Genomic DNA, 139,640 nt, shown 5'->3' with positions numbered 1-139,640 from the left:
ATATTACATAACAGTTTTCAACTGTTCACATATCGTAGGCTGAGAACTGAAGGCGTTTATCACTTTTTTTGGGGGGAGGGGGAGGGGTGCAGTGAGTTATTGATATTATGTTGTAGAGCTGAATATCTTATACAATATGGTGTCATTTTTAAATTATTTTCATTTTCAGGGCAATGTTAAAAATTAGATCCACAAGGATGCTATTTTACACTTTGTTTGGAACAATGCTTACAATGTATATCTACCCACTCTTGATGAGATAAAGTTGATTTCATGAAAATTCATTGTTTTGTTTTTTATTTACTCTCAAATCTTAGAACGCGATAGCGGCCTTCTGGTTCTCAGCTGACAATATACGTTTTCATACAAACGTATGCTATGCTTGAAGCTCAAACTGACAATATTTGCCGCATTCTGCAAAGATAATCATCAAATGGGTTCATCTCTCACAGAGTCAGTACCAGCAGGGACTGTCAAGATAGACCCTCTTTTAAAAGAGATTAATCCAGGTTTCTTCCCTGCCATTAACCCCGTTGAGGACGAGTCCCGAGTATACTCGGACAAGTGTCTATGGGAAATGCGTTGTGTGTAGTAAAATCAGTCTGTCCTTGACGGGTTAAGGGGTTTTGCAGTGCTAGTAATTGTAAGTTTGTTTAATGTGCAGTTGTCATGGAAATGACCCAAATGCTGGCATGTGATTGGTAGATGCATGGCTGTTGCCATAGTAACTACGATGATTGCAGCTGACAAGTGTTGAAAAGAGGTGTATGGAATGGTGCCCCCTGATTCTTGCATTTTTCCAGACCTGGCCTCTTTAAAACCCTTTCTGTGCAAGTGGGTCAAATGTGCACAAATTTTACACACAAAGCAATGGACAAGAAATAAATGTGACACACAAAGACTTGAAGAGTTTGTTTGCAAAAACCGATGAGTCCATATTTGCCAACTGGAGATATTTGCGATTAAAGGTCAAGAAAAATAAAGAGAATAATGAGAAAATTTTTGCTTCTTTTGACCATAACTTCAAAAATGTGCCTTTATATGTAGTGACCAATACATCATTTAAAAGGCATTATTTTGTACTTTATGACAGAGACCTTACTTTAAAATCTTCAAAAATGGACTTATCGGTTTTTGCGAACAAACTCTTCACTTAAACTTTCCTAGTATATTTCAAAAATCTGTAACATTGATGTTGCACTCTACATGGGAAAACTACATTGTAGTGCTTTGAGATCTTATCACAAATTGAATATCATAACGTGACTTTTTTGTTTGGGCACAAGAAGAGTGCTTAATAGAACAGAAGAGTTTTGCAGAGCTAATGCACTTGTTGCTATAAACCAGTGATGTTACCAAGGCATATGTAACTGTTGCCACTTGACTTGCATTGTCCTTGGAGAAATTAGTAAAATAAATGTGCATTTCCCAAACAAAACCCTTCAGCAATGAATGGAAGTATGAAAGCCGCATTTGAAGGTTCATCGCTCTCAATGACCATTGTGGCAGGAAATGAGTGGAGGATATGATAATATCAAAAAATAACAAGACCTTGGGGAGAAGTATCGCTTTGCAGGCTCTTTTACGTATTTTGGGAAGAACTTCCTAGTAAGATATTCGACCCTCCATTATTTTTACTCCGCTGATCATGGTGAGGTGGTTGCACTTTACTTCAACAAGTCATCTTTTGAATACTCCTGAAATTGGATAGCTCTCTTTTACTTTCATTCTGATTCCATTTGTTTAATTCTTTTTCCACTTCCTCAATTAAGAACATTAAATATCATGTGAAATGAGCACTAAAATAGGTATGATGATGATCACATGAAAGATGCAAATGATGTGTAATATACATAAATAGAGTCGCAAAATGGAAAATGGATACCTCAAATGGGCAGCAGAGTATTTATGTGGGGAGATCTTGCACACATAAACACTAGCAAGTTACATTTTAGCATTGATTGATCAAATACATCTGTGAGTATGACGTAAAAGGATGGTGTTATGAAGGCAACTCAAACCCAAACACACACACAAACACACTTACACATTAACCCCCCCCCCCAAAAAAAAAAAATAATAATATAAAGCATACTCTATTTGAAGCATTCAATACAGATGTATGTTGAAACAAGACTGGTGAATGATTTTGTTGTTCTTAAAGTCAGACTCCACATTAATAGTCTAGATTCCATTAAAAATGATGAGAAAATGATGAGAGAATATTAGTATTTATCATTTGTTATTGGAATAGCATGTCTTCTTGACGTCTTCCAGTTGGCTTTGGGAAGAAAAGAATTTAATTTACCAAGTAGCATTTTCTTCTTTGTTGCCTCAACTCAAAAGGATGTGATACACTGCATATCATAAATAAAATTGTACTTTTTATAATAGTCATAATTTTTGCTGATTTGTTGACGTGATTTTGCTTTCTGCTGAAAGCGAGAATTTGCCAGATCATATCTGCATGAACTTGTACTACAAATAAAAGAGTTAAGATACATTAATTACATTATGAAAACAAGAATATATTAGGGATTGGAATATGTGAAGAACTCCCATTAAACTCAAATAACAATGTTTCCTAACCTCCAGATAATGTCTCCTTTTCGATCCTTTGTTTGACTTGCTTAACATATTTTATTTCTATGAAATTTGTTCCCCTTCCCTTACACTTTTAGCTAATGTCAAGAGTCATTTTGATGACTATCGGACTGTCCCGGGGGTCAAAGGTCGTGACCTGTGCATATTTAGTGTCCTGTCGCGGTAAGAGTGCGAGTACCCTTTTGTGTGCCGAATATGAATACATTGTCATTTCTGCTCTAATTGGTTCGCAATCATCAGTAAATATTTTTGGTTTGTTATACACACATTAACCTGTTGCGTACGGGAACTTGGTGGCCTGTGTATTAAGTCTATGGGAATTTCAGAATTCAGTATGGAATGGGTTAAGTGATAAAAACTTTATTAAAAAAAAATGCTGCATGCTTGACAAGTTGTGTCATGTAAGTAGAGCAAAGCTTGTCCAATTATTGCTATGATACCTTTTTAAAAAGAGAAATGAAACAAGCAGGATCTGCTAAATTGTCAAGATAATGTACATTGTATGACTACCTGTACTTGGATATCTTACCCATTATGTTAGAAGTGCAAGTATTTATGACAGGGACATTTGTAACCGACACAATATTTGTCATACAACATGTATTTTGATGTGATACATACAAGAAAAAGGAAGATTCATCTTCATATACTTCTCCAATTTCTCCAATTTGTCTTTAAGTTCGGATGGTTTTTTCTGTTTCTGTTCTTTCAATGTATATCAAAGAAGGCTATTTTCCTGGAATAAGACATAGATAAAGGATATGGCAGCAATACTAACATTCAAACAATTTTGTGGTGCCAAACTTACTAAAAGTAATTTTTTTCTTGCTAATTTTCTGTGAGGTCCACGAGATTGCTCTCCCATCTGTGATATTTGTTTTACACATCTTCCCCATTGAGCACGGTAGAAAAAGATGTATGAGGTGTGCACTGCAAAACTTCTCACTGTGGGCTAGAATTGGCCGACAGGTATTCTGTTTCAGATCGACCAGGGCACCGTTTCGTGAAAGTTGTCAGCCCTGACAAGTTCAGTATTAAAAATCCTTGGTTCTGATTGGCTGAGAAGCTCTGGTCACCGACTGTTACTATGGTGATTGTCAGAGACTGACCTGGGCACCTTTTCATGAAAGCTGTCAGCCCTGACAAGTTCAGTATCAAAAAAATCCATAGTTTTGATTGGCTGAGAAGCTCTGGTCACTGACTGTTACTGCTATGGTGATTGTCAGAGACTGACAACTTTTCAGGGCTGACAACTTTCATGAAACTGTGCCCAGATTGCTTCATAGTCAATCACTGATACCTGTAAGAGAATAAAAAATTCTCAGTGTTGATGTAAAAAATCAATTCTTTTGCATCATAATTTTGTGGACTCTGGTGTCACACTAGCATAAATCCCCAAAGAAATATTATTAGCCAGTGCATTGTAGGATCCAATTCATGGCGTAAACCGCTGGAGTATCACCAGCCTCTCTGCACAGGTGCATTCCAAATAATTTACAGCTGGCAGCAACTTAAACTCCTGCACATGCAGATTTTGGGGCTAGTCAGCAAAGAAATATCAAAATTGCTGGGGTATGTAGCCGAGAAGTGGTCAAACTGCAAAGCACAATAAAAGTCACACATTTAACACATGATAGAATAATACCGTTTTGCTTTGACCATAAAATTGTATTGTTACTGATGAGTGCTACCTTTCTTAGATAAAGAATAAGAATAAAGATGAAGAAAAACTGCATCACTTTTTCAAGCGTTGGTGTTGTTTGTGCTACAATTAGTAGTGTTCTTTGTTCAAGATACAATGTACACAAGTTTCTTCACTGGGTTGAGGCACAAACAATATAATTCAGGCAATTGGGGACAATTGTAACTGTCTAATGTGTTTTGTTGTGGTTTAACTCTTGTGCACTAATTGATTTAATCCATTTTCTGAAGAATCCAAGTAGTCACATATGGATGATCTGTGCTGGAAATGATAAGAAATACACTTTACTTTTTTTCTTTTCTTTTTTAAAACAAGTACATCAGTGGCAGTATTGTACTTCTTCTTTTTTGTGTTGCTACTACCTGTTGCAGTTTGGTTGACTTCTGATACTTATTTTCAACACAAATTGAGATTGTGCTCGCATTTAACTGAAAACATGTAGTCCACTAAATTTGAGTCCTTGCTTTTATGTGTTTGTATTTGCTAATATTTCTGATAGGGTGCACACACACACCCACACACACACACACACCCACACACCCACACACACACACCCACTCATGCAGACACAGTGGTAGAGACAAACACCCTGCCTTAAGGCCAAAGTGGTGGCAATTATTCCTAAAATGCCCCCTTTTTGTAAAAGTGAGAATAAATTGACTTTTGTGACCCTGTCTACATTTCTCTATTGCATGGTAAACCAATTTATGGAAACCTTTTCCCATCTGAATGTTATTATGGACTATTCTTGGTTAAATGCCAGTCAATATATGCAAATGCATTTTTTTATGACCAAACTATTTTTGGCCTTCATCAAGATAATAATAACTCTTCTCTAGTCATTTGTTATGAGGCACTAGAGCTGTGTGTTCAAGCCAGACTTTAGCAATTGGCAGCCATACAAAGATAGCACAGAGTTAAAATGTGAGTGGATGTGATACTGTAAAACGAGGAATGTTTGCATGCATTTTAATTTCGCGAATTTCGCGAGAGCCAAGATTCGCGAAATTTAAATGCATGCGAAAGTTCTTGTCTACACTATATGCATTGCATATTAGAGGCAAGTCACAAAAATTTCATGCCGCATAAAAGGCTGTTGGCTCCAATTCGCGAATATATCATGCCACAAAAATATTCTGTTTTACAGTGTATGTTTGTTTTTGCTGTTGCTGTTTTTTCAAACTTAATATTAACAGTTGCCCTCCTTTCATTGAGACTCACATACAATTGACCTCTAAACATGGTGATACCAGGGTAACATTTCCAAGGCCTGTTACCTCTTTAGGTGTGAAGAAATTCTGGCTAAACATGATTCATTTTTGATATTCCGTGAAGATAGAAACTTTGCTTGAGATTTATATGGAAGAAAATTCTGTATATTTGTAGTAAATTGCAGCAATTACACATGTAGTTTGACTGACTTTCTTAAACAATAATACCTTTGTAGGGTCCCAGGGTTACTTGCACGTTATCAAATTTCTCATAATACACCTGATGATTGATATACATGCCAAAAATGACGGGAGACAAGATTGATTTTGTTTTCTCTACCACGTCAGTGTAGTTTCCTGGTTGCTATTATATTGTGTACTTTAAAAATACTCCACTGAAATGTAACTGGCCCATCCCACGTAAAACCCAATGGGCAACCTCCCCCTTGGCTTGTAGTGGTGTCCGCTAGAATAATAATGGCAGCAAATACTTGCAGTTTCTTGTCAGACATGAGAGAAATCTTCCATTTCTATTCTTGGTTTCTCACCTTGTGCCTATGATAATAAAAACATGATGAATTGAGGAGAAAGAAGAAGAATATAATGTGTGTAATTGTAATAATAATGCACAACCATTGTATTTTCCCCTGCTAAAAATTGCAGCTCATGTTGGCTGTTTTAAGATACTGGACGAGACATTGACAGTTGTAGTGGACTTTGAATATGAAGATTTTGCACTGTAGCTTCATATGTAGGATAAATGCTTGACCAGTCTGTTGTTATACTCTTTGGTCATTATTTGGTCATTGGCTTGTGTACTGGCCCAAGTACCAGAGCAGGAAACTGCTATGTTCATATTTAATGGGAATCTGCTGTCACATCATGATAGAGGCGTCGTGACTGCCCGTCAACTAAGTTTGGAAATCTTTTGTTCTCATATTTTAGCCCTTCCTTTGACTGCCTGCTTCTCTGGAGTTTCATGTAAGATTCCGTATAGGGGCATTCCAGATGATTTTCATAATTTCACATCATGTAGTACAGCTCCATGTAAAGATTTGTAGAATTTATTGCTGTCCTTGAGCAGAGAAGCCAATACTCTGAAAAATCTTAAACAAATAGCACTGGACAGTGTTGATGACATAGAGCCTCACATATTTCAGAAATGTAGCAGTGTAGTTCCATTACAATACTGCTTGCTTAACAAGTTCAACTGTGTAGAATCTATGCATTCCTTCTTCATTTGTTCTGCTTCCTTGAGCCCAACTCATGCATTCTAATGGTGAGGCTGCCATGTCATCATCCTTGTTCATTGTGATTTGTTATCAATTTTGAAAACATTCTTATTCCTCATCCCAGTCACTATAAATTCTGAAACTCTGTACTAAGCATGACGAATTTATGGTTGTTTAAATGTAAAAGTCTGAAAATCATCCGAAAGTCTCCTTTAATTCCCAGAGAACCCGCAGGAAATGCGTGCAAAATGGACAATACAATTGCACAGTTTAAAACACACCTGAAGTAGAGTTGTGAATGTGAATGTGAAGCAGTAAAATTCATTGTTTAGAAAAGCGTGAGAATGGTACGTGTACATGGCAATACGAAAAAAGAGAAAAGAAACTGAAATGTGAGAAAGGAGGATAGAGGAAGTTGTTTTCAAGCTTGTGCCCATTACCGAGTACCACTTGTATATTTTTAATTTTTTTATTATTAGTGCATTTATAACAGGATGTGGTGTGGAGAATATTGCCTATATATCCGCCTCCCCATTCATATTTAGTTTTCAACTACCCAATTTTGTACATTCTATTGAGGCTTCCCCCCTCCCCCCCCCATACAACAGAATTAAAGGTAAGGTAACTGGTTAAAGTGCTTTTGTCAGCAAAGAACTGCAACTCTACTCGATGTGTAGTGTGTCACAGTGATATATTTGTGGTATTTAAATCAACCATGTACTGTATGTAACAAGTGAATTCACAAGAATGATTTTGGCAACAGTGCTGCCTTTGAGCATTGTACAATGTACACGGCTGAAGTGAGAGCAGCTACATTGCATGCAGTGGTTGTTGGTATATTATAAAATAGAATAAGCAAACCCAAAATAAACACACTCTATGAATATTTATTGCCTGACATGGAGTGGTTGGTGGTATAGAAATTTGAATAAACAAACCCAAAATAAACACACTCTACAAAATGTGCACTGCATGACATGAGCAGAGATGCGGAAGTGAGTCTTATCTGTGTGTTTCGGTTTTTGTTTACCCACAGCAATGTTGAAAGATTCCCTTTAAATCTTTTTGAGGAAGAGTTTGATTTCACATGAATGTAAGGCAAGGGACTCCGAGTTGGATTCAGGTCAATTACACGGAGAGTTTGAAATGCAAAAAAAGGAGTGATTTCTATGAGGTTATGATGTCATTCTTGTTGTCACTAGTTACTTGTAATGAGATTTATCTTTTCCTAGTCTGTTGTGAATTTAAAGGGATGGTACAGTATTGGTGGAGATGAGAATTGGGCTTTTAACTTTATGTGAGATACCAAAAAAACACTTATGATATAGTACAGAGCATACCATTTTAAAAGTGAATTCAAAGTTTATTTGATGAAAATTGGGTTTGGAATGTCTGAAACATCCAAAAACAAAGTAAAACAAAGTGATCCTAATAAAGTATGGGTCCCACACTTTATTAGAATCACTCTTTTTGGATATCTCAGCCATTTCAAAAGGAGTTTTCATCAAATAAATGTTGAAATCCTCATAGAATTACATGCTCTTTCATATTTCATAAGAGGTTTCTCATTATCTCACCAAAAATGTTATGAACCTGAATCCTCACCACAACCAGTACTGTACAGTCCCTTTAATATGTATGGAGACAAAGCTACAGACCTTTTGCTTTGAAAAGGGAAGGAAGGGCCAAAATATGCAGGAAGAAGAAGGAAATGAAATAGAACAGAACAGCAGAGCATGAGCTGATACAAAGAGGATGCTGGTTTTTTTTTTTTTAATGGTATTGTGAAGGTATGGTGAAGTTTTGAGCAAGTTGGACAATCCAATTCAAAGAGTTAAGATTTGTTAAAGTTCCTATGAATTACTTGTGCTATAATACAGATGTATACTAGCTTCAGATAGGAACTCTACAACATTTCATGATGTCGCGCCAAGACAACAACATGGAGAAAATGTTAGTTTTATAGAGTTCCTCATAAACTGTGCACACCTTTGACTTGTTGCTGAGGTATGTGAAGCATTTTAATGCTTGGTGCCTTCTGAAAGGGCTACATCAATTTGCATGATGTCCAAGAACAATTTTCACAAAATTTAATATGTGATGACAATTGTTATGTTTTGTTAATATTGTTGCATGGATGTGATGTTCCAACTTGTTTGAAGAGCGACTTTGTAGAATTGCCACAAAAATGGAGTCAACCAAAACTTAAGACAATTCATAACTTTGTAGTAAGTACCTTGTATGGTTTCCCTCAAACTTTCACTGATTTTCTGAATTCACTTTTAGTCTATGTACATGAAAACTTTAACTTTAAGAGCTGCTATAGTGCCCACTTTACCCCAGTGAATCCAAGAAATGAAACTTCTGTATTTTGTGTTATATCTCTGATCATGGTATTTGCTATCCAGTGCTAGTATTTCATTAATTAATAAATCCATAGCTGATTCTCCAATTGGCAGTGCATTTTGCATTTTAGTAGAAAGGTTTCTGTCTCTCAAATGGGCAATTAAAAAAAAAAAAAAATCTTGATATTAATGTTGACGTGTAATAAATTTGACCAGTTCCATGTGTAAAGTCAATACAATTAAAGAGATGATACAGTTTTGGTTGGGATGGGAATTCAAGTTTCCAACTTGTCTATTTTTCTATTTTTTTTTTTTTTTTTTTTTTGTTGTTGTTGAGATATTGAGAAACCTCTAGTGAGATATGAAAGAGCATACAATTTTTTAGGGAATTCAATGTTTATTTGATGAAAATATAGGTATTGAAATAGCAGATTTTTATTCAAAGCAAAGTGATCCTAATAAAAGTGGGACTTACCTTTAATTAGGATCACATTGTTCTACTCTGTTTTTGGATATCTCAGCCATTCTACAACTGATTTTCATCAAATAAACTTGGAATCCCTCTTAGAATTATTTGCTCATCTAATATTTCATAAGTGGTTTCTGATTATCTCACAGGTAATTAAAAACAGAATTCACATCTCAACCAAAACAATACCACCCCTTTAAATTCAGAGTTGCCGAAGTCACGAAGAGAGCATTTCTCTTACAAAATCCCAGTTGGACCTGACGAGTTAATTGTGAATTGCTTATCCACAAACGTTTAGCGGACTGGAAGGGAGTCTGATAAATTTCCACAAAGCTTAATTGGAATAGATGGGTCAGTATAAAATGTAATTGATAGTATGTGAGTGTCTATGTGTCATTTCCTTCGGGTATTCAGAATTGCATCTTTTGAGAAAAGGGACAATTTGCTTGTCTTCAGCCAGGCCCAAAGTTTGTATGCAATGTACATGTATATTAAAACAATTTCATGTGAATGTTACTGAATGAAGGCCAAATATTTCTTGTTATCTCTAGATAGTTGCATTTGTAACCAATAAGGTCAAGATTTGATGATTTTTTCCCCCTCTTGTAATAATTGTTTGTTCGTGTGTGTACGTTGTTGTTCTTCTTTTGTTCATTTTGTGCAAACATGTGTCTTAAAAATAAAAATGCTGTTTATGCGACCACTTTGAGGAAGTTGCACCCCTAGGATTTTGTTGTGGCAATGTTGATATTTTCTTGGAAATTTGGAGCATTTTATCCGGTCTGTGCTCCTGATAATAGTCTGAAAAAGCTCCCCATATTGTACACGGTAACAAGAGCTTGAAATGGAACGTAATCTGTCTGTGTGCCTTCTGGTCTGATGAGCAGTAATTTCTTGCGGCAGACTGTTTATAACCCTACTTGATAAAGAGCGATGCTCTGTTTGTAAGTCAAAAATAATGATAAACAACATTACGAGTTCGTCACCGAGTGTGTAGAGGATCAGTGTCTCGTGTTCTGAGAATCAATGTTTGGCTGATCAGTTTTCTTAGTGTTATCATGACTGATCGAAAAAGAAGTTTACACATAGCGCTATAAAAGAGGCAAGATTATGATGAGGTTGTGCATGTTGCAAAATCAGAGATTTTGGTACCGTTTTGTTCATAGTTTTGTTGGATTGCCTTGCGAGTTTCTTCTCGGTAGACCATGACCCCGTAGGAAGGGTAGGATTTACAATGTATTGTTATTACCTATTTTGTTTAAGAGATGTGGCTCATTTCCCACTTGTACATGAAAGTCATGGAGTGTGGAAAATAAATGAAAAGATGAAAAGATGTGAAAATGGTGTGAAGTATATTTATTTTGTCATGTTCATGTGCCTCTATGCGTGTGTTCCTTGCTGAATAGGAAAATGCGTCTGTTTTGCCTGAAAAGAGGCTGAAAGGAGGCGGGGGGTAATGTGGATGGGGTGGTAGATGTTTGAAACAGTTTTTGCTGTACGTGTTCAGTTTGACATGTTATGGCATGTGAGAGGTCGTGAATGATAGGGAAGTGAATGGACTAACAGAGAGAAAAAAATTATGTAGAGGTATTATTGAATATTTGAATATCTGTTTATAGATCTTGGTTTTGTTTTTATTGGTTGGCAAAGAGGAAAGTTCTGTGGTTTATTACCCAAATTGAAATGTTTGTATATGATTATGTGTATACATACAGAAACTTGACTCCTCTGCCCAAGTACACCAAGTGTGACAGTTGGCTTTTGTTTTGTCTTCTCCATGTGTTAATGCGATGTGTATTTATAATCGGGTGCACGTCACGAGACCGACACCCACGAGTCATACAGCTCACGAGTCATGCAGCCCATCAGTTCGACACTAAGCTTACAAGGCCCACGAGACCGACACATTATGCCCGTGTTGTATCTGTCGAACTCGTGGGCTGTTTTTACTTAGTGTCGAACGCATGGGCTTTATTTGCCTAGTGTCGAACTCATGGGCTGTATGACTCGTGAGCTGTGTGACTCATGGACCTGTTTTCAATGTCGAACTCGTGGGCTGTATGATTCGTGGGTGTCGGTCTCGTGGGATGACCCCGTAAAATCAAGATATGACCTCGTTAGCCATCTGGGGAAAAATATAATATTTTGGGTAGAGAGAGCCCCCACCCCTACGAATAGCAGCTTTGTGAATCACGATTTTACACTCGTCAATGTGTCAATGCGTGGTCTTTAAAGTGATAATATAGTATTGGTCGAGATGAGAATTCAGCCTTAAACTTTTTTTGTGTGTGTGTGACATATTTAGAAACCACTTTCTGAAATGTTAAGAGGTCAACAATTCTAAAAGGAATTCAAAATTTATTTGATGGAAATTGGTTGTGAAATGGCTGAAATATCCAAAAACAAAGTGAAACAATGTCATCCTGATAAAAAGGTGAGTCCCACCTTTTATTAGGATCGCTTTGTTTTGGATATCTCGGACATTTCGAAACAAATTTTCATTATATAAACTTTGAATTCCTTTTAAAATCATGATGATTATTATGCTCTTTCATATTTCGAAAGCAGTTTCTCATCATCTCAAATAATCATTACCAAAAAATGTTGGAAACCTCAAACCCCATTTCAGCCGAAACTGTACCATCCCTTTAAAATCTACTAGGTAGCGTTGCTAAGAAACAAAGGTTGCTTAGGACGAGGAAGGTGGGGAACCTTGCTTTAGAAAGGGATGGTATAGTTTATGAGATGATGAGAAAATTTTTATGAATTATGAAAGAGAATGCAATTCTAGGTGGAATTCAAGGTTTATTAGATGAGATTTGGGTTTGACGTAATTGAGATATTAAAACACAAAGAGGTCCTATGAAAACGTGGACCCATCATTTATTAGGACCACTTTGACTTTATTTTTAGATATCAGCCATTTCAAAACTGATTTTCATCAAAATAAGCCTTGAAATGTACACTCTTTTATATTTCATACGTCAGAGTGGTTTCTAATCATCTTGCAAAAAAGTCAACTTTTCAATCGCCTATCTCATCCAAAACTACACCATCCCTAAACGGAAATTCCATCAGAATATCATGTTTTAATACCAGAGAAGCAGATAAGTGAAAATTTCGGGGGGAAAAGAGGGCACACACAAAAAAGTCATGAATATTTGTCTATCATTTATTTATATATTGATTAATTAATTAATAAGCAGATAAGTGAAAATTTCGGGGGAAAAAGAGGGCACACACACAAAAAAAGTCATGAATATTTGTCTATTATTTATTCATATATTACTTAATTAATTAATTTATTTATTTATTTATTTACGTCTCTATCTAATTATTATGTTTTATTCATTTATTTATTGATTGATTCATTCATTTTGCCCTCTAAATCCCATCCCTTCATAATGTGCATCCCACATGATTTCTACCTCTCCCTCCCCCTTTCCGAAAATTTCTCCTTCACCCCCAAAAAAGCTGTAATGTTCCTGCGATCTTCGTCGATCTGTGTATTGTAGATGGATATTGCCTCAGCTATTGTACATGTATAGCAAAAGAATGAAGATCAGTACACAAATAAGCGCATTCGACTTGGCTAATGTTTAGCAGGTTGTGTTATAATTAGCAAAGAGCTATAGACCAGCCCGCCTGTATCTTAGACCAGGGAGGCATTTCATGAAGGAACTTGTCGGATAAAATGTCCGACAAGTCAATTATATCCGACAAGTTCAGAGAAATCAGCCAATCAGACTAAAGAATTTCTCAAAACTTGTCGGATATAATCGACTTGTCAGATATTTTATCCGACAAGTTCCTTCATGAAATGCCCCCCAGATGTCAATGCTTTAGCATGCCCTTCACTCACCTATGCGGGAACAAATCATCATGACATCTTAAAATATATCAAGCGGGAACGATTTTTTACATTGCCATGTGTATTTCGGGAGTTAACGATTTTTCCCCTCTTCTTGTTGTTATTGCCACACTCTCAAGAATGACGGTTTCCTCATCGATTTCCACAATCTATCTTTATGTCGGGTGTGTGTGAGCACGTGTAATGTGTCTGGGTCCAACAGGAAAGCTACAGTAATGCAATAGGGATTATGAGGATTAAGTAATCTTTATTTTGTGGACAATTGGTTTCCAGACATCTTAGCCACTCAGCGAGCAAAGCTGAGTACAGATTATGTGAACTGTGTACAGCCCCATCTGCATGACGGAATGGCAATCCAGGGCCCTGTTTCATAAAAGCTGTTTGTAAAGTTACGCACAACTTTACGAAAGACTTAAAGGGGAAATCCAGTCCAAATGTTAGTAACTTATTTGATTAGAAAGAGTAAAATATTACGAGTTCAGCGGTAAAATTTTGATTGAAATCGGGTGAAAAATAAGGAAGTTATGACATTTCGAAGTTTCGCTAAGTTTTCATGAAACAGTTCTTGAACAGTCATTATGAATATGCAAATGGCAAAGTGAGCATGTCATACCCTCATAACTTGCCATGTATTATAGTTCGTACATAAAGTTTTGAAATTTCAGTTTTTCATTCAAACGCAAGTATGCCCGAGGTTCAAATCCTGATAAACTACTATTCTGACGTTATTCAACCAGGAATAACATCATGTTTTAGACTTCAATGACAGGAACATTGAATTTTCGTCATTTTTTGTACACGATCAATGGAAAATTGTGAGGTTATGACATGGTCGGCTCAGTCATTTGCATATTCATATCCACTGTACAAGAACTGTTTTGCAGAAATGAGCAAAATTTCACAATTTCATAACTTCCTTATTTTTCATCCGATTTCAGTCAAATTGTTACCATTGAATTCGTAAGATTTTACTCTTTTTTTTATCAGACTAACTTGTTTTTGGACTGGATTTCCCCTTTAGATATGGCAATCCAATTAGGTTTCCTAATCATTGTTTCAATAGCAAAAGTTGAAATTTGGAGGTGGTAATGATTATTCTTACGTGTTAACACACTTTTTCAGTTGAAAGTGTATTTTTGCCCCAATGTAGATGAAATATTGACTTACAGTTCTTGTATATGTTAACGTATGGGGAAAAATGGGCAGACATATTGGCTATTCCTATTCCAGTCGTTCGTAAAGTCTTGCGTAACTTTACGAACAGCTTTATGAAACAGGGACCGGGACTCATATCACGAGCTATGGTGGTATTGAGGCATGGTCGAGTGTTCAATCTAGCAGATTTATAGGGAATGGCTAGTAACTGATCAGTGGGTATCAGTGGGAATGCTTGGGGATGATTGCTCCAATCTTTGTGGGATTCATTATTTATCTATTGTTGTGTGAAAATTATTTGCCTAAGAATGGTCTCATATTCAAGTAATGTGCAGTTTGATGTTTCCAGGTTAGCATGCCTGTACAGTGACGGTTGATCGATAACTTACGTTTCTTTTTTTCTTTTTTTTTTTTCTTTTCATTTTTAAGCATTAACGATCATGTTCATGCTTTCTCATGAAGATTCATAATTGTTTTTCCTCTTGTTTTTTTTCTTTCTTTACTATCCAAACACCGTATGCGTACGATATACAAGTATTATAGCTCATTCTTGTTCAATGAATATAGGCTATATAGGCACAGTTTTTTCCTCAATTTATTGCATTTCATATTTTCATATTGTTGTATTTGAAATTTTGATGTTATTGACCCCATGGAAGGCGATGTCTCGCTGGCATCCAGCCGAGTTGTCTTTTATACGGAAAATAAAACCAACCAATCAATCAATTATCAATCAATCAATCAATCAATCAGTCCGTATGAGGTCTTGATGAGCTGTCATTTTCTGACCTTTGAGTGAGCCATTTCGGCGTGGGGAATCGTCATAGTTGTTATTGAAATAAATATTAATAGGAAAGAAGAAAAAAAAAACGAAACAAACACATACGAAATAGGAAACTAGAACCATGAAATATTAAAACCTTGGCTTTTGATATTGGTTTGTATGGTTTTTTGATAGTAAATGGGAGATAAATAAAGAAACCACATCATTCCTCGCATAAGGTCAATGCTCTTTGGATTTGCCAAGTCATGAACGAGGGCGTGTTTATAGTGTTATACAGAATGAAATAATCTCATAAAGCTTTGTGAGACTTTTCGAAACAGACACGTGAATGCATACACGGATTTACAGTGAAATGATAGTCGAATTAATTCCCAAGATGAAACGAAAGAATATGCACCTGTTTCTACTGAAAAAGAAACGAAAAGTGTGGATGAATTAATTTGTATACGGCTGGGTGATTAATTGGGTTCTCTGTTGATGAGACAAATTAAAGAAGAACATTTTCCTAAAAATTAATAGTGATTGAGCGCATGAAGATTATATGCCTATGTTGTCACTTACTGTAGTGTGAGAAAATGTGGAAAATAAAACAAGGAACAAGGAATGTGATGAATGATGATTGCTGTGATAGGTTGAAACAAAAAGATGCATTGTGCACATTGATTTCATCCTTTATTGCGTAGTTCTTCTACAACAGGCTAGTAAATTATTAATGTGCATTTTGTTTAAATAATTCATTTAGGGACCTAGTAACACAGCATGCATCGACGACATTCCGTTTGTTTGGCTGGAAAAGATATAAACAGTATAAACCTCATGAATATGTTAAAGGTATGATATTGATAGGTGGTAGGATGCTTAAAGGCATTATGTACCATTTGCAGATAAAACAAAAACCAAGTTTTAGTGCTTCAAAGTAGTTCTAGTTAGTAGTTAGGGATAGAAACAACCAATGTAAAAATGTTGATCTGTATAATCAATGTTAAGTATTGTTGAATATACAAAATGTGAACAATAGTGATAATAAAATTGTTTGTAGGCTAAACCGTACAGTTATGGTTAAAGTAATGACATCTCTTTATGTTTTTGGCAATATTGCAAAATCTTTTCATGGTAGAATGTTTCGTGATACAACTGACCTACACAATATGCACAATGAATGTGATAACTTGAACGTTTTGCAAAAAATCACTGCTCCCAGGATTAACAGTACCTTTAAATACTTCCGTATCGTGTGTGAGCAGCAGAACTCGGTACACATAAGTGACTTACATTGACGCAATCGTTATCAACTTATAATCCCAAAACAAAAACAAAAAAAAACAAAAAAAAACCCCATAAAGTACATCGAATTCCGTGTACTACCTCTTGTTCTTTTTCCCCCAGTTGTTAATTATGGTTTCTGACAAATATAAACCTCATTATACAAAAAAAAAAAAAATGGTTACTATAAAGATTGCCTTCAAAACGTGTATGGGCTCTTTCCTCCCTCTAAGAAGGTATTATAATATATCCCCTTGCTCCCACCATGAAAACTGTATTTGTGTTTTTAAACGCTCTGAAGTGCGTGTGTTTCAGCCAGTCCGATTGGAACATGATGCGGCAGCTGCAATCTGGTTGACTTGAAACAGGGAGGTGGGAAGAGACTTCCCACCTCCCTGCTTGAAACGATCCTCCAAACTCACGTGCAGCTCCCGTGCTCATCGGCCGTGCACGGCAGGTGACTTGATCATTACAGTAGAATCCCGCCTAATTACGCGATTACGTCACTAATTATCCGATGAAATTTCAAGTGAATTGAGGCATCAACAGGTCACTTGCCAGCTCTGGTGACCAACACGTGATGTGGGTCCGTGCCTATATCTTGACAAAATAAAATGCCTCGCGTGGCTGGTTTTTATACAAATCATTCATCTCTGACGCTGCGGCCGGGCTGAAAAGAGACTAACCATGCACGGTATGAGTGTGTCAGCGAGTTAACTCAAGCATTCATCCGCACCTCGCTGAACCTCTTTCTCGCAGGTCAGTCTTGAGATCCATCGGGTATTGCTGTGGGATGGATCGCCTCATTCCGGACAGTCTTGTCGGAAGGCTATCCGTAGGACCGTTCTTATGTCACAACTATGTATCATACTTTTGAACTTATAACAAGACTCTTTTTTTTTTTCAACCTGCCCCCTTTTTGTCGGGATGAGTCGATCGAGAGTTCGCAGGTTCTTTGTCCGATGTCGATATCCTCATCGACGTCAATGTCTGCTCCAGTAGCCCTATATGTAAAATTACCTGATGCTTTCGACCATTGTGGCGGTTGAAAAATGCCCATTACTAAGCAATTTGCTTCATTCAAATTTTAAAGAAGTTGGTCCTTATTGAGCCTCAATATCACTCTTTGATAGCCATATTGGATGGTTTGATGTGTAGTTATTAACTCACATACACTCCTCTACGAGGAATGGGCGGTGTTTCGCCCGTAAAGTAGATCATGTATCACTTTGTGCTTTTCCTGTCGGTTGGTGGCGTGAAAAGCAATACTTTCCAGATGGCTTTTCATCTTGCACAACCTAGAAGTAGTTTAGGCGATGGTTGTTAGTGGTAGCTGCTGAATACCAGCTCTCCGACTTCAATGTTCATTCTACTTCTAGTGACAGGTAATCGAACTGTCGTAGAGTGTGGAGCTTGCGATAAAATGTTGTGCGAAACCTTCGTTCAGTTTGCTCCACTCGCCGTTTTCTTCATTGCTTCTATGAATGCGCGAACAGCTCGTTCAGCCAGGCGTTTTTTTTTTTTTTTTTTTATCAAACTTAGATGGAACGGGGCCGTTGCTGAATGTCGAATCCCTTTCTTTGTTAACAAGTCAGCACATTTTCATGAGCTTGTAAAATCAAATGAGGTTCATTTATCGTAAAGTGAAAATAATTTGTAAGGTGTGCATTAAAGCGATGTACCTCCGGGGTTGCGAACCCCATATATATATTTCGTTTTCGGATGAACGAACTTTGAATTGAATTGAATTGAATTTATTTATTCAGCATAAAAACAACAGAGAAAGACATTGATGAACAATCATGACAGACACAGAGAAAAAAACATAACTTTGGAATACATAAAGCTGAAGGGAAGCAGCCAACGGGGAATTAAGTTTCCTTAAAATCTCGCCGACCCAGAAAATCAATTTTAAAAAATGCATTGGTGGTAAATTTTTCATATTTATAAAAAAAAAAAATGAGATGAACTGATATACCGTTGCAAGACAAAACATAAACCAATACAGCATGATACATAATACACTACATTTACATTACAAAGACAATACGAACAAAGAGAGTTACAATCATTAGATAGAATACATGTATTTTTCCAGCCAAGCATGTCAAAAACTTAGGAATTATAATTTTCTATCAAATTCTCCTTAAGTTTACGTTTGAATACATTAAAAGAGGTAACTTTACGAATATCATCTGGTATGAATTCCATATTTCGAAAAAACGAGCCTTTTTCAGAATAATGTACTGTGTTTCCGAAAATAAGGCTTGTGTTTCTTTTCTTTTTTTCTACTTGTTGATCTGTGGATGCAATCTTGTGGACCTTTCCTTCTCCTTCGAAGTCACGGACATTCCACACTGCCATTTCTATATGCTCGGTGACAATCCACCGTTATTTTGCTTTTCCGCCAGCAGTCCTTTTTTTTTTCTTTGAATGCTGTCTCTCTCGTCCTATGGGAGACGAGACGACACTCCGCCAACGATCTCAACAATGCCATGATTTAAGTCAGAAATCGACTTATTTTCCAAACGGAAATCGACTGTTGAACTTGCACCTCTTCACACTATCCTCCTGGATGTAGAGTGGTGATGCGATTTAGTCACTTTTCGCTGGAGCTTAGGCTACTGATGTGTTCTGTTGATATACAAACGTATTTAAAAGAAATGATAGTCCGGCACATAAAGGTTTTAGGAGTTATGTTGTTACTATCAAGACGTCTAATATAGCTGATTAAAAGTGTGCTGAATAATTAATATCTACATTGTAGTCTGTGCATGGATAATGCCGAGTATAAATCGAGGTCAAACAGATTTCCACTATTCAAAGCATCTGTAGTGTTTTTATTCATACATATACTTCTTTATCATTACACAGGATCAGAACCTCGCTGTTAGATGTAAGATCATCCAGAATATAACAAAAAATCAAACTGTAAGGGTATTTGAAACGGAGTCTTTAACCATGAAAGTATGAGAGTTCAGTGTATTAGAAGAACATGCATGCTCAATTACCTACACGAAGAATTAAGAGATATGCAATCGAACATGAACCAGACCATGTAATACATTCAAATCTCCCTCTTTCTTTTCCAACCTGGGGTCTCTGGTCATGATAAGCCATCCATCAGCTAACGGGAGTGGTGTTTCCAACAACAGCCTTGGAAAACGCCAGGTTGATCGATACTCAACAAAGATGATGTTCGATAGCGTACAGGCTTAATATGCTGGTGAATGAAACGAAGTAGCAGCTAAGCCGCTAGGATTACATAGGATCGATTCACCGAGCGTGGTTAATACCGCCTTTAGAGATGATAGTTATGTTGGGGTTTTTCGTTTTTCAAACCCTCGCCGTTCATCTATTGTGTCATGTGCCAAGTAAACCGTGGTACCTGTCTACGATTCTGCATCTGTCTACATCCATTTGAGTTCTGATGAAATGCACCTTTGGGAAAACAGGTTGACTGGCTGGCTAGTCAAACCTATCGTGCAACAGAACTTTTTACGCATAGGCCTACCCTGCATTTGATAAAACAAAAACAAACGAAAGTAGACAAAAGCAAAAACAAAAACAAAAACAAAACACCAAAGCACAAAACAAAAGCTTAACGGCTACATGAGCTTGATAATTCCGATTCAAGCAAGCTTGTGTGCAGTATACCTATTATGCCTATACGTTCTCAAAACATTTTTTTTTTTTTTTTTTTGTGACAAGCAGAAGGTTGCTTGAGGCTTGCCCGGCGAAGCACGTACTAACGCATGTAAAGTGTATTCCAATTCTTGGGCTATAATGGGTATGTAGCCTGTATTATCGTGGATGTCATAGCTTGGGAATAAGCCCTGGCTTTGTGGAAGAATATCATGAATTTGAAGACACTATAGAAGACTTGTGTGTTATTGCAATGTAAGAAAAAAAATAATTCGATCTTTAGGCCTGCATTGATTGAACCTGCGGGAATTCAACGTTTATTTCATGAAAAGCTGTTTTGAAGTGGCAGAGATAAAAAAAAAAACACACAAATTAAAACAAACATAATAAAAGGTGGGACCCACCTTTTGTAAGGTTCCCTTTATTTGGGATATCTCAGCCATTTCCAAACCAATTTTTATCAGATAAACTTTGAATCCCTCCTAAAGTTGCAAGTCATGCTCCTTCAAATTTTGATAGAGGTTTCTCGTTATCTCAAAAAAAGTTGGAAAATTTAAGCCCCTATCTCAGCCCAAACTATACCATCCCTTTAACTTTTTGTTTGATTACATCCTTGTTTGTCCTGTTACTTCACATGGACCAACAAATATGGACCAACAAAATCATGAGTGATGAATGTCATCGCTCAGCCAATTTTAGACCGAAGTGACCATTGCTGGAGTAATTGTAAGTCTCCATGGTCAAACAATGCTTAAAAGAGAGAGAGAGAGAGAGAGAGAGAGAGAACCTTCTTTCCAGCTATTTGGAACTCTACCGATTTTCGGACACAACTGGTCACCCTCTTGTTTGTGCGTTTTTGTTTTTTTGTTTTTTTGTTTTTGGTTTGTTTCGTTCTGGTGGGTTTATTTTCTTTTCTTTTTTTCTTTTTATCCGACAGACGCAGCTGGGTCCAGGGACATATCTGCATGATTTATGACGAGTCGTTTTGTGGAGGGGTATTTCATATTATATCGGAGCGGGCGTGCTTAATTTGTTCTTCTCCATCGCCAGATGACCGAGGAACTTTGATAATTTTCTTTGTCTCTCTAGAAAAGAAAAGCACACGAAACAACATCTAAGTGGCCCTCATAGACATGCATAGTGAATGGAAACTGCATGACCTTGTATAATCATAATGGTGATCATTCATTACACACACAAATATAAACATACACACGCACACATCATATTCATCTCTGTCTATCTGTATTTAAATATATGTGTGTGTATGTATACATTCATATAAATATATAAGACATACATATATAATCATTTGTTTATTCATTTATTTATTCGTTTGTTTGTTTTTTTCTTACAACCATAATACACTTACAAAAATAAGGAGCAAGGAACTCTACTAATGATGTGGAGTCATAACGAAAAGAGAAAGAGAAAGAAAGCACAGCGAAAGTTCCCATACAATATTTCGTTCAAGAGTTGATACACGTCGGATCATTAAGACGGTTCGGAGGCAGCAGCACAACGACAGGTCGACGCGAGTCGCGTAATAATCCGTGGTGATCTCGCGCGGATACGGTGAATAACTTCACCAAGGAGGTTTGGCACTCTATTTTTAACAGAATGCGGATGACATCACTGGGGGGAGGAGAGAAGGAAGTGTGCACAGATAGCAGGCGATGATTGTCGGTGATAGCTGCTACATGCCAGCTTTCTGTCTTCCAAGGTTCATTCTCCTGTCATTCCGGGCAATATTCGCTCGAATACCAAGATCTGTCACGACGAAGGAGGGGAGTTTCATCTTGTGAGCTGCATACTATAAACCAAGGAGCTTCAGTTGTGTTTTGAAGTTCCATGATTGAACGCGATGTTGGACTTATCCGCCGTATAGTTTTGTGGTTTTTTTTTTTTCTGGATCATATTTCCACCTGCACAAAATGGTTTTGACAACTAGTCTACAAGTTGATTTTGAAAACCATGACGGCAATATGCCTGACGTAAGTACCATCTATTCCGTTTTGCCCTACGATTCAACTTTTGACAGGTCGTTACCTGTAAGTAATATATTTCTGTTGACCAAAGCATATTGGTCACCCGACCCACCAACGACACCACAGAGCGAAACGATCACGGAACGATACATTCCCGACGAGTACGACCTGGAGAACAGAGAGTATGTCATTCCGCTGCTCGCATTCATTCTCTTCATCGGCATCGTTGCCAATATTCTGGCGATCGTCATCACCCGTCGAGCGATCAAGTTGTACCGTTCGTGTCGAATACGAAAACACAGCGTCGCGACCTTCTTCATCCTCTGTTTGATGGTTGTCGACCTCCTGGCCGTTCTCTTCTTCTTCGTCCGCGGGATGGCCTACGGCGCTTACGACTCATCATCGTTCAAGTGCGACCTGGACTTGGTCTCGAATCTTTTCTTCTCGTGGGCGGCCGGTTTCATCAACGCAGCGATGTGTTTGGAACGCTGCGTCGCGCTCACGGCGCCGTTTTACTATCACGGCAAAGCCACGATTAGTAAAGCGAAAGTCGTGGTCGTCGGTGTGCTCGTAATATCCCTCCTCATCTCGCTCTTGCCGATCATGGGCTTCGGATCCTATAAGGCGCTTATTAACGGCAAATACTACTGCGTCGGCCCCGGGGACCTCAAAGCTAACGCATCGGACTACGATTTAGAATTTGCCGTCCTTTACCTCATCATAGGCATCAGCATCATCGCATTCATTCACGTGTGCAACGCCGTGGTCATATCAAAAATTATGGAAATCTACAGGCGCGCGGTGCCGAAGTCGGTGGCGACGTCGAGGAAGAAATCAGAAGTGCAGGACACAAAATTGGGGGGTTCAACAACGGGATTGTCGACTACAAGGGATACATTAGTGTACACGAGCCAAAGCTCTTCGGATACAAATGGAACCGCGGACAGGAATGGAAATGCTACCCCAGGGCGTCGTACTTGCAGCCCTCGGGTACGGAAACCGGGGAGAACGGAGGCAGCGGTTGCCAAGCAGGTCATCATCATCTCCGTGGTATTTACGATATCCTGGCTACCATTTTACGTGAGTAAAAATTTAGGTAAATTACAAGCACAGTCCGGTTGGTGAAAATGAGTGGTACGGGGGTAGCGAAGGGGTCAAGGGAGTTTATGAATGCTGATAGGCTAAAAATATTCGAGTCGAAGAAGAAGAAGAAGAAGAAGAAGAAGAAGCAATTCACGGTTAGAAGAAGAAAATAAAGAAAAGAAGGAGGAGAAGACGAAGCAGAGTAAAGTAAGAGAGAGAGAGAGAGAGAGAGGGGGGGGGGGGGGAGGGAGAGAAGGAGAGACTATTATACTAATTCCATAATGACGACACGACCTTAAACCCACAGCCCGCCGAGGCCAGAGCATTATTCAACAGCGCGAGATACAGTAACAGTCCTTCTCTCTGTTCCCTTTCACTTCATGACCGATTTCCGAGCCAATCACACGATCGTCTAGGTCAAGACGGATGCAGCTATATAGGGCCCTGTTTCATAAAGTTGTTCATCAAATTACGCATATCTTTACGAACGACTGGAATATGAAGTGCCGATAAGTGTGCCCATTTTTTCCCTTAAGTTTTAACAAAGTACGACTGTACGTCAATATTTCATCTATGTTGGGGCAAATATACATTTTCAACTAAATAAATGTAAGAATAATCATTATCATCTGCAATTTCAAACAATGATAAGGAAACCCACTTGGCTTGCCATACTTAAGCCGTTCATAAAGTCGTCCCTAACTTTGCGAACAACTTTATGAAACATCCCCTGATCCGTAATTGATGGTGTAAACATGTACATACTTTATTTTAGGCAGGACTTGAATAAAAAAAAAAAATAAAAAAAAAAAAAACTTATGAGAGAACATCTCCATGTATACGGCCTTTCACTTTACCAGAGCACTCCCCTTGATTTCAACCCTGTAGGCGGTTTTACTTGGATCCTCTTGTTTCATGAGTTTTTTTAGTCTTCATTTCTCCTCTTCTTCTTCTTCCCCTCCTCCTTCTGTTCTTCCTTATTTACCTATTTTCTTCTTTTTTTTTTCTGGGCACCTATACATTATTGTTACCATCCTTAGCTGTTTCCAGGTTAAGAATTACTTTCAATTTCAGAGTCTTTGACTACTTTCAATTTCAAAGTCTTTGACGAAATTGACGTGTTTTTACAAAGCTTCAGCTTGCTGCCTTTCGTTTGTTTCTGTTCGGTCACTTATCATTAATATTTTGTTGTTATTGCTCCACATTTTTCCACAGCGATTACTCATTGCAAATACATGATCTTGAAGAGAAATTCAGATTATCCCCCTGCAGAGTTAATACATTCTCGACTAAGTTATGTTTATGGCATTGAATTACTGATAAGAAAATGAATTGTCGACAACAACATTGTTTCCGCGAATACTTGCTCAAGTATTTTTTTTTATAGCTCAACTATGCGGTATGATACTTTAATCGCAATGACACTAATGACACTAATGTGGTGAACCACATTCTTCGGATTTGCCTTATTGTGAGAGTCCATCCCCTAGAAAGTACCTTTGAATATTACAATGAAACACCTCGAAGGGATTATGATTTACTTCATTGTTAAGGGTGATTTTTTCATCTGTTTTGGGCGCGAAATCTGTCTTAGGAAAAGTATAAAGAAATTAATGATACATTGAATCTACAAGATTCTGAAAGAACTTTGATATCATGTGAACAACTGCTATTCAACAAGTAGAAACCATGCTTGGGAATGTTTCTCTGTTAATTGCTATGGCACTTAATAGATTCATCAGGCAGCTCTTCAGTGGTCGAAAGTCACTGTGGCTTAGCTACTCCAACCTCATTCCCCTCAAAAGACAAAATTGTATTGTACAGTGGAGCACAACTTACTCTACAGTGATTTTGATTCTCTTTAATAATATTTTATTCATTTATTTATTTATTCATTTATTCATTTATTCTTTTTAATTTCAATATTCTTTTTAGCAGGGTAGCCCTTTCAGTTGGTTAACTGTTCTACCAAGGGGCGCTGCTCACATTATGTACAGATTAAAATGTCATGAACATCAAAACAAAGTACACACAAACAATTAAATAACTTATACTACAAATCAACCACTACTCCAAAACAAAAATACAAACTCAAACATTATTACGATAACAGCTTAATAACAGCTTGATAGGGCAATCAGAAAAGTATTGCCACGTCACCTACCCCCCCCCCCCCCCTTACAACTGTTATTATGCAATATCTTCAGATTTCGGACTTCACTGTCATTATAGTGAAGTCATGATATGATTTATGTTAAGATGACATATGAAGCATTATACGTGCATAAAGCAGTTGTAAAGTGAGGATTTGTGTACGGCGGGGGGGGGGGGGGGGGGAGAAATATACATGCACTGGATATATAGGTATACATTATAAAGTGAGGATTTGTGTACAGGGGCAGTATTCATGATGGGTTGCTTTTGAGGACAGGACATCATCACCTCATTAAAATGTGGATTGTGATCATCATTCCTATAATTATAATTTCGTGAAGATAATAATCTTGTAAAACTGGGAGATATACAACAATGTAGGCCTACAGCTTTTTGTCCGGGTGCTCGTTATTGATTTTCTGTTCACAAAAAAGAAGAAGTGATGTTTGTATTATGTTCTTGTCGAAAAATGAAATAAAACATTGAATTGAATTGAATTGAATTGAATTGAATCCATGCGGAGCAAAGCGGAAAAACCATGGTTTGGGGTTTCCACAGGAAAAGAAAAAATGCCAAGCAATCCGTGTCGGATGTGATGCAGAAATATTTCAGTGACGTCACTTCCCGTGATAACTCTGCATTACTTTTTGTATGCTTCTTTTTCTTTTCTTTTTTTTGCAGCCCTTGCGAAGTTGCCCCGCATTAAAGGGACAACTTTCTGCACTTGAACTTTAATACAGGAAATCCACCCTGAAAAAAAAAAGTTTGTGTTGATAGGAACAGCAAAACATAATTATAGGAACCAGACAGTAAAGGTTAATTCTTATGAAAACCGGAAAGTTTTGATTTCTTTAAGTTGAAACAAATTAAACACATTCTGTAATATCACAGGCGAACTCACCTCCATTAAACAAATCGTGCCATCCATCGCACACTGACTGCAGTGTACTTCTCACTTGACTCACTTCATGTATTCTCGTAATAAATAATTAGGCGCATGCGCAGTGCTTACCATGGGTATGGAGGTGTACTTCCGGACCAGAAATAGAACGGTATTTCGTGAATGAGAGCGGTATACCAACTGAAATGCCGCGGTAATTAGAACCATGGCCTTTCGTCTTGACAGCAAATCATCGTGGTACACAAAGTATTTAATATCATGGAAATTCTCACAAATTCATGTGGAGCCGGGAAATGTGCAAACGCCGGGAAATGTGCAAAAGTTCAATTTTGCCGGGAAATGTGCAAACGTCGCCGGGAAATGTGCAAACCATTTTAATTTAGCAATACTGTGTATAAAGATGATAGATAAACTCCATGTCCAAACTGCGCATGAACCTCCACCATTAATATTTTCTTATAAGATCCTTGACAGATTTTCAACAAATTTGCAGGTAGCGTCATTATGGAAATGGGATCTCAATTTGTTTAGATTAGTCATACTCCCCTCCCCCCCCCCCCCCCCCGGCACCTTTTCAGGGGGGCTCAAAGTCCCAGAACTACGGTTTTATCAAAATTCTTCTTATATTCTGTAACCAAATAAGATAGAGCTTGGTTGGTGCCATAAAGACATTGATGACAGTAGTTCAAGTTAAATGGCAAATCCAGGGATGCAGGGCACGGGACCATGTTGGGGGGGGGGGGGGAGGGGCTTCAACTCCCCTCCCTGGCCCCCTTTCGGAGGGGGGGGGGGGGAGTTGAAGCTTAATTATTTCTGAAATTTTTAATCTTCTTCTGTCGAACGGAAAAAGACATAGAACTACGTTAATGCTATGCAGACACTATAGTTACTGAAATTTCAGGTTTGATGATGACGGATCCAGGGGTGCCCTGAGGGGGAGGAGGGAGGAGGAGGGGGAGGAGGGAGATTTTCCACATTTTCTGTATGTTCTTGAAAAATCTTAACGGATTTTCACCTAACTTGATTTTGATTTGTTAAAATGATCCCTCCCCTCCCCCGCCGAAGAGGAGGGGGGGGGGGGGGGGTTGAAGCCTCAGAGTCACTAAACTCTGGATTCTATTTTATATCCTGTAGAACCGAAAAAGATAGAACTAAGTTAGTGCTATGAAGACATTAATGACTGAAATCTCATGTTTGATTATGGTGGGTGCAGGGGTGCCCTGATTAGGGGTGGATCGGGTGAGGGGGAGGAGGGAGATTTTCCAAATTTTCTCCATCTTCTTGAAAAAAAAAAATCTACGACGAATTTTCACCGTCCCAAAGGTGGGAGGAGGTGGAGCCCCACCCCCCCCCCGAAAGGGAACAAATTGGACTTGTTGCCCCTTCGAACAAAGTGGGATTCTATTACCATAGAGATGCTACCTCCAAGTTTGGTGAAAATCCGTCAAATTTTTCTCAAACAGATGCAGAAAATGTGGAAAATTCCCCTCATTACCCTCACTCTACCCCCACCCCCTCCATAAGGACACCCCTCGATCCGCCACAGTGAAACATGAAATGTTAGTCATTAATGCATGTCTTCATAGCACTAACTTAGCCCTATCTTTCTTTCTTTTTTTTTGTTCGACAGAAGAAGATAAATTCCACAGTTTACGGACTCTGAGACTTACCCCTTCCCCCCCCCCCTTCAGAGGTGTATGTGTGTGTGTGTGGGGGGGGGGGTCATTTTCTCAAATGAAGATCATATCACCGTAAAATGCAATCTGCCAAGTTTCATGAAAATCCGTAGTAGATTTTCAAGAAGATGCTGAAAATGTGGAAAATCCCCCTCCTCCCCCCCCCCCAATCTTGGCACCCCTGGATTCGCCATAATCAAATGTGAAATTTCAGTCATTAATGTCTTTATTAGCACTAACTTAACTCTATCTTTTCCGGTTTGACAGGAGAAGAAACAAATCCAGAGTTTAGGGACTCTGAGACTTCAACCCCCCCCCCCTCCTCCTTTGTCGGGGGGGGGGGGGGGGGAGCTCATTTTATCAATTAAGATCATACTACCATGAACATGCTATATATGCCAACTTTGGTTAAAATCCGTTTTAGGTTTTTAAAGAAGATGCTGAAAATGTGGAAAATCCCCCTCCTCCCGCACCCCCGATCTGGGCACCCCTGGATCCGCCATAATCAAACATGAAATTTCAGTTTTTAATGTCTCCGTATTACTAACTTACCTCAATCTTTTCTGGTTTGACAGAAGATGATTAAAAAATTCCAGAGATTAGGGATCTGACGCTTGGTGGGGGGGGGGGGGATAGGACTCATTTTAACAAATAAAGATCATATCACCGTAAAGATGCTATCTGTCAAGTTAATTTGTCGTGAGATTTGTCGAGAAGATGCTGAAAATGTGGACAATCCCCCTCCTCTGCGTCACCCCCCCCCCCCCCATCAGGGCACCGCTGGATCCGCTATAATCAAAAATGAAATTTCAGTCATTAATGTCTTCAAAGCACTAACTTAGCTCTATCTTTTTTTCGGTTCGACAGAAGAGAGAAAAAAATCCATAGTTCAGGGACTTTGAGGCTTCAACCCCTAGCTCCCCCCCCCCCTTCGGTGGTGGTGGTGGGAGGGGGTGGACTCATTTTAACAAATTACGACCATATCACTATTTAGAGGCTATCTGCCAAATCTGGTGAAAATCCGTTGCTATCTGCCAAATCTGGTGAAAATCCGTCGTGGGGTTTACAAGAAAATGTTGAAAATGTTTAAAAAAAAAAGACAAGTGGTCGCTATAGACAGGTGGTGGCTAAGACATGTGGTAAAGGTAGTACTGATTCATCCACAGGTCTGATTGAGAGTTTCTCTTCCATCTATACATAATATAGGTGAAATGAACGGTTTGTACATATCCCGGCGGCTTTTGCACATTTCCCGGCAATATTGAACACTTGCACATTTCCCGGCGTCACGTTTGCACATTTCACGTTGGTGAAATTTAGAGATTTGCACATTTCCCGGGAAGACGTTTGCTCATTCCCCGGCGTTTGCACATTTCCCGGCGAGACGTTTGCACATTTCCCGGCGTTTTCACATTTCCCGGTGTTTGCACATTTCCCAGCTCCACAATCCACCAATTCGCTATCCGTATCTATTCACAAGTAGCTGCTCTGCGTGTGTGTGCGTGTGTGCGTGTGTACTTGTGTTTGTGTTACGTGTGTATGGCTGTATATTTTGTTCTAAATGTTTTGCGTCTTTCCTGACTGCTCAAACGATATTCACCTTCAGTATAAGTGCAACACGAATGTAAATTGAAGTTTCCAGCCATGAAAGTGGCCAACTATCTCTTTCTCGCTGTTTCAATATCATACTACTTATCTTACTACATTATAGATTTCATAGAATGTCTGACGTTTGATCGATCAGTTGTTTTGATATATCCCGTTGGCAAAATTGTTGCAGGTATTGTTACCAGGAATATGACTCTATGTTATATTTCACTTTTGTGATTTGTCTTGCTGGCATCAAACCATAAGTGAGATAACCTTGGAAAGTGCCAGCCTTGCATTTTGAAATAATGTGGTTCGTTTTATTTGAGCAGGATGTAGGGAGTGACTCCCTTGATGTACGCAAATCCTTGTGAGAAGCTTTGACATGATCATGCACATAATGGTACCAGCAACAGCCAAAGATTTGAAGGATCGAGTGAGGACTGAGATAGGTAGAGAGAGATGGGGGGGGGGGGTGGTAGATGAGATGGGGCGGACTGGGAGGGTGAGGGAAGAAAGAGAGGGAAGTTTTTCCTATTCATTGTCTGCAACAGTAATCAATGAAAGCCCCAATGTGGATTGTAATGTAAGATAAGTAAGGACAGCCATGCAGAACAGGAGACTTAAGAGACCTTCCCTATTGTCTGCTATCACCTCCTTGCCTATTTATAACTACAATAGTAACGGAAAACTCATTTACTTTCGATAATAGGTGTAAAATTAGAAAAGACCCATCAGGTATAGACCAACAACTATAATCATGATGAGAGATATAGATTACTGAGAATACCTGCACTGCAGATGGGGGCGTCTATACGACAAGAGCCCCAGGCAATCAACTATCATGCTATTATTACCAGGATAGCCATCCGTAGATACCAATATATTGTAGTTTCATGTAATTGTAATTTTCATCGGGTTGCATTGCCGTCTTAAGACACTCTCTCACGTCATCCATTTATTGGATCTAGATATCTGCAGGATATCACCATGGTTATGCTATATTGTACACTACTCACGCTTACTATAAAAGATATTAGTAATGATGCTTATGATATACCACTTTATTACTAGTTCTATAGTAGCGATTTCTAGTACCAACAGGTTCCATGACATTTGCTCCTGCGACAACTGCTCCGGACCCAAGCAATATCTGCACGCTAAGCCAAACATAACCCTAAGCCTAGTGCTAATCCTCACATCAAACTTAACCTAAAACCCAATCACAACCCTAACCCTATGAATACCCCACCTCAATAGCATTTTCTAGTTATAAATCGGTAATTAATTCAAGCGAAACTCCATGTTTCAAATCAATGCTTTGATCATGGAGTTCAAGATTAGGTTCTTGTTTTCCAGTTCCATTAAAAATGAAACAAAAAAAAATCTGTACCTCTTTTTTTGTTCGTATACTAACTCAGATAGGCCCTACATAAATGCACCCTGTACAATGTTATTTTCGCGACATGAATCTATCGCGAATTGGAGCCGACGTTCTTTTTCCGTTGCATGAAACTTCCGCGAATTGTTACCGGCATTCAATGCATTGTTTAGAATCGCGCGCTTTTTTGCTTTCGCGAATCTTAGCTTCTCGCAAAATTTGCGAGAGTTCCATGCATGCAAAAAGTAATGGAAAATGAAATTCAGCAATAATAACATGCAAAATAACATCAATAGAAAATCCAGAGGGCTCCTAGTCTAATATCAATGAATAGGTCCTGAGGGATCATCTCTTCAAATTTGACCTTTTTTATCCGCATTGTAACGGTTATTTTTTCAAGCGACCTGACTAATTACCCATGGCAAATTGTAGATCCTAACAATGCCCATCAACCGCAACTGGAGTTTCTGTGGAATTGTAATCTTTTTTTTTTTTTTCGGCTGTCTAGACAGGTGCAGGTCTACGTCCCTAGTATCGAGCTCTTGGCATGACCAAGTGTAGATTGACGCTATTTTTTATTTTTTATTTTTTTTTTGAGGGGGGGGGGGTATTCCCACGGAATCCAAAAGATTGAAAAACTTGAATCCTTCAAAGTTTGTTGTGTCTAAATTACCGATCTGATATTTATTTTTCGTTCTTTCAAGTTGAATGAACGCGTTGTGAAATTAAATTTTGACCATTTATTTTAAAGCAGACATATAATAAAAAAACCCAATGATTTTCTTCGAAAACCAAGTTTTACGAACAAATTCTTTAAATCATTTAGATATAATACAGTAAAGTGTTGCATTCACTCACCCATGACATGGTTCGAGTTGCACCTACGATCGTCACAATAAACGTACGTTTTCGACGCTCTCCTCGTTCAAAATTCAACTTTCTGGAGTAATGAAAGAGCACTTGACTAGCCGCTTTCAGAAAGCAAGGGGGAATGGTTACTACCCTTAACATTATGTCAGTACCAAGTTGATGGAATATGTAATTTTCATGAAACATGATTTTTTTTGTGGAATTCCTTTGATATTTTCTTTATATTGTCGTCCACACATGACGTCATGAACTCTAGTATAAGTAACCTCCTTATCCAGTGATTACAACTCCAAAAGTTTTAAAATTCATAACTTTTGTATCGATTGTCCGATTTTCCTCATCAGCTTTCACCGATGTGTTCTACTAATGTTGCTGCTTTCACTCAATCCGTATTGCTCTTTGGGTTTTGGTTTTCTTTAACAGGAGCTCGGAAAGGAGCCACACCACCCCTCCTTGCTCTGAAATTTAAAATTGGGGAATCCACGAAGCCTTCGGTATTGTGAACGAACGATAATTAGAATCGTAATTGCAATCATAATTGTAAGTCAGATTGCAATTAGGCCTACGTGTCTCGATCCGTCTTAACACCTCCATTAGATTACTGAGTCGCTGTATTCATCACTCTCTGTACACCAGTCACACTTAATCACGCACAAAAAATAACAAAACCCCAAAACATTTCATCTATTGTTTTCGTTGTTAAACTTTACACTCGTATCACAGACCACAGACCACACGTCCACTAAAACACAGAAATAATATTAAGGAATATATTGATAATACAATACGCTTACCCTTTAGTGGAACAGTGTTTAGTCTGAATTAGATGCATACCGAGGATAACAATACATATTCATTTAATCATACAAATTATTATCAAAACTATATCATTATCAACAATTTTATTTTTTCTACCATGTTACCTCTGCAAAAGCATACTTCTCCCATTATACGCGATTGCCATGATTATTGTTCGTACTGTAATATGTATCATTATATCTTTGGTTCTGCTATATAATTGCTGGATGGATTAGAAAAAAAAATATAGAAGGGGAAAAATTGAACGTGCGTGTCATTGAGAACGAGCACAGATACTTTCACTTTCAACCATGTGAGGCTGCAAAAGTCCATGAGATGTTCAAGTTTATTATAGAATTAATTGGGCCAATACAAAAGACCTTGAATTCAAAGGCAAACCACAATATAAATTAGAACATCACGAAAGTGATAAAATGGGCCCCTTTACTACCCGATAGTTATCACAACAGTGCTGTTACCGCGGTCGCAACTTGGTTGCAGTGATGATGTCCCATCACAAATCTCCCAATTTCCTTCACATGAATGTTCCCCAATTATTGTGTTTGGAAGTGATGTTAGATAAGATTACAAACTCTCTTTCTTCAGAACATATAGAAAGCTTTCCATTGACCTTTCGTGGGGAGGGCTATTCCACTAATGCTATTTATCAAAAAAGCGGGTATTATGAGTCTTTTGATGTACATGTACCTACAAACCAATAGAGTTGTTTTTTTTTTTTTTTTTTAAGATACTATGAACCCAACCGTGCCAACGTGAGATCGATGTCATTCTTTCATGACAACATTTTACTCGAGAACATTTCCAGTTTCTGTAATATTTCTATAGCCTACGCTAATCTGCTCCCAGAGCACTGGATTTTTTGTTTGTTTGTTTGTTTGTTTTTTTTTTTTTTACTGTGATAAAAAAGCAACATCCCACTACAGTCTTTGTTTTGTTTATGATTATTGACATTTCAATAATTATATCCTTTTTTTACATGTGTTATATTGTTGATGTTAAGTCTTAATATGCCCCCCCCCCCCGAGAGGAGGAGGAGGGGGGGGGGGGGGGGCAAAAGGTGTCTTCTTTCAATAAAGTTCATAGTTCAAAGTTCAAAGGTACTGTGTGCGGTATATAGTGAGGTAATCTGGAGTACCCAGACATGTCGTGTGATCGACGAAATATGGAATTCGTGTCACAGCCGTTGTGGGTATATCGTTTTTAGTGAGCGTTCTGGGCAAGGAAAGCTCGCTGAACTCGTAATATTACCAGAAATGTTTTTTGTGAAAGGTACCCTACATAGGCCATAATAATCCACTTTGGAGTTTTTCATTAATAGGTCATTATATACGCATTGATACAAATACTGATATTTCTTTTTGTCTAAGTTGGTTGAGCACTTCACTTGTTTTCAAACTGACCTTAGATGCATAAGCTGGGCTTGACGTAGCAACTTATATAGAATTAATTCGTCAACCATGTTCGAACGAAGAATGTAAGCTCCAAGGACTAGGTGACAAGAATTTTCCTTCAATCAACCGGGGAAGCATCCATTTCATTAGTTTTCTGTTTAAAGAGAGCATACTGCCTCCATTCACAGCACTCCCCACTGGAAAATAAGTCACCTACGAAAAATGAATCGGGACATACACCGCAAAATGTTAAAGAAGTGCATTGTCCTTACTGACCTCGCGAAGCGTTAAAAGAACGTTGCATCAAGAAAAGAGAGAGAGAGAAATGTAGACGATCAATATCATGCCAATCATGCAGGATTAGAAAGAACAATTACACGAGGAAGATGTTAGGAAAAAATAACTTCACAGCGAGCTGGTGTTACAGTTGAGGATAGATAGTCTATACTCCAGACTCTTTTATTTTAACCAGTTAAGGAATTGATATCATTACATACTGTAGATACAATGTATATGCAGTTTCAAACTGCATTAATCTCGCATTCATCCTCCAAAGCAACTTGTATGTGCTCTTCTCGGTAATCGTTGACTTCAACAAACAGAGAGAGAGAGAAAGAGAAAAACAAAAGCAAGAGGGAGAGAGGGAAGAGGAGAGCCCGACATAAAAGGTATCCCGGGGTACCAAATAAAACTCAGCCACTTTGTTGAATTATTATTTTTTTTTTTTTTTATAAAAAGGTTGTACCCTGGGTGCCAAAAAGAGGAAATTATTTTGGCGCTGGAGCTAGCGCGCGCTAGCCACTGCACTGCACTGCACTGAAGCACACGCTAGTGGTAGCACAGCGTGCCATGCACACATAGTATAACAGGCAGTGGCATATCACATGGGAATGACTATGTACACGCTAGTCGCACACACAGTCATGCCTGCATTTTTTCTCTGGCTGTCCTCGAGTGGACGTGAGGTGGCGCTACACAACGCGGTAACGCGGGGTACTACGGTACCCCGGGGTAACGCGTGATGCATATATTAAAGTGAAAACAAAGTTCTGGTAAGGGCCTGAGAACCCGTCTGGCACCATTTCATATTTGCTTGCAATATATCGAAAGAGTCTACAAAGAAACTTACCTGGCTGACGCGGTTTGCCGGAATGATGAGTCGTTTTGGAGTATTTGGAGAAAAATAATAAAAGTCGGTAAACCGACTTTTATTCCAGAAGGCTCCAGACTAACTCGGTCTCAGGGAAAACTCGACCCTATTTCAGACAATTTACACAGTTCGTGATCGCCATGTTCATCAGTACTCTATAATACTACGGGTACCAAACGAGGCCTTACTGAGCAGACAGGAAAGTGCGTGCTAATCCTGTACAAAACAAATGGACAGCGCAATGTCCTCAAGCCTACTAGTATACGCGCATCACCTCAGTTGCTGAGACGCGCGGTCTTTGAAGTTTTTGTTGTTGTTTATCAAGCGTCTTTGATTGTTTTTAGAGGTGCTTGAGAGGCGCACACTAATTTTGCATGCGCGCCAAAGGGGTTTTTGATGCGCGCGTTGTAACAACTCGGACCATTACTGCGAGTAGCCAGAACGCTATGTACAATGTAGTTTATACAGGCCGCTCCCATATGCATGGTTCAACGCTGTACAATCCAGAGGGACAACCAATACAGTTCATCCCGCCGTCAAGCAAAGCGAGGCCGAGTTATCCCCGAGTCCGAGTCTAGCCTGACCCCGTTCGGGTAAGTTCTGAGACTGAACGTTTTTGGTTAATATTTCCCATTTTCGTCGTTACCCATCGAATATCTTGTTATTACAGCGTTATTCCGCACATTTCCTAGGCATACGTGCACATTTTGGAGCAAAATTTGACAACTTTTGCAGGCGTACCAGAACTTTCTTTGGGCTTTAACAGAGACAACTATTTTTTTTTTTCAACACGCGTTACAAATTATAATTGATTGTATCCTTGACTATAAGGTTATTAAAGGGTGCACGTCACGAACTCAACATCCACGAATTTTACAGCCCACTAGCTAGGCTCTGGGAAAATAAGGCCCATGAGTTCTATTATAGGCAAAAAGGCCCATAAGATTAACGTTACATAATGGTGTTTAATGTAGGCCTACGTACTAGTGTCGAGCTCATTAACCTCATTTGCCTTGTGTCTATTAGCTCATACGGTTCTGTTTTACACACTAGTGTCTAGCTGGTGGACTGTATGACCTGGGGGCTGTATGACTCGCTGGTATAGGACTCATGGACCATTTTTTTTTTTTTTTTTTACTCCAAATACCTAGCTCTTTGACCGTTTGACTTGTAGGTATCGAGCTTTAGAGATGACCCCTTGAATATTGCAGGACCTTCTGTTTTAGTATTTTATTTTGCGCGAGTATGTGGTTTGTGTGTACGTGCTTTTTTATTCATTAAAAGACAAGAATAAAAAAAAAAACACACACACACACACACTGAACAGGGACAATAATGCTTTCTTCCAGCATCTTCCTTCGTCTTCCACAAGCAGTTGCATGTGTCTATGGACTGAAGTCATCCGCCAATTTTATGGTACAGACATTAGTTATTGTTACGTTGGCTATATCGTCGGGTCGTAAAGTTGTCGAAGGACCGCACCCTTGGACACCGTGGTAATTGATGAGGGGAGTATATATTATTGTATGTCCCATGGTAAAAAAAAAAAAAACTTTAAAGGAGAACATCTCTCCATAGGTCTGCATGATGATTTTTAAGGGCCTGGGGGGGGGGGGGGAGGAGGAGAGTCAAACAATGGACCTACGTTCCATGGTCAAACAAGTAGAACAGTGAACATTACATAACAATCAGGCTGATGAAGCATTTGGGCGTCATGCATTTTCACATATTATAGTATTGTGAAGGAAGATTATGGTCGCGCTATCGTAGGTTCTTATCAACAGATGTAATTATTACTACGTATCACTATCTAACAATTGCTGTATGAATGGAAACACCTGATAACTTTGTTTCTTCAACAATTTAGCAATTGTATCCTTATGGTAGCATTTTACTGTTCTGGATTTTATCTAGAGAGTGATCGTAATATACGTAATATTGTTTGGAAGTGAAAATAAAAAAGAATAGTATCGTGTCAATTTTTGTGTCTATACTGCAACCAATTTAGAAAAAAAAACAAAACAAAACAATCCTTGTCACATGTGAGTCCAAATTGTGTTTGTGTGTGTGTAGACTTTCCATTTCTCTCCGAATTTGATCTTTCCATGGTCAGCCACACGACGTATGGAGTGGAATTTCACTTTAATCAAGACGTTAATTTTGGCATGTCAGTCCTGGAGGAATTTACGAGGTCATCTGGATGAAATGAAATGCTATTCAGTCTGACCGGAAAATATGCTGCTGGTCAGCTGCCGGACATCAATGATGCAGCTATAGCGGTCAACGCTATACTCCTCGCTATTTTTACAGTATGATAGCTCCATGGAACAAACAATATTGACAAATGCATAAATACATTTGATTTCTTGTCTTTAATTTCAATGATAAAAAGTTTGTTCACGCGGCCTCAACAATTTACATTGCAAAGGTTTTTGATGTTTTTTTTTTCCTGCTCGTTAACATCGTCGTAAAATTTACAGTGTATGTGACATGTAACGAGAGGGAAGTTCACAGGGTTACGTACTGATGACGGTGACGCGAATATAAGTGCAGTAGGGCCTATAGCCTATGCTGTCGTTGTGCTTAGTGGTCAAAGACTTCAGGTTCAGCAATTTCTAAGTAATTTCGCATCTCACATAATCGGGTCTATCATCATTATTTTTTTTTCTTTCCTGAAATTCCAACCCGCTGTTACTCCGTTACTTGAGTAAGAGGAATCCTCATATCACGTTTAATACCTATCGAGTTCTCGTATATTCTAAAGCAAAAGCTATGACAGTTCAGGTCTGTTCAGTTCAGCACATTTATTTTTTATTTTTTCTATCCCAACATAAACAAAAGCATAGACCCATATATATGCGCAGTGTACGTGAAAGTAAAGAATTTGAACATAAAGTAATCAATAAAATAAGTTGCATTACACTTTAGAAGGGGATCGTACAAATAAACAGTGACAAATCAATCAAGAGGATGGAGATGTGTTTATCGTATTGGAGCATCACGTATCACGGAATCTTTCGGGAAATTTGTCGGATCTACATGGCCATGATGGGTACTTCTGAGTTTCAGAAAACCTCCCTTTCCCTGTTTTCCTTAGGTCACTATTCAATATACCAGAGATGCCAAGTTCAAAAAACTTTTATGAGTGAGATTTTCATGACTCGGCGTTTTGGCGCTCGCGCGCATTCGCGCGCGAACAAGGAGGGTGTCACCCCTCCCATGGTAGGGAGCTTTTTTGAATTTTTAGCTCTTAATGATGCGATCTGGTGCATACTTAAGTGACTATTTTTTACTAAAAAATTTTGAAAGACAAAAGGGAAATATACCTTCAATTGCAACTATCACTTGAATCCTTTGAGCTATACTCCTTATTTTTGGCACAAATTGCAGACTTCACCCGATGCGTGAGAAAAATGGGTGCCCTGCGTGAGATCGTGAGACAGGCCCTAAATGCTTGAGTCTCACGCAGAATGCGTGAGACTTGGTAGCTCTGATATACGTGCCGAGTGAAATTTCATCCTGAATGCAGCGTTCCCCCTTTGAAAAAATGGAAGCACAACAATTACTAAAACAGCGCCACCATTACCAAAGGCACCACCATCAACAGCAACAATTAAAGGGATGATATAGTCTTGGGTGAGAGGGATGGGGGACTTTTAATAGGTTTTCAACTTTTTAGTGAGATAATAAGAAACATCTTATGAAATATGAAAGAGCAAATCAAAGGTTTCCAACATTTGATGGAAATTGATTTTGAAAGGGTTGAGAGATCTAACATATATCTAAAGAGATTGTTCCCAGTCAAAGGTGGGACTGAACTTCTTTTTTAGGATTGCTTTGTTTTTACTTTGTTTTGGATATCTCAGCCATTTCAAAACCTATTTTCCACAAATAAACTTTAAATTCCTATAAGAATGATAGTATTATGTTCTTTAAGTTTTCATTAGTTAACAGCTGAATCATTATCTTAATCAAAACTGTATATCATCCCTTTAAACGTCTCACCATTTTCTCCAGTAATGTGTTTGCAAAATTAAGAGACATTCAAGACATCATTATGTCCCTTCAGGAGGGACCAAAATAACTGAAAGGAGTACAGTCTTTATAGAACCTCGATTATCCGGCCACGTCGAGGCGTCCGGATAATCGATTTGGCCGGATAAGAGAACTATGTCAAATACAGTACTTTCTAGCATGCCATGCTATAGGGGTATATACACATGATATTACCATTAATACCAATATTTACTATTATTATCCATACAGAGGATTTTTGGAGCCCGAATACAAGTGTTATTTTGTCGACGCACCTCATAACCTCCGACCCACTTAGAAAGTTTGTTGAACTCGACCAATATTTTTTTTTTTTTTTTTTTGCCGAGGCGACCAATATTTAAAATATTGGACGGCAAGAGGGGGATTCCCCAAAGTTTTTATAAACTGCACCGTGATTGGCTGAGATATATACGAGATGACCTGAAATATGAAGTAAAAACGTCTCTGATTGGTCAATCACGAATTAACTAAAATATCGTTTCTTCTAAAATTCTGTGTTTATACAGACAAATTTCATATATCAATTAGTTGAAATTGTTTTGCATACAATTTTTCAAAATATCACTTTCATACCAGGAAATTAAATTGAGGTTTGATGGAAACAAGTTGCATTTTTTTGTGCAGGCCGGCGACGATTGATCAGCTCAGCGCTACTGCTAGATAGCCTGCGCGCGATATACATGTAGCCGGCCGCCGCCGCTTGCATTTACATGCATAATGTGTTATTACTAAGTACCGTAGGCCATAGAACTACAGTACTACTGAAGTAAATCTTTCACGATCTACGGTAGATGTGACGTGAATTGTGTCTCAGATCTCGGATACAAGAACATCTAATTCTGGTCTAAATTAGCTATTAATAGATCTCGGCCTAACAGTAACATGACGACTACCATGGATACATAATAGATCACTGTTTTATCAGGGAATGAAGTAGATTAACTTGCACTGAAGAGTGTACCGGTACCATACCCCATGTCAAGATCAAGTACAGTAGGAGACCATACAGCACTCGGAGACAGAAAGGGTAAGTGAAAATATTCTTTGCTAAAATCCTCTGTAGGATAATAATGATAATAGTGGATGTCCTATTTTCGATTAATACAAGGAAATATTGGACTGGCTAAGCAAAATATTGGACTCGTCTTCGACTCGTCCAATATTTGTGCATAGCTCGTCCAATATTTCCTTGTATCAATCTCAAGGCCATCCAATATTATATAAATAATCATCATTATGTGCACGGATTTTCATGTTTCATATAGGTATACTGCATACGTTTACACGGAAATATAATGTAATATATTAAGTAAAATATTCCTTCATTTATTATTTGCTTGATTGATATTGACCGACAATGACATTTGTACTGTGACTCGTTGAATACTGCCACTGCATTGTACTGTAACCCAGTACTGTGCACTCAGTGCCATATCCAGTGACAATCGCGACACCAGTCATTAACATCGTCTCACGAATTTACTAAAAAATTACAGTCCGCTGCAATGATTGGAATATGTCCCGTTGTGTATTCGCGCGATAATGGTTTAGCGTTTTGTTTGTTTTGAGTGAGATTTGACACTAGAAATACATGATAACATCAAAAAGAATATCAGCCAGTCAGCGTGCGGATAACAGAGAATCCGAATAATCGATGGCCGGATGCGAGATAATCGAGGTCCTACTGTATTACTTTTCGAGCTGCCCACATGGCCATGAAGTATATTCAAAAGGAAAGGCAGTAAAAGTGGAAGACGCTGATTCCCTGTCTCAATATCATTTGTCTAGCGTGGAGTCGCGATACTCGACGAGCAAAAATGGAAGCTTCTCGACAAGGTTTTGACCAGGCTGAAGATTCACAGTCATAAGACGACCAAAACATGACCAAATAACATAGGGCCTATATGATAACAATCTACAAGAAACGCCTGAAAGAATGTTACAATTCCTGGAACTGTAGCTCTCTTTAAGGAAGGATCCTTTTATCATGTTCATTCCCTCAAGTCTTGTCAAGAAGGTACTAGGCTCAGCTACAGACTGGGCCTCGTTAACCTTATGAATCGTGGTTCCGTCATCGCTTGCTGAAAAGACTACAAAACATTTGATGTTACTGCAGGACAAACAATTCAAAGAAAATAATAATACTGTAGGTCCTAAAGATAATTCAACACAACTTCATAATGAAAGACTGAATCTTTCAGAAAACAAGGGTAAAACCATTGCCCTTAATATTATGTCAGTGACAAGTAGAAGGAATGAGTAGTTTTCATTAAAAACAGAAACTGAAAATTTACTTTCATATAATTTTTTTTCCTTTTAAGAGTTCACAAAAGATCATGCCTAAAGGGCTTATCTCGAAAGGGTGCGGCGCGGAGTGGAGCGGAGCGGAGCGCTCAACGCACCCGTTCGAGACAGGCCCCCCCCCCCCCCCCGTTTGTCTCGAAAGGGTGCGTTGGGCGGAGTATGTTCGATGAACGCACCTATTCGAGACAACCGGGGGGGGGGGGGGGGGGGCTAGTCTCGAATGTACGCGTAAGCTAGTCTTAGAGGCCAGACTTTTTGTCCCGTCATAGTTCGCGAGGGGACTATATGAAACAGGCTCCGTACGCAGACACGACACGTGTGTGGCAATTTCAACTTTCAATTTCCACACACACACACACACACACACACGCACACAAATGCTACTTCTAATCGATTCTGATTGTTTTATCTGATAGGGCTTGCTGGGAGCTACCAAACTTAACACATAAATATTCTGAAATTCATTAGGCCTTATGAAAATTTCTCCAAAAACATGAAAATACTACTTCTCAAGGCATTTTACAGTGGATTTTCATTATATTTGTTTTATCTGATTATAGGGCATTGTAGGAGCTATCAAACGTCTACACAGAATTCTGAATTAATTATGTTAATTTATGCAAATTTATGTTAGTCATGGGATCTACACGGAGGGGACAACGCCCCATGTAATTTGCCGAATCACTTATGAAATTGTGTTGTTTTTGTTTCTAATCCAAAGAAACAAAAAAAAAAAGTACCAGAACAAACAATATAAAACTGTCACACGTACTTCGGCGGCGTGGTCAACGGTGGTAAGACTTGTGGTCACGGTAGGCCTATCTATTATTGCCTCTAAAAATCTGTAAGAACGAGTGAGCGGCAGAGGTGTAGATAGGGGGGGGGGGGTAGAAGTATCGTTTTGCCCCAATAATTTCGGGAACTTAAAAATTCATAAAACGCTTGTCTCGAACGGGTGCGTTGAGCGCTCCGCTCCGCTCCGCTCCACTCCGCGCCGCACCCGTTCGAGATAAGCCTCTCTAAAGAGCTTTCATAACACCAGTTTAACCACAGTTAGTGCCAATACCCGTAACCATGGCGTAGGCATTTCTTTTGAGAGACTTTTGACACCGTGATCACTCGTGGCTAGGAATCTTTGAACGCTGTGGAGCTTTAGTTTTACTTCCTATTTTGTTTCCTCAAAAATGAAGCGGGATCACCATTTTTTTCTTTTACATGATAAATCACTGTTGTGTCGATCTTCTTATTGCAGGGCTTGCAGCGATGAAAATGGATATCATTTGAGGGCGGAAACATTATTCCTCCCTGTATTCATATTCACTCGACGCATGTACCAGGAAATTGCAGTGCGCTATTACTGAAAAAGTGATTTCCGGCTGGCGATTTGAGTGCGAGTGAGGATCCGATTATTTGAAGTCCAGTGATTGACCGTCTTCATGATTCTGCCACTTAAAGAAACAAGCGAAATCTGAAACGGTTGTGTCGCGGATTGTGTATTTCACGCTCGCTCAAAATCAGATATGGGTGCTATGTGTAGCTTGTTTGAAGAACGCAGGTGTCAGTTTTATCACAAGTAAAAATTAGGCTTGCGCCTGATTTTGTTTAAACAAGTTGAACCTTCCTCGTCCCCTGTCTTCTGTTTGTTACACCAATTACTTCGTAAATTTTGATGACGAAACGGCTTGTTGCGGAAAACGTACTGATTTGTGAAGTAAATGTATTAAAGTGGTCAGTTCTTGAAGGAATATGAGGAATCATTGTTAAACTAACATTAATGGAACAATTCCGACCAGAATCCATTATGCCCACCTCCGGCACCATTTATAGTGCTGTTAAACAGTCTATTATCATGCATCGCTAACCGCCATATTTTTTATTTCGAACATTTTGTGGCAATAATAATATTATACACTGATGGTTCCGTGTGACATTCTTCGACAATGTCGACTCAGTCACCACTTTCCATTACGAGCACGCTTATCATACTCGTTGTGATGGTCATTGCTGCTATTACCAACATTTTAGCTTTGATCGTGATCTCTAGAGCGCGTCTTGAGAAAAAGAATCGTTCCAAGGAAAATGTACCGGCGTTCCTCGTGAAATCTATGGTTATCGTTGATCTTCTGAGCGCTCTGGGGACAATAGTTGAGAAGCTACTCGCATTCATGTTTGGAGTAACTGCCATCATGTGCAACTTGTTATTTGCTTCGATGTTGACGATGTCGTTTTCATCTGGATTCATCAATATTCTGATGTCGCTGGAAAGGAGTATCGCCTTTTGCGCGCCATTCTTCTACTTGAAGAGCGTGACGATGCGCAGGGCGAAAATAGCAACATTCTCATTAATCACTGTTGCGACGGTCATCGGAATACTGCCCGTATTGGGCGTTGGTAGCTACGTTCGCCTCAATGTGGAGGTCGACGCCTCTCGTGGAAATGTTAGCCGACCTGAATGCGGCATGCCAACCGGGCCTACATCAGAGCCCCGGGAAATACCATTCATCGTGATATTTTTCTCCACAGGCGCAGCCATGTTTCTGATTTTGCATGTTTGCAACGGAGTCGTGCTGTGGCAGCTGGTAAAACTGACTCGAGCTAAACCCGTCATGGCGTCGACGAGTTACGGAGACAAAGGACAGCGCGCATCGGCCAAATTGACGCGAAACCCAGAAATTCGACTTGCGCAGATGGTTTCCGTTGTGTCTGTGATCTACACCATTTCTTCACTTCCATTTTTCGTAATGTCACATTCTTCTTTCCTCACATATATTATCAATAGCATTTAAAACTGCTGGTACCAAGTTTTACTCAGTTGACAACCACTGAAACTTAAAGTAGGTGTGAGTGGTTTGTTGTTCTATCTGTTTCATTTTCTCCAAGTACGCCATGTGTAGTATATCAACGAGTGAAACGCAAAGTACGCAAACCGAGTGAAAAATCCAAATCAATAAAGCACTAATCATTCCCGTAACATCGATGGCCTTAATAGACTGCTGTCTCTGATTACAACATTCAAAACAAACCAGCGAAATTGTATTCTTTAATAATAAGTTATAAGAGAGGTAGAAGAATTAAAGAGAAGAATACCATCTCGAGCAGAGCTTGAATTGAATGTCACATTTTCAAAATAATGATTGCCATCCGAGCACACTTGATAGAATGATACGACAGATGTAATCAGGCTCTGACATTAATTTTCTTATACATTCCGTAGGCCTATAGTGTATTAGAGAATTGAGTGTTCATGTAGGCTTATACTACACTGCCCTTGTTAATGATAATACATTATCATTTCATTTCATTTCATATTCCACACAAATCATAAAGTGTTGTATTCACAAAATCCATCCATGACAATGTTAAGTAACACATAAGTCAAAAGTTCAGCATTTAAATACAAATAACATTTACATGACACAAAGCAAAAATTGCATGGTCACATTCAATATAATTATGAGTGATAAGTAAAACACATGTTAAGTGTAATTTAAACATTCTGAGTTCCTTTCTGTATGGTCGAGCTCACAAAAACATGCATGGTATCTGTTCCCCGAAAATAGCGAAACTTTGAAATGCCATAATGTCCTTATTTTTCATCCGATTTTAACAAAATTATACCGTTGAACTTGTAATATTTTACTCTTTCTTATCAGACTAACTTATATTTGTACTGGATTTCCCCTTAAAGCATGTACACTCAATAGGACTGTTTTCAATGGGCTCTGGAGCGTAGTAAGAAGTCAACATAAAAACCGTTTCGAACGTACATAAAAAAGTGTAAGTCCGAACATATATTTCATTAATTACAGAAAATTACAAAATTCTAAAGTTACACATGTTTATTTTGAAAAACAACAAAAACTTGCTTTGCATTGAGATTTTGCAGTATGCTGTCATTTAAGGTTTTATCATACGGTAAGATTAGAGTGTTTTAGGTGTTTTTTTTTCGGACGTATATTGAAATAATGCATGAAATAAAAGTAAAGAAGACAACATAAATTGGAACTTTCACATTCTCTACCCTATGGATGTGGAAAAAGTGATTCATTACCTTAGTATGAAATGATGTAGTGAGTTGAAAAGCTTTCTTTTCCTTCACAAAAACCCCAAATCAAATAGTGCATTCTAAAAGAAGTTCCAGAGCAGTTGTGAAATTGTTTCCTTTTAATCACTCTTGAGACCTTGATCTTGATTAAGTGCATTTCTAATTTACATTTTTGAAAAGTTTGAACAATTTCCATCAAAATGATATATAATTGATTTTGTGCTGATATTAATTTCATTTTGAAAATTTGACTCTCTGGTTAACAAATTTATGGAATTGCCCTTTACGGAATCTTTCGGGAAATCAATCGAATATAGATGGGTGCTTCAAAAAACCTCCCCTTTCCTATTTTCCTTGTAGGTTACTATTCAATATACGTGTCAAGTGAAATTTCCTCCTCCGTGCAGACTTCCTCCTTTGAAAAAAAAAAAGTAGAAACACAAAATTTACTAAAAACAATGTACGCCAAAGCCACCACCACCAAGAATAATTAAAGGGATGGTATAATTTTGGATGAGATGGGGCTTTAGGTTTTTACCTTTTTAGTGAGATAACGAGAAACATCTTATGAAATACGAAAGAGCATAATGATCTGAAGAGGAATTAAAAGTTTATTTGATGGATATTGATTTTGAAGGGGCTGAGATATCTAAACAAATTGATCCCAATCAAAGGTGGAACCCAACTTCTTATTTAAGGATTGTTTTGTTTTACTCTGCTTTAGGATATCTCAGCTATTTCAAAACCGATTTTCCTCAATTAAATTTTGAATTTCTATTAAAATGTTCTTTAACTTTTCATAAAGCGGTTTTCTAAGTATCTCGCAAAGAGTTAACAGCTGAATCATCATCTCAATCAAAACTATACCATCCATTTAAACGCCTCATTTTCTCCACAAATGTGTTTGAGGTACGCGACGGTCACGACCTCATTATGACTCCAGTTCGGAGTGGCCGAAAGGGCTGAAAGGAGTACAATAGAACCTCGATTATCCGGCCACGTCGGGACCAGCAGGCGTCCGGATAATCGATTTGGCCCGATATTAAAAAGAGATATGAAATACAGCACTTTCTAGCGTGTTACTGCAAATTTACTAATACTATCATCATGTTCATTATCTGCATGGCATTGTCATGTTTCATACTGCATAAGTTGATAAGGAAATATAACGACATAAGTAAATATCCCTTCATCTATAGTGTATTTGATTGATATTGACAACGAAATCGATACTGTGACTTGTCGAATACGGCCACTGCTTTGTGCTGTAACCACTATATACTGTGCACTCAGTGCCATATCCAGTGACAAGCGCGACACCAGTCATTAACATCGTCTCACGAATTGACTTAACGTTACGGTCAGCTGCGATGAATGGAATGTGTCCCGTAGTGTATTCGCACGCTGATTGTTTAGCGTTTGTTATTTGACACTGAAAATACATGAAAATATTTAAAAGAATGTCAGCCAGTCGCCGTCAGGATATCAGAGAAGCCGAATAATACATGACCAGATAATCGAGGTCCTACTGTATTACTTTTCGAGCTGCTCACATGGCCATGAAGTAAATGCGAAAGAGCAACAGAACTCATGGATATAAAAAAGGTATAACAAGTGGAAGACGCTCATTCCCTGCATCGATGTCATTTTGTCTTGCGTGGAGTCGCGAAGTTCGACGAGCAAAAATGGAGGTTTTTCGACGAGTTTTTGGCCATGCTGAAGATTCTTAGTCACCAAAACACCCACAAATAACATGGGGCCTATTACAACAATCTGCAAGAACGTCCGAAGGTTGGCAGCAATTCCTGGAATTGTAGCTCTCTTTAGGGAGGGATCCTTTCATCATGTTCATTCCCTTAAGTCTTGTCAAGAAGGTATTAGACTCACCTGCAGTACCTCGTTAATGTTATGAATCGTGGTTCCGCTATCGCTTGCAGAAAAGACTACGAAACTCATGATGTTACTGCAGGACAAACAATGTAAAGAAAATACAGGTCATAAAGATACTTCAACACAACTTCATTTCTTATGTTGCATAATGAAAGATAAATCTTTCAAAAAGCAAGGGTAATACTGTATTGCCCTTATTATTTCAGTAAACAGTCGAATAATAAAGCAATGTATAGTTTTCATTAAAAAAAAGCCTTAAATGTTTATTTTTAAAAAATATATAGCCAGATATCATTTCCCTTTAAGAGTTCAAAAAAAGAACATCTCTAAAGAACTTTCATACCACCAGTTTGACCACCAGTTAGTACCAATACCCGTAACAATGGCACAGACATTTCTTGTGAGGAGGACACCGTGATCACTCGTGGCTAGGAATCTTTGAACACTGTGAGCGTTAATTTTACTTCCTACTTTGTTTAGTCAAAAATGAGGCGGGATCACCATTTTTTTTTTCTTTTATATAACAAATTACTGTTGTGTCGATCGTCTTATTGCAGGGCTTAGAGCGATGAAAATGGATATCATTTGAGGGCGGAAACATTATTCCTCCGTGCATGCATATTCACTCGACGCATGTAACCAGAATCTGCAGTGTGCGACTTTCCGGTTGGCGATTTGAGTGCGAGTGAGGATCCGATTATTTGGAGTCCAGTGATTAACCGCCATTTAAAGAAACAGGTGTCAGTTTTATATAAGTGAAAATTAAGTTGAAATATCCTCGTCCTCTGTGTTCTGTTTGTTACACCAATTAGGCCTACATCGTAAATTATTAAAATCATATATAACGAAACGGCTTGTTTGCGGGAAACATACTGATTTGTGACGTGAATGTAGTAAAGTGGTCAGTTTTTGAAGGAATATAATGAATCATTGTTTATCTCACGTTAATGGAACAATGCCGACCAGAATCCATTATTTCCACTATGGGCGCCATTTAGTGCTGTTAAACAGTCTATTATCATGCATCGCTACCCGCCATATTTTTTGGTTTCGAACATGTCGCAGTAATAGTAAACTGATAGTTCCGCATTGACATTTGTCAACATGTCGACTCGGTCACCATTCCCCCATAAGGGGTCGCTTATCATACTCGTCGTCATGATCTTTGCTGCTATTACCAATATTTTAGCTTTGATCGTGATCTCTAGAGCAAGTCTTGAGAAAAAGAATCGTCCCAAGGAAAATGTACCGGCGTTCTTTGTGAAATCTATGGTTATTGTTGATCTTCTGAGCGCTCTGTTCACAATATTTGAGAAGGGACTCGTGTTCAGGTTCGGGGATACCGATATCATGTGCAACTTCCTGTTTGCTTCACTGTTGACGATGTTCTTTGCGTCTGGATTTATTAATATTCTGATGTCCTTGGAAAGGAGTGTCGCCTTTTGCGCGCCATTTCTATACTTGAAGAGCGTGACGATGCACAGGGCGAAAATAACATTATTCTTGTTGATCACTGTTGCGACGGTCATCGGAATACTGCCCGTATTGGGCGTTGGTAGCTACGTTCGCCTCAATGTTGAGGTCGACGCCTCTCGTGGAAATGCTACCCGACCTAAATGCGGCATGCCAACCGGGACTCGATCAGAGCCCGGGGAAATACCCTTCATCGTGATATTTTTCTCCACGGGCGCGGTCATGTTTCTGATCTTGCATGTTTGCAACGGAGTCGTGCTGTGGCAGTTGCTAAAAATGACCCGAGCCAAACCCGTCATGGCGTCGACGAATTATGGAGACAAAAGACTGCGCACATCGCCCAAATTGACCCGAAACCCCGAAATTCGACTTGCGCAGATGGTTTCCGTTGTGTCTGTGATCTACACCATTTCTTCACTTCCATTTTTCGTAATGTCACAATCTTCTTTTCTCACGTATATTATCAATAGCATTTAAAACCCTGGTACCAAGTTTTACCTCAGTTGACAACCATTGAAACTTAAAGTAGGTGTGAATGGTTTGTTATTCTTTCCGTTTCAGTTTTCTCCAAGTATGCCAGGTGTAGTACATCAACGAGTGAAACGCAAAGTACGCCAACCGAGTGAAAAATCCAAATCAATAAAGCACTAAATCATTCCCGTAACATCGATGGCCTTAATAGACTGCTGTCGCTGATTACAACATTCAAAACAAACCAACGAAATTGTATTCTTTAATCATAAGTTATAAGAGATGGAGAAGAATCAACGAGAAGAATACTAGTACCATCTCGAGCAGGGCTTGAATTGAATGTGACATTTTCAAACTAATGATTGCCATCCGAGTACACTTGATAGATACGACAGATGTAATCAGGCTCTGACATTAATTTTCTTATACATTCCGTATAGTGTATTAGAGCAAAGAGTGTTCATGTCGGCTTATACTACACTGCCCTTGTCAATGATAATACATTATCTTTTCATTTCATATTCCACACAAATCATACAGTGTTGTATAATTACAACATCCATCCATGACAATGTATGAAAGTAACACATAAATCATAAGTTCAGTATGTATATACAAATAACATTTACATGACACAAAGCAACAATTGCATGGTCACATTCAATTCATGAGTGATAACTAATTAAGTGTAATTCAAACCATGGACCTACTTGTAGGTCCATGTTTAAACATTCTGGGTTCCTTTTTGTAAGGTCAAGCTCACAAAGACATACATGTTGACGGTCGCCCCCCCCCCCCCAAAAAAAAAAGAGAGCGAAACTTCAAAATGTCATAACTTCCTTAGTTTTCATCCGATTTTAATCTTATACTTCTTATCTTATACTTATACTTTTTATCTTATACTGTATTTGGACTGGATTCCCCCTTAAAACATGTACACTCAATAGGACTGTTTTCAATGTGCTCTGGAGCATAGTAAGAAGTACTGTTTCGGACGTACATAAAAAAAAAGGTGTACGTCCAAACATATTTTTCATTAATTAGAGATAATTACAAAATTCTAAAGTTACATATTTCAAAACAACAAAAACTTGCTTTGCATTGAGATTTTGGAGTTTACTGTCATTCGTTTTTTTATGTAAGATTAAAGAAGGTGTTTTTGTTTTTTTGTTTTGTTTCGGACGTTTATTGAAAGAATGCATGAAATAAAAGTAAAGAAGACAACATAAATATATTGGAACTTTCACATTCTCTACCCTATATGGATATAGAAAATGATTCATTACCTTCATAATGATGTAGTGAGTTGAAAACCTTTATTTTCCTTTACAAAAACCCCCAAGCAAATAGTGCATTATAAAAGTAGTTCAATTAGAGCAGTTGTTAAATGGCTTCATTTAAATCATTCCTGTGATCTTGACCTTACTTAAGTGCATTACTTGTAATTCACATTTTTGAAAAAATCCGGTAGGCGTCCGGATAATCGATTTGGCCCGATATTAAAGTGAGATAGGTCAAATACGGCACTTTCTAGCGTGTTACTACCAATTTACTAATGCTATCATTATGGTCATTATCTGCATGGCATTGCCATGTTTCATACTGCATAAGTTGATAAGGAAATATAACGACATATAAGTAATATCCCTTCACTTATTGTGTATTTGATTGATATTGACTGACAACGACATCGATACTGTGACTTGTCGAATACGGCCAATGCTTTGTGCTGTAACCACTACTGTGCACTCAGTGCCATATCCAGTGACAAGCGCGACACCGGTCATTAACATCGTCTCACGATTACAGTCCGCTGCGATGATTGGAATAATATGTCCCGCGGTGTATTCGCACGATGATGGTTTAGCGTTTGTTTTCTTTTAAGGGAGATTTGACACTGAAAATACATGAAAATATCTCAGAAAAGGAATGTCAGCCAGTCGGCGTCCGGGTAAAGTGGAGCCGAATAATACATGACCAGATAATCGAGGTCCTACTGTTTCACTTGTTGAGCTGCCCACATGGCCATATATCCGAAATCTGAGCAACAGAACTCATGGATATTATTTTGATGATGGCTGGCGAGGGAGGGAACATACCGAATGTTCCACCCGAAGGATTTGAAATGCTATTGAGGGAGGTTATAAGTCCTGAGACGAACGGGTGGAACGTTTGGTACATGTTCCCGACAACAAAAGTCATCATCTGTTATATTATATGGGTTAGTCAAATTACACACTTTCGTACGCATTACAGTAATCGGTCATCTGCTTTTTCACACTGCATATAATAGGCAAATTTATCCTATCGATTGCGTGAAAAATATGATCGTTCAATCGTTTGGTATTGTTTGTCATTTAACGTGAAAATGTTTTCCCATGGGAGATATTTACAAAAATTAATGTTCTGCCCATGGGCGAACACAACCAATGTGCCTCCATCACGTGACTGTGTTTATCCAATCACTAACCGGTATTTGACTAACCCATTTAATAAAACAAAATGTACCAGCTGTGTTGCGGATTGTGTGTCTGACGTATGCTCGTTCCATGCCAGAGATACAATTATTTGTATAGCGTGCTTGAAGCAGGCAGGAGTATTATAAGTAAACGTTACGCTAGAGCCTGATTTTGTTGAAACAAATTTGAAACATCGTCGTCCTCTGTGATTCGTTTCTTACATCACCTTACTTCGTGAAGTGTTAAATCATATGACGAAACGGCCTGTTGTAAGAAACGTATACCAATTTGTGACGTGAGTACAGTAAAGTGGTCAGTCAGTAAAGGAATATAACAATTCACTGTAGGCATAACATCAATATTATATGGATACATGTCAAAATGAATCCATTATGCCCACCTCGAATGCCATGAAGTGTTGTTAAACAATATGCGTCGCTACCCGCCGCATTTTTTGGTTTCGAACACGTTGGCGCAGTGCGGAAACTGATGGTTCCGCATTGACAATGCGGAAACTGATGGTTCCGCATTGACATTTTTTCAACATGTCGGCTCAGTCACCATTCCCCCATAAGGGGTCGCTTATCACTCTCGCCGTCATGGTCTTTGCTGCTATTACCAACATTTTAGCTTTGATCGTGATCTCTAGAGCGCGTCTTGAGAAAAAGAATCGTTCCAAGGAAAATGTGCCGGCGTTCTTTGTGAAATCTATGGTTATTGTTGATCTTCTGAGCGCTCTGTTCACAATATTTGAGAAGGGACTCGTGTTCAGGTTCGGGGATACTGATATCATGTGCAACTTCCTGTTTGCTTCACTGTTGACGATGTTCTTTGCGTCTGGATTTATTAATATTCTGATGTCCTTGGAAAGGAGTGTCGCCTTTTGCGCGCCATTTCTATACTTGAAGAGCGTGACGATGCACAGGGCGAAAATAACATTATTCTTGTTGATCACTGTTGCGACGGTCATCGGAATACTGCCCGTATTGGGCGTTGGTAGCTACGTTCGCCTCAATGTTGAGGTCGACGCCTCTCGTGGAAATGCTACCCGACCTAAATGCGGCATGCCAACCGGGACTCGATCAGAGCCCGGGGAAATACCCTTCATCGTGATATTTTTCTCCACGGGCGCGGTCATGTTTCTGATCTTGCATGTTTGCAACGGAGTCGTGCTGTGGCAGTTGCTAAAAATGACCCGAGCCAAACCCGTCATGGCGTCGACGAGTTATGGAGACAAAAGACTGCGCACATCGCCCAAATTGACCCGAAACCCCGAAATTCGACTTGCGCAGATGGTTTCCGTTGTGTCTGTGATCTACACCATTTCTTCACTTCCATTTTTCGTAATGTCACAATCTTCTTTTCTCACGTATATTATCAATAGCATTTAAAACCCTGGTACCAAGTTTTACCTCAGTTGACAACCATTGAAACTTAAAGTAGGTGTGAATGGTTTGTTATTCTTTCCGTTTCAGTTTTCTCCAAGTATGCCAGGTGTAGTATATCAACGAGTGAAACGCAAAGTACGCCAACCGAGTGAAAAATCCAAATCAATAAAGCACTAAATCATTCCCGTAACATCGATGGCCTTAATAGACTGCTGTCGCTGATTACAACATTCAAAACAAACCAACGAAATTGTATTCTTTAATCATAAGTTATAAGAGATGGAGAAGAATCAACGAGAAGAATACTAGTACCATCTCGAGCAGGGCTTGAATTGAATGTGACATTTTCAAACTAATGATTGCCATCCGAGTACACTTGATAGATACGACAGATGTAATCAGGCTCTGACATTAATTTTCTTATACATTCCGTATAGTGTATTAGAGCAAAGAGTGTTCATGTAGGCTTATACTACACTGCCCTTGTCAATGATAATACATTATCTTTTCATTTCATATTCCACACAAATCATACAGTGTTGTATAATTACAACATCCATCCATGACAATGTATGAAAGTAACACATAAATCATAAGTTCAGTATGTATATACAAATAACATTTACATGACACAAAGCAACAATTGCATGGTCACATTCAATTCATGAGTGATAACTAATTAAGTGTAATTCAAACCATGGACCTACTTGTAGGTCCATGTTTAAACATTCTGGGTTCCTTTTTGTAAGGTCAAGCTCACAAAGACATACATGTTGACGGTTGCCCCCCCCCCCAAAAAAAAAGAGAGCGAAACTTCAAAATGTCATAACTTCCTTAGTTTTCATCCGATTTTAATCTTATACTTCTTATCTTATACTTATACTTTTTATCTTATACTGTATTTGGACTGGATTCCCCCTTAAAACATGTACACTCAATAGGACTGTTTTCAATGTGCTCTGGAGCATAGTAAGAAGTACTGTTTCGGACGTACATAAAAAAAAAAGGTGTACGTCCAAACATATTTTTCATTAATTAGAGATAATTACAAAATTCTAAAGTTACATATTTCAAAACAACAAAAACTTGCTTTGCATTGAGATTTTGGAGTTTACTGTCATTCGTTTTTTTATGTAAGATTAAAGAAGGTGTTTTTGTTTTTTTGTTTTGTTTCGGACGTTTATTGAAAGAATGCATGAAATAAAAGTAAAGAAGACAACATAAATATATTGGAACTTTCACATTCTCTACCCTATATGGATATAGAAAATGATTCATTACGTTCATAATGATGTAGTGAGATGAAAACCTTTATTTTCCTTTACAAAAACCCCCAAGCAAATAGTGCATTATAAAAGTAGTTCAATTAGAGCAGTTGTTAAATGGCTTCATTTAAATCATTCCTGTGATCTTGACCTTACTTAAGTGCATTACTTGTAATTCACATTTTTGAAAAAATCCGGTAGGCGTCCGGATAATCGATTTGGCCCGATATTAAAGTGAGATAGGTCAAATACGGCACTTTCTAGCGTGTTACTACCAATTTACTAATGCTATCATTATGGTCATTATCTGCATGGCATTGCCATGTTTCATACTGCATAAGTTGATAAGGAAATATAACGACATATAAGTAATATCCCTTCACTTATTGTGTATTTGATTGATATTGACTGACAACGACATCGATACTGTGACTTGTCGAATACGGCCACTGCTTTGTGCTGTAACCACTACTGTGCACTCAGTGCCATATCTAGTGACAAGCGCGACACCGGTCATTAACATCGTCTCACGATTACAGTCCGCTGCGATGATTGGAATAATATGTCCCGCGGTGTATTCGCACGATGATGGTTTAGCGTTTGTTTTCTTTTAAGGGAGATTTGACACTGAAAATACATGAAAATATCTCAGAAAAGGAATGTCAGCCAGTCGGCGTCCGGGTAAAGTGGAGCCGAATAATACATGACCAGATAATCGAGGTCCTACTGTTTCACTTGTTGAGCTGCCCACATGGCCATATATCCGAAATCTGAGCAACAGAACTCATGGATATTATTTTGATGATGGCTGGCGAGGGAGGGAACATACCGAATGTTCCACCCGAAGGATTTGAAATGCTATTGAGGGAGGTTATAAGTCCTGAGACGAACGGGTGGAACGTTTGGTACATGTTCCCGACAACAAAAGTCATCATCTGTTATATTATATGGGTTAGTCAAATTACACACTTTCGTACGCATTACAGTAATCGGTCATCTGCTTTTTCACACTGCATATAATAGGCAAATTTATCCTATCGATTGCGTGAAAAATATGATCGTTCAATCGTTTGGTATTGTTTGTCATTTAACGTGAAAATGTTTTCCCATGGGAGAACTTTACAAAAATTAATGTTCTGCCCATGGGCGAACACAACCAATGTGCCTCCATCACGTGACTGTGTTTATCCAATCACTAACCGGTATTTGACTAACCCATTTAATAAAACAAAATGTACCAGCTGTGTTGCGGATTGTGTGTCTGACGTATGCTCGTTCCATGCCAGAGATACAATTATTTGTATAGCGTGCTTGAAGCAGGCAGGAGTATTATAAGTAAACGTTACGCTAGAGCCTGATTTTGTTGAAACAAATTTGAAACATCGTCGTCCTCTGTGATTCGTTTCTTACATCACCTTACTTCGTGAAGTGTTAAATCATATGACGAAACGGCCTGTTGTAAGAAACGTATACCAATTTGTGACGTGAGTACAGTAAAGTGGTCAGTCAGTAAAGGAATATAACAATTCACTGTAGGCATAACATCAATATTATATGGATACATGCCAAAATGAATCCATTATGCCCACCTCGAATGCCATGAAGTGTTGTTAAACAATATGCGTCGCTACCCGCCGCATTTTTTGGTTTCGAACACGTTGGCGCAGTGCGGAAACTGATGGTTCCGCATTGACATTTTTTCAACATGTCGGCTCAGTCACCATTCCCCCATAAGGGGTCGCTTATCACTCTCGCCGTCATGGTCTTTGCTGCTATTACCAACATTTTAGCTTTGATCGTGATCTCTAGAGCGCGTCTTGAGAAAAAGAATCGTTCCAAGGAAAATGTGCCGGCGTTCTTTGTGAAATCTATGGTTATTGTTGATCTTCTGAGCGCTCTGTTCACAATATTTGAGAAGGGACTCGTGTTCAGGTTCGGGGATACTGATATCATGTGCAACTTCCTGTTTGCTTCACTGTTGACGATGTTCTTTGCGTCTGGATTTATTAATATTCTGATGTCCTTGGAAAGGAGTGTCGCCTTTTGCGCGCCATTTCTATACTTGAAGAGCGTGACGATGCACAGGGCGAAAATAACATTATTCTTGTTGATCACTGTTGCGACGGTCATCGGAATACTGCCCGTATTGGGCGTTGGTAGCTACGTTCGCCTCAATGTGGAGGTCGACGCCTCTCGTGGAAATGCTAGCAGACCTAAATGCGGCATGCCAACCGGGACTCGATCAGAGCCCGGGGAAATACCCTTCATCGTGATATTTTTCTCCACGGGCGCGGTCATATTTCTGATCTTGCATGTTTGTAACGGAGTCGTGCTGTGGCAGCTGCTAAAAATGACCCGAGCCCAACCCGTCATGGCATCGACGAGTTATGGAGACAAAAGACTGCGCGCATCGGCCAAATTGACGCGAAACCCGGAAATTCGACTTGCGCAGATGGTTTCCGTTGTGTCTGTGATCTACACCATTTCTTCACTTCCATTTTTCGTAATGTCACAATCTTTTTTCCTCACGTATATTATCAATAGCATTTAAAACCCTGGTACCAAGTTTTACCTCAGTTGACAACCATTGTTCAAACTTAAAATAGGTGTGAGTGGTTTGTTGTTCTTTCTGTTTCATTTTTCTCCAGGTATGCCAGGGCCCCGTTTTATCAAAAGATAAATTTAACGTTAAATCAAGATAATCTATGATTAACCTCTCATATTAACTCTAAGTCCACTTAATCTATGACTAACTTCCAAATCGACTTTGAGTCCGTTTTATCAAGACACCCAGGGTTGAAATCAACTCCAACTTCCTCCCAAATCAATTATAAGTTTTCTCAACCGCTCCAAATCCATGATAACTTTACAGTTGATAAAATATCAACTCTAACTAAGTAGAGACAGTTAGGTAGACTCAATTGTAAGGCAATTTACAGAAGAAAGATGACCCTCACACTTTCCTAGTCTAGCTGGGGTCTTGTCACAAATGTTTGTCTGTTAACTGTTCACTTTCTCTAACATTTAGTTGCGTTTCTTTCATGTAATTATGGTCTTTTCCTTGCATGAAATTCACGATCGTCACGCATTGCTTACGCGACTGCTGCACGCAAACACCGTAGACGGCAGTCTCAATCCCAGCCTGCGCGCCCGGTGCCTCGGCCCGCCAATCAAGCCATCGCCAGCAAGGGCAATTTAAAGTACGGTAACCGAGTACTCAGTAAATGGAACCGCGTCTGTGTCATAGAGCTCTATATACAGCTCTATGGTCTGTGTGCAATGCATATCTTGCCACAGAACCCATGCGAGCGAGGAAACCAGTGATTTCTGACGTGCGTAGGCCTACGTAGAGCTACTCCTAGTTCGTCAATAGATACTAATTAAGAGTTCAGTAGGCCTATACAGAAAATAAAGAGTTTAATTCTATAGCACCGAGTACGACAGTAACTTAAGATCTAACCAGTGAATATATATAGGCCTAACTAACGTTTAATAGGCGTAAGACGTAAGTAACGTTACACAGCGAGTCGCAAGTACTTACCGTATTCACTGCATGACTAGCGGCGTCTACTTGTTAGAATTTCGACATGTAGACTCGCGATCTACCGTATAAAGCTTACTTAGTATTCTTTACAACGCCGATCTGCGCCGTAGAGGTAAAAACAAGCTACTGCAGTCATCACACTCTCACAAGTTTCCATAATCCTACAGTGCTACACGTAAAACGCTACACACAAGCCTTGAAACAATGTATAGGCCTACTGCCTACACGACCTTCACCACCACCTTGGACAGTCAGTTACTGTAGGCCTACGTTTTTTATATCCATGTCAATGAATACTGCGTGCGACTGAGATCTAATACGAAGTGCAGTGTGCGGGATCTTCACGGTACGCGCGTACGCAGATTTTCGTTGAACTCGAGATGTGCTAGGTCTACCGACCTACCTTTCGTCAATACAACGCAAAACAACGGCATATTTTGCGGTTCTGTTGCAAACATACTGCTACTAGAGCAATTCAGCGGCTGTAGCGCTTATCATACTGCGGCGCACCAGCAGACTACGCTTCCGTGGCCGGCTTTTTTATGTGATTTTGTTGTTTGTTTTGCTCAAAGAGATTTTTCTCCTCCCCACCACTAGAGGGCGGACTCTACAATGGAGTCAGGTGATTTCATGGGGGCCGCCATAGCTCACTTAACAATGGCGGACTTTGCGTACTATGTATACATTTCTACAGCGCGTATTACGCGAACTTCTGCACTTTTACGCGAGTACGCACTTGATTTTGGCTGCTCCTCGGTTGCTCGTTTGCTAGCGTGTTAGCACGAGGGGTGAGCCTACCGTTGCAGCGCAGTCAGACCACCGAACTAAAACATAGTGGAATGCGTGTTCACCCAGGAAATACGCAGCCACCAAAACTTGCTACCACCACCATTTTGTTCCGGCAATTTTTCCTTATATGGAGTGCGGGCTGTGTCTCCGAAGCGCAATTGACCAAAATTTGTACAAACATGCATTGTTACGTCATAATCACTAGCCACTGGACGACGTACTCTTGCTTGCGCGCGTACCAGTGGCCCAGTCTGACCGCGCCTAAGCGTGCACTCCATATAAAGAAAAATTGCCTGAACAAGATGGCGACGCAAGACGGTAATTTGGCTGCACGGTCTCGTGTATGTTGGGAATAGGGACACGCATTCCACTATGTTTTAGTTCGGTGAGTCAGACCGCAACACCCTGAAAAGCCTCCTCATTAATCGTACGCGTATGCATGGACCTTGCGGACATGAATACGTAATGAGCTGGAAGACCATATTTTTAGAGTCCTTGTAAATCTAAAAGACATTACCAATCTTCCTGATTAATACATCGATAAAAAGCTGAAAAGTTGTACTTTGATGACTTCCGACTACTTGAAAGGTTGTGACATATAAAATATACTAAACAAGGAAATTATAAAACATAAAATTTGCATATTTTTCATTTTTCTTAGGGGGTACATTAGAACAATGAAATAAACGTGGACCAAAATCGAAGAGGTATGAAATGAAAGAGGAAATATCATACTATGGAAATATGATGACTTCATGTGGACTGATTATTGGAACGGGTCAGGTGATCGAATAAATCATTGCGTTGTACAGTTAATTTTTGACGAGATTTCAGTTTGCCGCGAATACGCGTTTCTGATTGGTTAATTCCCTCTGAGTGGAGAGTTGAAACAGTTGGTCAGCGCGGAAGGACAGTAAACGTGCGCTGTACATACAGTAATACTCTGTGTGTAGATAAAAGTGTAGGACCCTGTGTGTGTGCGCGTGCACGATGTATACGGGCTCGGGCTGAGATCTCCACGTCAACAACAAGAACAACACTCCACTCTGATCGACAGCTCAACTTTGGCTTGGACTTTGTTTACTCAGCTAGCAGTAACTGTTGCATTAATGAATGGCTCATTATTAATCAATAATAAAAGATCTAAAACTTATTGTGCACACATAGTTCTTTGGGGATCTCTATTGTGAATTACAATAATTATTCCATCTAATTCCACTGTATACATCGCTGAGTAATTTAACTAATGATACCCGGGGAGCGCATGATTATGCATGTATCTCAAATTGCCACTCCATGATTTTCACTCGACGAGACTTTCAATTTTTATAGTTTTCTAAGCGAGGGACCAATTCAGTTCTTACTGTGCTATTATAACAACAATCTTTAGAACGTTGGATATCAGTAATGGGTTGATTCAACTTTGGAACGGGTCGGGTGATCAATAAATAGAAAGCCTTGTCATAATATGTTCTAGGATCGTTTTAAAAAAATGTCGTAGGATGCAGTGATAAGAATAACGGTACCATAAGTTCATTTCACATGGTATAAGCATTAAAAGGTCTGATTAATATCAAATATTCACAGATCATGTCAATTAGTCACGGAGAGTAGATCTTCATGTCGTCAATAAATGAATCTCGTAGACCATGCACTTTGTCTCTGAATTATCTCGCAAAATCTCGGGTGTTGAGAAGGACATGCGCAAAAACCTGCGCGTACGATAAATTTTTGATTTGAGCTCAGCAGCGTTGCGGTCTGACTCGTTGTACCTCCTCGTTGTCATCCAATGCTCCCCTTGCGCTCACAAAACAATAGTACAGGGCGTATGAAGACTCCGCACTCTAGCAGTCACTGGGGAAAATCTCTTTGGTTTTGCTTTAGTATTGCATTGTTTTTAAGCAGACAGTACCGGAAACCAGCCTCGTCCTGTGTTTTTTGTTTTGACTAAATCAATAATTAAGTCATGATGATGAGCTATAACCAAAGAGATTTTTCTCCTCCCCACCACTAGAGGGCGGACTCTACAATGGAGTCAGTGATTTCATGGGGGCCGCCATAGCTCACTTAAAGACACCCAGTCGCGAGGATACATGGACATATTTCAGCCGCGGGCGGCAGCACGTAAACTCGCTTCCGAAGTTGCTACGAAGCGAAATGTGTGTGTGCGCAAGATATCCCTAAAGCAATGTATCGCGCTATAGTATCTCGTTTGCTCGCTTGATTGATCTGAGCGCGGGGAGTACGTTTTGTGTAATGTGAATTGAATGTATGGTATACTGTATGTACTGTGTGATGCAATGTTCGCATGAGCTATAGTAGCTAGCTGCCTATACTTCGTACGACTACAGTGTACGCCTTCTCTTCATCGCACCGTCGATTGTCGTCACTCGTTAACTACACTGCAATCGTCAGATCAGATTATATATAGGTAGGGTGGCCATCATGGACGATGACATATCGTCATGGGTAGCGGATATTACCGCCGAGTTGTCCATTCTGAACGCGGACGATTGGGTCGGAGACCCTGTGTCTTGTATGGTAGCCCTACTACATATCGACCACCCTTATTGAAACCGACCGCGTATAATTCGCGCACTGAACACTAAATAGTACGCACTTCTCTGCGCGCAAAGCACATAAAAATGGATTGGCTTTGAATGTAGATGAGGATGGTGTGGGAAAACGCGATAATTCATTGTTCATTAATGGTTTTAATCAAGGACAAAATTTCGAATGAATATTTTCACCGAATCGTAATGACAGCACAATGTAATGTCTATGGAAGTTTCTAAAAGGCTTCTAAAAAGCTTCGTACAATACGGTGTTCAATACAACTCGGTTTGCGTGCATTGTCAATGCAAAAACATTTTACCGCGGGGAGCTAGGAAACGAGGCCACGCAAGTTCGTCGGCGATATTTTTGCACTGAAACTTCGAATCGAAAACGGAACAACGGCATTTGATAGAGCTGGATTTTCTCAATCACGTAGGTCAAGTTTTTTTACGTGAATTTCAGTGTTAAATATTCTTATCAAGCAGATAAACATTAGGCGGTCGATTAGTAGTAGGTCCAACCATACTTGCCCTGGCGTGTGTAAATTCAGGACGGGGAAGCGACTGTGCCCGTGCAGGGCCAACGGCCACAGTTGCACTGCACAGTGTACCTGTGGCCGTGGTAGAAGGGGGCCGTGCACCAACCGACATACCTTCAAGTCGAAGTAGGGCCTAAACTAGAATCTATTATTGTTAGATCTATCATCTTTGAACCTATAGTTCCCCTGTTTAAACGTTAGAGTTCTACCAGATCTATTGGGTTAGACTACATGTATGATGGAGCTTGCGATAGATCTATTCATTTTTTTTTTTAATTTATTTGCAAATCCTAAATCATATTCTTGGGGAATTTGCATAACATGATTGATATGAAAAAATTCTCATTTAATGGGACTAATGACATTAAACTGACCCAGCAAATGTCATTTCAATTACGGCATTATCATAATTTGACATAAATGAGAACTTAGAGAAGTTTTTCGCGGAATTATACATAGAAAAATAGGCCTACTTGTCGATCAAACGCAAATGCCCTAAAGTTACTGATACTAGATTAGAAAAAGTCATTCCACTTCAATCATTGATTCATGTGTAGACTTCTACTTACACATCATCTGGATCTGGATTCCTTGAAGTTGTTGACTTGGCCAGGTGGGGTTGCTTGCTTGGCGTAAGCCGTGGCAACACAATTCTACCGTGCATGTCGTAACACGAATTTGCACATTCTAAATGAAAATTCCTGCAAAACTGTTCATGCAACTCCAGCAAGTGGAAAGCAAATTTTTCATCGGCACGCTGACGCTGAAGCCTCCCCCTCTGGTCTCTTACTTGTCCTCCAGCTAAGAACATGTCTCTCTGCGTTCTCCACTCGTCGATAGCGTCAAACAAGTAGATACGTTGCCTCGAGTTGGACGGCTGTTTGATCTCCATTGTGAGGTTTCATTACTAAACCAAAGCCAAAGCTAAGCCGAAACAGTACAGCACTTTTTATTGCAAACAGTACACGCATACCACACACAATATTGATATTGACATACCGGTACCGACGACTTTCTATCATCTTTGTTATGTTACGATCCGGCCCAACGTACTGTAAGCTGTACGTATAACACATGCAGCTGATCACTGACGCAGCAGACAACATTGCACGATGAGATCATAACAACCTGCCATATGTATGGCCATATGCATTGCAACTTGCTGTACATGAAGCTTAGAGTTTTAATATTTCTTCATCAAAGCATATTTATAAATACCAAATATTAAACAACGTAATATATGAATAATTTATGATATTGTTATATAATATTTTCAGACATTTTGAAATATTATTGCTTAGATTGCTGAAATTGGCACCATAGTGCATATAAACAGAGACTGGAGCCAAGATACGTACGTACGTACACCCGACAGCTCTCACTACTTGTTGTGTCGCGGACCGGGAGAGATTTTCATGCGCATGGCTGTTGTGCGGTTTTGTGCATGCACCCATTCGGCCCCATTCGGTAGGTATTCGGGCGTCCATGTTGAAATTACAGTGGACAGCTCGCACGGCGCTTGTGCCCCATCTGGTTTTCGCTGGTGCGCTGCGTAGCGTCGTGTTCGGCATTCGGTACGTACGGGGGTACAATAACGGGAGGAGCAGCTTGTCGTGCTTTTCTACAGAGCTGCGAATCGCCTGCGACGACCGGCTGCCTTTAACAATGGCGGACTTTGCGTACACAGCGCGTATTACGCGAACTTCTGCACTTTTACGCGAGTACGCACTTGATTTTGGCTGCTCCTCGGTTGCTCGTTTGCTAACGTGTTAGCACGAGGGGTGAGCCTACCGTTGTACCGCCTCGTTGTCATCCAATGCTCCCCTTGCGCTCACAAAACAATAGTACAGGGCGTATGAAGACTCCGCACTCTAGCAGTCACTGGGGAAAATCTCTTCTTCTTCTTCTTCTTCTGATTAAGTCTGCCTCCTTCAATAGACTGAAGATTCTTGCAGACTGGTGCTATTTACATTATAATACAATTTATTTACAGATATTTACAAGCACATAGAAAATTTGACGAAAAAAACTAGCCACTGTGATCAACCGTTAGATGGTTTCGAAATGATCCCACAGATGGCGCTGAAACAATTTCTGACGACAGGGAATTCCAGTTCCTTACAGTTCTTGGGAAGAACGAATGGCGATGCGATTCAGTTCTCGAATATGGTACCTGATAGGAGTGTGGTTGCGAGGCTCTCGTTAACTGAGTAGCCTGTTTGATAATATAGTCCTGTGCTGAAAAAGGAGTGAGATTATTGTGTATTTTGCCTGTCATTTTCTCTGCGCTGTTCCAGAGTGGTCCAATTACTCTCTTAATTTCTAGGACTTAAATTTTAAATCTTTCTTACGACTTAAAATATTTTAAGCCTTTAAGACTTATTTTAGGTGGCTTCGATTAAAAGTTGAGTGTCGAAGCTGTTCGCAATCTAAATCTAACAAGGACTTAAACTTTCAGCCAATCAGATGACTTGTAAATGACGTCATGCGCTATCTTGAACCGCCTAAAACCGGAATTGGCGCTGGCCGTCACTTTGCTTCATGCGATGCTAGCGATAGCGTAGTCATACACACACATATTGTACATTCAGTGCACAGTCGACGTCTACTATACCATCGACCATTTGCAAACAAACGCTATTGACTCGAACAGTTGAGTTGGTCTTGAAGGCAGAAGTCATGCAGGCCGGAGTTTTCTGAGGGCATGATCTGACGGAAGCTTGACCAAGTTGCTTAAAGGTGAGCATATTACTGTATGAATGCTTAAGAATGTGTTTGATAACTCTGGGACTCAGTAACCAAAGATAAAAGATGTTAAGATGTGCACTAACCGCCCTACATTTTTGGCGAGTTTGAGCCTTGCCGCTGTATACAGCGCTGTCCATCCCTTTGAAAGCGCCAGTGCTAACGTTAGCTGTTCATGGCTAATGTGTCTATCCAAACATTGTAGCAAGTTACATGTAGGCTAACGTTATACTAGTATTGTGGGGGCTCTATCTCGGTGAAACTGCAAGTACAAGTGTAACAGGGACTCTTATAAAGCGCCCATTCTACCTATAGACCTAAATGATTTACGATGTTGGTGTCTTGACTGAAAGGTAAAGCTATGGGCATAACGACAGGCTACTGTAGCGTAGGCCTAACTCAACTGTCGTCTAACACTGACTGAGTAACAGTAACAAGTTAGTGTCAGTTCACCCCTTCCTACACTCTTGTAAGGTTTAATTTATCAATTTCTACGTAGAAAGGCACAGTTCTAGGCCTTATCATGCCCTATGCTGTGATAAAATGTAGGGCATATGCTGTTAGATGGGTTTTATTTTTAATGTTGTGTTTATAGGCCACCAATAGTACGTAGACCCTATGGGCACTAATAAAATAGAACTGCGACCAGCCCAAACACGAAGCCCCCTGAGGCTATGTGATGAGCGCCCCAGGGTTTAGGGCGCCAATGTTGCAATGCCAGTGCAGTGGCGTCAAGCTCTGAACTGTAAAAACTTCTATCGCATGGGCCATATTGGCTGACATCACCAATTTCCATTGACTCCCATATTAAAATAGGGGGTCTACAATTAATAAACAGTTTCTGTTCCATTGCATGACTAGGTCTACTGAGTCTGATGTCACAATAAACAATTACCTTTGGCGTGTGCACTCAACACTCTTACTATCAAGCGTGCATCATGTCACTCATTTTACTGCAATAATCAACTTCAATGCTACTTGCACTCGGCTGCGTACATGTGATTGTGCTACTGATTTGCATTCCATGAAAATACTTCTACTATTATTACTACCACTCAGTAGTAGGCCTGGACACCTAGGCCTTATGGTTGCCATTTCTGCACTGAATTCAAGACTCTTTCTTGAACTAGTACGTCTCTTAGTGTTATTGTTGAAGGCGTTGTATGAAACAAATAATGTATGGGATTAACTCGTGCAATGGAACAAGATTTCGCACCTGGATAAAGATATTCTACTCCAGTCTTTCTCTTTGTAGCATAATCAATGTGGTGATCTGTGTTTGAGTAGAAGGATCTAGACTTAAAAATTCTACAGATCTACACTTCTGGCCGAGATGTATGCTTTAAGCATCACATACACCAGTGAGGGAATGTAGTGAAGTTTTACAATATATGAGGCCTTTTTTTTATTTTTTACTTTTGATATTTTTTAAGATAAAGGGAATGCAAATTACCTGTTATTTGTATAATTTGTACTCCAAGAAGTATTCTGTCAGGACTATCCCTTCTTGGTGTTTAGATATGCAAGACATCCCTGGTATTTCTAAAAATTGATTTTAACGATAACATCTGAAACAAAAATCAGAGATATCGGTCTCATTTTTTCCTCCAGCATGAAATACAACCCTCGAGACCAATAAGAAATAATTACATAAAAATCTAAAAATGTGGCTATGGCGACCGTTTATACCCCCGAAGCATATTTGTTTTCATCCTTTTTTTTTGTCAAGCGTTTCTGTTTTTCATTTTCAACTTCCTTATCACTGATATTTCACAGTTTTTGTGTTTATTTTCAGATCAATGCGGACTTTGCCCAGTTGTACCGAGAAAAGTGCAGGAGATGGTGAACAGATGGGGGCCATTTTACGTCAATAGAATCTTGCACTTGCCACGCGAAACTACCCTTAGTTGCAAGACATCGTAAGAAGATGTGAAGACATGGATGGAGACAGTAAGTCCTTCCGCCAATCCTCATAGATCTTGTGGCATTGATTATAATTACTGGAACAATTTCTGTCCAAAGTGTAAGAGTAAAACTTACTCATTTGTTTATGCTTCATTGCTATTACACCTTTCAGGAAAGTGAATGTGTACGAGTTTGCTCTTCATAGACTGATATTGATAATAAGTCGAAAACTGAATGTTAGGGATTGTCAGAGCTTATACAATACGTCATATCTAATATGTTAAAGAGAATGTGTGAAATACTTAAAGTTGAAAAAAAAAAATATTTTGTATTGTGTTCCATTCTATAGGAATTTTGTGGAATGTCACTACTTGCAGCGATGCTTCACAGACCCAACATCCCCATGTACAAGAAAGGGAGAGGACCTCTCATGCTCCCGAGGGATGCCCAGCAGTACCTGGTGCAGAATGACTATGTGCCTGTAAGTACAGTATATGCTTAATGTTTATAGACTTGAAATCAGTTTATGATCAAATCATTGAGCTTCCAATTTTGAGAATTATCAATATGCATGTTTCATTGGGCTTTTAAGTACCAGCTCATGTTTAGAGAAGAATATTTTAGCTTCGTATCTTACAAAGCAAGACTCGTGTAGAATCTGCAAGTACTCAGTAACAGGTGGAATTTAAAAATCTGAATTTCTCATGCTGTCGTGAGAAATGCAAAGTTTTCTTCTCTGATATATCAGTGTTTTTGAAGCGATCCTTCTCAAACAAACTTTAGAACATTCAGCAATGAGTATTGTGTAGGGGTATCTACCGTGTTTTGACAGTTTTCTTTTAAATTCATTAAATTACGGATTAGAAATGCATGCTGACTTCTATTGATTTGTAATAATATGTATATCAAATATCTTATGAGTCTGGAACATGTAAATATCAAGTAGGCCCCACCCCGATGATGGCAAAAAGTAATCTGATTTCTGGGAATTTTTTTCAAGGCTTTGAGGTTTACCAGATGAGACAAAATGTTTTAAAATAATATGTTCTGAAATATATCAGAAATATTTACTTGTACATCACAAACTAAAAGTTATGTGATGAATATTGTATTTAAGATCAATATGTAAAATTATATTTTAATATTTTTTCCCTCCAGAGTGCCCTCTCACTGAGAACTTAACTTCCCTCTATGTAATACAAAGTTTATTTGATAATAATTGTAGTCTTTGTCATTTGCTCAAACGATTCAAGTGAAATTTAGTTCGAAATATCAGTAGTGCTATACATGTTTAATCTCTTTTCAGGTAGGAACCAATGTTCATGGCATTGCTGATGCAGAGACTCCAACCCCAGCCCCAAGCATCTTCTGATCTGGAGATTCTCCCACCTGAAAGCCCTAGCAAACGGGAAACGCCAAGTTGATCCGCGCGAAACGTATACATCACGAGCGAGAAGCGCGAAGTTCAGTGATGCTAAAGATGCCACCTTCAGCCAGCCCTGCTTAGTCAGATAATGGAGTGACTAGACGTACATCCAGTATTTTCTCATCCTGGACGAGACCATACTAAGTCCAGGCTGGAGATGACCAGAAGCAAGAATTTGACAGACTCTTTAAAGCCCACTGTGTCTTCATCGTCAAATATGCTTGGGTGCTTGAAGCATTCTTTGATTTTGTGGCGGCATATTCATGTACTACTACAATCCCAAGTGAGGGCTTCGTTCTGGGCATTAGCCACGAACTTCAAGAACACGTCAGTGTATGTTGCTAGTAAGATTTTCCGACATTGTGCCACAAACTCATGCACACAAGAAGCATATCTGACTTGCCCTGATGTGCAGCAAAGTTTTCTTAATTTTCGGTGAATTCTTAAATCAAAGTAACACAGGTAAAATGCTGCAATATTTCCTTTGAAGATACTATCATGCATAATGTTTGACTCATGGATATTGAGTTATGTTATGTGTGCCTCACTTTTCCATTTATATTGAGCTACAAATCCATGCACACAAGAAGCATATCTGTCATGCCCTGGTTGTAGTAAAGTTTCCTTGTAATTTTTTTTTTGTGTGTGCATTTTTAAATGAAAATAACACAATAAGGAAAGTTCATGCCGCAATGTTACCTTTAGAGGTACTATCATGTATGTGTGTGCCTCACTTTTGCATTTGCATTGCTACGTGAACATTTAAACAATATTTCAAGTTTTTATACACGTCCAGTTTCAATTTATTTATTGTTCATCTTTGGCTTGTTTTCTGTATATTATGTCTGGTTGATGATGAAAAAAAAAGTAATGCCAGATCCGCATTGATTTAAATTGAAAGAAGAAAGTTTTAAGTTCCCCTGAACACTTTTGTAATTATTCAAAGATTACCTAATTTTCATCACTCCCACAGTGTTGTTGAGCCATTGTCCATCACATTTATTGAGCGCTGATTTGTTGCTATTTTCATTATGATGTTGTGGCTAAACACTTTAATATGAAACTCTCTATTTATAAAGAAATAAACTTTGGTTTTCCAGCCAAAGTATGTGCTTGAACCCACGAGGAAGGATAGATTCAGCGCCGGTGGGCACCTTAAACAAATTTAGAGCATTTGACTTGAAATTTGGCACACATGACCACTATGGTATATAGATATGGAAACAATGTGGTGAGCAATGCTTTGCCATGGTAACAGCTTTTTTTAAACCAGAAAAACATACAAAAATATTTTGGATTCAGCTCACTTTTTTTAGTCTTCGAGCATTTAGCTAGAAATTTGGCACAACAGACCACTGTGGTATGTAGATGTGTAAACGTATTCTTTCGTAAGTGTCGATCAATGTGTTGCCATGGTAACGGCATATTTTGAATGAAAATCATACAAAAATATTGTGGATTCAGTTAACTCCCTCACTCTTTGAGTAATTGGCTTGACATTTGGCACATGCAACAACTTTAGCATATAGATGTGCAAACTTAATCTTTCATCAATGGTGAACAATGCGTTGCCATAGTAACAGCATCTTTTCACTAAAATGCATACAAAGATATTGTGGATTCATGTAACAACCTCAGTCTTTGAGCATTTAGCTTGAAATTTGGCACACCTGACCACTATGGTACGTAGATGTGCAAACTTAACCTTTTGTCATTGTTGATCATTGTGTTGCCATGGTAACAACATAGTTTGAATGAAAATCGTACAAAAATATTTTGGATTCAGGTAACTCCCTCAGTCTTTGAGCATTTGGCTTGAAATTTGGCACATGCAACCATTGTAGTTCAGAAATATGCAAACTTCATATTTCATCATTGTTAAACAATGTGTTGCCATAGTAACGGTGCATTTTCAATGAAAATCATACAAACATCAGAGCATTTTGGCTTCAAATTTGGCACATGTTACCTCTGCATTACCTAGATGTGCAGAAAATCTTTTGTCAGTGTGGAAAATGTGTTGCCATGGTAACAGTATATTTTGCATGAAAATGATACAGTAATGTGAATTCAACTAAACCCCTCACCCTTTTAGCATTTAGCTTGAAATTTGGCACATATGACGGCTATGATATAGGGCCTTTAGTTGTGCAAACTTCATTTTTTTTTAATGTCCAACATTGTGTTGCCATGGTTACACAATTTTTAGTAAAATTAAAAACCATAGAAATCGTCAGTTTATTTATCTTGCTCACTCAGTTTTTGAGCACTTGATTTGAGAGGTGGAACAGTGCATTGCCATGGTAATTTTTTTCTTTATTAAAAAGTAAGAAAAAATAATCCTGGTTGAGCTAATTCCCTCAGTTGTGGGTGGGGGTATATTAATCACAATGAGTGATAATTCTAGTTAAAAATTCAGATTGCATCACTTCAACATAGTGCTTTGTTACGAGATATGACATCAAAGTAATTAAGAAACTAGTGGTCCATCTCACTTGAACAGTCTCTTGAGATGGTTCCCTGCCATCAGTTGAGATGGATTCTTAAATATCAATAGATTAAGCAGGAATTTGTATATTCTTTTGTCAAACATTTTGCCTACCAAAATGCAGTATGGAAATGTACTTATGTAAATCCATTTCAGACAATCGATATTCAAGGAATTTTAGAAGTAAGTTTAGAATGTTAATTGTTATTTGAGCTTCTTAATGTTTTAAGGTGAATTTACTTCAGAGTTTACATAGATCTTGCTCCCTACTGTTGTATGTAATACAGTTTGGATTCAATTGTAAATTTTCTCTACGGAATAGTGGAAAAATTAGGAAAGTCTGGTAAGAAATAAGGAAATGTAACACGTTTTCAGAAAACATGAATATGCAAATACATGCAGGTGAAAAGTGTAAAAATATTTTGAAGGAATGACATCATCAATTCCCTCATTTGGACGTTCATAAAGACTGGACAAGATCTGTTTTCTGGAAATGTGTGAAATTGAAAAGAGGCATATCTTCCTTATTTCGTAGCTGATTTTCATAGTCTTTACACCATTCTGTGTAGGGAAATTTCTTCTCTTGATTACACTAATTTTGGCCTTTACTTCCCTCTTGATTAAATTTATACTATGCATCATTCCAAAAAATCAAATAATTCTTTAAATTGCATGCATGGGACGTACAAATCGTGTAAATCTAAACGTCAACTTAATGGAGGCTGTATTGTTTATTACACAGCATCATTTCTAAAATTTAAGTTATTAGAATTCATTATGATATAATCTTATATTTGTTCATAGTTTCCATCTTACGACTTAACGATGCTCACCAGGGAAAGAAATACATAAAATGAAAGTGAATCGAGTCGTATGGAGTCATCTTGCAAGATTTAAAAAAAAAAAACGTGAAAAAAGTAATCTATTTGGCAATGAAGGTTCCAGTCGTCTAGTAACTTGCTTACAGAACACAGTGAAAAAAGCATCAGTAACATGAATGTGAAGATGTGACCATCTGAGACTATTGCAAAATATGCTCTGTTTTCATCATGTCGTATTTCATTTTTTCTGGAGCCTACATGTGTATGACAATCATCTCTATATTTTGTAACTTATCGATGTTTGTGAAAAATGCATCAGTTTGATTTTGTTAAAATAAATAGACCTTTACATGTGAAGAAAGTGCATCAACTGGCTGTCATTTTCAGTAGTCTGATTTTAAATCCATGATGGATTTATTTGAAATAAATCCAAGGAAGGCTTAAAATAAGTCTTTTGTCGTTTAAATCCAAGCTGGATTTATTCTAAAAACAAGTCTAAGAAAGATTTAAATGTAATCTAATAAGACTTAAAAAATAAATCCTATAGACTTGAAATTTAAGTCGAACATAGACTTAAATTTTTAAATCCTAGCTAAGACTTACTTTTAAGTCCTAAGGTTCTGTCCGTATCTACAGTCCGCTAGGACTTAAAGAAATAAATCCTTAGGACTTAAAAATAAATCCTAGAAATTAAGAGAGTAAGTTCTTGTAGCATTTTGGTGACACTCGAGGTGTTATAGTAGCGATTTAAAGTGAATCGCGCAGCTCTTCTCTGGACCATTTCCACTTGGTGGATTAGGTTCTTGGTAGATGGGTCCCAAACTGTGGAAGCATACTCAACAATTGGTCGAACCAACGTTTTGTAAGCTGTGGCTTTAACATCAGAAGATTTTATGCGAAGATTGCGTTTTAGAAATGCAAGCACGTTATTGGCTTTATTGACAGTATTGTTGATGTGTTGGGTCCACTTCAAATCAGAAGTGATGGGTACACCCAAGTACTTCAGGGATTCAACAGATTCAAGAGGGGCTTTATTTAGATGATACACGTGTTGCACCCTACTTCTTTTCCTGGATATTGTCAAAACCTTACACTTATCTGTGTTCAAATCCATCATCCATTTTTTCGCCCAGTCACCAATTTTGTTTAGGTCCTCTTGAAGATTTTGCGTATGATGTTGATTGTCAATGGTCATGTAAGAAATTGCATCATCGGCAAAAAGGCGAACCTTTGACGCGAGACCATCAGGCAAGTCATTGATGTAAAGTAGAAAGAGGCAAGGCCCAAGAACCGACCCCTATGAGGCACTCCAGATCCTACCGCTACTGAAGAAGATTTGATACCATCCAAAACGACCCTCTGACTTCTTCCATTGAGAAAACTTTGAATCCATTTCAGATTTTTCCCCCTGATACCGTAGTAGTCCAGTTTACGTAAAAGCCGCTCATGTCCAACCTTGTCAAAAGCTTTTGAAAAATCCATGACTATAACATCCGTTTGACGCCCTGCATCCAAGTTCCTATGTAAATCGCTTGTGAAACCAAGTAATTGTTGTTCACATGACATGTTCTTACGGAAGCCATATTGCAGGGGGAAAATGATGTTATTTTCGTCCCCGTGCTTCATAATTTTGCTAGCTAAAACGTGCTCCATTAGTTTACAGCAAATACATGTCAGCGAAATGGGGCGGTAGTTTACAGGAGTAGATCGATTACCATTCTTGTAGACTGGTACAACATTTGCTTCACGCCAATCTCTTTGGCTATAACTATAATCGACTTTTAAGTCTCTTCGTAAAACGGAAACTTACAGTTGATTTAAATAGCGGACTTCAAGTTGGATAAAGTTAGCGTTGATTTCAAAATCAACGCTAACTTTATCTTGATAAAACTGGGCCCAGGTGTAGTATACCAACGAGTGAAACACAAAATGTGCTAACCGAGTGAAAGATCCAAATAAAAAACAACACTAATCAATCCCGTGACATCTGTGACATTAATAGATCGTTGTCGCTGATTACAGAATGTATATATATTTTTTTTAAATCAGAAAATTGTATATTTTAATCATAAGTTATAAAAGATAATGAAGAATCAACGAGAAAAATACCATCTCGAGCAGGGTTTGAATTGAATGTCACATTTTCAAAATAATGATTGCCATCCGAGTACACTTGATAGATACGACAGATGTAATCAGGCTCTGACATCAATTTTTTGTTCATACATTCCATATTGTGTATTAGAAAATAAAATTGAGTGTTTATGTATAGGATTATGATTTAAACTCTGCTCTTGTTAATGATAACACATTATCACGCACGTCTTCGCGGGAGTAAAAATGGCAATTAAAGCCACGGCATGGGCGTAGTAAGGCATAGTTCAACTACTTGTATAAGTTCGCAGTATTGGTAAAACTTTCAATGACTTCACCGAGGGACTCGATATTCAATACACTCAACTAAGGTTGTTTCCTGGCCTGGCTATCGCCATAGTTTATGTGTAGTAATTGTAACTTATGATATCATAAACGCAAACAGATTAAAACTGACCAGAAATGAATGTAGATTATTAGTTGAAAAATGAGCAAAGAAAATGGGATTCAATCGAATCCGAGACCTCCGGAGAATCCCATTTCTTTGCTCATTTTCCCACATTTTATCATACTGAAGGTTTTTTTTTTTTTTTTTTGGTGTTGTTGTTGTTTTTAATAGAACCCTGTTCATGGGGCCCATTCCATACATTGTAGGCCCCATTTACCCCAAAACACTTCTCAACTTTATGGGGTGCCTTTTTTTTTTTCTCGATGGAAATATCGACTTTATTCTCCTCTGATCAAATGCGGCAAAAAAGCAACAACAATAATGATGATAATTCGGCTGCAATAGAAGCAGTTTAAATCCCCCAAATGCACCTGTCTATAATAGGCAATGACCAACGTTCTATAGATTGGTTTAAAAAAAAATACTTTTGACAAATGCTTTGTTATGGCAATGGCGCTAACCAAGTGGTTTGACCTCATTTTGGATTTTGATGCTTACTTTGCGAAGTATCAGTTGAGAGAGCTGAAGCTACATGACATTTCATTCTATTTCATCCTATAGGGTGATCATGCTTTTTTGTATGCGTCTGTATTTTTATGTATGTTCCATCGCAAACACGAACTGCGCATGCAGCCCTTATAACGTAGCTGAGATTGACTCACCTGCGGCAACATTCATCTGGTAGGCATACGCATACTGAGGTGACACGTTCAGACTGCTTACATCACAATTCACAGGGCCCAAATCTGGCAGAGTTAAAGCAAGTTCTGTTTTAATCATGGCGTTACCGTCACTACCGGCAAAAAAGAAAAAAATATGTCGTGCACAAAAACATAAGGTTAGATTATAATACTATCGTTTTTTCTACTACTGATGATGGTTTCATGGGCCTATATTATGCTGGGCTTAACCCTCTCTGTGCCAGGGTCTTATTAAAAGGCTTTTTACACTTGCAAATTTTTGCTTAGTCCCGTACCAACGGTGGGGCTAAGGGGGGCCTTAGCCCCACCGTTGCGGTGCCAAGCAAGCGAGTGTAAACAGAACGAAGAAATAATCCGGGGCTAAGCGACGGAGACGAAGTCCGACCTCCTCTCACCAATCAGAAACGAGGTAATCAAGTGCTGCCGGTGCGTGCGTGTATACTTGTACAGTGCACAGCGTAATCATGAATATTCTTGTGGTTTGGAAAGTACGGGACTAAGAAATACGAGTGTAAAAATGTCAGTTTTCTCTTTAGCCCAGGACAAGAGTTTAGTACGGGATTTATTGTTTGAAAGGCTCTGTAAATAAAAAGGTGCTTCAACTAACAATGACAAAAGAACCATTGTTAAAAGTTCAGCCAAATTTTCTCAAAAAAAATGTTACGAACAACCACTAGGCAACCATTTCATGATCTTTTATTTGAGCTGTCATCCTTAAAAAAAAAGACAACTCGGAAACAAATCATTACTCACCACTATGAAATCGGAGCAATAAATGATTTGGAGCGTTGACGAATCCGTTCAGGTATAAGCAAACGTATTTTTCTCACAAAGATTAGTTCAGTGTATAGGTTATTTTATTTCTTTTATATCATCAAACAAGAGACCTCAGTAATGATACAATATCATGTTTAAAAGGGAAAAAAGGGGGTTCGCCTACTTAAATTCTCTCTTAACAGCTTAATAGCTTCTGCTTCGTCACACCTTCGTGAACAAAAAAGTGTCCGACAGTCGACAGAACACGCTGTATCATTTACGAAAACACCAACTAATGAACATCACGCTTCGCATGGACGCTCAACTTTGCACGTATAATTAGAGAGAGTGTTGGAAACATAGTCAGCATGACTAAAAAAAGAAAGGAAAATAACCCGATTTCATATTTATTACTTGGCCTCACAATCTCGTTACGTAATCGCAGGAAGGTTTTGGGACACAACCTTTCCGTTTACCGTGCAGCGGTCATGCTTTGTGAATATAAACTCCAGCGATGATCAGTTAAAGGGGAATTCCCCAAAGTCGGACAATATTGATCGTTGAAAGTTGTTGTGTTGTTGTTGTTTTTTTTTTCTTTTTCAAGTGTATGTCAATCTTATGTCCTCCCCTCTCTACGTATGGAAATCCTGCAATATTCGTGATGTCACAGTAGAAGAACAGTAAAGTGAAAAAAAAAAGAATAATTTCAGAAGTCTTTGAGGTGTGAATTTTCTTCAATTTATCTCTCTCTACAAACGACATTTTGTAAGATCGCAACTGCTGATCTGTAAATTAACAAACATGTCGGGGAAATAAATGAACCAAGGGACTCGAACCTGTCATCTAATGCTTTCCACTACCACCAGGCTATCCCTGGTTGAGGGCAGTGACACGTTGAACCACGAACAAATACCCAAGCTCCGAAATTTGGACATTGTTATGTGTATAGTAGTCCAAGGCGGACAAGACATTAATGATTAATATCATCTTGCTTTAACAAGTCTTTTTTTATATATTTTGAATGAAAATTGTGTTGATCTGTCACAGAAACTTGTTCTTCACGGGGAGCTGTGGATTTCTGTGAATGCATAGTTCAGTTCAGTTCAGTTCAATTCAGTTCAATCATAGTTTATTTCCAATAAAATTCCAATTTTATTTTCCAATTTCAATTTTATTTCCAATTTTATTTCCAATAAAATTCCAATTTTATTTTCCAATTTCAATTTCATTTCCAATTTTATTTCCAATAAAATTCCAAATTTCCAATTCCATAAAATGTGACCATGGCTTATTTTGTACATCATGGAGCTACAATGTTGTTGCTCCATCTTCACATCATATAAGCACCATACCAGTGGATCTTCAGCAATTATTACTATTTCATCATTATTATTTTGTCAACACCTTAGGTAATATCACCATTACAGTATCGCTAAGTGTGTAGTATGTGCGTATCACTAAGGGGTTTGTTCACATACCCACTCAGATTCAAATGCGTACATCATTTTGTATCGTATTGTTCTTGTACTGCCCGGAATTTCTACAAAACGATCAAATTAAGACTGCGTCGATCATGTCTTCATAAGCCAACCAGGCGGTTGGCATGTTCTATATGTCTGTATGTAGTGTCATGTTTTCCATCTATACATGCCCAAGGAGAGCATGCATTATTGACCTGCGACAATGATGTATGTAGATTACTATCTCTTCGGATACATATAATTTAATAACTCGATATTTTATTTATTTCCATCAAAGAAGAAAAAGAAAACATGATTCAAAGCGGTACAAGTTGTCAATTTGACTTTCATTCATCTGATGATACAATCATTATAAAAAAAAAAAACAGTGCATACTTTGTCATGGTAACAAAAGTAAATAACTATGACGACGGAAAAGAGTGCTCCATCGCTAAAAAGTCAAGCTTGTAGGACATGGAACACTGGAATGAAAACAACGACAGCACCAATATACCAATTAATTATATTCATATTGAATTCATCTATATACCATTGTACATTTGCTCATTAGTATAATGTATGATGCTGATAATACAGGCATACTACAAAAATTACTTTACAATGATTTTAAAATGCATACATATAAAATATATCATGACATGGATATTTCCATCTCGGAGATCAGTGGTGTGAAAAAAAAAATGATGGTGCTTTGCAGCACGATGAAGTATTTCGCCCTCTATAGGCCATTGTTTGTATTGACTGCGAGACGTAAACCTCTTTCTTCGCGGAAGACTAGTCCATCATTTCATTCTATTCGATTACCCATCTGAGCGCATTGTTGTGCGTTTGACCAAGGAGGTTTGAGGTGCCAAACTAGCTGTAATTACTGAAACAGTTGTCAGTTTTCTATTGACAAGTCAATGTACCCGTGGAGTGCCAGAAATCCTCTATGGGGATTCCCCCAGAAATGGTCAAGGTCACTGGGCTACGGAGGTCAAATAACTGTCTTGCGCTACTCCTTGGTCCGATCTTGGCCAAACTTGCTGGAAGCATAAGTAGGCCTACACCTGGGAAATCTGCATTGAGGATATTTCTGGGGGAATCCGAGGTGCCACTGCATAAGTAGGCCTACACCTGGGAAATCCCCATTGAGGATATTTCTGGGGGAAATATACCGAGGTGCCACTGCATCTACCAATGCAGCCAAGATAGGAAAAGTAAGAAATCAATATAGCGCCCTCTATCGGGTGTCTGATTATTGCAGCTGACGAAGATTATTGCAGCTGACGAAGCTGGCAACACTCACCAGAACCGACTGGATAGAGTGTTCCTTCTTCAAAAGAAAGCTCTCCTTGTCATCAGTTATCCTTTCATACCCTCCCACTCAAATATGTTATTTGCCGCTAATAAGCTGCTAAAAATTAAAGATTTGTTTGTTTAATTTGGGGCAATTTATGTATACGTACAGCAACAACTCACTCCCCTCCATATTCGATTCTATGTTTCAAAGAAATCAATGATTATCATTCCATGACTATCCCATTCGACGTTCCAATGAATTTCACTTACCTCTTTTACGAACAATTCTTGCTAAGAACACACTTATCTATACTGGCCCAACTTATTGGAATTTTCTGAATAATGACATAAAAATTGCACCCTCTATATTTTCATTTAAGAGGAGATTAAAGTCTTTCTTATTGCAATGTTATGTTCCTACAGAATTGAATCAGCCTGTTGGCTCATTTTACTTTCTTTTCGAAGAATTTTGATTACCAATGATATACTGTCACATATTTTCTCGTCCCTGTTGACCTGAGACACTTAAGAGTAGATTCGATTCTACTTGTATTACTTCCGCATCTATTTCTCTCTATTTTCCATATTTCCGTATCTTTTCCACGCATCCCATTATTTTTTCGATATAGTTCTTTCGAGGATCGCTGGATCTGTTTTGCCTTTCTGTCCGTTGTATTGTCTTCCTATTATGACAGTCTTGTCTCGTTCTGTCTTGTATTTAAGTCCCCCTTTATAAGTTTTATCGTCCCAGTCTCGTTTAATATCCATTCGCCTGTGTATGTGTGTCTGTCTGTTACTCTGTCTTCTTATTGTGCTTCCACACTTTTTTTATCTGACTTTATTCCCAATTTTTCCCCTTTTTGCATCAGTTCATTTTCTATTGACATTCTGTACCTGAGGGGCCCACATTCTACAAGCATTGCCTTTTTAGTGGGTCCCTCCATTTTTCGATATTTTGTGTAATGTTATATCGTCTATATCACTTCAGTCAATTTTCATTACAACATTATTTGTTACCCCAAGGTTCCACAATTATGTTTTCTCAATTTACTCTGTTTTGATTATATGTAACCTTATTCTCTGTTACCAAAGAAAGTGAAATGTTTATGTTCTTTTCGAAAAATGAAATAAAGTTTGAATTGAAAAAAAAAATAGAAGTTATTTGACCTTTGACCCCAGTGACCTTGACCTTTCCAAAAATGAACCTCTCAAGGGCAATTTCGCGGTGAACCTGCATATACCCACTAAGTTTGATGGAGATCGGACGAAGGACCTGGGAGGAGTAGAGGAACAAACAGACAGACAGACAGACAGACAGACAGACAGACAAACGTTGTTCGAATTATAGTATGATGATGTAGGATCCTACGAAGTAATTCCACAGGTGCTTTTGTGTCTTTGGTGACCGGGGTTTGATGCGCCGTCTTGCTGGGCAATCTGAAGTTTCATTTTGAGTGTTATGTTGGCTATATTTTGCTTGTTTATGCATTAAATAAAATGAAATATCACTCAATAATAAAGCATATAAAACAGAAGTCAATCACGTCTAGAAACTTATAAAAACACACTATGTGTAAATCCGAGTTGTTTTATGCAAATGTGTTTAAAACTGTACCCTCCTGGAAAACCGGTCTTAAAACTAATGTGGAATAATGTTCAAGTATAATTCTTTATGAATGTATATATCAGACTAGTGCCCAGGCACGCCCAGTCGAGTTTAATTTTCACTTTTATTCAATTGTTTCTTTTTGCGCAATTTCTATTTGCGCATCCCATTGTCTTTACTGTTGTATACCACCTATCTGTTATAATGAAGGGATGGCGAAAAGTAATTGCCATCACAAAGACTCACATTCGATAGAAAGTGGCTGATGATTATGCAATGAGACATGAGTCAAGTAATTCCTGTTTGCGCGGCAGATCCAGTTTGCACATGCTTCAAATGTTTTCTAATGGCGAAATCGAACATGGGCTTCTAAGGAAATAAGACAGTACTTGTTGTGACTCCATTCTCTTGAACCTCCATGGTCTGACAAGGCATCCATCTTGCCCGCATGGTGCGAGTTGAAGGAGATCGATCTGAAAAGTTGAATCCTGACACCCAAAACGTTCTATGTATAATGTGGATCTGTGTCGATTTCCTCTCACCTTTCTGGATTATATTATCCTTGATTTTACTGCTCTTTTCCTTCCTCCTATTCTTTGTCTTTTTTATTTCCCTTTCCTCTCATCCTTATCATTCATTTTGATAAGATAGAACTAAAAGGGGTGAAAGAATTGAAGGGGTCGGTGCAATGTAGTGCTAACCCACACTTTTGTCAAAATTGAGTTAGATGCATTTTCATAATCCTTATCCTTTACTCTAACCTCTGTGAAAGTATCATTTTTGAATTCAACCAATAAGATGTTAAAAATACATGCATTCATGTTTTATTAATGTACAATGTATGGGCTTTCCAAACATTCAACAGCGATTTTCTCAAAATGACTATTGGTGTGGGTTAGCACTATATTGCACCGACCCCTTCAATTAAAAAAAAATCATCGAAAATTAGTGACAAACATGATACACCATGACATGCATCGTACCTCTCAATTTTGTTCAGTCGCATCTGTGCCCATCTATATCATGCACCAGGTTAGGATCGGATTTCTTTCTGATCACTCTCGAAAACATAAACTGAAGTTTCAGATGATTATCTTCCGTCTGCTCTCGATGGTGATATCTCCTTGCAAAATCAAGCAAAGTTGAATCGACAAACGATGATTCATGACAGCCTTGCGAAATTACATCGCGCTCATGTTACAAGTGCAAGCTGCTCAATGGAATTAAGATTCTTGATCGTCATAGGGCTTTCTTTCGAAATGAAAAGAAAATGATATTATCATAGCTGTCTCTTTTTTCATGCTTTCCTACTTTTTGACTTGCACAGGAAAACGTTGGTTGCCAATAGATGCAACTTAGGGATCATTACAAACTTTAAAACCTCCTGTGCAATTTTACGCCATATGGCATTAAAGTTTTGTTCGTTATACAGAGTAAAGTAAAGCCTTTCGAAAGATAGATTTTTTTTTTCGAAATCGGCCTACTATGTGGATTTTTAGAGGGTTTTTTAATGTGATACTACAGCAGCAACGGCACATGCTGGTGACGTATGGTGTTACTGCTTACATTAAACTTCCTGTTTTGACATGAAATTAAAATGAAACCAAAATCCCGTGTTCATCAAATCCTGGACAAATCTTTCGTGCACAAAATCATGATGCCAAGAAACATGAAACTGACTGTAGGGTTGCAATACAAAGAAAAAAAAAAGGCCAACTTCTCTTTTTCTTTTTCTCCAGGGTTAAAGTGTATGTGCGTAGGTAAGTATAGGATATATGCGTGTGTATTTGTGTGTGTGTGTGTGTGTGTGTGTGTTATCAAAGCGGGAAAAACAAAGACATGAAATGCTATGCATTTCAAGTACCCTCTCCCAGTAGTATATTAGGTAATAAACTACCAGTACTTCAGATCACAAAGGCAGTTGTGAAGTGAGAAGGAACAATAAGATAGTAAGAAACGAAACCTTAAGATCACTGCACGCACGGACAACATGCGCACGCCTCCGTTTGTATTACCTTAATTGTCACCCTATGCGTTCAAGACCGCTCGCTGTCATAATCATCCGGGTGTTTTCGCGTTTTTTGGCACTTCAGTCTATTTGCAAAGTAAGAGTCGTACGCTGTCTGTCATCCTGCATTCCCTCTGCACAAGGAATTAATATGTCGGATTATGCCTTTCAATATCGTGAATGCAATTCCCCTCATTTTCGGCATTGTTGCAAACTCGCTAGCTCTAGTCGTGATTTACAAGGGGCGTCAACATACCAAGACTAGTCAACGCGGTCGTTCTGTTCCTTCGTTTCTTGTCCACACCCTAGTCACGGTCGATCTCATTAGTCTGGTTGTCTTGTTGATTGGAAGGAGCATAGATATAGAAGACATCGAGTTGGAGTGTGAAGTTAACTACGTCACAAGGTTGACTGTTGGATATGCGTCGGGGTTCATGAACACTCTTATGTGCCTCGAGAGATGCTTCGCATTTCGAGCTCCGTTTTACTATCATAGAATGGCGACTTTGTGCAAGGCTAAAATCGCTGTATTTGTCACACTTTCTTTGTCGTTCCTCATTAATACTCTTCCTGTGATGGGTGTAGGGAGTTACCACGTTAAAGTAGGCGAAAATGCTACTGAGATCAAATGTAATCCTCCCGGCGAGTCGGGGATCGGAAGCAGACGAGGCGACAGGGCCTTCACGGCGATCTATCTCGCATTCGGCGCGCTCATGCTGACCTTGATGTACGTGTCGAACGGCGTCGTTATTTTCCAGCTACGGCAGCTAAAGAGGAGGGCAAGGTCAGCTGCATTGAAGTCCAGCGAGCCTAAAACAGGCCCACCAGGGCCATTCACCATCGAAATGCGCACAAGTTATGATAGCCAAAGTGATGTATCCATGGTCGACCCTGAGAAACGGAGAACCAACCTTCGGAGTGCAGCATGTCGGAATGAAAGAAGACCTGCCACACTCCATCACTCTTCCCGGGGACGTGGGAGTGGGGAGACGACGAGGACTTCGCAAGAGAGGTCGATCTCTAAGATGGTCGTAGTCATGTCGGTGGTGTTTACCATCTCCTGGTTTCCATATTACGTAATGATTTTAACCGTCAATACTTTTTTTTTTTAATGTTGTACACAACGTACCTGTTCTTATTAACCGATCTATGTTGAGTCTATACTGTCTTTGCTGTCTCTACGACCTATGTACAACTTCATGTCATGACATTCAAGTTTTGTTCAATATCAATACAGAGTAAGATCTGACATACAGAAATACAATTTTTTTTTTTCGAAGTCGGGTCAAACACTAAGGACGATGTGGGATCTTAAAAAGAAGCATTACATGTGATAATAACAAAAATTATAGACATTCTGACATCTGATTCTGTCGATCATGGCTTAAAAAATAAATGTCGCATTAACCGGTACAGATATCTAAGCTTCCTGCTTTGACACGAAATTAAAACGAAACCAAAATGCCTTGTTCATCGAATGTCAGAACAAATCTTTCGTGCACAAATCATGATTCCCATAAATACAAAGCTGAATATAGGCTGCAAGATGTCGTCCAGTTAGGTCAATGCGTTATACTGTCCCGTCCGACGAGAGAATGGGGAAGTAATTTTTTTTTTTTTTGCCACAAGGGTTCAAGTGTATGTTGGCGACGTATTTTATGACTGTACTGTGTGTGTGTGTGGGTGTGTGTGGGAAGATAACTGAGGGAAACATGTAATGTGTCAAGCGTGTAGAAATCTCACGTATTGGTACTTCATTATCGCGAGTGTAATCGTGAAGTGAAAGGGGATTGTCGGAAACAAGACCTGTAATTCTCAACAGCACTTGACTTATCATTGCGCTCTCCGATTGTATCGCGTTGTCTTCCCACGAGTTTTAAGACGGTTTCTGTATAAAGTGTGAGTTGATCTTTGCGATTTTGGGAATTCAGTCTATTCGCAAAGAAATGGTTGCACACTGTCTGTTATCCAGCTTCCAGTGGGCGTGGTAGACCTTGATAATGTCGGGCAATGCATTTTATTATACCCCCCTTCATTTTCGGCATCGCGGCAAATTCGCTGGCTCTGGCCGTGATTTACAGAGTGCGTCGACGTACCAAGTGTAGCCAACGTGGTCGTTCTACTCCTTCGTTTCTTGTCCATTCTCTAGTAGCGGTCGACCTCGTTAGTCTCGTTGTGTTGTTGATTAGAAAGAGCATAGAAATAGAGGACATGGAGTTAAAGTGCAACTTGATGTTCGTCACAGACTTGACTGTTGCCTATGCGTCGGGGTTCATGAACACTCTTATGTGCCTCGAGAGATACTTCGCATTTCGAGCTCCGTTTTACTATCATAGAATGGCGACTTTGTGCAAGGCTAAAATCGCTGTATTTGTCACACTTTCTCTGTCGTTCCTCATCAATACTCTTCCTGTGATGGGTGTAGGGAGTTACGCCGTTTTAGTGAGAAATACTACTGAGGTCAAATGTAATCCTCCCGGCGAGTCGTGGATCCGAAGCAGTCCAGGCGACAGGGCCTTCACGGCGATCTATCTCGCATTCGGCGTGCTCATGCTGACCTTGATGTACATGTCGAACGGCGTTGTTATTTTCCAGCTACGGCAGCTAAAGAGGAGGGCGAGGTCAGCTGCACTGAAGTCCAGTGAGCCTAAAACAGGCCCACCAAGGCCTCACCATCGAAATGCGCACAAGTTACGATAGCCAAAGTGATGTATCCATGGTTGACCCTGGGAACAGAGTACCAACATTCAGAGTGCAGCATGTCGAAATGAAAGAAGACCTGCCACACTCCATCACCCTTTCCGGGACGTGGGAGTGGGGAGACGACGAGGACTTCGCACGAGAGGTCGATCTCCAAGATGGTCGTAGTCATGTCGGTGGTGTTTACCATCTCGTGGTTTCCATATTACGTAATGATTTTAACAGTAAATACCCCATTCTTTTAATATTGTACGCACGTAACTGTTCTTGTTAACCGGTATCTACTAGTATGTTGAGTCTATACTGTCTCTGCTGTCTCTACGACCTATATACAGCTTAACGTCATGACATTCAAGTTTTGTTCAATATCAATACAGAGTAAGATATGACATACAGAAATACAGATTTCTTTTTTCGAAGTCAGGTCAAAGACTAAGGCCGATGTGGATCTTAAAAGAAGTATTACATGTGATAATAACAAAAAATATACACATGCGATTTTGTCATGGCTTAGTAGAGAAATGTTGCATTAAATCGTTACACAAATCTTCACTAAACTTCCTGTTTTGACACGAAATCAAAACGAAACCAAAATGCCCTGTTCACCGAATCCTGGACAGATCTTTCATGCATGAAATCATGATTCCGATGAAAAGCTGACGCATACAGCTGGCATAGGCATGCAAGATGTCGTCCATTCAGAATAACTGTTCCCTTCACACGAGGAAATGGGGAAGTAAATATTTTTTTTTTTTTGCCACCATGACAGGGTTCAAGTGTATCAGGGCTATATAGGTATATCAGGACCGTATTGTGTGTGTGTGTGTCTGAGTGTGTCTGTGTGTGTGTGTGTGTGTGTGCGTGTGTGTGTGTATGTATGTGTGGGTGGATAACTGCGGGAAACATGTATGTGTCAAGCGTGTAGGAATCTCGGGTAATAGTGCTTCATCATCGAGAAGGTAATTGTGAAGTGAGAGGAAATAGTCGGAAACAAAACCTGTAATTCTCAAAAGCACGTATCATTGCGCGCTTCGTTATATTGCATTGTCTTCCCATGCACGCGTTCGAAAACGGTCGCTGTGTAAAATGTGAATTAATATCTTTGCGATTTTGGCAATTCAGTCTATTCGCAAAGTAATAGTTGCACACTGTCTGATAACTGAGGAAACATGTATGTGTCAAGCGTGTAGAAATCTCACGTATTGGTACTTCATTATCGCGGAGTGTAATCGTGAAGTGAAAGTGGATTGTCGGAAACAAGACCTGTAATTCTCAACAGCACTTGACTTATCATTGCGCTCTCCGATTGTATCGCGTTGTCTTCCCACGAGTTTTAAGACGGTTTCTGTATAAAGTGTGAGTTGATCTTTGCGATTTTGGGATTCAGTCTATTCGCAAAGAAATGGTTGCACACTGTCTGTTATCCAGCTTCCAGGGACGTGGTAGACCTTGATAATGTCGGGCAATGCATTTTATTATACCCCCTCATTTTCGGCATCGCGGCAAATTCGCTGGCTCTGGTCGTGATTTACAGAGTGCGTCGACGTACCAAGAGTAACCAACTAGGTCGTTCTGTTCCTTCGTTTCTTGTCCACACCCTAGTCGTTGTCGACCTCGTTAGTCTCCGTCGTGTTGTGGATTGAAGACAGCATAGATATAAAAGACATCGAATTAGAATGCAAAGTGAGCTACGTCACAAGGTTGACTGTTGGATATGCGTCGGGTTTCATGAACACACTTATGTGCCTGGAAAGATGCTTCGCACTTCAAGCTCCGTTTTATTATCATAGAGTGGCGACTTTGTGCAAGGCTAAAATCGCTGTATTCATCGCACTTTCTCTGTCGTTCCTCGTCAACACTCTCCTGTGATGGGTGTAGGGAGTTACGCCGTAAATAACGTAGTCGGAAACACCACTGAGATCAAATGCAATCCTCCCGGCGCGTCGTGGATCCGAAGCAGTCCAGGCGACAGGGCCTTCACCACGATCTATCTCGCATTCGGGGCGCTCATGCTGACCTTGATGTACGTGTCGAACGGCGTCGTTATTTTCCAGCTACGCAGCTAAAGAGGAGGGCGAGGTCAGCTGCACTGAAGTCCGTGAGCCTAAAACAGGCCTACCAAGGCCCTCCACCATCGAAATGCTCACAAGTTACGATAGCCAAAATGATGTATCGCCGGTCGACCCTGGGAAACGGAGAACCAACATTAAGGGTGCAACATGTCGAAATGAAAGAAGACCTGCCACACGCCATCACTCTTCCCGGGGACGTGGGAGTGGGGAGACGACGAGGACTTCGCACGAGAGATCGATCTCCAGATGGTCGTAGTCATGTCGGTGGTGTTTACCATCTCCTGGTTTCCATATTACGTAATGATTTTACCGTCAATACTTTATTTTTTTTTAATGTTGTACACAACGTAACTGTTCTTGTTTCCGGTATCTATGTTGAGATGTTTGCTTTCACAATGTAAAACTTTACGCCATGGCATTCATTTTTTTTTTCAATATCAATTCAGAGTAAGCTCTGTCATAAAGAAAGACAGATGTTTTGTCGAAGTCGGGCCAAAGACTAAGAACGAAGTGGTTTTAAAAGAAAATAAGTATTACATAATTATGATAATAACAACAATACACATTTTGTTTTATGTGTCATGGCTTAATAGAGAATGTCCCATTAACCCTTCAACAAATCTTCACTAAGCTTTCCTGATTTGACACGAAATCAAAACGAAACCAAAATGAACTATTCAGATCTTTCGAGCACAAAATCATGATTCCGATAAACACTAAAGCCGACCATACTGTGGCCTACAAGATGTCGTCCATTTCGGACAAGTGACTAATCAGAAAGAGGAATGGGGAAGTCAACTTTTTTAACGCCACCAGGGCTCAAGTGTATGTTGGCTACGTATATGACCACTGTTACGTGTATTGTGTGTGTGCGCGAGCGCGTGTGTGTATTTTATGTGTGGTAGATAACTGCGAAAACATGTAATGTGTCAAGCGTCTAGGAACTCAACGTAGTGGTACACTATACTTCATTATCGCAAAGGTAATCGTGAAGTGAGAGTGAATTGTCGGAAACAAGAAGACCTGTAATTCTCAACAGCGCTTATCATTGCCCTCTCCGATTGTATTGCGTTGTCTTCCCACGCGTTTAAGACGGTTTCTGTATAAATTGTGAATTAATTTTTGTGATTTTGGGAATTCAGTCTATTCGCAAATTAATGGTTGCACACTGTCTGTTATCCAGCTTCCAGTGGGCGTGTAGACCTTGATAATGTCGGGCAATGCATTTTATTATACCCCCCTCATTTCGGCATCGCGGCAAATTCGCTGGCTCTGGTCGTGATTTACAGAGTGCGTCGACGTACCAAGTGTAGCCAACGTGTGTTGAGGTGCAAAAGTGCGAATTGGTGCAAAACCGCGAATTGCCGCCTAAGCTGGTATAAAAAAATAAAAACAAAGAGCGTGGTCGCAGAGCGTGAGATCGGGTAACACAGAGGGCGGCTCGGCAAGATCTAGAGTCTCTTTATAGTTTTGAAACGATGTGGCGTTCAAATCATTGGTTTTCACAACTCTCTCTAGGTACATTCCAAACTGGCACAACCAAGATATTTCGTAGCTTAACGCACGATAAAATCTCTAGATTGAAATAGAAATCAGAGGCAGATTGGAATGATGTGCTCCAGGAATATGACATTGATGTTGCATATGATAAATTTATGGACTTTATTATGTAATACTTTCAATGAGTGTAATCCCCCTATGATTATTAAGCAGAAAAATTACAAGTGTCGAGCCCGGCAACCCTGGGTTACGAAATCTCTGCTCAGGTGATAAATCGGAAAAATAAACTTTATTGTAGATTCCGTTCTAATCCTTCAGATGCATCTCGTAAAAAATATGTTGAATATAGAATATCTTGACTTCTTTATTGCGAATTGCGAAGAATGATTATTATTGCTCTCAGTTTGATTTGTCTCGTAATAATACTAAAGCCACTTGGAATGTTATTCATAATGTGCTGAATAGAAATAGTCAAAAGAAGCAACCCACTAGAATTTCGTTAAATAATGAGTGTATATTGAAAATAGCAAGAGGATGATTGCTAATGCCTTTAATGACTTTTTTGCAGACATAGGACCCACCCTTGCTAAAGAAGTACCTTCCACTGATTATAATTTTACTTCCTTCTTGAAAGATCGTAATACTGAGTCATTGTTTATTTTTCCAAACTCATTCAGAAGAAATAAAGCGTTTTGTAAATAATTTGCAAAATAAACCTAGTTTTGGCCATGATGGTATTAGTTATATTGTGCTAAAGAAAGTAGTGGATGAAATTTTGACTACTTTGGAACATACCTATCAATCTTTGGTGAGTGGTGTTGTTCCGGGGAAAAATGAAAATTGCTATATAAGGTTGTTCCAGTTTTTAAGACCGGAGATAGGTTAGAACTAAACAATTATTGACCAATATCTTTATTAAAAATACCCTCAATATCTAAAATTCTTTAAAAACTTGTCTATACAAGAGCGGTGAAATTTTTAAAGAATTGTGGGGTACTTTCTAAATTTCAGTTTGGATCTAGAGAAAAACATTCCACTATTCATGCTATTTTGCATTTTATTAATAAGGTAACAACTGCCAATCATGAATACACCATTGGACTTTTTTTGGACTTTCCAAAGACTTTCGATATGGTTGATCACAATATTCTGCTTTATAAGTTATGCCATTATGGTATAAGAGGCAAAGCCCTTGACTGGTTTAAAAGTTATTTTTAGAATAGGAAACAATATGTACCGGTACATTTTAATGAATGTGACTCTGTAATTAAAGAACTTCGATGTAGGGTACCACAGGGATCTCTCCTCGGTCCATTGTTGTTTATTTTATATATAAATGATTTTCAAAATGCATCAAGTGCGTTATCATTCATATTATTTGCTGATGATTCAAATGTATTTCTTTCTAACAGAGATCCTAAGTTACTTTTGAAACAAACCAAGGAGGTTCTAGAGAATGGAGTCACAACTGTCTCATTTCCTTTACTAGATGTTCAATGCCGCCGCTCAGAAATATTTGAAGCATGTGCCAAACAGGATCTGCCACGCAGATAGGAAGACAATTGACTCGTGTCTCATTGCATAATCACCAACCACTTTCAAAGGAAGATATGTCTTTGTGATGGTAATTACTTTTCGCTATCCCTTCTTATAAAAGGTAGGTGGTACAGACACGAGGATGCGCGAATAGAAATTGAGCAAAAAATGCTGAAATAAAGATGAAAATTATTCGACTGGGCATACCCGGGCACTAATCTGTTATTATCTATCTATAAAGAATTATACTTGAAGATTATTCCATATTCGTTTCATTTGTGGAAATTAAGCGGAAAAGTGATGAAAGCAGCTTTCCAGGATGGTACAGTTGATACAGCTCTGATTTACACTTTTGCACAAATTTCTGGACGGAATTGACTTTTGTTTTATATGCTTTATCATTACGTAAAAATTCATTTCATTTGATAAATTAATAAGCAAAATATGGCCAACATTATGATAACGTTCAAAATGAATCTTCAGATTGCTCAGCAAGACGGCGGCTGGAACATGATCATCAAAGGCACAAGTGCACCTGTGGAATTCTTTTGTACATCAATAGAAATCTGACAACTGTTTGAATAATTGCAGCCAGTTGGAACTCCAATGTATTAAACCTCCTTGAACAAACTAATAAGGAGCTTAATGCAACGGCTTAAATCCATACTGAGGAGTGGGGGGGGGGGGATGGTCACCATCACCACGATTACAAGCCCATATAACCGGACCGGCGCAGCCTTTTTTTGGGGGGGGGGGGGTGGGGGGGGGGGGAGAAGCTTTGTGCCCCTCTTCCCCCCCCCCCCCCCACACACACACTTTACAGGGATCGGATGCCGCACTCTTTTGCATGAAATATAAAGTGGGAGAAAAGTGGCAGCAACAACATAAAGACTTTTTGTTCTTGTTGCTTTTTTTTTTTTTTGCTTGTCAGACGACTTTTGGCGGAAAATCAGACCTTAAAAGTATGAAAACATATTTTTTTTTTTTTTTTTTGGGGGGGGGGGGGGGATATCTGTGAGAGGGAGCGGAACGACCGAACGGGGGAAGGGTGTGTATGGGGGGGGGGGGGGATCGCTCTCCCACACGAGGAAGATTTTGCATTTTCAGACCTGAAATTCAGCGATCTGGTGCTCACTTGTGGTGAAAATGTTGTTTATTTTTCTCTAAAAAAACAATAAGAAAATGAAATATTCACAATATATTATTGAATGACAAAATCGTGGTATTTCAGCTCTTGCTGTGCGACATCACTGTGAAGGCCTACTAAATAATGGGGCCTATCATCGGCGTAGACAGGATTTGATCTTATAGGAGGAGCGGTTATGTGAGGGAACGAATCAAGCGAGGGGGGAGGGTATATGGTAGGGGGGTTTCCCCCTCCTACGGTGAAATCTCTTTGCGTTGAAAATTTTGACATTTTTCAGTCCAAAAACTGCCGTTTGTAGCTATACTTTTTCGCTTTGGAAATTAAGGGGGGCCGCATCAGGCGCAACTGCTGGCAATTACTGGCAGCAACATCAGGAGAATGGCATAGCAGTTAAATGCGAGCGAGCGGGGCGAGCGAGCTTGAAAAATTTGACATTTTACAGTCCCCAAACTGCCGTTTGTAGCTATATTTTTCGCTTTGGAAATTAAGGGAGGCGCACGTGCTCACAATCACTGGCAGCAACATCAGAGAATGGCATAGCGATTAAATGCGAGCGAGCGGAGCGAGCGAGCTTGAAAATTTTGACATTTTACAGTCTAAAAATTGCCGTTTGTAGCTATACTTTTTCGCTTTGGAAATTTAGGGGGCACACCGAGTGCAACTGCCGGCAATTACTGGCAGCAACATCAGGAGAATGGCATAGCGGTTAAATGCGAGCGAGCGGAGCGAGCGAGCTTGAAAATTTTGACATTTTACAGTCCAAAGACTGCCGTTTGTGGCTGTATTTTTTCGCTTTGGAAATTAAGGGGGCACACCAGGCGCAACTGCCGGCAATTACTGGCAGCAACATCAGGAGAATGGCATACTGATTAAATGCTAGCGAGCGAAGCGAGTGAGCTTGTAAATTTTGACATTTTCCAGTCCTAAAAACTGTCGTTTGTAGCTATATTTTCGCTTTGGAAATCAAGGGGGGCGCACCGGGTGCACCTGCTGTCAATCACTGGCGGCAACATCTTAACATTTTACACTCCAAAAACTGCCGTTTGTAGCTATATTTTTCGCTTTTGTTTGTCCCACTTTTATTTGAGAACCATCCCCCCCCCCATCGACGCCTCTATACATATTAGGTTGCTTTTGTTAAGTTAAAGATCTGCTGCACACTCTTTGATAAATTAGGGAATATACGTCTATGTCAAAAGTGTACAAAGTTTATCCCTTCATTTAAAGCGGACCTTTTGCATGTTCATGATTGCAATACAACGATCTGGTGCATAGTTCTGGCGATATTTGGACAATTTTCCATTAAGAAAGTTCGAGATTTGTCCTCATCTCGGGAATTGCTTGGGGGATAAATGATTCGTCTGTCTAAACACTTCCTTTGGGGCGGGGCAAATGCCCCTTCGCCCCCCCCCCCCCATAGATTCGACGTCCCTGATCTTCCCTTGGTATGCCCATAGATGTATCCTGACTGAGTAATCAGTCACTGTCGTACTTTCTCAGGAATGATTCAGGAAATGGAGGGGATTCAATTATGGTGATAAAGTTGTTGTTATTGTTTGTTTGTATGTTTTCGTACATATTTTGCAGATGGTCCCCAGTTACTCGCGTCATAGCATGTTTACATGTAGACCTGTTGTCAACGCCTGAGCCATACCTTACAGTCTATGTCGATGTTACTTTCTTCGCGAGCGAGCGAAGCGAGCGAGCGCTTGAGAAAATTATACCTTTTCCTACAAGATAGAATACTGTTCAGCTCTGTTACCTGTCTGAAGGCCGGCGTACAAACGTCATGCAATATGCCAAAATTGATACAATCACATTTCTGCTTCCTCCATTTTTCCCCTCAAAATTCAGGGGGGATGATTGTACAGGCCATCCCCCCCCCCCCCTCCTCCATTTCGGGGGGGGGGGGATATATCCCCCCATCCCCCCCCCCCCGGGATTTACGCCCATGGCTTAATGGCGTGCATGATTGGGTATGTGCAAATACACTATCTATCAATTTGGATAAAACTCGATGTATGTTGTTCAGTAATTCAATCTCATCTCTTGATGGTGATGTAATACTTAAGAACAACACAATCAAAATGGTTGAGGAGTTAAAGTTTCTTGGGTTATTGATTGATAATAAGTTGTCTTAGAAACCACACACTGTGCATCTAAATAAGTTACTCTCTACACCGATAGAAACGTTGGAATTATAAACAAGTTGAAATACTTGTTTCCCTCACATGTATTATTGTTGTTATATTCCACACTTGTTTCACCCTATATATAAATTATGGTAATCTTGCATGGGGCAACTCCAATAAGTGTCAGTTGGATAGACTCTCAATACAAAAAAGGGCGATGAGAATAATCTTGAATAAGCCTAGATTAGCTCCTTCAAAATAAGGTGTCGAAACTAAACGATTTGTTCTATTATCAGCTAGGCTGTTTAATATATCAAGCACGCCTTCACGATTTACCTGAGGTATTACAATCAATGTTCATAACAAAATATTAATGATGGAATGCATATAGGCATTCTACACGCCAAGCTTCTTTCTTTCATTTACCACTTCTTCGTACTGAGCTGAAGAACCAGCTGACAAGGTTTCCACACGGTAATCTTCTTTCGAAACTTTAGAAATTGCTCGGTCGAAATGTTAGTAAAATTGTAAACTTCTACTGAATACGGCACAGAAGATGAGCTCGAGTCGCGTGCATTGCCCATTAAAACATTATTGTGTACCTATACCTATACCTTGCGATCGCATGCATGCGCGGCACACGTGTGTGTGTAAATCCAGCAGATGAGTGTACTGTACGTAACAGGTGATAGACCTCTACCGTTCTATTTTCTACCAGCTTAGGCGGCAATTCGCGGTTTTGCACCAATTCGCACTTTTGCACCTCAACAAACGTGGTCGTTCTGCTCCTTCGTTTCTTGTCCATACTCTAGTAGCGGTCGACCTCGTTAGTCTCGTTGTGTTGTTGATTAGAAAGAGCATAGAAATAGACGACATGGAGTTAAAGTGCAACTTGATGTACGTCACAGACTTGACTGTTGCCTATGCGTCGGGGTTCATGAACACACTTATGTGCCTCGAGAGATGCTTCGCATTTCAAGCTCCGTTTTACTATCATAGAATGGCGACTTTGTGCAAGGCTAAAATCGCTGTATTCGTCACACTTTCTCTGTCGTTCCTCATCAATACTCTTCCTGTGATGGGTGTAGGGAGTTACGCCGTTGAAGTCGAAAATACTACTGAGGTCAAATGTAATCCTCCCGGCGAGTCGTGGATCCGAAGCAGTCCAGGCAACAGGGCCTTCACGGCGATCTATCTCGCATTCGGCGTGCTCATGCTGACCTTGATGTACATGTCGAACGGCGTTGTTATTTTCCAGCTACGGCAGCTAAAGAGGAGGGCGAGGTCAGCTGCACTGAAGTCCAGTGAGCCTAAAACAGGCCCACCAAGGCCCTCCACCATCGAAATGCTCACAAGTTACGATAGCCAAAGTGATGTATCCATGGTTGACCCTGGGAAACAGAGAACCAACATTCAGAGTGCAGCATGTCGAACTGAAAGAAGACCTGCCACACGCCATCACTCTTCCCGGCATTCCTGGGGACGTGGGAGTGGGGAGACGACGAGGACTTCGCACGAGAGATCGATCTCCAAGATGGTTGTAGTCATGTCTGTGGTGTTTACCATCTCCTGGTTTCCATATTACGTAATGATTTTAACAGTAAATACCCCATTCTTTTTAATATTGTACGCAACGTAACTGTTCTTGTTAACCGGTATCTACTAGTATGTTGAGTCTATACTGTCTCTGCTGTCTCTACGACCTATATACAGCTTAACGTCATGACATTCAAGTTTTGTTCAATATCAATACAGAGTAAGATATGACATACAGAAATACAGATTTCTTTTTTTCGAAGTCAGGTCAAAGACTAAGGACGATGTGGATCTTAAAAAGAAGTATTACATGTGATAATAACAAAAAATATACACATGCGATTTTGTCATGGCTTAGTAGAGAAATGTTGCATTAATCGTTACACAAATCTTCACTAAACTTCCTGTTTTGACACGAAATCAAAACGAAACCAAAATGCCCTGTTCACCGAATCCTGGACAGATCTTTCATGCATGAAATCATGATTCCGATACAGCTGGCATAGGCATGCAAGATGTCGTCCATTCAGAACAACTGTCCCTTCAGACGAGGAAATGGGGAAGTAAACAATTTTATTTTTTGCCACCATGACAGGGTTCAAGTGTATCAGGGCTATATAGGTATATCAGGACCGTATTGTGTGTGTGTGTGTCTGTGTGTGTCTGTCTGTGTGTGTGTGTGTGTGTGTATGTATGTGTGGGTGGATAACTGCGGGAAACATGTAATGTGTCAAGCGTGTAGGAATCTCGGGTAATAGTACTTCATCATCGAGAAGGTAATTGTGAAGTGAGAGGAAATAGTCGGAAACAAAACCTGTAATTCTCAAAAGCACGTATCATTGCGCGCTTCGTTTATATTGCATTGTCTTCCCATGCACGCGTTCGAAAACGGTCGCTGTGTAAAATGTGAATTAATATCTTTGCGATTTTGGCAATTCAGTCTATTCGCAAAGTAATGGTTGCACACTGTCTGTTATCCGGCTTCAAGTGGGCGTGGTAGACCTTGATGATGTCGGGCAATTCATTTTATTTCACCCCCCTCATTTTCGGCATCGCGGCAAATTCGCTGGCTCTGGTCGTGATTTACAGAGTGCGTCGACGTACCAAGAGTAACCAACGTGGTCGTTCTGTTCCTTCGTTTCTTGTCCACACCCTAGTCGTCGTCGACCTCGTTAGTCTCGTCGTGTCGTGGATTGAAAAGATCATAGATATTAAAGACATCGAATTAGAATTCAAAGTGAGCTACGTCACAAGGTTGACTGTTGGATATGCGTCGGGTTTCATGAACACACTTATGTGCCTGGAAAGATGCTTCGCACTTCAAGCTCCGTTTTATTATCATAGAGTGGCGACTTTGTGCAAGGCTAAAATCGCCGTCTCACTAGTCGAGTCCATTCACTGTGTATATGTTTGCCAAGCTGAAAGTCAATGCGCTTGCGCACTTCAGTCTTTCAGCTCAACTTATGAATAATTCATGTCCTTAAGCGTTTCCATGTACGAAAAAAATATTCGCGACCGGCGACGTGGAAATGGGGAGACGACGAGGACTTCGCACGAGAGGTCGATCTCCAAGATGGTCGTAGTCATGTCGGTGGTGTTTACCATCTCCTGGTTTCCGTTTTACTAATGAGTTTAACCGTCATTCCACCATTTTAACCTTTATGTAATTAAGGCTACCATAGATGGTACCGGTCCGACGGTCCCAGTCGTAGCCAGTCAACAACAACAACAACAACAACAACAACAACAACAACAACAACAACAACAACAACAACAACAACAACAACAACAACAACAACAAAATGATTACCAGTAAATTTCAAGTTTGGACCAGTCGAAAGAGGACAAGTGATGGGTAAACTACTGGTTCGACAGGGACACGTCGGACCAGCAGGACAAAAAGTGGGTTAGGGTGCAACCCTGCTTTGCTACATAACCTATCTATACTCTTGTTATCACGTGTTTTTATGCGTCTTAAATGTATACTTTTAGTGTATACTATAACTCAAACGTACTAACAATACTTCTTCCTTATTTCTTTATATTGTGTATTGACGTATTTTACCATTTAAAATTCCATGTGTTGTCAGAATTATCAGAAACATTGCAAACTAGCTGTTGATATTCAGCCATTTGGCTTAGACGACTGTCTGAAACGTAAAATCATGAACCATGAACAATTAACACCAACCTTGTTATGACTATTGCTACTATATTGTCATAATCACCTCTTTATTATCTTTATCATGCAATTATTACGAAAGCACTTTCGTAAATAGTAGTGTCATATTGCTGGGGAGAAGGGCACATTGTCTTCTGTCAGCTAATGGTGTTAAGATGTTAAAATTAAAGCACCGTCCTGTGTGAGAATGTTATAAACTGTGTCCTACGGTAAATCGATGCCCCGGTTATATATGGAGTCAAACATAATTGTATTATATTGTACTCTTTGTGACGACGAAATCCATAAAACCATAACATACGTGTTACAGCATAAGAAGAAACAGCTGCTAGCATAGATCTGTTTAGCAATGCGAACAGGACATTTGTGATACATCTTGTCCGCCTTGGACTACTCAAAACATGATTATAAACATACTTATTATCGTCATTTCGGAGTTATTTGTTCCAAGTTCATCTTGTCACTGTCGGCAACCATGGATAATCTGGGGGTATAGAGTCGGTATACAGAGTCGCTGCTCGGAAAGCAGTAGATGGCATATTTGATTCCCTCTGGATCCCCCCCCCCCCCACACACACACACACATGCTTGGAAAAATGTACACACCAGCCAGTTGCAATCTGACAGATTTCATTTGTACAGAGTTCAGACAAATTGAAAAAAAAAATTATGAAAAGCCTGGATTGGGAGAGGGGAAAAAATACAGATATGGATGACAGAATTTCACAAAACCATACATGCAAAAGCTCTTAGAATACCCCTTTAAATTACTATAGAAAGAGGAAACGCCTACTGTAGATGAGTAAAAATATAGAACAAGACAAAGCAGTTACGCGTATGTATACCTTTCCTGCGGCATAGCGTGCTTGTGGTTGGACGAAAAATAAGTACGCTATTATTTCCTGAGATGGGTTATTCTTTTCGTGCTTTCAATTTATTCTATTGTGTGGTTATGGCTGGATAGATTCATTTGAAACTGAAGAAGTGTTAGCGCACTTGTGACGCTTATTGGTATACAAAGCGGCCTCCTGTTTCCTGTTACTTTCCCATGACTCGGGCTAAAGGGGCATTCCAGACGATTTTCATAATCTTACATCATGGAGGACATAAATCGACAGATCCATATAAAGATTTGTGGATTTTATTGTGGTCCTTGAGGAGAGAAATGAATACTCTGAAAAACCAACAACAAAGTACACTGAACAGGGATGATGACATAGGAGCCTCACATATTTCAGAAATGTAGCAATGTAATACCATTACGATACCATGTGCTTAAAAATTTCACCTGTGTGTAGAATTTATACACGCCTTCTTCCTTTGTTCTTCTTCCTTATAAAAGCTCCTACTCATGCATTCTTATAGTGAGGCTGTTCCTTGTCCATTGTTTTGTTATAAATTTTGAAAACGTTCTTACTCCTCATCCCAATCACTATGAATTCTGAAACTTTGTACCCAGTTAACCAATTCATAGTTGTCCATAATCATGTAAAATTCTGAAAATCATCGAGAGGTCTCCTTTTATATAATAAGCCAACTTCATTTTGGTCTCGTATGACTGCACGTAATACGTAATACGTGTGAGATATGTTGTGTATCGAAAAACACAATTTTGTTTTCGCCCAAATCTTTACCATGTTTGATCAGCATGTTCTTTACCGTGTTCAGTCATGCGTAGTCATCTTTGATTTTCATTATGGATATCATGCCTCACAGATATATCAGAATTCAAGCACCATAACTCACTCTATCATTATTTACCATATCTTGCCCTGAATGAGGACACGGACAGAAAATCAAATGATAAACCTGCGTCAATGTCGGACTTGAAATGAGATAGTTACGCATGTGTTCTCCAAAACATAGCGACAATTGTCGTTACTGCATGTGATTTTCGTAATTTCAAAGATTCATTAATTCAAAAAAGAAATAAGGCGCCTTAACTATTCCCGAAGTTCGTTATTCCAAGACGAAATCCAAACATCTGCATACACCTTTTCTGCAAGGATTTGTTGATTAGAGAGAGAGAGAAAGACAGAAAGAAAGAAACAATTCGATTTTATATATACATGTATATATATATATATATATATATATATATATATATATATGTATATATATATATATATTCTTTTTTTTTGGGGGGGGGGGGTTGTTTTCAAACTATGCAACAATGTATGATAGGGAAGACAAATAATTCCATACACGTGGTCCACGATTTGGCTAAAAATTATGACGAGTCTATGGCTTTCAGGATGGTTATCGATAGTAATCAAACGACTGCCTAGTTGTTTGCGAAGTTTACAGTGATTAAAAAGATTTCAAAATCTTAGGAAGACGATAAAATGAATTTATAGATAAAACAGTATAAAAAGTAGGGGTATCATTAATTGTCACTTGATACAATGGGAGCTGCACGTCACGAGCACACCCACGAATCATACAGCCCACGAGTCATGCAGCCCATGAGTCATACAGCCCACAGCCCACGGTGCCTGCCCCATAAAGTCGAACATAATTCATGAACTAAAGCTTTACCTCAGCAGCAGATAGCATTTATCAGTTTACCTGTCCGATTAGTAACATAGTCGACATATTGTGTGTGCCTAACCTGATTGGGAATTTGATTCTTCTGACAGTATAAATTATACAAAGAATACGCAACGTCAATATCTAATTATCGACTGACAACTATATCTTTTGTATCAAGTAACTGAGGGATAAAGCTGCCCTTCTTTAATACACGTTTGTCTCTTTTTCTATCTTTTATGAACAAATTCCGTGTCGGCATGGATCGTACTCTCTGCTCCCATATTTTCTGTCGCCTGTCCTAACTAGGTCGGGCTATTTAGGCAGATGATAGAGCCGGGGGGGGGGGGGGCTCCCAGGCCCCCCTCCAGATCTTGGCCGTCGACAGCGCAATCGCGACGAAAATCGGCACACACGTTGCCTATGACGAAATCTAAAGTACCATGAAGTTATTTTTTTTAAATCATCATTTATGCTAATTTATGCATAACGATGCAAGAAGTCAGACAATTTGGTATAAATCACTAAATAAAGCTCAAAACAGGCACATTTTTTTGTGTGTGTGAATATTCTTTTTAGTGTCCTTAGCAAATGTAAGAGAAAAAAATTGTGCTATCAGAAAAAAATTCTTAAGTATTTAATTGTTTTTTTAATTTCTTATCTATTTTATTGTTTTTTCGACTTTATGTTTATCATTGTATTTTCGATGAAATTTGTCCGCGACATTGTTCCGAACAAGAAAGTATATTAATCGATTTTAATCAATAAAACCCCAAAATAATCATGCTTTTATGACATTTGTCTGTAAGCACAGTTTGCATTGAAATTGTACATGAATTCACGTTTTTGAGCAATTTTTGGTCTGATATGCACGTACATATTTATGCGCAACTTCGGAACCGCGTGCCCGGGCATCGCAAATTTGGTGTCAAAAGATGCGGGAGACTGGAAAGAAAAGGTCATGAAACGTCGCGGCGATAGCTTTTCGCGATAGCGATACATCGCGCGGAACGTCGAGGGGAGGGGGGGGGGGGAGCTCGGAGCCCCCCACCCAGCCTAGTTAGGGTTAAGTGTCAATAATTTATTTTTGTTATGATTTTCGTCATTCATTTTAGCATTGGCGCTATCATTTCTAAGGTTTGAACGTAAACAAACCCACTGACCATACTGACATAGTACCAGGACGATGGGGAAATAATAATGTGGGAAGTGACTTTGTTGTTGCAGTGACATCGGAGCTCTGTAATGACATTCTTCACTTTCACATCTCTAATTAAGAGGAGTGCGTCAGCTGAAAACATTAGAGAGCATGGTATTTGTAGTCTTTGGGGGAAATGCTATGTGGCGCAAGTTTCGATGATTTGTCACTTGTTTCCTTTTGCCTGGACAGAATCGCATTGTTGGCTTGTTAATTGGTTTTGTTGTTTGTGTCAGGAAAAGTGTCTCGACACTGTGCTCGAGGTGGCGAAACGATGTCCTCTCCTCTGCGATTCGTGGTACTATCATCTCCATTCATGATTTTCATTAGCAATGTCTACCACCACTGCCTTCATAGTCGTTTGAATTTCACAATGTCTGCGTGGGCTGCTGATGGTGATATAAGGATTTTGATAATAATAGTGACTAATTGTTTAGCGCAAAGGTCCACCTTTCAGTGTTCATGGCCCTTGATGACTTTTGATGACAGTACTGACCATGACATGCGCAAAATATCATCATTCTCGTTATAACCCCAAAAAATCCTGGAAGATATACAACGTAGATAAAAATGCTGGTACAAACATTCAGCGATATAGTTTGAGAACAACTTGCCCCCACCTTAAGTGCGTGAAGGTCTTGTTTTTGTTTTTGTTTGTGTTATCTATGTTCACCACGTGAATTTAGATATGTGTGCGTAGTCCTACGCATATTTTTGTTTCATAAGTTTTAAAGAACCAACCTATACGCCTCTGGCTGATGTTAGTTTCGTGAATAAATCACTTGAATATGAATTGAGTGATCCCAATCTTCCACTTTTCAGTGTATGCGTCCGTCCATGTGTACTGTCAAATTACTTTCCTTTTTCTCTACCTCCCCCCTCCTATGTTTCGATGACGTAGATTCAGAGACTGTTGAAAGTACTCGACGTCGCCCAGCCGGACTGGTATCTCTACGTCGTCATCTTTCTCCTGGTCAGCAACCATGTCATCGACCCCTTCGTCTTCGTCTTCATGAAGCAGCAGAGTCGAGACGCGCTCAGAGATCTGTGCATGGAGGGGATCTGCTTCAGAAAATGGCGGACCCACCTTGGAGCGGAGGCTAATGATCGAGGCTCAAGTGGTAGGAAACCACAGGGATATTAATGATAGCTTTATGTTGGCTGACTGTGTCATCGTTGAACCCCTAGTGCCATTACTAAATCATGCAATTACGTAAACCACTTTATCGAAATACTTTTGGCCACAAACCCTAACGCGGAAAGAAAAATCATAACTTTCACATCTCGTGAGTGAAAAGCATCACTTTCGTGACTCCTATTACATGTTTCATAAAGATTTGTTGTTTTTTTTTTCCTGTGGAAAAACATCTGAAATGAATCTGTAGGTGCACGTGGCGTAATCTCGACGTCAAAACATATTTTCCCCGAACCGTGTTTATGTGATTGACTTCTTTCAGTTGGTTTTATGTGATGAGTTCTTCAAACAAATTGGGACAAAGTGCACGAAGTTATGAGAGAGTTAAGATAATCTTGTAAAATACCAAAATCTTTTGCGAATTTATCCAGCTTTTACCTGGACAGGTGACATACATTTTATTCTATTCCCATCTTATTATGTACTCTCCAGGAAATACAACCCTGTCTGTTTTTTGTTTTGTTTTGTTTTTTTTCTTGTCGTTCTATTTGTAATTGTTGTTGTTTTTTTTTTCTATCGTGAAGTCTCTTTTCTCATGCGCCATCTCACTCTTTCTCACACAGGGACTGAGGGGCAAAAACCCACCAGGCAAGAGGCCGAAACATCGGGCGCACGCTACCACCAGCCGCACGCCTGAGCTGGGTGTTCGGGGCATCCCTGGTTCCTATTAGGATGGACACAGTATTGTGGTGGAGACATGATTCGGGTATTAGAGTCCTTTTAAAGGGACTCTAGAGTCGGGAAAGACGGAAACGCCCTAACAGCCAGGACAGTGTCATTCAGCATCTAGTGATGTACATGTGGACACAGACTGTAGAACTACCATGAAACCTTGCTATGAAGCCTCTACCAAAAACCCCGGATGTGAAATTGGACAGAGGGACAATTGATGTGTGTTGTTGTTGGGTTTTTTTAAGTCCGTTTTTGACAGCTATTGTTATTACTGTTTATACTGTCTCCATGAGATTATAACCATTGACTGGTACTCTCACAAACCTAACTTTTGTTTTGGTGATGTACACAATATTTTAGATGTGAGAGTCGTCAGATAGTCTTACAGGTACTTCAGTTAATACCCTTGTGGAATCCAGCAGCGCGCGCACGCGCAAAAAAGGGGGGAAGACATTTCTCACAATAGCCGGGTTCACACGTACAAATTAGCGGGATGACGATCGCGATCCACATCTCGAGTTTTTTTGCGAGCGTCCACACGTACCAACTTAGCGGGATAGCGATCGCGATCGGTATCCCGCTAATTTGGCGAGCGTCCCGAATTATCCCGCTAATTGCCGATAGAGATAACAGCAAAGCCTGCAAACTGGGTCACACAGCGCCCTTCTCTATCACCACCTGTGCGCACTTTCCTTTGTCCATTGTCTTTTACGCGTCAGTGGTGTGGTTCGCGCGCTGTTGTTGCTGTGCTCCAAAGAGGTGAAGGACCTCTTCGCAGACAGAGGCCTCGCTGTTGTGATATGCGCATTGCATGATGGGATGTAAAAACTCGAGATTCTAATCCCGACCGTTCACACGTACCAGCGCGGGGCCAATTATCCCGCTAATTGACGAACCAGCGCAAGATTTCTTGGGATTAGCATCGCGATGCTTATCCCGCTAATTTTCGGGTTTTTTCTGTCCACACGTGCAAAAAACTCGGAATGACGATCGCGATGCAAATCTCGAGATTTGTATCCCGCTAATTGGTGCACGTGTGAACCCGGCTATTGATATCGCTTCAGAATACCAGTGTAAGGAGACGTTGCAGCCCGAGAGGAAAACGTATGAAAATGTGTCGTGCATTTTTTCGTCATCATTTTTTTTAACTTATATTCTTTTTACTCTGTTACTGCACACATCTCTACGTGGATACTAGAAGTAAAACTTACTGGCATCATTTCTGAAAGATGAAAAGCACAGTGAGTTACATGATAGGCCTACTTAGAGTATGTGGTCCCGGAACTTCATATCACTGACCCATGATTATTCGCCTCGCATTTCGGCGGCTGCAGACGTATTAAACCATTTTTACTTCGTCTCCTCTTCGGCTTTTCCAATCTGGTTCATTTTTTTTTTCTTTTTGAAGCGCCAAATGGTAAATGAGCCTCTTAAAGGGGATGGCTAGTAACTGATCAGTGGGAATCAGTTGGAATGCTGGAGGGTGATTGTTTCAATCCTTGTGGGATTAATTTAAGAGTACATTATATATCTATTGTTGTGTGAAAATTATTTGCTTCAGAATGGTCTCATATTCAAGTAATGTGCAATTTAATGTTTCCAGGTTAGCGTGCCTGGTCAGTGACGGGGCATTAATCTGCACATTACTTGAATATGAGACCGTTCTGAAGCAAATAATTTTCACACAACAGTAGATATATAATGTACTCTTAAATGAATCTCACAAGGATTGGAACAATCATCCCTCAGCATTCCCACTGATTCCCACTGATCGGTTACTAGCCATCCCCTTTAAAAAAAAAAGAAAAAAGAAAGAAACAAAAAAATGTCCCGTTGCCTCCTCATTTCATTGCCCACCATGTTTGTGCATTTTGGTCTACTGTGATGTTTTGAAGTGTTGTGTGTGGTGTTTGCCCTTCATCATGAATATTCATGAGGCCGTGACGTTATCTCATACTATTTTCCGTTACCATGGTTGCAGTCATAATGCCGGGCGACCGTCAACGTGGCCAATAATTCTTGATTAAAGAAGTTAAAATACGACATATTTTGTTTTGTTTTGTTTTTAAAGTATACAAGAACAGATGATGAATATGACTGTCAAGGAGTAGGAACACAATCTTATTCTCTGATCGATGCTGATACGTGTATTTTTGTATGACGTAACATGATTCTTTCTATGTCAAAGTCAAGGTTAAAGTCAATGTCGTTATTATATGTGTATGTGTGTGCGCGCGCGTGTGTGCTTTATTGTATGTTATGTTAATTCATTTCAAAGAAACCGTATACAATCAATTAAGTAAGCAAGGCAGTAAAGTAGGCCTATAGAGTATTTATGTAGCGATTCCATACACAATGGGAGAATAGCCTCATTAATGACAACCCTTTCGCACAAAGTATGTGTCTCACCAATGACAACCCTTTTGCACAAAGTACAGTATGTGTTTCATCAGTAACGACCTTTTTGCACAAAGTGCACTTATGTGTTATACGTAGAAAGAGTCCATCCCTTATACGTGTGTATTATTTAATGCATAAAGAGATCATGTTTGCTACTCTTCATTTTCGAAGCAACCCAAACCATGTTATTAGATAATACCTGAAGAAGAAAATGGCACCGCAGTGGCCACATTGACAGGATGTTGAACAAAGCTGTAAGGCCTAAGTAAATGATATGTGTGAGAAAATGAAACAGTATATTGCTGATATTGCCCATTTCAAATTACACAACTAGAGGCTGTCGCACGCAATCGGTGTCACATGATAAGGCATGACAATGAAATAGGGCCTGCACATTACTTAATGGATAAAAGAAAAAGCGAAAGTAACCATATTATGCTCAGATAAGTTGTAAGCGGGCATTCAGAAACCACTTATCAACCCAATTTACCACATCCTGAAAATTACACAATGTCCACAAGGCACGAGATGTTGTTTGGACAGGTTTCGTTTCTTTCTTTCTCTCTCTCTCTCTCTCCCTTTAAATTCTGCACATTGATAAAAATGGTAAATTGTTCGAATACGGACCAGATATCCATGTAGAGGCTAAACTAATATTCTGCACTGTGAACTCGGTTCCTTGAATACACTGCATAAATAAATGCTGTAAAAACCGGCGTGGCATAATATGAAAGCGCGCTTTAGATCTGCGACGCGAACGCTACGAGGTCGCAGCCTGCCGTGTTGGACAACGGAAACAGCTGTCTCGCGCATGTGCAGATCACCATATTTTGCCTAATTAGCGTCGTCCTAGCCTTCGCGTCGCAGATCTCAAGTTCACTGCGAGAATTCTCATCATAGTAAAACATGAGAGGGAGAACCGAGACTTTGATACAAATGTAATCATTCATAATACTGAACACGTGCAGTAGAAAACAGAGAGAGAGAGGGAGAGAGGGAAAGAGAATGAAGACGGACAAGCGTGTTATAACCTGTAGAAATGCTGTCTCTTGAAGTTGGTAACCTTCATCATACAGTTCTATCGTCTTGGTGCTTTGCGTACAATATATACCTCTAATGTAGTGTAGATGTTTATCTCTGTCCAGAAGAATGTTCTCACATAACAGCGTTTAACATCGAACAATAAAGGGGAGAGTTGAACGCGCGAATGAGGAGGCTACTGGCTTTCATGAGGGAGGTCAGTCTCGCCTCCCTGCTTTCATGTTCGTTAATCTATAATTGCCCATGCACTATTAGTCACTTTATCATGCTGAATTGTCAGCTGAAACTACTCAGCCATTAAGCCTTGACATAAGTCTAGTTATGATTATCCATACGTCGAAACTGTCCTTGTGTCACTCATGATATGATAAAGTTCGGTAACTTGACCCATCAAGAATGATCGTACGGCTTGAATCGTCACAACGGAAATTTAAAGGTGTATTCTGGCTGTGAATACTCCCTCGTGAAATTAAGCTTGGTGCTTTGACAGTGCAGAACCTGATTTTATGATCAAGAATACCCAGGATAACAGGATACTTTGAGTGAGCTATATAGGTTTCAATGACACAGTTGATCTCATGCATTACAGCATCCTTTCTGCCTGGCTAAATTCCTTGAACGCTCACATAACCAGCATGATGAGTATGGTAAATAACTGAACAGAATATTCTTGTTTCATACTCGCCTCAACATATTGGTTGGTGACATTAACCCGTTCTACGCTGGAACCTGGTCGCCTGCGTATTAAGTCTATGGGTATTTCAGAATTCAGTATGGAGCGGGTTGAATTATGAATACACTGTTCATCTGCCGAGACCAGGACGGGTGAGCTCCATTCTGAGTTTTATTCGAGTGAAGCGGCTGACGCAGAGACTAGTATATAGACTCGTGGGAGAAGTGAACAGTACTTTGACATCATTTGCCATGTATTTATAACGGCAGGTCTTGTAAATTTCATTTCATATGTGTATATCAGGTTGACAGAATTAGTGCATTGGTCGATGAGACCCATGAATGTAAGTGATGAAATGACGCACAAAATGTGTGACTTTGAAAAAAATAGTAATATTAATGAATCAATAATAATATGTTCAAGTCTATAGATAAAAGTATTAAAGGGGTGGTACAGTTTTGGTTGAGGTGGGAGTCAGGTTTCAACTTTTTACGAGATGTTTAGAAACCACTTATATAAAATAGTAAAGGGCATAATATATTGTAATTATAAGAGGTACTCAAAGTTTATTGGATGAAAAGGCCTATAATAGGCGGGTCACCTTTTATGAAGGATTTCTTTGTTTCTGGATGTCTCGGCCATTTAAAAAAAAAAAACGATTTTCATCAAATTAACACTGAATTACTCTGAGAACTGAATGCCTTTTACTACTTTATATAAGCGGTTTCTCTAGTACAAAGTTAAAAGCTGACTACCAATCTCAACCAAAACTATACCATTCCTTTAATATGCCTCACCAATGTTCATGAGGCTTTGTGTTTCGTTGCTTGGAAATGCACGTAATCATTGCAATTTGTCGCATCATTATTTACAGACAAGCAATTCCTTCGCTCTTTGTACACCAATGGAGAATAAACCACTTGTTACCATTCGTGCAGACGAAATTCTTTGACTTTCAGTTCTGATTCTTCCTGGTTTCCCTATTTCCTCAAAGTGAACTGCAATCTAAGGAAAATGAAAGTAAGTGAGTGTATACAGGAAATCAGCAAAGGGAAATTGAAGAGAGAGAGAAGAAGATGGAGAGAGACGGAGAAAGAAGGAATGTGAAGGGGAGAGTTTCAATACCTTGGTATTTGATTAAAACATGGTTAAAGGTCCTGTTTACCTTTGGGAGCAGTGATTTAAAAAATATTCAAGATATCACTTTTGATGCATATGTGTGGGAGTCAGTTGTATCACAAAACATCCTACCACATATTTTTTTTTTTTGCATTAAAGCCTAAAATATAAGGAGATATTATTTTTCTCATTAAACCATAACTGTAGACGGTTTAGTCTGGAAATATTTTCATTATAACTATTGTTCACATTTTATATATCTAACAAAACTTAACATCGATTATACTGGTTTAAATTTTTACATTACAGTAGTTGTTTCTATCCCTAACTCACATTTTAGAACTATTTTGAAGCACTAATGCTGGGTTTTTGTTTCATCGGCAAATGGTAAATTATGCCTTTAACGACTATCACAGCGCATTCGTATAGAGCTCATGCAGCTCTGAGTTTAAAGGGATGATATCGATCTGATCGAGATGGGGATTCAGGTTTTAACTTTTTGCGAAATAATGAAACCACGTAAATGAAATATAAGAGCATGCAATGCTAAGGGGAAGGGAAAAGATGTTCAATGATTATTGCTGTTGAAATGGCTCTTTCATATTTCTTGAGAGATTTCTCATTATCTCAAAAACTCGTCATAAAAAAAGAAACAACGGTGAAAGCCTGAAGCTCCATATCCACCGCAACTGTACCATCCCTTTACCTATTTGTGTGGTGTAAATGCTGACTGGAAGGGAAACCCCACAGCATTTTACATTTTTTCCTATGTCCGTAGCAAAGAAAGAGTATTTAGATGAGAAAACTTGCTGGAGTTTTTCCAACAACAAAGCTGCACTTCGGGCAACACTTGCAGTCTGACAACTTGTTTGTTACAAGTTCTGATGATATTGTTTTCAGTCATTGGAAATAAATAAATGCATTCGAAAATCTCTTTTTGCGAGGTCCTATGGTTAAAATCACCGGAATATGGGTTTGTTGTTAAAGAGATTATTATTTAATAAGCGTCACTGCATCAGAGTTAAGAGGGGTTTTTATGGTGGAAAATGCACTGGTTTACAATACTTAACTTACCATACATGCAGTACCTGTCGTCATTTGAGATGGGGTTTCAGGTTTAGCGTTTCTTTTGTATAAGATAATGTGAAACCTCTATATAATGAAATATGAAAGAGCACATAAATCTAAGGGGAATTCAAAGTGTTTTGAGAAAAACTGGTTCTGAAATGGCTGAGATATCCCCCTCCCCCCCCCAAAAAAAAAACCACCACACAACAACAACAACAACAAACAATAGAGCGATCCTAATAACTGAATACACGGACCCACCTTTTATTAGGGTCGATTTGTTTTTAATACTTTGGGCTTCTTTTATATCTAATCCATTTCAAAATCGATTTTCATCAAATAAACTTTGAATTTCTCTAGAATTGTATGTTCTTTAACATTTCAGAAGTGGTTTCTTAGTATCTCGCAAAGGGTTCAGAGCTCAATTTTCATCTCAACCAATGCTATACCATCCCTTTTTTTTTCAACTTCGATTATTCAAGCATAATATCCTGGTTGATGCTACGATCCTCGAAACATCATACATGTTATAATAGACCTATATAGGCTGACGCGTTCACAAATCAATACAGCGAAGTGTTGGGTAAAGTGATGTGTACAGTGAGATTTATGGCAACGTGGGTGCAGTGAGTGGAGTGAAGTGAAGTGGCTTCCTGTTACAAAATAATTATGACTGGTTTCACTCTGGAACATTGTTAGCTTGAAGAAGGTATCATAGTAATAGAATGACAATACAATAATGATATTTAGAGTGCATCAAGTATCAAAGTTTCATCGGTTTAAACCCTTTTATGCATGCTTTGTGTGCCGACTGGCACGGAAAATCCCATACATAACATTGTACACACTGCCCAAAGTCCCTGGCATGGAAATAGTTAATTTGATATACTAGCTGTGGCTCGGGACACTGGACATTGACGTCGGACCACCAAATTTACCAAGAGGCTATTTTTCTGTGGCCTGTTGGCCATATACATGGGCGGTGAGTTGGTTCAGTCGGGCGGTGAGTTGGCTCAGTCGGTAGCGCGTCTGCCTCACGATCCTAAGGGCCCGGGTTCGAACCCGAGTCTGGACTGAGCAATGTTGTGTGTAATCATACCGTCGCCTCTAGCAAGAGGCAAAAACACTCTGTCCCTCGGATAGGACATAAAATGGAGGTCCCGTGTATGAGAGAGTCACAACTCATGCACGTAAAAGATCCCGCTTCATTCATTCATCGCAGAGAGCAGGGTGTAACCCGGTGAAGTGGTCCCACCTCACATCCAACTGGACCCAATGGAAGACCAGCTTAGTGTAGCTGAATATGGGCTATCCAACCATCTTCTCAGATGGAAATGAAAAAAAAAAGAAATGTATATATATATATATATATATATGTTACAATGATATATTATGTATGAATAAAGAGTTTATAAATGCAAAAAGAGATAGATAAATAAGATATTTATCGCTGACGTTTTCCTTTGTGTAAATTTAATCTGCAAAAAAAAAAAAAAAAAAAAAGAGGATGATAATAATTAAAGTACACAGGCCCTAATTGTAGTTTAATGATAATACGCTAAAATATTTCTTGTTTATTACTTCTGGTGCAGTTGGTGTCACTGAAAACATTATATATTTTTTTTTTCTTTTTGCATGATGGTGAACTTACTTAAAAAAAAGAAGAATGAAAATGGCCCTTTTGATTCCCTTTAACACCTCAAGATGTAGGCCTACAGTACTATTTTGATCAAAATGAATGGGGGAAAAAAAACGGCCTAAATGTGACAGTCAACAATCAACGTCTTTCCTGGAAACCGAAGAGGGCGCAAATTCATTTTCAACAATAAGCCAGTTCGAGGTTAGCTCATGTACAGATGGGTACAAATGACCTTTCTTCTTTCTCAGTTGATTAGGCATTCCACTAGTCTTCAAGCAACAGAATGCATTAGCTTGACCGACGTAACAATTATTCATGGAATTCATCAGTCATGTTCAAACAAAGGATGTACTCGCGTAGACCAGGTGATCAGAATGATCCATCAATTGACACTTGGGAAAACATCCATTTATTTTGCATTATTTGCATTTATTATTTATTTTTGATATTGCCAAATACTGCTTTTGCTGCCAGATGGATGTGATGGCAAGCACCACTTTAATGCAAGGATTACTTGAATAATCATTGCATCACAGATGCTTATTTCAGTGAATTTAAAAACCAACATGCTCTGGTGGTACAAATGACCCTTTTCTGCTCATGCTCAAAGTGAAACCCCGAATTGGCTTATTTGGGTAGCTGCTTCGTTATCAATTCATCCTATGCCACACACATTGCGCCGTTTGCATCTTAAAGGTACTAGCCCACATTTGCAAACCCATGAAAATCAAAACTGCATAAAACAGGTCCAATATGACTTCAAGTACAAGTTATAACAGTAACATACCTCACCTGTCGCTCTTTGTCTATACCATTCGATAAAAGAGAGAAAATCATCGTTTTAAAATCAATTTTCAAACCGGGTCAACCCGACCCAAAATCGAACTAGAGATTGTAATTTGTCATCACTGACAAATTAAGGTGATCCGATTTTTTTTAATCAATGACTCGAGTCCTGATAGTGCAAAGTCTCAGCTACAACATATTAAAATCTGAGAAAAATTCAATGAAGGGTAAGTGAGCTAGTGCTCGATAAAGACAATCATTTCAATTTTCACATCTAGAAAAATTCCCTCCCATAGAGATAACACGTCATAACGAAGAAACAAAAAGAAGTACATATGACCTTATGACCCCACTTTGCACAGACAAGATGGCATCTGAGCAAAGAGTGGTTATTTTGTGAAATGATTCTTGTAATATGATCCTTGCGTGTGCAAAATATGGAAGAGATAGGACATATATTCACTTAGATACAGGATGAACCATTTATGACCTTTGACCCTAATTTACATACCCAAGATGGCGTCTGATTAAGTAGTTGTTATTTTATGAAATAATGTTCGTGACATGAAGTAAACATGTGCAAAATATGGTGGTGATAGGGTATGTTTTTCTTGAGTTATTGCACATAAAGTTGCAAAAAGAAAGAAATATTTCAATACATCGAAGATAAACTTTAATGTCAACCAAGTTTTTTGACGTGATCCCGACATCGTAGGTAAAAACAAAGGGCACATCCACGATAGCCCAAAGTGTCAGCTACAACATATCAAAATCTAGGAGAAATTCACCGAAGCATAAGTGAGCTAGTGCTCAATAAAGATAGTAATGTCAATTTTCATTTCCAGAAAAACTGCACTGCCATAGAGATAACACGTAAACTGGTCAAATTTGACAAGATTACTTTCAATCCATTTTTACGAGGTGATGTCGTCATCTAATCAAAATACCCTTATTACATTAATGAAAGGGCATTTAATAAGCTACAACATACTGAAATCTGGGTGAAAATTGACAAAGGATTACTGAGATATGCTCGAACAAACTTGAAATTTGATGACGTCATTTTGAAGATTTACTTTTTTATTTTATTAAGAAATTTGATATCTTGCAATCATTTTGCCAGCATTGCCACCCCATGAAATGACATGTACAACTCATCAGCTTTCAAAATATGTAAAGAAAATGGGGGGTCACCGTCCATCCTCACGAGTAAAATCGGATTTAAAATTTGCGGCTTTTTGGCATAGTTGCACTGTATATCGCCATTGACGCGCGCGCGGAATTTCAACTTTGACGGGCCCGTATGACGTCATATTGAGTCGGATTGACTTGAAACTTGGTAGAAATATTCCTTGACATTTCAGACATCCGATCAAAGTGTAAAAACGGAAAATTTCTATTGCATATGAGCTGTGCGTGCGTATATGCGCGCGCGCGTACGCGTCCGTCCAAATTTTTCAATTTTTCAAAAAATGCTCCAAATGGTCTGAAACGTGTGCAAAAAATTTTTGAGCTCGATTGGAGCATACAAATATTTCAACGCGCGCGTACGCGCACGTTTTAAGGGTATATATGAATTTTGAGAATTTGTGTAGAATTCGCTTGACTTGAAATATATGTGACGTAAATTTCATTGAAAAATTCCATTCCATTAATGAGATATGAATGAAAATGTTTTTTCATATAATGACGTCATAGTGACGTCACGGTCGACTGATCACAATGATTTTACTTGATCTGTCGTCTTTGGGAGACGATACATATATGGTATAAGTTTGACATTGATAGGAAGAGCACTTTCTGAGCTAATCGAAACACAACTTTTGTCCAGAAAGAAAGAAAGAAGAAGAACTAGAGATTGTAATTTGTCATCACTGACAAATTAAGGTGATCCGATTTTTTTTTTTATCAATGATTCGAGTCCTGATCGCAATAGGCATGACCATACAAATTTCATCTGTGTTTAGAGACATTGGCCGTGTGATGTTTGCATTCTCATTTAGCAAAGGGAGTCATATCTGCCATGTTAGGTACCAAATTCTGTATACACTATAACGAAGAAACAGCAACAAGTACATATGACCTTTGACCCACCTTTGCACTCCCAAGATTGCATCTGATGAAATAGTGGTTATTTTGTGAAATGATTCTCGCGACATCGTCTATACGTGTGAAAAATATGGGAAAGGTAGGACAGGTATTCACTAAGATACACGATGAAACATTTATGACCTTTGACCCTAATTTACATACCCAAGATGTTGTCCGATCTAGTAGTTGTTATTTTATGAAATAATGTACGAGACATGAACTAAACATGTGCAAAATATGGGGGTGATAGGGCGTGTTTTTCTTGAGTTATTGCAAAGAAAGTTGCAGAAAGAAAGAAATATCTCAATACATAGAAGATAAGCTTTAATTTCAACCAAGTTTTTATCGTAATCCCGACATCGTATGAAAAGACGAAGTAAACAAAACGATAGCGCAAAGTCTCAGCAACAACATATTAAAATCTGGGAGAAATTCACGGAAGGGTAAATGAGCTAGTGCTCGATAAAGACAATCATGTCAATTTTCACATTAAAAAAATTCCCTCCCATAGAGATAACACGTCATAACGAAGATACAAAAAGAAGTACATATGACCTTTGACCTCAATTTGTACAGACAAGATGGCATCTGAGTAAAAAGTAGTTATTTTGTGAAATGATCCTTGTAACATGGTCTTTGCGTGTGCAAAATATGGGAAAGATAGGACATGTATTCACTAAGATACAGGGTGAAACACTTATGACCTTTGACCCTAATTTACATACCCAAGATGGTGTCCGATCAAGTAGTTGTTATTTTATGAAATAATTCACGTCACATGAACTAAACATGTGCAAAATATGGAAGTGATAGAGGCCGTTTTTCTTGAGTTATTGCAAAGAAAGTTGCAGAAAGAAAGAAATACTTCAATACATCGAAGATAAGCTTTAATTTCAACCAAGTGTTTTGACGTGATGCAGACATCGTATGAAAAAACGAAGGGCACATTAACGATAGCGCAAAGTCTCAGCTACAACATATTAAAATCTGGGAGAAATTCACCGAAGCATAAGTGAGCTAGTGCTCGATAAAGATAGTCATGTCAATTTTCATTTCCATAAAAACTGCACTCCCATAGAGTTAACACGTAAACTGGTCAAATTTGACAAGATTACATTCAATCCACTTTTACGAGGTGATGCCGTCATCTAATCAAAATACCGTTATTACGTTAATGAAAGAGGATTTAATAAGCTACAACATACTGAAATCTTGGTGAAAATTGACAAAGGATTAGTGAGATACGCTCGAATGAACTTGAAATTTGATGACGTCATTTTGAAAATTTACTTTTTTTACTTTATTAAGAAATTTGATATCTTTTAATCATTTTGTCAGCATTGCCACCCCATGAAATGACATGTACAACTCATCAGCTTTCAAAATATGTACAGAAAATGGGGGGTCACCGTCCATCCTGACGAGTAAAATCGGATTTAAAATTGGCAGTTTTTTGGCATAGTTGCACTGTATATCGCCATTGACGCGCGCGCGGAATTTCAACTATGACGGGCCCGTATGACGTCATATTGAGTCGGATCGACTTGAAACTTGGTAGAAATATTCCTTGACATTTCAGTCATCCGATGAGTGTAAAAAAACGGGAAATTTCTATTGCATATGAGCTGTGCGTGCGTATATGTGCGCGCGCGTACGCGTCCGTCCAATTTTTTCAATTTTTCAAAAAATGCTCCAAATGATCTGAAACGTGTGCAAAAAAAATTTGAGCTCGATTGGAGCATGTCAACATTTTAACGTGCGCGTACGCGCACGGTTTAAGTGTAAACTGAAATTTGAGAAAATGTGTAGAGTGCGCTTGATTTGAACTATGTGTGACGTAAATTTCATAGAAAAATTCCATTCCATTAATGAGATATTAATGAAAATGTGCTTTCATATAATGACGTCATAGTGACGTCACGGTCCATTGATCACAATGATTTTACAAAATCTGTCGTCTTTGTGACATGATACATATATGGTATAATTTTGAAATTGATAGGCAGAGGACTTTCTGAGTTAATCTCTGCACAACTTTTGTCCAGAAATAAAGAATCAGTACAGATACAGAAGGTGATCCGAAGGATACTCGGATCACCTAACTAGAACCGGAATTTGTCAACACTGACAAATTAGGTGATCCGATCTCTTCGAAAATCAATGATTTGAGTCCTGATCCAAATATTCATGACCATACAGGTTTCATCTGTGTTGACGGGACATTGGTAGTGTGATGTTTGGATTCTCATTTAGAAAAGGGAGTGAGACCTGCCATCTTTGGTACCGAATTCCGTATACACTAACGGAAATACAGAATGAAGTATATTTGACCTTTGACCTCACTTTGTAGACCCAAGATGGCGTCAAAGTAAAAAGTGATTATTTCGTGAAATGATTCTTGTAACATGGTCTTTGCGTGTGCAAAATATGGGAAAGATAGGACAGGTATTCACCAAGATACAGGATGAAACATTTATGACCTTTGACCCTAATTTACATACCCAAGATGGTGTCCGATCAAGTAGTTGTTATTTTATGAAATAATGTACGTGACATGTACTAAACATGTGCAAAATATGGGATTGATAGCCATTGTTGTTGTTCATCTATTGCACAGAAAGTAGTAGAAAGAAAGAAAAACTAGAGATTGTAATTTGTCATCACTGACAAATTAAGGTGATCCGATTTTTTTTTTTTAATCAATGATTCAAGTCCTGATCGCAATAGGCATGACCATGCAGGTTTCATCTGTGGTCAGAGACATTGGCCGTGTGATGTTTGGATTCTCATTTAGAAAAGGGAGTCATATCTGCTATCTTTAGTACCAAATCTGTATACACTATAACGAAGATACAACAACAAGTACATATGACCTTTGACCCCCACTTTGCACAACCTAGATGGCATCTGAGCAAAAAGTGGTTATTTTGTGAAATGATTCTTGTAATATGATATTTGCGTGTGCAAAATATGGGAAAGATAAGACATGTATTCACCAAGATACAGGATTAAACATTTGTGACCTTTGACCCTAATTTACATACCCAAGATGTTGTCCGATCAAGGAATTGTTATTTTATGAAATAATGTACGTGACATGAACTAAACATGTGCAAAATATGGGAGTGATAGGGGCTGTTTTTTTTTTTTTGAGTTATTGCAAAGAAAGTTGCAGAAACATAGAAATATCTCAATACATCGAAGATAAGCTTTAATTTCAACCAAGTTTTTTAACATGATTCCGACATTGTATGAAGAAAAAAAGGCACACATTCGATAGCGCACAGTCTCAGCTACAACATATTAAAATCGAGGAGAAATTCGCCAAAGGGTAAGTGAGCTAGTGCTCGATAAAGACAATCATGTCAATTTTCACATTAAAAAAAAATCCCTCCCATAGAGATACCACGTCATAACGAAGATAAAGAAAGAAGTACATATGACCTTTGACCCAACTTTGCATAGACAAGATGGCATCTGAGCAAGAAGTAGTTATTTTGTGAAATGATCCTTGTAACATGGTCTTTACGTGTGCAAAATATGGGAAAGATAGGACATGTATTCACCAAGATACAGGATGAAACATTTATGACCTTTGACCCTAATTTACATACCCAAGATGGCGTCTGATCAAGTAGTTGTTATTTTATGAAATAATGTTCGTGACATGAACTAAACATGTGCAAAATATGGTGGTGATAGGGTATGTTTTTCTTGAGTTATTGCACAGAAAGTTGCAGAAAGAAAGAAATATTTCAATACATCGAAGATAAGCTTTAATTTCAAGCAAGTTTTTTGACGTGATCCCGACATCGTATGAAAAAACGAAGGGCACACTTACGATAGCCCAAAGTCTCAGCTACAACATATTAAAATCTTGGAGAAATTCACCGAAGCATAAGTGAGCTAGTGCTCGATGAAGATAGTCATGTCAATTTTCAATTCCATAAAAATTGCACTCCCATAGAGATTACACGTAAACTGGTCAAATTTGACAAGGTTACTTTCAATCCATTTTTAAGAAGTGATGCCGTCATCCAATCAAATTTTTGTAATTATATGACTGAAAGATGATTAAATAAGCTACATTATATTGAAATTTGGGTGAAAATTGGCAAAGGATAAGTGAGATACGCTCGAGTAAACTTGAAATTTGATGACGTCATTTTGAAAATTTACTTTTTTTACTTTATTAAGAAATTTGATATCTTTTAATCATTTTGTCAGCATAGCCAACCCATGAAATAACATGTACAACTCATCAGCTTTCAGAATATGTCAAGAAAAGGGGGGTCACCGTCCATCCTGACGAGTAAAATCCGATTTAAAATTGGCGGTTGTTTGGCATAGTTGCACTGTGTATCCCCATTGACGCACGCGCGGAATTTTGAGTTTGACGGGCCCGTATGACGTCATATTGAGTCGGATCGACTTGAAACTTGGTAGAAATATTCCTTGACATTTTGGACACCCCATCCGTGTAAAAAAACTGAAAATTTCTATTGCATACTAGCTGTGCGTGCGAATATGTGCGCGCGCGTACGCGTCCGTCCAATTTTTTCAATTTTTCAAAAAATGCTCCAAATGATCTGAAACGTGTGCAAAAAAAATTTGAGCTCGATTTGAGCATACAAATATTTCAACGCGCGCGTACGCGCGCGTTTTAAGATAAATATGAATTTTTGAGAAAATGAGTAGAACCCGCTTGACTTGAAATATATGTGACGTAATTTACATTAAAAAATTCTATTCCATTTATGAGATATGCATGAAAATGTGTTTTCATATAATGACGTCATAGTGACGTCACGGTCGACTGATCACTATGATTTTACTTGCGCTGTCGTCTTTGCGACATGATACATATATGGTATAAGTTTGACATTGATAGGCAGTGCACTTTCTGAGCTAACTCTTGCACAACTTTTGCGGAGAAATAAAGAAATAAAGAAAGAAGAATAAAGAATCAGTACAGATACAGAAGGTGATCCGAGAGGATACTCGGATCACCTAATAAAGAAAACTAGAGATTGTAATTTGTCATCACTGACAAATTAAGGTGATCCGATTTTTTTTTTTTTTTATCATGGATTCGAGTCCTGATCGAAATAGGCATGACCATGCAGGTTTCACCTGTGTTCAGAGACATTGGCCGTGTGATGTTTGGATTCTCATTTAGAAAAGGGAGTCATATCTGCCATCTTTGGTACCAAATCTGTATACACTATAATGAAAATACAGCAACAAGTACATATGACCTTTGACCCACATTTACACTCCAAAGATGGCATCTGAGGAAAAAGTAGTTATTTTGTGAAATAATTCTTGTGACATCGTCTATACGTGTGCAAAATATGGGAAAGATAGGACATGTATTCACCAAGATACAGGATGAAACATTTATGACCTTTGACCCTAATTTACATACCCAAGATGGTGTCTGATCAAGTAGTTGTTATTTCATGAAATAATGTACGTGACACGAACTAAACATGTGCAAAATATGGGGTTGATAGCCATTGCTGTTTGTATTGCACAGAAAGTAGACTTAAGAAAGAAAAATAAAGAAAAAATGAAGTTATTTTATAGAAATTTGAAGAAGCATAAAAAAAAATCAGAAAAAGATAAAGTAAGGAAGGGAGAATAAGACTAACTAAAGAAAAAGAAGAAAAAAAGTGTTAAAAAAAAGTGAAAAAAATATTGGCAGGGGTGAGCCTCGAACCGGGGACCTTAGGATTACGAGTCGGATGCGCTATGCACTGACCTATTTCATCCTCCATAGGCCCTGTGTATTAAGCAAAATGACGCTGCATCGAAGCCAAGTGCAAATTTTAGCCAAGTTTTTCGACGTGATGCCGACGTCGTATGAAAAAATGGAGGGCACACTTACGATAGCCCAAAGTCTTAGCTACAACATATTAAAATTTGGGAGAAATTCATCGCAGCATAAGTGAGCTAGTGGTCGAAAAAGATAGTCGTGTCAATTTTCATTTCCAGAAAAACTGCACTCCCATAGACATAACACGTAAACTGGTCAAATTTGACAAGATTACTTTCAATCCATTTTCATGAGGTGATGCCGTCATCCAATCAAAATGTTGTTATTATATTAATGAAAGACCATTTAATAAGCTACCACATACTGAAATCTGAATGAAAATTGGCGAAGGATTAGTGGGATACGTTCGAGTGAACTTGAAATTTGATGACGTCATTTTGAAAATTTACTTTTTTTATTTTATTAAGAAATTTGATATCTTTTCATCATTTTGCCAGCATCGCCAACCCATAAAATGACATGTACAACTCATCAGCTTTCAAAATATGTAAAGAAAAGGGGGGGTCATCGTCCATCCTGACGAGTAAAATCGGATTTAAAATTGGCGTTTTTTTGGCATAGTTGCACTGTATATCGCAATTGACGCGCGCGCGGAATTTCAACTTTGACGGGCCCGTATGACGTCATATTGAATCGGATTGACTTGAAACTTGGCAGAAATATTCCTTGACATTTCAGGCATCCGATAAGTCTGAAAAAACGGGAAATTTCTATGACATATGAGCTGTGCGGGCGCATATGCGCGCGCGCGTACGCGTCCGTCCAATTTTTTCAATTTTTCAAAAAATGCTCTAAATGGTCTGAAACGTGTGCAAAAAAAATTTGAGCTCGATTGGAGTATGCAAATATTTCAACGCGCACGTACGCGCACGTTTTTAGAGAAAATATGAATTTTGAGAATATGAGTAGAATGCGCATAACTTGAAATATATGTGAAGCAAATTTCATTGAAATATTCCATTCCATTAATTAGATATGATTGAGAATGTGTTTTCATATAATGACGTCATAGTGACGTCACGGTCGACTGATCACAATGATGCATTAGATTTGTTGTCTTTAGGACATGATGCATACATGGTATAATTTTGAAATTGATAGGCAGAGGACTTTCTGAGCTAACCTCTGCACAACTTTTGGGGAGAAATAAAGAAACAAACAAAGAAGAACTAGAACCGGAATTTGTCAAAACTGACAAATTAGGTGATCCGATCTAATCGAAAATCAATGATTTGAGTCCCGATTTCAATGGGTATGTTTATACCGGTCTCATTTCTGTTGGAGAGACATTTACCGTGTGATGTTTGAATCATTATTTAGTAAATGTTGTCAGACTTGCCATTCTTGGTACAGAATTCCGTATACACTAACGAAGATATAGAATAAAGTATATTTAACCTTTGGTATTTATACCCAAGATGGTGTCTGATCAAGTAGTTGTTAATATACGTGACATCATTTAAACATGTGCAAACATGAAGGTGATGGAATTTTTTTTTTCGTTAATCATTGCATAGAGAGTTGCAGAAAGGTATATTTCAATGCATTGAAGATTAACTTTAATTCTAACCAAGTTCTTAACGTTATGACGACATTTTATGAAAAAATGAAGGGCAGTCATATGATTGCGTAGTGTCAGCTAAAACATATTAAAATCTGAGAGAAATTCATTGGAGGGTAAGTGAGCTAGTGCCTGATGGAGACAGTCATGTCGAATTTCAAATGTAGAAGATTTTCCTCTCATAGAGATAACACGGTTATAACGAAGCTAGAGGAAGAGGTACATATGACTTTTGACTTTGCTTTGCACACTGTCTCTTATATCCATTATTGTACATTTGCATGTCATGTACAGATCTAACTCATATAGCACACACACTTTTTCATATATTACATACAACCACACACACACACACACACACACACACACACACACACACACACAAAGACACTTATATTAACGTACATATTCATTGTAAACATACAGTATAGTCATGCATATGTATGAGAGACATCCATTATACATACTAATATGTGTACTGTGCTTTCAACTTTTATTAACAAAAACCTGGTCATATACTATATGGAAGTACTTTGCAAACTTCTTTTTTTATAACAGTGATCAAAACAAATCATTGTACTACCTATTCAATATTGACAAAACTAAGTATCTAATATCTAATTCCTTATGTATAACTTGTTTTAATATACAACGATGACATATCAATTAGTGCTTAATGTCTATAATACAACCTGGTTATATGACTGCATGGAACTATTGGTACGGATGATATCTTAAAGGAGACGACTTAATGTCATTCTCCCAATATCAGAGCAGTTGTTCAATCACTGCAAGTTTGTCTTCAACATTAAACGACATGTGTTTTACAAAATTATCTGCAACTTTCAAGTTTACAAAATTCATTCACCATTAGTTGCTTGTTTGTACCACTCTAATTACATAAACAATTTTCTTTCAAAATACATTAACAATTTGTGCAGGAAATGTAAACTTTTGTGCAACAAAACATGCAATATATGGACAACAGAACTTTGGTTTTTTTTCTGCTAAAATAACAGTTAACAGCATGGTAAAAAAACAACAACAAACTATTCCTAAATATGACATTCTTAAGTACTGGTTGTAGTATGATAGCAACACTTAAGTTTGGAGGCTTTAACTTTAGTTGTCTGGATACATGTCTATTGATACAAAGAAGCAAAAACTATTATGAACTTCTATTCAAAGCTAAATCTATATCAATTTGTAACCTTCTTTTTTCTATTCGTCACCTATTGTCCATGGCAACGTTTCCTTAACAACAATATTATTGGCAAGTTTTGAAATGTGTTCACTTTGTCATACACAATCTAATATCTGTACAAAATACATTTCCCAGTTTTGTTGTTAATAACTACCGAAGTCTGTAACATATGTTGTCGAATTTACTCGATAGAAAGTTGGATTATATAAAATTTTTTGTAATTATTGTTAAATTTCAGAACTTTGATCATAAATTCATAACTCAACATTATATTTCAATTTGAGTATCAAATTTTGGTGTTTTTTATCTTTATATGTTGGGGGATATCAATGCAAATATGTATTTGCTCATTTGAAATTTGTTTTTCAGTGCACAGTGACCTATTCAGAGCATTACTATGATGAATGGGTCTAAGAGTTTATCACTTTCACGTTATTTCAACGACCAATTAGTTGCGGCTTTACCTACTCTGCACTGATAGAACCGATTTCAAAACGACAAATACCTGTTTCCATTGACATTTCCCAACCAACACATATGGTTTTAAAAACACTAAAATTTAATACCTAATTTGAATTTTAATGTAGAGTTATGAATTTTTGAGCTTTTAGTTTTACAACCAAATCTTAACAAACAAATTGTACACTATTCAGCTTTTGCCGTATGAAATTGAGTAGCATTTGTTATAGTTTTGTGGAGTTACATGTATTAACAATGAAAAACTGGGAACTGATTTTGTAACACATTGTATACTGCATAGAACAATGTTCAAAGTAGATATATTATTTCTCTACATATCAGATACAAAGAAACAAAGAAAAAAGACAAAATGGAAAAGTAAGTAGAAGGCATTAGCCAAAATGGGTTTTACCAACATATACGTTGAAAAGAAGATACTGGCAGCATTTTGTGTTTACATTGACATATGCTAACAAACCATGATGACATGCATAAGAGGAATTTTTGGCGTTATGTCAAAGCTAAGAGACAAGACAACATTGCCATACCACTTTTTAGTACAGGATGTTCAAACATTAAACTTGGTTACCCAAGATAGTATAGGTAAATGTTTATCAGTACACAAAAGTTGATGACATTCCTAGCTGGGATGAAGGATGGTTTGTGGCTTTGGATTTGGCACAATTTTAATTTTGTCAACTTTTGTACGCTTTCTGTAGAAATGGTGGGCACGAATCCGCTGATATTTTGAAAATTATTGAGGAAGTCAAAGCCGTTAACAGCATAATATTTTAGAACCTAAGGTGGTGAAATGTGGAAGATATTAGCCTCAAATGTGCAATAGTACTCTAGGTATTAAAATTTAACACCACTTTTAGTGACCTTGTGCATGTTAAGGGAAAGTTAATTTTGCGTTACAGTTGGTTTCTTGTAAAGACTATAAAGGTTTTTCAATTTTCAGATAATGAACACTTTTGCATACATATCCATGTTACCACAGTCAATCAAAAATGCCTATTTTTTTTTTAACTAAATTTTTGGAATACGCATCGGTTACTTTGTGAGGCTGTATTTTAGCAATCAATTGACCTTGGGGCAAAATTTTTGGGGATTTTCTGTCAGACATTTTGTGGAACATATTTTGCGATATTAAAGAAAATTGGAGGGCATTGGGTGACAAGCACTTGATGGTTTGATATGGTTTGAATCTAATAGGACTTTTTTTATCCAAGTTTGGTGACGAATTGATATAAGGACCAAAATTTATGACACATATTGAAAACATGTCATAAAAACCTTGTATTTCGCCCTATATATTTATTGATATTTGTCTGTGACCTTTGTGTTTATGGTGATTTTTTTTTTGAAGGAACATCTATCATCCAAGTTTGGTCACAAATGGGCGTTCAATTTCGAAATTTTAAGCCATAATGAAAATATGCCATACTAGCTTAATATTGCGTATTAACAGCTTGTTAACATGTCTGTGACCTTTGAACTTATGGTGTTTTCCACTGTCCAAGGGGTATTTGCAGTACCTTATATTTATTGGTAAAAAATGAATATATATTTTGGAGGTTATGAGTAGTAGTTGAAATGCACTGTAAAACATAACATTAAGGCCTAGTACAATGTCTTGACAATGTGTGATGACAGTTGCACACATTTGGCAAAATATTAGAGTGACAGGTTTGACACAAATGTGTTAATGTTCACATTCCTAGAACTAGGTTCAATTGGATGAATGTTTGGAAAGTCAGAATGCAGGTATTTGTGGAACTGATGATTTTTACTTGACTTTTGACGTTTTTATAAGTTTTTGCATTGAGTAGTTTTGAAGGTATTGTGAAGAAGTAGAATTTCAGTATCAAATGTGAAAATATGATTATTTAAACTTGGCCTTTAACTTTTGACTTCACAGTTCCAAAGGGAATCAATGTTTGATTGAATATGCATGAATATGTACGTTTCATGATACCCTGAACTATTTGCGAGATATGGTGGAAAGCATGAGATATGGAGGGGAAAGTGCAATTCAGCACTTTCACGTGAACTGTGACATTTTGGCAAGAAACATCCCACAGAGTATATATTGGGTAGTATTTGCATACATCAAGTTAAAAGGAAAAATACTTTTGGCATTGCATAAATATAAGGAAAGTAGTGATATTTTTAGGTGTTGCCCTTGACTTTTCACTGTCGACCTTTGAATTATGATTTCCAACTTCCTTAGAAAATCACTGTCCATTGGAATCCCTTGAACCATTTGTGAGATATGGAGAAAAATATGAATTTTCAACCCTTGTTTTTACAGAATAACCCGTGACCTTTGACTTTTGACCTTGTGACCTAAAATCTAAACAGAGTATTTTCATTCTCTCCCCCCCCCCCCCCCCAGGATATACCGTCATACCAAGTTTGATGTAAAATCACTACATGGCTCTGTGATTTGACAAAAACAAAACGGGATGGACGTTGGGACGGAGGGAGGTATGAATGACCTGAGAACGTAATGAGACGGAAGATTGAGACGGACACATAAGGAGAGGTAAGTATATGTATCAAAGCATATACTAGAATAATGTATCTCGTCGAAGTGCTACTTTAGCTTTAGGTCCGTCACTTCTTTTGTGACGGTACAGGAGTACGTGATGCTGCATGGCAGCTCCATTTGCTCAATAATCTGTGTAAAATTCTCTCCTGCTTTGATGATGGTTCCGTCTTGGAGCCACAGCTTGACAAACCTGCAAGTGCAAGCAAACACACAATAGGAAACATAAGACCATTAAGGTAATACCATTTCACAGATTATATGACAAAATTTACCATCTATTAACCATATTTTTTTTAGCCTTGTGTTCTAGTTAGTTATTCTGTATATCAGTATCTGTAACAAAACAATTTACTTAACAGACACACCAAAATAAATATACAACAAATACATGTATATTCATTCACTCTAAAATGCCATGTAGTATTTCATCAGGGCAGTATTTTTTTTTGACATCATCACAAATGGTGTGAATTTTACCCTGTTTCTGGTAGTGGTGCATATTTTGCAAATGGATATTATGCCTTGTGGGACTTCCTTGTAATGTCTACTACGATTTCATACTATAAAGTTACTGTATAGTGTCACAAATACTACAGTTGAACTTTTCTTATCCGGCCACCCTTTTTCCGGATTTCTCTATTATATGGCGGAATATCGTTGTTGGTTTTTTTTTTTTTTTATACTTGTGGAAGAGAGAGGGATTCCGAACTCCTTGACAACTTTTACTCAAACAGACATGGATCACATATTACTTCCAACATGTTTAACATACATTACATCATATTTCCTTCTGAATTGTTTTCCTTCAGACATTTCAACATTCCTAAACACCCTACCCTCAAATGTAACAATGAAAAGGTTAAAGTATACACATTAGTACATGTGGTACTACAATGGGCTACATCAGTACATTTGTATGTTATGTACATGTATAAAGCATCGAGTTTCCTGCATATGGCCAAATCCCTTTCCAGGATGAGCTCTGTTTTGTCTTGTTTGGATATGAGAGGTTCAACTGTACATATCATCAATAAGTTATATATAGTATTGATTTTTATTCCAACTCCAGTCAACCCACTCTGTAATATTTTTAAAGGAGGTTTTACCAGTGTACAATTACCAGAATACCACATCATGATACCAAGGTTATCTTAAATCCCAACACATAGCACAGGCAGCAATCCAAGTACTGTTTAGTCACAACATATGGCATTGGCACAAATCTTTGGCACGGGGATTATCTTCGAGTGTAGAAAAAGTGAAATAGATAAATAGAAAATGGAAAATTAGATTTATTTTATTTTTTCAAATACTATCAGGAACAACACATTTCATGCCTTTTTAAAAAAATCTATTTTAGAAATTTCAAAACCTTAAGTATTTATAAAGTGGAAGACTGTGAAATTAAATAGTGTCATCACTTACATATATCAAGGGTTACGAGTTTATTGATCCATAGTATATAGTATTTTAACCTGTCATATAAGTTATACTTAAAAGGCCATTTACGTATATAACCATGTATTATACTAAGCTTTATTTAGTCTTTTGTTTTATTAAACGAGTTGATATTTAAATCAATTAATGTTGTGTTTCACTGCAGAGCAACAGACTTGTTTTACAAAGCAGGACTATGTTTTTAAACAAAAACATATCTCAAAAATATAACACATAAAGTCAATATTTGGCCATGTCTTTATTCATGTAACCAATTGATTTCTAAATGAAAGTATTTGATCATAAAGAAGAATTCCAAATTTAGTCCTTTTATTTAGTAATATTTACTCTATATTTCACAGATGTAGTTGAATAAATAGAAAAAAAGGAAATGTTTTTCACTATAATGATTGTTAACACAACATATGATAATACATGTAATGGCAATCATAGCAACACATTTAACGTAGAACGTGTGCATACTAACCCATCATCCTTGTCTGAAATTGCTTCTACTTGCCCGTCCTTGCTGGCAGTGTTGTCACTCTATAAATAAGAAATACACAAATAGGTGAAAATTTACAACTAGTATTATTAAAAAAATTATACCTTTGATAGATAGATGAAAAGTTGTTAACATACAGACATGTATCACTAGCGTTATAGCTAGCCCAATTTTAGTGCCTGTCATCAATCAATACGAACAGTGCTTTCATTTTTAATGCCCAGGGGTCCCCGGGCCCACTTTATGTTACATAGTATCAGTATGGATAAGCTATTAATATTACAAGAATTGTTTCGGATATGCTTAATACAGGAGTTGATGATGTTTTTAATGTGGAGATTTATGATTTTTTAAATGAAATTGAGATTTGTGTTTCAATTATCAATTTGAAAGATGCAGTTTAACAGTATGGTGGACTGCTTTGTAAATTTCTAAAACTGAGATGTATGACCTGTATAAGCAGGGAGGTGGTTCCACCTCCCTGGTATAAGATTTAATATATCAATTGATGAAGCGCAAAACCTGTAGACATATACCCCTGTGTTGCCAAAGCTTCTGTTGTGCTTGATAATAACGAATAGTTAAATGGAAATATGTGTTTTAGTCGTGATTTAAAGACTGCTACTGTTGTGGATTTTCGGACTTCTAATGGTAGGTCATTCCAGAGTTTGGGAGACGCACAGGCATATCCTTTTTGTCCCAATGTTATTTTTGTTTTATATGTTGGAATCTCTATGAGAATCGTGTCCTGTATAAATACGTTCAGATGGATAGGAAAACAACTATGAATACAAAAGCAATGAAAATTATGCATCCATTACCAAAATATGTATGGATTTGCTTATTTGGTGGTGGTGTACCACCAAATTAGCTAACACAGTAGTCTATGGAGGTGGTAGTTTAGGTTTTCATTTTTTAAGCACTTAATGATAGTCATGAAGCATAATTTTTCACAGGCTATTTTCACAACGTACCAGATATTTTGAAGCATGTGGGACCATGTAGCTGAGATATTTAAATCAGAGAAAAGATAAATTATGCCTTAAGACATTCATTATTGCAATTCCTGTAGTTTTAGTAACTTTATCTGTGCTGGTCGGTATCTGCAAGTCAGAAACTGTTCATAGTGTCAGATGGCTTTTGCTTACATGGTTGCACATGATGAGAATATAATTCCCTGGGCCTATATTCACAGAGTTTTATAACCTAGTTTGTTATCAGCAGCCATATGTTTGTTCATATTTTTTGGGACAAACTAAGGCAGTAAAGCTTTATGAATATGACACTAAACTTTCACTGTGAATATGTCAAAAACTTTAATTTGTGTTACATATGTCATCACCATTTAGTTGAAAATGTGTCACATTTTAAGCAAATGCCTATGTCTATTTAAACACTTTCACAGACAAAGTTATAGGAACAAAAATGGCTTAATGTGCGATTTGGTATAATTTTAATAAAGCACAATAAAAGTTATGCAAACAATATGAATGAAGGATCATAATTTTTTTTGAACTTTTTGTTTTTATTGTTTGTCATTGAAAACTGTCGCTGATTACTTTTAAGTCTTAGTTTGATAATAAAAACCAAAACTAATTAGAGTGACTAAAAAAAAAATAATCAGGTATATATGAGTTATGTGAAAGAAAACGTTTTCCATATGTTTTGTAAGGGAACCACAAAATTGAGCTGTTTTGCGGTTGACATGCATTCACAGGAGGGGTGTGCCTTTGTAACAAAACGTGTGCTATTTGGATCCCTTTGTCTTGCCTTCACCTATGTTGGGTGAGACAATAACTGATGCTGTTTAAATACTGTGCATTATGTTTTTTCTTCCTCAATTACTTTTTATTTTGCTGAAAATGTCTTGGTGTTGTCTTTACTAGGTATGATTGCAAAAGGTGTGGGCTGTTTTTAATACCAGATTGAAACACCAATTTGTTAACAGAAACTATTTTTTAACAACTGAAACAATATATATTCTTACAGAAATTGTAGTGGACGGGGATGACGTTAGAACACCATCCCCCAGCACCTCCACGGCATGAACTTTCACAATGTCGTGGATCCCAACACCTTCGCAATCCACATTCCAGAGGTTCACTGTTAGGCTACGCCCCACCTCATCACCTTCTTCAGCCAGTTTTAAGCATTTGAAGCCTCTGGTGCTTGTAGTTACCTAAAAATAAAACATTTCAAATATAGTGGAAGTTAATAACAGTGACCAATACCGTCAAGCAAAATACAGTTAATCTGTATTTGTACAGTTGGAAGATCTATCCTGAATAACATCATAATATAGATGTCCACATACAATAGAATGTTGTTACAAAAATCTTTTGAAACATGCGAAATGTTTAATAACATTTTTCCAAGAAATTGGTACATGGGCAGTTTCACAATAAGTGGGGCACATAGGCGGGACATTCAGGCTGCAAATTAAGTTTTGTTAATTAAATGCCATTTTATTATTTCCATGTAGTGAAATATGTGTTGTGCCATAATCAAAATGTGAAATGATAAATAAGGACTATGTTTGTTTGTTTTTTTTTTTCTACTGGACCTTGGGTTATGTTTAAAAAACTGGAGGTACGTAACATGGACAAACATTGGTCCTTTCCAGCAGTATATTTTATTCATAATTTGAAATATGCTGTAGTTAATATTTTCAGGTACCATGCACAATGAAAACAAACTTGATTATTTCTGTGGTATGTACATGATTTTATGAAATTTTGTGAAATGTTAACTTTGATTAATTATACCATCATTTACATGTTTAGTTAAAAATTTCTGTTAAGCCAATGTGGAAAGCAGGGGCCTTTCATAACAACTTTTGTTATTTTTTATACTGTGTAAGAATTACTTAAAGTAAATGCTCTTCATATATATACAATTGTTTAAAGTTACAACACAATGTTAACCATGTGGTCAAGGAGCTTGTGTCATTGAAGGTACATACATGGACAGACGTCTGTCCATGTTCTTACCTTCAACTCACTTGTGTAATGGTTCAAAATTTTTAACAAGAGACAATTGTATGCTCTGTTCTGCTAATAAAAGAAATACTTGATAGATACTAATCATGAGGGGTATCTGATCTTGAAGATACGAACATGGACAAACATGTCCATGTTGGTACCTTCACATGTGGAATCATTGATAATTTCTTATTAAAACCATCTGAGTTCTTTAATCTGCTAATAGAAATAGTGTATGACATGAAATGGAAGTATCCAGATCATGTTTAATTCTATTATTAGAAAGGTGTCACCACCATTTGTACGAACATGGACAGACACATGCGTTTACTGTACAGGTTGTCTGTCCACACACGAAAAAATTATTTTCACATATTTTTTGTTTTTTTGTTTTGTTTTCAGACATTGTTATTTTATGATGTTTTTCTGAGGCCATAAACCTTGATGACTCATTTTTCTGTATTTTTTATTAAATTTTATATTCAATGAAGATACAAACACTGGTGAAGGTATGTTACAAGTGAACAGACAAGTTTTTAGCTACTGACTGTCTTGTCACGGCAGGAACTTGTGGGATTTCCTTAGGGTGTGAGTGTTTTCTGATTATGTAGATGCTGGCCTGGCATGTCTCATGAATTTAAGCAACTGCACTGATATATCTTATTTTTCAAAAAATGGGTCTCCTTCGAAATCTGTTACATACCTCAGAATATGGGCAGACAAAACAGGACTTAAGTTTGATTGCCAGTTACTTGCTTTTTAGCTATGCTAGTTTCGGTCTAAACATTTAACTTATCCCGTAATGAAATTACTTAATCACCAAAACCTTCTTTCTGCCCACTGGGAACAAAAAAAAAAAAAAAAAAAAAAAATAACAGATGAAGGTACGTAACGGGATGGATAGACATGCTTATTTTCATACAGGCTATAACTGAAATCCATTTTCATTTAATAAATGAAGTAAATCTGAAAGGTAGGGACATTTCTTATTTCAAATCTGATGTAGATTGTACTATTGAACTGTTCTGTATTTGGTTTCATTGCTATTTTTTTTTTTTTTTTAGATTACTGTTCAGATTTCTGATACTTCAAATGTCCCGTCTTCTATGCCTGTTTTGCGTCTATATTGACGTTTAATATGATATAACAAAAAATTTGCCCATTGAGTGAACTCGATGTTATCAGTGCTATCTCTTACACTTATTGTTTTCAAGAAAATATATAAACATATGGAGGCAAATCTGAATTACTTTTTTCATCAAAGCTTAAATATCAAAAGTCGAAAAGGGAATAGTTATTGTGGGTTGCTTACATAAACATTTTTAAATCGTAATATGTAATACTTGTTTATTTCTTATACACAGCACTGTACACATTACGTTCGACGCGTTGGCTGCTAACATGTCGCATGATCGCATTTAGACAAAAGGTGGCGCTCTTGCTTTGTGTTTGTTCCCATTGTCCCTTGCGTGACTGTGGAGCTATCTGAGTTAAAGGACAATCCACTTTCATACATAAGGATTGAGAGAATGCAGCAACATAGTAGAACACATCAGTGAAAGTTTGAGGAAAATTGGGCAGTCTGTTCAAAAGTTATGCATATTTTAAATATTTGGGCAGTCACTGCTGGAAGAGAAGACTACTACAGTGTATGTTGTCACATACGTACAACTATAATATAAGGAGAGTATAGATAGAATTTCACAAAACTTTACTATTTGAATATAGTGCACATTTCTCTGACTTGCTACTGACGTATGTTAGAGGTATTATTATTCCATCTGCCTTCTGAGAGAGAGAAGTCGAGTGTTTTTGTTTTTTTTTGTTATGCGAGAGAAATGTACATATCTTGAATTTTTTTTGGCTTTCTTTATATCATTGTACTCATGTGACATCACAAGCTATAGTAGTCTTTTCATTCTGTCGTGACTGAGCAGAAACTTCAAAAATTTGTAACTTTTGAACGGATTGTTCAATTTTGCTCAAATTCTCACTGATGTGTTTTAGGCCTACTAATATTGCTGCAGTCATTCAACCCACATGTCTATGAAGGTGAACGTGTCCTTTAAGGTCCAGTTTGGAGCCAAAATTTTTTATTTTTCTTTGAATGATGTAATTGAATATGAAATTTCATGAAACCTTTGTATATGGCCAACTTTGACATTTCTGATACTGATAACTACAAGGAGTTTTCATCGACAAATTAAGGAGGGATATCAAAGGATAGGAGTGCACAGCCCAGTCGTTGTACGCAGCCCCGTAGGTACGTAGCTATTCGCACAACGTTCTTACAGCGTCTGGTCAGTTTAGCAATGGTGTGCATATACACAATTACCCGCATCTGTTTGTCAAGTGACTTCCAAAAATGCATAAATTCACCGTTGTTTTTTAGTAACGTTAATACTTGCATTTCAGTGTGGCTGAAGTTAAGTAGAAATGGAATTTTTACCATTTTCTCACTTATGTACTTCTCGGAATAATTTCGATCGCAGCTACTCGCTCGGTGAAAACTGCGTTGCACTACAGGAGAGCAAAGAGCACGATGTACACGTGTACATAAAGGCATTCGTTTGACGGCAACGCTGCTTTGCATCGAGTGCGAGCACTGTGATTAATTTTAATGTAGCATAGAGCTTTGTTTACAGCTTTATTCGTAACTACAAATGTATTGGCCTTCTTATTTCACAGTGTTTACGTGAAGTTTTTTAATGGTGTCTTTAGAAAGATAATACTTTTCCACTTTTCTTGGGCTTTTACCAAGTCGCAGCAAAGATTGGTGTTTTTGAAATCGTTATGTTTAAAAATTTTTACCAGATTGTATGGTATATACAGAAACTGTGAGAACACGAATGGCTTATAATGTTAGATATTGTATAGTTAACCTTTGGCTGAGGATCATAAAGGGTTCTTCTGTTAAAAAAAAATAATCATTCAGGTTTTATACACTTCAAAGATTAGTAATTTTAGAGGACACGACTTTTATGTCTTTGTGGATATCACAAACTGGGGAATTTTTAAACAATGCTGGTCTTGGTGTTGTATGGCTAAGAAAAGGGGAAGAGTTTAATAATAACTGGATATTGAGCACCTTGAAGCTGATATTAAGTGGTATGTCTAAACAAAATTTGATGGCAAATGTTTGGTCAAAAAGAGTATGTTTAAATTATATGGTTTTTTTTTTTTTTAGACGAATAGTTTGTTTGAAAGGTATTTTGTCCAGTTGAGTAAAAGGGATATATTTTCATTTAGCCATTTTAGATATAGGTCACATCAGTTGCCAGTTCATAATAGAAGTTTTGTACAGTCATTTGATGGAAGGAATGTTTAATGCCCTTGTTGTGATGGGCAAGAAACGGGTAATGAATTTCAATATTCGTATGCCCCTTCTTTGAAAAGGTAAAGTAGTTATAGTATTTGATTATACGTTCTTGCTCATTACACAATATTGTCCAGATAACTTTCATGCTCGCATTTAAGACAGTTTAAAATTTTAGTATTATTTGTGTGGTTGATCATGTGATATTTTGCAAATTTGCAGAAGCCTGAACAAGTTATGTGTACTATAGTCAAAAAAGAAAATATTGTAACTCGTAGTGGTAGAAAAAACATCTAGTGATACTATTTCTCTAGTACATATTTTGTAGTTGTATATTACGATTGTTTGGTCGTATGGTTCATACGATTAGTTCACCTTGTTTGCCAATTTCTATATCACTGTATATATATTTAGTAGATATAGACTATCTTTAAATTGTATATATGTTTGTAATATATCACAAACATGTACTCTCTAATAAAATCGATTAAAAATATCCACTCTTAAAAGAGTGAATACAAAAAAGAATGGATTTAGAGGAAATTGGAGTGAAAAATGTTCATTTTCACTCGTTTTAGGGTGACCTCAGGAATCACTCCAAAATCTTCGAGTGATTCTTGAGGTCACTTCTAAATGAGTGAAATTAAACATTTTTTGTCAACAATCACTTCAATTTCACTCTAATTCCACTTTTTTTTTGTATTCAGTCTTTTAAGAGTGAATATTTTCACTCGATTTTTTTTAGAGAGTATTGTTTGATGTTGTTATAACTATATTTTGTCTATGTCAATGTATTATACTCTTATACCCCGAAATGGGGTCGGAAGAGTCGAATAAAATCTAAATTTTTTATGGTGACTTGAGATTCAGCATCTCGAGTTCATCTTCGAATTACAACGATAAGATCATTACAGGTCCACACGGTAAACTAATAATAGTAGACCGAACTTCAGTAGAGTCTATTACTGCTTGCAAACTGATCAGCTTATTAGAAGTAGGTGATAATATGTCCGCGTGATTGTATGAACGTACAGGGTGGTGTGTGTGCAATGTGATCGAGCTTTACATTGCAAGCGAAAGTTTAATATTTTCTTGCATGTTGTTAATAGAACCCCATCGTGTATGTTCATACATAACACACACACACATAGACAAACACACACACACACACATACACAGTCATGTACTATTCAGGGGCGGATCCAGGAATTCTGTAGAGGAGGAGGGTGGGGGCGTAACTAGTATTTCAGGTGCCCTTTCCGGGTTTCATTTCATTTTTCTGTTTTTATTTCTTTTGTATTAACGAGAAATAGAGGGGGAGGGGGCGTGCGCTGGTTGCGTCCCTCTTTGTATTCGCCACTGCTACTAGTATTATGACCGAAAGATCAGTCTGTATCTGTCCGCTGGGTAATGTTTAGTCTGGGCTCCGTCCCCTTTTCCTTGGTGCGATTAACCAAGAGAGGGCGTAAATTTTCTGATAGCGATACTAGTAATCGAGAGACTGTGCGCCCATTCTTGGGTATCGCAGTTGTGGGCGTATCGCAATTCTCGGGTGTCACGCCCTCATACGTCTTGTTGCGTACACTGAATAACTCCTACGAGTAAAAAGAGTCCAGAAGCTAGACTAGGGTATGTTCTGCGGGGACTACGTCTGGCTTTGTTAATACGGATCCTTTCTCTTGTCTGCGGGCGAAGGTGAACGTCAATGTCAAAAATAGAAAGACTTTTCCGGACAGACGGATCTTTTGGTCTCGTGCTACTACTAGTACCACAAGTAATAGGTAGCTCGATGCATTTGTACACAGAGTGTAATAGTCAAGGCGCTAATTCCTGTAAGAGGCTTAATTAAGGAGTTCGTTCAACCCACCCCGCAGAAAAGGTTTGACCAGACAAGGTGATAGATGGGACCTCTATGAACATCTCCAGGTAGTATGTGGTTCCAAATTGTGGTGTCAGTAGAATTTTACTGGCCACTTTTCATCATGATTTGTTGGAACAAACGCAAAAGAGTCTGCGCACGTCAAGACTATTACACGCACCACTAGCACTGCTACAGGCGCCAGTGCCAGTGCTGCGTGTAGTAGTCTTAGCGCGCATAAACTTTTTCTTCGATAAACAAGGGTTTTGCCTGCAAACTAACTTTTCACGCCAAGCCGAGTTCGGTGTAGTGTAGTTTCTAGCCGTTTTTATTTCGTCTTTATTTTAAGAGTTCAAGCAAGCCGAGTGAGAGCGCATACCCGGTGATTGTGACGACCGAATCGCAATCACTGGGTGTGTGCTCTCACTCCACTTAGCGCAATATATACAGCGGGCTTCTGCATAATACACAAGCTGCAACTCAGAGAAATAAAGACGAAAAAACGGCTAGAAATTAAGACTAGGGTTGGTAAACGCTTGTCGCTATTTGGGGCACTGAAAACGACAAACTCACACAGTTTTTGCATTTATTTCATGAAGAATTCATCAAAACTGAATGAAACTTTATATGTACATGTTGCTAGAGATGTCATCCATACAGTGGGATACATTGTAAGTTATAATATTGTGCATGGTTACCATGGTAACCGGATGCCTAAAGGTGACTGGTAACCCCCAAAATGCCACCTGCTGCTGCAAACATTGGTGTTTTTTTTAATCTTATAGATGCAATAAAAAAACACAATTTTTTTTTACTGATTTTCGTTAAAAAAGTTTTCCCTGTTGCCTGGCAACCAGTATTATCCAATCAGAATTTAGTTGTCAATAACTCAAAAACTGAAGCCCATAATTTCAAAAAGCTCAATAAGCATGTCCTTCCTTCTGCATAAAGTGTACGACATCAGGTATATGTGAAGAATATTTTGAAGCATTATCAAGTTACAGCAAAATTTGTAAGCAAAGGCATAATAAACGGCCATTGAAAGAAAGATATCATTCTCGAATAGTAAAATGCATGAAAAAGTTGCATCCGTCGTACTTTCAACACAAATTTGACTTCAAAGCATAGGCAAATGTATATAGTTTTTAATAATGTATGGACACAAATTTCCCTTAAAAATAAGATGAATACAGAAAGCAAAGCCAATATTCTATAGTAGCTCTTTCGAGTATTTACAGAGCGATGGTTATTCAAAACAATCCTGGAAAAGAGCTGAGGAAAGCAATTGATTGTTTATGTTCTTAAAGGAAGTTTACTCAAGAATACCGATAAACTCCTTAAAGAAGGAATATACATGTGCGCTGGATTATCCATCAAAGAATTAAGCGTACTTTTGTGTTCGTTAGCTATTGTAAAAAAAAATGTATATATATATATATATATATATATACATATATATATATATATAGAGAGAGAGAGAGAGAGAGAGAATAAAATTAAATATCATGATATGTAGATTTTATTCAAAAAGTGCAGTAATGAATTAATGCTGAGGAGAGAATGAGGGAAATATCTTGGGCGTCTTTTCCCTTTTTATCCAGACTAATTTTACAGTGTAGAGCTCATCTACAATGAGTGATGTGCACGAAAGGCAAAAGAAACAAACCAGTCTAAATTCCAGATATTTTTGGGAGTTACCAATCACCTGTAGGCATCCGGTTACCATGGTAACCATGCACAATATTATACCTTACAATGTATCCCATTGTATTGCTGACATCTCTAGCAACATGCACATATATACTTTTAAGGCGTTTCGATGAATCCTTCGTGAAATACATGCAAAAACTGTGATAATTTTGTCATTTTCAGTGCCCCAATAGCGACAAGCGTTACCGACCCTAGTCTTAATTTCTAGCTGTTTTTATTTCGCCTTTATTTCTCTGAGTTACAGCTTGTGTGTTGTGCAGAAGCCCGCTGTATTGCGCTAAGCCGAGTGAGGGTGCATGCTCAATGATTGCCACAAAAAACGGTTTGGGCGTCACAATCGCTGGGTATGCAGTCTCACTTGGCTTGCTTCAACTCGGAGAAATAAAGACGAAATAGAAACGTCTGGAAACTACACTACACCGACCCCAGCTTAGCGTGAAAAGTTAGTTTGCAGGCAAAAACCGATGTTTGTCGCGGAAAAAAAGTCTTTGTACGCTAAGACTATAACACGCTCCACTGGCATTGGCGCCTGTAGCAGTGCTAGTGGTACGTGTAGTAGTCTTAGTGTGCGCAGACGCTTCCTCGAAGAATATGGTCATGTCGCAACTAAAAAGGCCTGTAAAATTTCATTGATACCACAATTTGATATCACATACTACCTAGGAGTGTTCCAGAGGATCCAACCGACCACCCCATGCAGTCAAACCTTTTCTGCGGGGTGGGTTGAACGAAGTCATTTTTTCTGGGTCGCTGCGCCTGGACTATAATGGCTGTAGTGTGCGAGTTTCAGTAGTCGAGTCCATTTATTGTGTACAAGTTGGCTTAGTCTATGCGCCTGCGCGTAAAATCTCAGTTCAAATTATGAATAACTATTCATGTCCTGTAGCGTTATTATGTACGAAAAAATATCCGCGGAGTATTAGCATGTCACTGTTTTTGGTTAAGCCTGAGGTCGTAGGACGCCCCTTTTTGGTCATAAATATAGTGCAACGCACGCTGGATGTGGGGTAGGGTTGGACTTATACTTATCGACTGCCTATTGTTTATTTGCTTGATAAGAATATCTAGCACTGAAATACACGTAAAAAACTTGACTTATACGTGATTGAAAAAATCTAGCTCTATCAAATGCCGTTGTTCCCTTTTCGAATCGAAGTTTCAGTGCAAAAATATCGCCGACGAACACGTGGGCCTTTTTTCAGCTTCCCGCAGTAAATCGCGTTATTAGGATCGACCGCTGTTTTTCATTGACAATGCACGCAAACTGAGTTGTATTGAATACCATGTTGTACGCACTTTTTAGAAGCCTTTTAGCAAATTCCATAGGCATTACATTGTGCTGTCATTACGATTTGGTGGAAGTTATGATTCGAAATTTTATCCTTGATGGAAACTATTAAAGAGTAGTGTATAACCTCGTTTTCCCACACCATCCTTTTCTATATTCAAAAGCCAATCCATTTTATATGCTTTGCGCGGAGGGATGTGTGTACTATATTATGTTCAGTGTGCGAATTAACGTGATCGGTTTAAAAGAAGGTGGTCGATATGTAGTAGGGCTACCATACTGTATTCCGTGGATAGATTTTAACTTGCCTCACCAACACCAAATCCAATAAAGAGAAAATACTGATATTTAAAGGTATCAAATATGTAATTCTCCATCTGGTGTTACATTATATTGATTCTACATCTGTCACATTATTTCAAAAATAAAAATATATAACACATTTGAAAATTAAGTAATGCAAAGTTATTTGTCAACTGGTAGCATATATTGTCAAAAAGGAAATTCCAAACACACAACTATGTTTGTTGCATCTACTCACACTGTAGATCAAAACCATATACAAATTTAAAAGCTCACCTGTTTCACCACCCCCGCCACAGATACTCTCCTTTTTTTTGGGCTGCCGCGAATGGTGTTATGGGACATAATCTGTGGTTTAACGTACGCCGAAACCACGTCCTTGTCGGCTGTGAAGACCGCACATTTCTTCATGACCTATAAATTAACATGATAAAGAAGTACGGTATACCGTTCGGTAATGAAATACCTGACTATACATACATAACAAGCTCTTATAACAACTTCCTATTTATTACCTCCGCCAAGGGGGAAGTTTTGTTTTCGTTACCGTTGGTTTGTTTGTTAGTTGGTTGGTTCGTTCGTTCGTTTGTCTGTGTGCAAAATAACTAAGAAAGTAGTAAACGGGTTGTGATGAAATTTACAGGAAAGATTTAGAATGACACAAGTATGAAACGATTGACTTTGGCAGTGATCCGAGAATTTTTGAGGTGTTTATGAAGGATTTTTTATATTTTGGCAGGTAGAGTCAATGAACTGGAGTTAAGGCTCTGCGCGTATTTGTGGTTTGCCTGCGCGCACTAAAATGCATGCTGTAGTTTTTGCCAGGGAGAGGCGCGCAGTGCAGGTGTGGGTTTGTGACGTACGTAACAGAGGCTGCTATACTAGTATTAGGAAATTGGGCGGTTTTTAGCACACAATGTCCAGTATACGTAAGACGCTCGCTACTATCTTTGGTATAAATCATTATAGAATGGGTAGCGAGGATCCTGTGATCTGATTGGTCGAGAGCTATGTGTTCATTTTTACTGGCCGCACGCTGAGTCACAGTGGTAAACATGTTATTGCGCACTTAGCAAGAGTACGCGTACTTGTAACAAAGGTTCGCGCACTAAAGCAAGCGTTTGCGCACTCGGCTTGGCCATGCATCCAGTAAAAACTTATGCATGGCTAAACGCTGGCCATGCATCCAGTAAAAACCGTAAAAGTACGGGTATGCATGCCCTTTACGGAAAGCCAAAAGGAAATGCATCGAGTAATTTTGTCATATGGTAACACGATAGAAAACTGGGTTTTTGACAAGAAAATTACCCATTCTATAAATCAAATGACGCACATGTCTTTTCGTGCGTCAGTCGGAATATAGTGTGCATGCGGTAACTATGGAATTTAGCCTAAACACACTCGGCTTCGCCTCGTGTGTTAAGCATTCCATAGTTACCTTATGCACACAATTCCGACTGACGCACTCAGACCTGCGCGTCATTATACAAATGACGCACAGGTCTGAGTGCGTCAGTCGGAATATAGAGTGCATGCGGTAACTATGGAATATTGCCTAAACCATTGCGTACAATGGTCTGAGCTCTCTAT

The 139,640-nt window shown here is 38.5% G+C and overlaps 3 protein-coding genes and 1 long non-coding RNA gene across 5 annotated transcripts; all 4 read left to right on the top strand.

Moving 5' to 3' along the window:
- The first annotated feature begins 43,581 nt into the window (after nt 1–43,581).
- Nucleotides 43,582–44,427, top strand: LOC140233732 (prostaglandin E2 receptor EP3 subtype-like). The gene has a single exon (XM_072313833.1). The coding sequence runs from the start codon at nt 43,582–43,584 to the stop codon at nt 44,425–44,427; it is 846 nt and encodes a 281-aa protein (XP_072169934.1).
- Nucleotides 44,428–57,045: 12,618 nt separating this feature from the next.
- Nucleotides 57,046–102,560, top strand: LOC140234337 (uncharacterized). 2 transcript variants are annotated; one of them, XM_072314396.1, is made up of 3 exons: nt 93,856–94,491; nt 101,253–101,472; nt 102,110–102,560. In XM_072314396.1, exons 1-3 carry the CDS (start codon nt 93,856–93,858, stop codon nt 102,181–102,183), a joined length of 930 nt encoding a protein of 309 aa, XP_072170497.1. In that variant the 3' UTR covers nt 102,184–102,560. The 2 variants fall into 2 exon arrangements, 1 of the variants encoding a protein (XP_072170497.1); XR_011901618.1 differs by lacking the exons at nt 93,856–94,491; nt 102,110–102,560 and adding an exon at nt 57,046–57,135 and having other exon boundaries at nt 101,253–101,323.
- On the top strand, nt 66,675–68,443 carry LOC140234497 (uncharacterized). The gene is made up of 3 exons (XR_011901629.1): nt 66,675–66,754; nt 67,059–67,190; nt 68,016–68,443. It is a non-coding gene; the product is annotated as an uncharacterized lncRNA (long non-coding RNA).
- Nucleotides 81,981–82,931, top strand: LOC140234527 (prostaglandin E2 receptor EP3 subtype-like). The gene has a single exon (XM_072314568.1). The coding sequence runs from the start codon at nt 81,981–81,983 to the stop codon at nt 82,929–82,931; it is 951 nt and encodes a 316-aa protein (XP_072170669.1).
- Nucleotides 102,561–139,640: the final 37,080 nt, after the last annotated feature.

Source organism: Diadema setosum, chromosome 10 (genome assembly GCF_964275005.1).
Source record: "Diadema setosum chromosome 10, eeDiaSeto1, whole genome shotgun sequence".
Classification (NCBI taxonomy): domain Eukaryota; kingdom Metazoa; phylum Echinodermata; class Echinoidea; order Diadematoida; family Diadematidae; genus Diadema; species Diadema setosum.
This window is presented reverse-complemented; position numbering and strand designations above follow the sequence as displayed.

What these genes read in the sequence shown, in the direction of transcription:
- LOC140233732 (XM_072313833.1), top strand. Translation starts at nt 43,582, where the DNA reads ATGTCGACTCAGTCACCACTTTCCATTACGAGCACGCTTATCATACTC.
- LOC140234527 (XM_072314568.1), top strand. Translation starts at nt 81,981, where the DNA reads ATGCCTTTCAATATCGTGAATGCAATTCCCCTCATTTTCGGCATTGTT.
- LOC140234337 (XM_072314396.1), top strand. Translation starts at nt 93,856, where the DNA reads ATGTGCCTCGAGAGATGCTTCGCATTTCAAGCTCCGTTTTACTATCAT. An exon ending in TCTCCTGGTTTCCATATTAC is followed by an intron (nt 94,492 to 101,252) that starts GTAATGATTTTA and finishes TCGATGACGTAG; the next exon opens with ATTCAGAGACTGTTGAAAGT. An exon ending in TAATGATCGAGGCTCAAGTG is followed by an intron (nt 101,473 to 102,109) that starts GTAGGAAACCAC and finishes TTTCTCACACAG; the next exon opens with GGACTGAGGGGCAAAAACCC.